Source organism: Phyllobates terribilis, unplaced genomic scaffold, assembly GCF_046119375.1.
Source record: "Phyllobates terribilis strain yellow unplaced genomic scaffold, ASM4611937v1 Scaffold_2__4_contigs__length_985480577, whole genome shotgun sequence".
Lineage (NCBI taxonomy): Eukaryota > Metazoa > Chordata > Amphibia > Anura > Dendrobatidae > Phyllobates > Phyllobates terribilis.
The window spans coordinates 639,670,966-639,815,144 of NW_027362762.1; the positions used below are offsets into that span (position 1 = coordinate 639,670,966).

The 144,179-nt window shown below is 44.7% G+C and overlaps 1 protein-coding gene across 2 annotated transcripts; it reads left to right on the top strand.

Annotated features, from left to right (window-relative positions):
* The first annotated feature begins 23,432 nt into the window (after positions 1–23,432).
* LOC141222122 (mitogen-activated protein kinase 14) lies at positions 23,433–98,696 on the top strand. Of its 2 annotated transcripts, none has more exons than XM_073666621.1 (12): positions 23,433–23,704; positions 32,842–32,971; positions 42,954–43,012; positions 43,982–44,093; positions 46,940–46,969; positions 52,056–52,103; positions 55,189–55,303; positions 62,095–62,166; positions 68,486–68,565; positions 86,049–86,127; positions 86,241–86,414; positions 92,821–98,696. In XM_073666621.1, the coding sequence occupies exons 1-12, from the start codon at positions 23,586–23,588 to the stop codon at positions 92,886–92,888; spliced, it is 1,086 nt and encodes a 361-aa protein (XP_073522722.1). In that variant the 5' UTR covers positions 23,433–23,585; the 3' UTR covers positions 92,889–98,696. The 2 variants fall into 2 exon arrangements, with proteins under 2 accessions (XP_073522722.1, XP_073522724.1); XM_073666623.1 differs by lacking the exon at positions 68,486–68,565 and adding an exon at positions 74,861–74,940.
* Positions 98,697–144,179: the final 45,483 nt, after the last annotated feature.

Here is a 144,179-nt window from a genome sequence, read left to right on the forward strand (position 1 = left end):
AAATGCTCGAGTTTCCCATAGACTTACATTGGGGTCGAGCACCCGAGTATTCCAATTTGCTCGACCCGAGCAACGACTACCCGAGCATTTTAGTGCTCACTCATCACTACACTTAATGAGAAAGGGGAGTTCATGGAGTGGTTTGAGAGCCAGACACATACAACTTTTGACTTCAAGTCTGAGCTAAAATCTTATTGCCAGCAAGATGTTGAAATTTTGAGATGCTCCTGTGAGATCTATAGAGAGAGTATTATTTACATGACACAGAAAAATGTTAAAACATACTGTAAAAAGTGTCAAAAGAAAAAAAATTGTAATGGCCAAATGTGTTGATCTTTTTCAGCTCATCACCCTGGCAGATGTATATGACAATGTATAGATTTAAATTTCTCCCAAAATAGACCATTGCCATTTTACCTAGCGATAATTACCACAAGACAAAAAAGCGCTACTCATCACCTGCTATACAATGGCTCACGTATGTAGCGCACACAGAGAATATTGCCATTCAGCATGCTTTGAGAGGGGGCAAAAAACAAGTTGGGAAATATTTTTTAGACGGGTACGCTGTCACCGTTCCACCCCTCAGTGTGTCTGGGATGCAGTTAATGACAGATCAGCAGTCCAATCTGGTACAGGGGCGTGCTGAAGCTGTCAGTACATTGATTGAAAGCTCAGCAGTCCAATCTGGTACAGGGGCATGCTGAAGCTGTCAGTACGTTGATTGGCAGCTTGGTCATCCAATCTGGTTCAGGGGCGTGCTGAAGCTGTTAGTACGTTGATTGAAAGCTCAGCCATCCAATCTGGTTCAGGGGCATGCTGAAGCTGTCAGGTGTTTATTGTTCCAGATCACTGCCAGGCTACTTAACTAAGCTGTTTCTCCCAGACTTCTGCCAGACGTGTAAGAGGGTGACCAGGATGGTCATATGCCTCTTCCCTCTTTATGCACATAACTTTATACTCTGTTTTATATATGAGTATGTGTTATGACCTACTGTCTGATGTGTTAGTTATAGGGTCAGTATAGGATAGGTATAGATAGGGTGTTAGATTAGGAATCGGTTAGTGCAGCTTTGGGCACTATAGGATAGGAGGCACTTGGTCATTAGTTAGGAAAGAGTTAATGTTAGAACTCTCCTGTTAGGTTTTTTTTAGTTTGCTGGTCACATGACCATTTTTGCCTATTTAATCCGGCTCCGCCCTCCTGGTCTTGCTGGACTTCATTGTATTTACTACTCTTGAGCTAGCTTGGTGCTCTGTTGCCGTTCTCTGTTAGTTTTGCTAGGTCTTCTGACCTCTATGCTTTTTGTTGTGTGTTTGTCTTTGACTGCTACTATTTCTGCTAGGAGGTGTCCAACTTATCCCAGTCCCTAGTTCTTGTAGGGATCCCTCCCTCACATTTATAGGTCTTCGTTCAGACTAGCCGAGGACTTTAGCGGGTCTGATCGCAGGATCAGGTTCCCCGTTACATCGTAGGGATCTAGTTTAGTTCTATTGTAGGGACAGTTCTCCTGTCTTTCCTTAGTCCCTGTAGCAGATCATAACAGTAAGTCCAGCCCTAAAAGAAAAAAAAAATTTTTCTCTAAGGAAAGACCTCCAGTTTTCCATCATGGTCTCGGTTCAAGATTTGGCTCAACGCTTGCAGGGACTCTCTCTGGAGGTGGCCAAGCTCCAACAACACGTGAGTAGCTGTTCTGGAGCACATTTTGTGGAACCAAAGGTACGTCTGCCTGATTTATTTTTTGGCAAACAACAAGATTTTTTTTCTTTTAAAAATGCTTGTTTATTGTATTTTCGTTTGAGACCCGGATCCTCTGGTGATGAATCACAGCGCATAGGGTTCATAATGTCACTTTTGCGCAAAGATCCTCAGGGATGGGCCTTCTCTCTCCAACCTAGTGATCCGTGCTTTAGATCAGTGGATAGTTTTTTTTCTGCTTTGGGTTTGTTGTATGATGATCCTGATCGTGTCTCATCTGCTGAGTCTGAATTGAGACGTTTGAGGCAGGGATCAGGTAATGTGGAAAAATATTGTTCTCACTTCCGTCGGTGGTCTGCCCAGGTGGGGTGGAACGATTCAGCTTTGAAAAGCTTGTTTCTTGCAGGGCTAGGTGAAAGGGTTAAGGATTTACTGATTGCTTATCCCACACCTGGAAACTTGCAGGAGGCAATGCAATTAGCTATACGGGTGGACAGGAGACTGCGTGCAAGAGTTAATGAGAGCAAATCCTCTGCTATGTCAGCTCCGAGTCTTGAGAGGGTCTGTGCTGACAATGGAGAGCCGATGGAGATTGGGGCGATGGCACCCCGCTCTCAGGAAAAAGATCACAGGCTTTCTGAAGGCTTGTGCTTCTATTGCGGAAATTCTGGTCATTTTATTAAGAACTGTGTGCTTCGTATGAAGAAAGAAAAAAAAAAGGTCAGTTATGCCCGTATTGCCTGTTTAAATTCTAAGGGAGTATTCCTATCTGCCACTACCACTGCTCAGGATGAATTAATTGAATTTCGGGTATTTGTGGATTGTGGTTCTACTCTGAATGTGATTGATGGGGGATTCTTGGAAAAACTTAGATTAGAACCTAAAACTTTGTCATCCCCTATTGCTGTGGTTTCTGTTGATGGCTCTCCCTTGAAGAGTGTTACTCATAAGGTCTGTGAATTTCCCCTCACTATTAATGGTATTCACCAAGAAAATTTGGATTTGGTGGTATTGGATAATTTGCCTTCTCCAGTAATATTGGGGTTACCCTGGTTAAAATTGCACAATCCTGTACTGGATTGGTCTACCAATGAAATTAAGTCCTGGAGCCCTAAGTGTTATGACAAGTGTTGTAATGGACGTATTGCTGCTGTGGATAAAGGGGAATTGCCTGTACCTATTCAGGATTTTTGGAGAGTTTTTTCTGAGGAGGAGTCACAAATTTTGCCTCCCCATAGAGACTATGATTGTACCATTGAATTTGTCCCTGGAGCGACTCTTCCTAATAGTCGTTTATTTAATCTTACTATTCCTGAGAGAAAGGCTTTGGAGGAATACATACAGACAAGCTTGGCCGCCGGTCACATTAGGCCTTCCAAGTCTCCTGTGGCTGTTGGATTTTTTTTTTGTAAAAAAAAAAGATGGCGGTTTACGTCCTTGTCTGGACTTTCGTGAGATTAATAAAATTACTGTACGCAATCCTTACCCACTGCCATTGATTCCTGATTTATTTAACCAGTTAGTGGGGGCCAAGTGGTTCTCTAAAATTGATCTCCGGGGGGCATACAATTTGTTGCGCATGAAGGAGGGTGATGAATGGAAGACTGCTTTTAACACTCCTGTGGGTCATTTTGAGAATCTGGAGATGCCTTTTGGTCTTACCAATGCTCCAGCATTTTTTCACAATCTTATTAATGACATCCTTAGACCTTTAATCAGCAAAAATGTGGTTGTGTATTTGGATGACATTCTGATTTATTCGCCTGATCTGGAGTCTCATTGGCGGAGCGTACGTGAGGTATTACAGTTATTAATGGACAATTCGCTTTTTGCTAAGCTAGAGAAATGTGAGTTCGCTGTACAGAGAATTAGTTTTTTGGGCTACATTGTCTCCAGTGAAGGTTTTGAGATGGACCCGGTTAAAGTTCAAGCTGTGCAGGAATGGCCTAGGCCTATTGGTTTGAAATCGATACAGAGGTTTTTGGGTTTCGCCAATTATTACAGAAAATTCATAAAAAATTTTTCTATTATTGTCAAACCGCTGACCGATCTCACCAGGAAAGGTGCTAATGCGGTTCAGTGGACTTCTGAGGCCATTGAAGCTTTTGTGTTTCTAAAGGAGAGGTTCACCTCTGCTCCCATCCTTATGCAGCCTGATGTGACTAAGCCGTTTTTGGTTGAGGTTGATGCTTCTTCGGTGGGGGTCGGTGCGGTGTTGTCTCAGGAAAACAAGGATGGAGTACATCCCTGTGCCTTTTTTTCAAAAAAATTTTCTGAGACTGAACTTAATTACGATATTGGTAATCGGGAATTGCTGGCGATTAAACTCGCATTTGAACACTGGCATCACCTCTTGGAAGGTGCTGAATTTCCCATTCAGGTTTTCACTGATCATAAAAATCTGATCTATCTTGATAGTTACATAGTTACATAGTTTATAAGGCCGAAAAAAGACAAGCGTCCATCCAGTTCAGCCTATTTCTTGTGCACTGCAGCTATTCCGCAGCGTTGATCCAGGGGAAGGCAACAAAAAACCATGCGGTATAGGCCAATTTACATCACTGAGGAAAAATGATGCTGCCAAGCGCTTGAATGCCCGTCAGGCTAGGTGGGCACTTTTTTTCTCGCGGTTTAATTTTTCCGTTACTTACATCCCGGGTACCAAGAATGTTAAAGCGGATGCTTTGTCTCGCAGCTTTTCTCCCATGGTCGGTGTTGAGGAGGAAGAGGAGAGCATTTTACAAGAAGGTGTTGTGATTGCTGCTTTGGACTCCGTTTTGGAGGATGAGATTCTTAAAGCTCAGGAGAATGCCCCATCTAACACTCCCCATGGGAGGTTGTTTGTGCCTAGGACCTTTAGGAGAGATTTGTTTGTTGAGTGTCATGAGTCTCGGTTGGCAGGTCATCCAGGAATTTCTGAGACCAAGAGACTTGTGGGTCGCAGTTTTTGATGGCCTGGATGGCAGAAGGAAGTCATTAAGTGGGTGCGCCAATGTAGTGTGTGTGCTAGATCCAAGTCTTCGCATGCTCCTGCTGCGGGGTTGCTTTGCCCTCTGGAGGTTCCTAGTGCACCTTGGACACATCTGGCTATGGACTTTATTACTGACCTTCCCCCCTCTGAAGGTTTCACGGTCATCTGGGTGGTCGTGGACCGTTTTAGCAAGATGTGTCACTTGGTTCCCTTCATCAAACTGCCTTGCGCTAAGACACTCGCTAAGGCCTTTGTCAAGGAAATTGTCAGACTACATGGTGTTCCTACTGACATTGTTTCTGATAGGGGACCTCAGTTCGTGGCTCGTTTTTGGCGTGCCTTTTGTGACAGGTTGGGAGTTCATTTGTCGTTTTCATCTGGATATCATCCTGAGTCTAATGGCTAGACAGAAAGGAAGAACCAGGATGTTGAGCAGTTATTGCGTTGTTTTGTGGCAGACAATCAAGAGGGGTGGTCTGAGTTTCTGCCACTTGCTGAATTTGCTCTTAACAACCATACATCCTCTTCTGCTGGGTGTTCGCCTTTTTTTTGTTGTTCTGGGAGACATCCGTCTTTTGGGTCATTCTCCAAATTGGTTTCGGCTGTGCCTGAGGAGGAGAGTTTTTCCGGTGATTTGGAGAGAGTTTGGACGGATGTGCGTGGTAATCTTCAGGAGGCTAACAAAAAATCTAAGAGGTACTTTGATAGGAAACGGCAAGAGGTTTTGTTTGCTGTTGGTGACATGGTTTGGTTGTCCTCTAAGAATCTGCGATTGAGGATTCCTTCTAAAAAATTGGGTCCCAAGTTCGTAGGGCCCTTTAAGGTGCTTCAGATAGTTAACCAATCTGCTGTTAGGTTGGAGGTTCCTACGTCCTGGAAGATTAACCCGGTGTTTCATGTTTCTCTGTTGAAAAAAGCTGATGTGTCTGATGGTGACGCCTCTGCCACTGTTCCTCCGGTGGTGGAGGACGGGGAATATGAAATTTCCCGCATCCTAAATTCTAGACGGTATAGAGGGAGTTTGCAGTATCTCGTCGCTTGGAAGGGTTTCGGACCTGAGGATAACTCATGGGTGAGGGTGGATGATGTTTCTGCTTCCAGACTTGTCAGAGCGTTTCACAGGAGGTTTCCTGGTAAGCCTGGGCCTAGGGGATCCGGAGGATCCTCTTAGAAGAGGGGGTACTGTTAGAACTCTCCTGTTAGTTTTTTTTTAGTTTGCTGGTCACATGACCATTTTTGCCTATTTAATCCGGCTCCGCCCTCCTGGTCTTGCTGGACTTCATTGTATTTACTACTCTTGAGCTAGCTTGGTGCTCTGTTGCCGTTCTCTGTTAGTTTTGCTAGGTCTTCTGACCTCTATGCTTTTTGTTGTGTGTTTGTCTTTGACTGCTACTATTTCTGCTAGGAGGTGTCCAACTTATCCCAGTCCCTAGTTCTTGTAGGGATCCCTCCCTCACATCTATAGGTCTTCGTTCAGACTAGCCGAGGACCTTAGTGGGTCTGATCGCAGGATCAGGTTCCCCGTTACATCGTAGGGATCTAGTTTAGTTCTATTGTAGGGACAGTTCTCCTGTCTTTCCTTAGTCCCTGTAGCAGATCATAACAGTTAAAGCGTTTGGAGCTGCTCCCGTGTGGGAGGAGCAGGTTCAATGTACAACTAAGGGACTTCCTGATTGCAGGCAGTTCTAGTGGGAGTTAGAGTCAGAAGGAGAGATGTGACAGGAGCAGTTGGAGATCCAGGGGGCACCAGTAGCACAGCCTGTCCAGCAGCAGAGGGACATCAGTCAGATACTCTGAAATAGGATTTCCTTTAACATTCGGGGCCTACGGTAAAATCTTACAGGAAGGGAAGTTGGATGGGGAATAGTACAGAGAAGACAGTACGGGACTCTCAAGACTGCGAGCGCCTCATAGGCCAAAAAGGTCAACTATGAAAGGGACAGTTCAGGACAAATGGACATTGAACATCACGGTGTGCGGTGCAGTAAACGGTAAGACTGGAAAAGTATGTGATCAATGCTGCATGCTGTATGAAGTTGAATCCAAACGTTCAAGTAAAGTTATTTTTTATAAAAAGGAGTGGAAGTTCCTAAATTTGTGTGCGGCAGTTCCTGGAGTGGAGGAACCGAAGACAGCAGAGACCTGCGACCGAAATATGAGTGTTACACACCACACGCACAGCGCAGGAAAATTGGGACATTTGTCTTTGTCAGGGAGCCAGGGTGTGGGAACACAGCAGCCCCTCGCCACAACTACCACCCTGAGCCCCTCACAGATGTACATTCCGCTTGCGTGATGTTAATTTCTCTGTGCCTAATGTCCTGTTTATTGATCTTCTGTTGCCTGACCTTGGACTTTGTTCTGACCACCCGTCTGTTTAACCCCTTCACTTAGAGAGTGAATAAGAGCGACAGTAAGGTGTAACGGGTCTGGGAGGCGGAACCTCTGAGCTACTATACAAGGGGGCGGTCCTTGTAAGGGAGCGGGTGGCGACCAGGGAAGACGGGCAGGCAGTCACAGCAGGTGACCGGGACAGTCTCTGAGTGAACGGGCTGGAGGTCACGGCAAGTGACCGGGGCAGTCTCTGGATGAACGGGCAGGAGATCACGGCAAGTGACCGGGGCAGTCTCTGGATGAACGGGCAGGAGGTCACGGCAAGTGACCGGGGCAGTCTCTGGATGAACGGGCAGGAGGTCACGGCAAGTGACCGGGGCAGTCTCTGGATGAACGGGCAGGAGGTCACGGCAAGTGACCGGGGCAGTCTCTGGGTAAAGGGTAGGTACGACCTGTGATGGCAGAGCCTCCAGGTAGGCTAGCAGGCAGATGGTTGATGTGTGCTCCCAGGTGAGCAAGCGAGAGTCTCTGGAATGGCAGTTGGTCACAGCACGTGACGGCGGAGCCTCCAGGTAGGCTAGCAGGCAGGTAACAGGTGTGCGCTCCCAGGTGAGCGGGCAGGAGTCTCTGGAATGGCAGGTGGTCACAGCACGTGACGGCGGAGCCTCCAGGTAGGCTAGCAGGCAGGTAACAGGTGTGCGCTCCCAGGTGAGCGGGCAAGCTGGTCCATAGACAGACTGACAGGAGTTGGAGGGCAGACCGTCGGACCTCAGGCTAGCAGGCAGGTAGCAGAGGAGCGCTCCCAGGTGAGCGGGCAAGCTGGTCCTTAGACAGACTGACAGGAGTCGGTAGGCAGACCGTCGGACCTCAGGCTAGCAGGCAGGTAAGCAGAATATCAGGCAGGAATCAGACAGCAAACTGGCAGGAATCTGGCAGGTAACTGGCAACGGGACCTGAGGGCTGAAGCAGAGTAGTGAACAGTGCAACAACATTGCTCGGGCACCTCCATTTTGGAGGAGGTGCCTTATATATGGTGAAGTCCTCCGGCCATTGGCCGGGGACTCCTTAGGACGGCGCGCGCGGCCCCTTTAAGAGGGAGGGAGCGCGCGCGCCCTAAGCACAGTGGCCGGGAAGGAGCGCGCGCTGCCAGCAGAGCGGGAGGAGGACGCCGGGCTCGGAGCAGAGGGGTGAGGGGAACAGCGTCCCTGCCTAGCAGAGGGCAGGGACGCCGGCGCTACATAAGGGTATGTGCGCACATTCAGGATTCGATTACAGAAATTTCTGCAACGTTTCTGCATCTCTTGGCAGCAAAAACGCTGAGGCAATAACACGCCTTTTGCCACAATTTTGGTGCGTTTTAGTACAGCAATGAATGCTTTTTGGAGCTAAATATATTTGAAAAAAAGAAACGTGTGGCATCACTTAAATCCTTGGATTACCATCGGACCTGGGGTGAGTATATTGGTTAATTTAAATCATTAAAGAATGTGTCTATTGTAGTTCAAATAAAGTGTTTTATTCTGTGTGTGTTAATTTAACTCTTTACTTACAGGTTTAGTAATGAGAGTGTCTGGTTGACACCTCTTCCTTACTAAACAAAGGGCTTGGTGTCAGCGACACTTAGGCTATGTGCCCACGATGCAGAAATGCTCACGATTTTTTCCTGAGCGTTTCTGCATCTCCCTGGCAGAAAAAAATGCATGTTTATTGTACATGCGTTTTCCTGCCAGGGACATGCGGAAGTGAAGCGTTCTTCACTTGCATTTCCGTAAGCGGGTTGACAAGCGCTTTCCAAGCGATTTTAGCATCACTTGGAAAGTGCTTGACAACTTGGTCACACTATATAAATCCATGCAACCGGCATGGATTTATATAGTGTGACCCGAGAGAATGTCAAAAAATAAATATATACTTACCCTCCGATGGCCCCGGTGTCCTGCTTTCCCTCCGTCCTGGCGGCCAGCAGCGGTACACTGAAGGACCTGCCGACGTCAGCGTCGCGTGACCCGTCACATGACTATGACGTCAGCGCAAGTCCTTCAGTACATCGCGAACTGTTGGCATGCGAGGAGGAGCGCACCGCTGGCCGCCGGAAGGTAAGTATATATTTCTTTTTTATTTTATTCTTTTTTTTTACAGTTTTCTATGGTACTTGGGTCCGGAGGAGAGTCTCCTCTCCTATAGACCCGGGTACCATCCGCACATTAGAACACATGGAATGCGCATCTACATATACAGTGATGCGTAATCCATGCACTCTAATGCGTCAATGGCGGCGAAAATGCAGCACTTCGGCAAAATAATTGGTAGTGCTGCGTTTTTTTCCGCAATGATAATCCGCAGCGGAAATTTCCGCAGCATGTGCACAGCACATGCGGATTATCATTGGGGAACATGGCAGGCCTTCTACCATGTGTTTTTTAAGCGTTTCTGCAGCGTTTTTGCCGCTGCGGAAACGCTTAAAAAATGCATCGTGGGCACCCAGCCTTAATCTCATAAACCCTAATCCCATTAGCCCTAATTCCCATTCATGTCATTTCTGGGGCAGCTGAGAGCTGCTATTTTTAGCCTAGCAAGGGGCCATTAGGCCAACATGTTCCCTGGATATTAATAACAGCTCACAGCTGTTTGGTTAGCCGCTACGTCCCCATGATCAGCAACCAACAGCACTTTGGATGCAGCGTATTTTTGCTGCGTCCAAAATGCTGTGTTCTAGTGCCGCACTTGTTTTGTTTGTACATGCGAATCCACTGCATGTAATGACATTTCAGTTAATCAAAATCTGAAATTAACATGCTGCGGGTGAGTTTGGGTATATGTCCATGATCAGGAAATGCTGCGGCTTTGATGCTGCGTATTTATGCAGCGTCAAACCCGCAGTGGTCAGATGTTACAGCATAATGGATGGTATTTCTAGAAATCCCATGTCCACTAAGCGTGCATCTGACGTTGTGGATCACTTGTAGACACTGACATGATGCGCGTCTTTCAGAACTGTGGCCTGTCAAGTTCACTTGCGGAGTCGCTAGTCTCCGCAACAGAAATTTGACCACTAAAATGTATTGAATTCGGTAAATCTGCATGGTTCATTTAACACATGCAGATTTATGTGTGTTCAATAGAATGTAGCGTTTTGGACGCAGCAAAAAAAGAAAACCCCATTACTAACCACGTAGTAAAGTTTTTGAAATAAAGACACGGCCAGAATAAAGTCTTTTATTATAAATAAAATTCCACATGGTTTTAATCATTTAGTTAAAAATAAAAAACATTGTACACTTACCTAACACCTATTCCATTTGAAGCCATTGTCCCCTGTAAGAAACCAAAAATAAAAAAACAACCATATCCCTCACCTGTCCGTTGTGATGACATAATCCAATATCCCACGAAGATCTGGGTCACTTCTACAGCAGTAACACCAATAATCACTGGTGTGACTGTTGTAGAGGGTAGCACTGTATACACTGACAGGAGTGTAATCAGTCCTGTCAGTCTATAGCGCTGAGCTGCCAGGACTGAGGTCACTTGATTTCATCAGCTGAGAGCTTTGGTGACCTCACTTACTGCATCAGTGTTGTGTGGGAAAATTCTCACGCCGCACCGGTGCAGTAAGTAAGGTTACTGGAGCTCTCAGCTCATCTTCAGCTGATGAACTCAAGTGACATCAGTCCCAGCAGCTCAGCGTTATACACTATTGGGAGCGATCGCGCTCCCTTCAGTATATCGCAGGCTGTCAGGTGATTGGATCGCCGTGGGGTGTATGGCGGACAGGTGAATGTAAGGTGAGGTGACTACTTCTCTCCTCAGCAGCACCTGTTCTTGATATTATCAGCGGGTGCGGCCGTAGGATGATGGGATGACTAATCTCCCGCGGGCAATTCTTTGTGCATTTTTGACTCATCGACTTGAATTGAGTCAGTCAAATACACAGAAAACATCCGCAGCAAATCCTCAAATATTTTATACCTGCGTTTTTGCTACGGATTTGACAAACTCAATTGAAGTCAAAGGGTGAAAACCGCGGCAAAAACGCACAAAGAATTAGCATGCTGCAGATTTAAACACAATCACAATCCTGACAGGAAAATTCCTGATCATGTGCACAGCACTTCAGGATTGTCATTGTATTAGCTGGCACATGGATTATCTAGCATTTTTGGTCTCCCTTGTTGGTATTTGTGCTTCTCCCATTCTGGTATTTGTGCTGCCCCCAACCTGGTATTTGTGCTGCCCTCATCACTACCCTGGTATGCATGGCACCCCTCATCCCTATCCTGGTATGCATGGCACACCTCATCCTCATCCTGGTATGCATGATACCCCTCATCCCTATCCTGGTATGCATGGCACCCCTCAACCCTATCCTGGTATGCATGGCACCTCGTCCCTCATCCTGGTATGCATGGTACCCCTCATCCCTATCCTAGCATACATGTTACCCCTCATCCCTATCCTGGTATACATGGTACCCCTCATCCCTATCCTGGTATGCATGGCCCCCCCAGATCCCTATCCTGGTATGCATGGTACCCCTCATCCCTTTCCTGGTATGCATGGCACCCCTCATCCCCTAATCCTGGTATGCATGGCACGCCTCATCCCTATCCTGGTATGCATGGCACGCCTCACCCCCAATCCTGGTATGCATGGCACCTTTCACCCCCAATCCCGGTATGCATGACACCCCTCAACCCCAATCCTGGTATGCATGGCACCCCTCATCCCAGTCCTGGCATGCATGGCGCACCTCATCCTGGAATGCATGGCTCCCTCATACCCAATCCTGGTATGCATGGTACCCCATCCCTATCCTGGTATGTATGGTACCCCTCATCCTGGTATGCATGACACCCCTCATCCCTATCCTGGTATGCATGGCACCCCATCCCTCATCCTGGTATGCATGGTACCCCTCATCCCTATCCTGGTATACATGATACCCCTCATCCCTATCCTGGTATGCATGGCCCCTTATCCGAATCCTGGTATGGATGCCCTCCCAAGTTCCCAATCCTGGTATGCATGGCACACCTTATCCCCCAATCCTGGTATGCATAGCACCCCTCATCCCCCAATCCTGGTATGCATGGCACCCCTAATCCACCAATCGTGGTATGCATGGCACCCCTCATCCCCAATCCTGGTATGCATGGCACCCCTCATCCCCAATCCTGGTATGCATGGCACCCCTCATCCCAGTCCTGGCATGCATGGCGCACCTCATCCTGGGATGCATGGCTCCCTCATACCCAATCCTGGTATGCATGGTACCTCATCCCTATCCTGGTATGTATGGTACCCCTCATCCTGGTATGCATGACACCCCTCATCCCTATCCTGGTATGCATGGCCCCTCATCCGAATCCTGGTATGGATGCCCTCCCTAGATCCCTATCCTGGTATGCATGGTACTCCTTATCCCCCAATCCTGGTATACATAGCACCCCTCATCCCCAATCCTGGTATGCATGGCACCCCTCATCCCCAATCCTGGTATGCATGGCACCTCCCATCCTGGTATGCATGACACCCCTCATTTCGAATCTGGTATACATGGCACCCCTCATCCCAATCCTGGTATGCATGGCACCCCATCTCTCATCCTGGTATGCATGGCACCCCTCATTCCTATCCTAGCATACATGTTACCCCTCATCCCTATCCTGGTATGCATGGCCCCCCCAGATCCCTATCCTGGTATGCATGGTACCCCTCATCCCTATCCTGGTATGCATGGCACCCCTCATCCCTATCCTGGTATGCATGGCACGCCTCATCCCTATCCTGGTATGCATGGCACGCCTCACCCCCAATCCTGGTATGCATGGCACCTTTCACCCCCAATCCCAGTATGCATGGCACCCCTCAACCCCAATCCTGGTATGCATGGAACCCCTCATCCCAGACCTGGCATGCATGGCGCACCTCATCCTGGGATGCATGGCTCCCTCATACCCAATCCTGGTATGCATGGTACCCCATACCTATCCTGATAGGTATGGTACCCCTCATCCTGGTATGCATGACACCCCTCATCCCTATCCTGGTATGCATGGCACCCCATCCCTCATCCTGGTATGCATGGTACCCCTCATCCCTATCCTGGTATATATGGTACCCCTCATCCCTATCCAGGTATGCATGGCCCCTTATTCGAATCCTGGTATGGATGCACTCCCCAGTTCCCTATCCTGGTATGCATGGTACACCTTATCCCCCAATCCTGGTATGCATAGCACCCCTCATCCCCTAATCCTGGTATGCATGGCACCCCTAATCCACCAATCGTGGTATGCATGGCACCCCTCATCCCCAATCCTGGTATGCATGGTACCCCTCATCCCAGTCCTGGCATGCATGGCGCACCTCATCCTGGGATGCATGGCTCCCTCATACCCAATCCTGGTATGCATGGTACCTCATCCCTATCCTGGTATGTATGGTACCCCTCATCCTGGTATGCATGACACCCCTCATCCCTATCCTGGTATGCATGGCCCCTCATCCAAATCCTAGTATGGATGCCCTCCCTAGATCCCTATCCTGGTATGTATGGTACACCTTATCCCCCAATCCTGGTATACATAGCACCCCTCATCCCCAATCCTGGTATGCATGGCACCCCTCATCCCCAATCCTGGTATGCATGGCACCTCCCATCCTGGTATGCATGACACCCCTCATTTCAAATCTGGTATACATGGCACCCCTCATCCCAATCCTGGTATGCATGGCACCCCATCTCTCATCCTGGAACGCATGGCACCCCTCATCCCAAATTTGATATACATGGCACTCCTCATCCCCGAATCCTGGTATGCATGGCACCCCCAATCCTGGTATGTATGGTACCCAATCCCTCATCCTGGTATGCATGGCTTTCTCATCCCCAATCCTGGTATTTATGGCACTCCTCATCCCTATCCTGGTATGCATAGCACCACTCAATCCTGGTATGCGTGGTACCCCTCATCCCCCAATCCTGGTATGTGTGGTCCCCTCACTCCCAATCCACTCTTCAGATGTCAATTAACACCGAACAAATATATCAAATATATCACCGGAGATGAAACATACCAAAGACTCCTGGAACCAGATGTTTTACCATTCTATGAACACAGCATATTCTCACCAAATATTTCTAACAAATATAAACATGCATCATTCTCACTAAACATTGATAAAATAGTTATGTGGTACTGGGTGACACTATAACTAAACATTGATAATGGAGCTATGCAGTCCAGGTGTTGGGAAAATCACAGAAAGTACAAGGCTAACAAGCTGAACTGTTACTGTGAAATATCTTAAAGGGTTCTTTAAAAACAGGCTACCAATATGAATTCCTGATGGCCATTAACATTTTAGCACTACAGTATTTTAATAAAATAAAAATATGCACGGTTTTAATTATTTTTTATTTCACGTCCAGTCCCCGAATCCCTCGATCTTCTGTAAAAAAAAAAATATAAAAAACAACTATATCCCTCACCTATCCGCCGTCACAACGTAATCCAGATTGTCCCTCGGCGATCCGGGTCACTTCTCCAGCAGTGACATCATCAATCACTGATGTCACTACTGTAGAAGATAACAAAGTACACTGACAGGTGTGTAAAATCACTGCTCTCAGGCTGCGTGCCCACGATGCGTTTTTCATGCGTTTCCGCTGCGGAATTTCCGCAGCGGAAACGCATCAAAAACTCTTGGTAATCCGCACCCCATGGTCCCCAATGGCATTCCGCAATGTCAATGCACATGCTGCGGATTTTTCCGCAGCGTTTCTGCAGCGCTCATAAATCCGCAGCATGTTCATTAATTTTGCGGAATCGCAGCGTAATCGCCGCCATTGACTTGCATTGAGACGCACATAATCCGTGTCTGTACATTTGTACACGTGGATTATGTGCGGTTCAATGTGCGGATGGTGCCCAGGTCTGGAGGAGAGAAAACTCTCATCCAGACCTGGGTACCATTGTACCTGTGAAAAAAAGAATAAAATAATAAATAAAGTTATATTCACCTGTCCGGCGGCTTCTCTCTGCTTGCCGGCAGCGCTTCTCCTTCCAGGACCTGAGATGACATCGCGGTCATGTGACCGCAGGCTGTCTCGCGAGAGCCCGGCAACCAGGAAGAAGCCAGGACGAGCGCGACAGCACACGCGGCGGGTCATCGGAGGTAAGTATAGCTTTATTTTTTTATTTTTACGGTCAAACTATATAAATCCATGCTGTTTGCATGGATTTATACAGTGTGACCTAGTTGTCAAGCACTTTCCAAGTGATGCTATCGCCTGGAAAGTGCTTGTCAGTCCGCATGCGGAAATGCATGCGTTAACGCATGTGGATCCGCATGTGAATCCGCATGTATTCTGCAGGAAAAACGCATGCACAATCTGCAAGCGTTTTTTCTGCCAGGGAGATGCAGAAATGCTGCAGAAATTTTCTGCTTCATTTCTGCATCGTGGGCACATAGCCTCAGTGTACATTGCTGCTGCAGAGGTGAGGTCACTTGGGTTCATCAGCTGACCAGCCCCAGTGATCTCATACTTTATCAGTGATACGTGGGAACATTCTTGAGAATGTTCCCACGAAGTACCAATGCCGCAAAGCGAGGTCACTTTAACTCACGTGAACTCAGGTCCTGGCAGCACAGCGATGTACACTGTTGGGAGAGAGCACGCTCCCAGCAGTGTACCGCCGGCTGCCGAGGCATCAGGATGCCGGGGGACATCGCGAGGACACTGGACAGGTGAGCATAGAGTTTTTTTTATTTTTCACACCGCGCGCAGTCCTGTTTCAGCTGAGGACACTACTACTCCCCTCAGCCACGCTGCTCTCGCTATTATAAGCGGGACCGGAGGTCGGACGATGGGAGTAGTACACTTCCCCAGCAGACCTGGGTACAACTCTATGCTGCGTTTCTGCGGCCCATTGACATCATGTGGTCAGCACATCAGGATTACTATTGCATTAGCTGGCAGACCGATTAACAAGTGTTTTTGATGCATTTACACGCGGAAAAACCGCAGTGAAAATGCATAAAAAAAAAACAGGGCTGTGGAGTCGGAGCCCATTTTAGTGGAGTCGGAATAAAATAATAACTCCGAAAATATATAATAAATTGGGTACAGTAGTTCAATGCAGTTTGTGGGGAATATTTTTTTCATAAGAATTTGGGAAAGTTATGAAATGTCCTATAAATGTCTATCTTATTCCTGATCTAAGGGTCTAGACTTAGCAGAGATGAATCTGTGCTACAGTAAATTTAGCACTTAAACATGAGCCATGGATGAGGGAGTCGGAGTCGTTGGCATGGAAATTGAGGAATCTGAGCCCGGCAAAAAAAACCGCTACGTGTGCACTAAACCTAAGGCAGTCTCCACAGTCCTACAGTATTATGGCCACCAGGTCACTGATTTAAATAATAATTACAATACTCGCCGCTTCTCCTCATACCCCCACTGCTCCGGTCTCTGCAGAGTGTCTCAGTAGCCCCACTGCCCAGTGCGCAGTGAAGTGACATCATTGCGCCTGCTGCATCAGAAGCAGAATGATGGGAGAGTGAATATCACAAGATGCTCCGTCCTCCATCATTGCTTTTCAACTGTGTCGGCCGATACACTTGAATGCAGGGGAGGACTGGTGATGGCCCCCCTGACCCACAGGCCCCATAGTGGCAACTGGCAGGGCCGTATTTACACTTAGGCACTCGTGGTCCGGTGCCTAGGGCGGCAGATCGCAGGGAGCGGAGCCAGGGGAGAGTTTTTTTTTTATTATTTATTTATTTACTTCCCTCCCCGAGACTCCATATGAAACCGGAGTCTTTGTAGGGGAGGGGAGGGTGTCGCCGGTGCAGAGCGCGGTGCTGCAATAGCATTGCCGCCCGCATGTGCCTCGATGCTGAGAGCGCTCCTGTCGCCGGGTCAGACAGGAAGCTACTGGGAGCTGTACGGAACCCGCACTTCTGGGTTCTGTACAGCTCTGTTCCTTCCTGTCCCGCGGTGGCTCCCAAGTGCTGCTGCTGCGGTGGTGGTGGCGTTGAGACGGATCCAGAGGACGGGGAACTGGCGGAGGTGCAGCCGGCGCCCCCGCACTCTGCTGCAGCTGCCGCCGGAGATCCTGGTGGAGATCTTCTCCTGCCTGCCCAGCACCGAGCTGCCGCCACTCGCCCTGGTGTGCGAGCTGTCATGGTGGTACATGGCGGTACACTGTGAACAGCACAGAGCTAGGACATGGTGGTACACAGTCTCCTGCCAGTGGCGTACCGCCAATGGCGGCAGACCATGCGACTGCTATGGGGCCCGTGAGCCGGGGGGGCCCCATAGCAGTCCAGGGGTGGGCATACCGCCGCTGGTGCAGCTGCGCCAGGTCCCCACCATGCAGCTGCACCAAGGGGCCTGCAAGGTGCAGTTGTCTCTGCACGCGGCGGTCAGGGAAGATGTCATCATGCAGGGCGCGCCTGGGTCAGGAAGAAAGCTGCTGGCAACCAGGAGGATGCTGCTGCAGAGGAGTGAGCTGAGGTAAGTTGTTGCTTTTTTTTACTGAAATGCTGGGGAGGGCAGGTGGAGGGAGAGCAATGGTGGGATGGTGGGGCTGGGGAGAGGAATGATGGGGCTGGGAAGAGCAATAATGGGGCTGATGGGACTGGGGAGAGCAATGATGGGGCTGGGGAGAGAAATATTGGGGCTGGAGAGAGGGCTGATGGGGCTGGAGAGAGGAATAATGGGGTTGATGGGGCTGAGGAGAGCAATAATGGGGCTTATGGGGCTGGAGAGAGGAATAATGGAGTTGATGGGGCTGGGGAGAGCAATAATGGGGCTGATGAGAGGAATGATGGGGCTTGGGATAGGAATAATGGGACTAATGGGGCTGGGAAGTGCAATAATGGGGCTGGGGAGAGGAATGATGGGGCTGGGGAGAGCAATGATGGGGATGGTGGGGCTGGGGAGAGCAATGATGGGATGGTGGGGCTGGGGTGAGCAATAATGGGGCTGGGGAGAGGAATAATGGAGTTGATGGGGCTGGGGAGAGGAATGATGGGATGATGGGGCTGGGGAGAGCAATAATGGGGCTGATGGGGCTGGGGAGAGTAATGATGGGGCTGGGAAGAGCAATAATGGGGCTGATGGGGCTGGGAAGAGCAATAATGGGGCTGGTGGGGCTGGGGAGAGGAATGATGGGGCTGGGAAGAGCAATAATGGGGCTGATAGGGCTGGGGAGAGCAATGATGGGGATGGTGGGGAAGGGGAGAGCAATGACGTGTTGCTGGGAGAGAGCAATGATTGGGGTGCTGGGAGAGAGCAATGATAGGGGTGCTTGGACAGAGCAATGGTGGGGGGCTGGGAGAGAGCAATGATGTGGGGCTGGGAGAGAGCAATGATGGAGGTGCTGGGACAGAGTAATGATGGGGGTGCTGAGAGGAAATGATGGGAGTGCTGGGAGAAGCAATGATGGAGGTGCTGGGACAGAGCAATGATGGGGGGCTGGGAGAGAGCAATGATGGAGGTGCTGGGACAGAGCAATGATGGGGGTGCTGGGACAGAGCAATGATGGGGGTGCTGGGACAGAGCAATGATGGGGGTGCTGGGACAGAGCAATGATGGGGGTTGGAAGAGAGCAATGATGGGGGTGCTGAGAGAGAGCAATGATGGGGGTGCTGGGAGAGAGCAATGATGGGGGTGCTGGGAGAGAGCAACGATGAGGGTGCTGGGAAAGAGCAATGAAGGGGGTGCTGGGACAGAGCAATGACTGGGGTGCTGGGAGAGAGTAATGATGGGGGTGCTGGGAGAGAGCAATGACGAGGGTGCTGGGAGAGAGCAATGATAGGGGTGCTGGGAGAGAGCAATTATGGGGGTTTCACTTTGCTTGTACTGTGAAGCCTTGTATGTTTTCCGTGTGCACATAGCCTAACAGTTAATTGGGGAGAATCACAGAGACTGAATAATTTATATTATTGGCCGGTGCAGATTATAGTTAATGAGGGGCACAGTGCTGCTTATCACTTTATATTTTGATTACTAAGTGGCTAATAGTATATTAATGGGGGGGTTACATATCTGTATTCGAGGAAGCAGAGCGGGGGAGACACATGTATACATACAATATGTGACCTGGTTATTTTCTAGGCTGGAGATCATCGTGACAAGACGAGTCGTGGCTGGGAGATGTCGACATGAAGGTCTGACCAGATGGAGAAGAAGCAGCAGAAACCGACTCTGATCAGACGAGACGTCAGCGGTGAGTGCCTGGATGTAAATATTATTCTGTATCTGCACTGTGTGACTTGGAGTGATAATGTTATCTGTAAAATCCCTTAGGCCACATTCTCACATTTGTGTGAAATGTCCGTGTGCTGCCAGATCTTTTTATTGGATGGTCCACGGACTCGTACAGTTTTATAGATCCATTCACACATCCATGAAAATCACGGATCTGAGAATGAGATCTAAGGGTCAGAGAATGTCCTGTTCTGATCCGATTTTGAGGATTAGAATAGGACATACTCAATGCGTCAGTAAAACAGGGCAGCACACCGACACTGCACACAGATGCAGGAATGTAGCCTTATTATGTATAGCACAGTTTCTTAGTATATAGTGTACTCACTTATTATGTATAGCACCATCCTTAGTTACAGTGCTGGCCAAAAGTATTGGCACCCCTGCAATTCTGTCAGATAATACTGTTTCTACCTGAAAATGATTGCAATCACAAATTCTTTGGTATTATTCTCTTCATTTAATTTGTCTTCAATGAAAAAAACACAAAAAGAATTGTCCAAAAGCCAAATTGGATATAATTCCACACCAAGCCTAAAAAAGGGGGTGGGCAAAAGTATTGGCACCCTTTGAAAAATCATGTGATGCTTCTCTAATTCGTATAATTAACAGCACCTGTAACTTACCTGTGGCACCTAACAGGTGTTGGCAATAACTAAATCACACTTGCAGCCAGTTAACATGGATTAAAGTTGACTCAACCTCTGTCCGGTGTCCTTGTGTGTACCACATAGAGCATGGAGAAAAGAAAGAAGACCAAAGAACTGTCTGAGGACTTGAGAAACCAAATTGTGAGGAAGCATGAGCAATCTCAAGGCTACAAGTCCATCTCCAAAGACCTGAATGTTCCTGTGTCTTCCGTGCGCAGTGTCATCAAGAAGTTTAAAGCCCATGGCACTGTGGCTAACCTCCCTAGATGTGGACGGAAAAGAAAAATTGACGAGAGATTTCATCGCAAGATTGTGCGGATGGTGGATAAAGAACCTCGACTAACATCCAAACAAGTTCAAGCTGCCCTGCAGTCCAAGGGTACAACAGTGTCAACCCGTACTATCCGTCGACGTCTGAATGAAAAGGGACTGTATGGTAGGATACCCAGGAAGACCCCAATTCTTACCTCGAGACATAAAAAAGCCAGGCTGGAGTTTGCCAAAACTTACCTGAGAAAGCCTAAAACGTTTTGGAAGAATGTTCTCTGGTCAGATGAGACAAAAGTAGAGCTTTTTGGGAAAAAGCATCAACAGTACAGTAAAAAAAAGAGGCATTCAAAGAAAAGAACACGGTCCCTACAGTCAAACATGGCGGAGATTCCCTGATGTTTTGGGGTTGCTTTGCTGCCTCTGGCACTGGACTGCTTGACCGTGTGCATGGCATTATGAAGTCTGAAGACTACCAACAAATTTTGCAGCATAATGTAGGGCCCAGTGTGAGAAAGCTGGGTCTCCCTCAGAGGTCATGGGTCTTCCAGCAGGACAATGACCCAAAACACACTTCCAAAACCATTATAAAATGGTTTGAGAGAAAGCACTGGCGACTTCTAAGGTGGCCAGCAATGAGTCCAGACCTGAATCCCATAGAACACCTGTGGAGAGATCTCAAAATGGCAGTTTGGAGAAGGCACCCTTCAAATATCAGGGACCTGGAGCAGTTTGCCAAAGAAGAATGGTCTACAATTCCAGCAGAGCATTGTAAGAAACTCATTGATGGTTACCGGAAGCGGTTGTTCAACCAAGTATTAGGCTGAGGGTGCCAATACTTTTGTCCGGCCCTTTTTTGGAGTTTTGTGTGAAATGATCAATGATTTGATTTTTGCTTCATTCTCTTTTGTGTTTTTTCCTTGCAAGCAAATTAAATGAAGAGAATAATACCAAAGAATTTGTGATTGCAATCATTTTCAGGAAGAAACTGAGTATTATCTGACAGATTTGCAGGGGTGCCAATACTTTTGGCCAGCACTGTATATAGTTTCCTCTTTTATAATGTATAACACCCTCCCTTATTATGTACCATCCTCTCTAGCGGCTCACAGTTGGGGGATCATACTGTGTTGGGGTCAGCATACTTTACCCTGGGCGTTGAGGTGGGGTACAGCAGGGTCATTATACTGTGCATATGGAGGAATTCACCATGGGGGTTTCATACTGTGTTTGGGGGGCCATTTTATTGGCATCACACTTTATGGGGCAATGAAAGAGAGATCTAGGACGTCAGCAGGAGGAAAATTACTACGTAAAGGATGGAAAGTTGTGAGATCTGATCTTTGGTGACCCCGACAATTATTTAATTTTTTTTTTGGGGGGGGGGCCCAATTAGAGCTTCTGCTATGGGGCCCCATGATTCCTATGTACGCCCCTGTCTCCCGCCGCCTTAAAATCGGTCCGTCTCTCATCCAGGAGAGTCGGATGAGTGTCATCGGTTTTTTGGTCTGTTTGGCATGCAACTGCTATGCAAGTGTCCGACATTTTTCTCAAATCACATCCGAGTGCTGTCCGTGTTCAATCTGTTTTTTTGTCAGCAGCTATTACTGTATAATCATTTACAGGAACATTTTACAGTGTTCTCTGCTGCAGAATGAGAATGTATCAGTGAAAAAAATGAATGCCTCTCGGATGGTCCGTGTGCGATCCGTGATTTTGTCGGACCATAGACTTGCATTGGCGAGTCTCGCGTGTGAATCGCATACTGTCGCAGCATGTTGCGACTTTTTTCTCATCCTGAATCTGGATGAGGAAAAAAGCGTCCGACACTCACCAATGTGCTCTCAGACACTGATTAACATTGGTCCGACTGCAATGTGATAAAATCACGCATTGCGCTCATCCAAGTTTCACGCCAGTGTGTCCGTAGCCTAATAATAAAATCCATATAGTAATCCTGCAATGTCTGCTGGACATGGTATGGGGAGGGTTTATGGCTCAGTTAGTACACACTCCATATTTCTTGTTATTAACTAGTTAATGCTCTCTTGTCTACCGCACTGCAGTGTCAAGAGGAAGACAGCGAGACAGGCAGCAACATCGCATCAGGGAGCCCCTGACCTCGAAATAGAAGGTCCTCAGATCCTGGTATTGTGACATAATATTAGGAATAATATTTTTTGCATTTATATTACACTATGAACTCCACAGCACTTTACAGACATCATCAACACTGACCCCATTGGGGCTCACAATGTAAACATCCTATCAGTATGTCTCTGTAGTGTGGTTGGAAACCCATGCAAACACTTGGAGTATAAACTTGCACATAAACAAATTAAAATCATTAAAAGATTATTTTTTCTATTTATCTCAAGGTAGTCTGTCTGCAGGATTTTACCCCTACAAACCTTTTATATGTGCTACCTGGAATGTGGGGGGAGAAGCTGCAAGGATGGGGGTAGAAGCTACATAAAACTTGGGCCGCGACAGGAGGGAAGATTGTCTGCGATTGGGGGGGTCCGAGGGGGAGGGGATTGTACGCAACGGGGCCGTGACGGGGGAGGGCTGCGACAAGGGGGGGCGCCACCGCTGACAGTGCCTAGGGCAGCAGGAACTCCAAATATGGCCCGGGCAACTGGCTGGGGGTCCCTGGGCAAATACCTAGTCTGCCTGCCCCAAACACCAGCCCTGTTAACAAGACGTCAGTGCTGCAAGCAGCGGCTCCACCCGCATAGACAGGAAGGCCGCTCAGTGATTGTCTGCAGCGCTGTTGCCATCACACCAGGAGCAGTGCAGACTCCGCATTGGACCCAGGACAGTGAGTGTTTTTTTCTTGTTTTCTATAAGGAACTGTTCCCGGAGACCTGGATTTTCTGAAAGGAGACAACCCTTTTCACTGCCATAAAGTAAATTAGGCCAAAGCAGTAACGCTAAACTTTGGGATCCTAAAAAAAACAGCAAAAAAGCAATGTGTGAATAATAGCCTAAATTGCTAAAGCTGTTCCTCTTGTTCGCTGAGGTAACATTTTGCCACCTGAAGGCCCATGTTCTGCACGTGGTAAAGGTGAGCCAAGCACAGAGCCAAACAGTCATGAGAACTAAGCGCACTGCTACGGAAGCCTGAAAGCACACGGGCTTCTCAGAGCCGAGTGCCGCCCGGTGCTCCCATGTCTCCCTGCAGATCTGAGAAAAAAAACCCGGAAACTGCTCTCACCCGCTGACCGGGCTCGCACATGCGCAGAGAGAAGAGGAGATTGCGTAACGCCTGCTGAATCTCGCGGTACTTCTGTGCTGTGCTCTGGTCACCGGGGGCTGCACAGTGTGTGGAGGTCTGGAGTCGGGCGGACCCGCGAGTGCGTAGCCTGGGGTGCAGCAGCAATGTCCTCTAACTCCCCTTCTGGATTCTACCGGCAGGAGCTGAACAAGACCCTGTGGGAGGTGCCCGAGAGGTACCAGAACCTGAGTCCTGTGGGCTCCGGGGCGTACGGCTCGGTCTGGTGAGTGCAGCGCTACTAGCTCGTCAATCCCGGCGGTTCTGCGTGCAGATTGGGGGGCCCGTGGGTCCGGGGGTGAATCCTCTGGCATATTCCTTGCTGGGGCCTAGCGGGATTGGGCAATGCAGGCACTGTCTCTAGTTCCGCATTACACAGCAGGCGCATTCCCGGGGCCAGCGTGAGGAGCCTGACTGCTGCCTGCAGAGCCCCCCCCCCCCGGGGGCCAGTGTGAGGAGCCTGACTACTGCCTGCAGAGCCCCCCCCCCCCCGGGGGCCAGTGTGAGGAGCCTGACTACTGCCTGCAGAGCCCCCCCCCCCCCGGGGGCCAGTGTGAGGAGCCTGACTACTGCCTGCAGAGCCCCCCCCCCCCCGGGGGCCAGTGTGAGGAGCCTGACTACTGCCTGCAGAGCCCCCCCCCCCGGGGGCCAGTGTGAGGAGCCTGACTGCTGCCTGCAGAGCCCCCCCCCCCCCGGGGGCCAGTGTGAGGAGTCTGACTGCTGCCTGCAAACCCCCCCCTCCCCCCCCCGGGGCCAGTGTGAGGAGCCTGACTGCTGCCTGTAGAGCCCCCCCCCTCCCCCCCGGGGCCAGTGTGAGGAGCCTGACTGCTGCCTGTAGAGCCCCCCCCCCCTCCCCCCCGGGGCCAGTGTGAGGAGCCTGACTGCTGCCTGCAGAGCCCCCCCCCCCCGGGGGCCAGTGTGAGGAGCCTGACTGCTGCCTGTAGAGCCCCCCCCCTCCCCCCCGGGGCCAGTGTGAGGAGCCTGACTGCTGCCTGTAGAGCCCCCCCCCCCTCCCCCCCGGGGCCAGTGTGAGGAGCCTGACTGCTGCCTGCAGAGCCCCCCCCCCCCCCCCCCCGGGGCCAGTGTGAGGAGCCTGACTGCTGCCTGCAGAGCCCCCCCCCCCCCCCCGGGGCCAGTGTGAGGAGCCTGACTGCTGCCTGCAGAGCCCCCCCCCCTCCCCCCCGGGGCCAGTGTGAGGAGCCTGACTGCTGCCTGCAGAGCCCCCCCCCCCCCCGGGGCCAGTGTGAGGAGCCTGACTGCTGCCTGCAGAGCCCCCCCCCCCCGGGGCCAGTGTGAGGAGCCTGACTGCTGCCTGCAGAGCCCCCCCCCCGGGGGCCAGTGTGAGGAGCCTGACTGCTGCCTGCAGAGCCCCCCCTCCCCCCGGGGCCAGTGTGAGGAGCCTGACTGCTGCCTGCAGAGCCCCCCCCCGGGGGCCAGTGTGAGGAGCCTGACTACTGCCTGCAGAGCCCCCCCCCCCCTCCCGGGGGCCAGTGTGAGGAGCCTGACTGCTGCCTGCAGAGCCCCCCCCCCCCCCCCCTGGGGGCCAGTGTGAGAAGCCTGACTGCTGCCTGCAGAGCCCCCCCCTGGGGGCCAGTGTGAGGAGCCTGACTGCTGCCTGCAGAGCCCCCCACCCCCCCCCGGGGCCAGTGTGAGGAGCCTGACTGCTGCGAGTCTTTGGGGAAAACCTGCACAGAAAACAGCGTACACGCAAAGGAAATTGTCGTGCTGCAGATGTGAAGCGCACCGCAGGTCAGCTTACTCTGAGGAAAAAATAACACAGCGGTCAGGAGATTTCTATAAATCCCACCCACTATGCTGGAACTATAAGACGCTGTGTTTTTTTTTTTTCCACCAAAAGCTCATCGTGGGGAAAAAAAGCCTTAATCTGGAAGGCGTTACCAGAAATTCACTTACTGGTACCACTTTGTGTTTTTCAAGCGTTTTTGCCGCAGAATTTCCGCAGCGAAAATGCTTAAAAAATTCTTGATAATACGTGCCTCATGGTCCCCAATGATAATCCCCATGTGCTGTGCACATGCTGCTGAAATTTCTTCTGCGGATTATCATTGCGGAAAAATCTGCAGCATGTCCATTAATTTTGCTGACACGCAGCGTAATTGCCGCCATTGACTTGCATTGAATCGCCTAATATCCGCATGACTACGTGTGCACATGCGGATGTTAAGCGATTCAATGTGCGGACGGTACCCGGGTCTGGAGAAGAGGAGACTCTCCTCCAGACCCGGGTACCATAGAACCTGTAAAAAAAAACAAACAAACAAATAAAAAAAACCTTAAAATAAAAAATATACATTATACTCACCTTCTGATGGCCTGTGGTCTCCTCCCCGGTGGCTCGCGGTGGTGTAAAAGGACCTTCCATGACGTCATTTAGTCATGTGACAGGTAACACGACCGCAGACCCAGACAGTCGCGTGACCTGTTACATGACTAAATGACGTCATGGAAGGTCCTTTTACACCACAATGAGCCGCCGAAGACACCAGACGCATCGGAGAGAAGACCACGGGCCATCAGAAGGTGAGTATAATCTTTAATTTTTATTTTTTACCATTCTTATTCTTTTTTTTCTTTTTTTTTTAACTATTACTTGGTCACACTATATAAATCCATGCCGGTTGCCCATGCTGGTTGCATGGATTTATATAGGGTGACCAAGTTGTCAAGCACTTTTCCAAGTGATGCTAAAATCGCTTGGAAAAGCGCTTGATAACCCGCATGCAGAAATGCATGTGAAGAACGCTTCTACCTGGCAGGAAAAAACGCATGCGGATTTTACATTCGTTTTTGCACGCGTATTTGCCATGCGTTTTTCCAATGCATTGTATAGGCCAATACACATGCAGAAACGCACAAGAAGGCTATGTGCCCACGTTGCAGAAATGAAGCAGAAAATTTCTACTTCATTTCTGCAAGTCCTCTCCTGGAAAAACGCATGCGGAATTCCGCAAGCGTTTATTGCGTGTTTTTTGCGCGTTTTCTACATGCGGAATTGCCTTGCGTTTTTTCATGCATTGAATAAGGCAATTCCGCTTGCGGAAACGCAAAATTAATGAACATGCTGCGGAAAAATTCGCAGCATGGGCATAGAACTTGCGGATTCTCATTGGGGACCATGGGGGGCGGATTACATAGCGTTTTACAAGCGTTTACGCTGCGGAAATTCCGCATCAAAAACGCTTGTAATCCGCAACGTGGGCACGCAGCCGAATTGGTCATGTCCGTATTTTTTCTGCGAGTAAAATCTGTTCAGAAAAAATCCTGACCATGTGCACAGAACTTGCAGAATGTCATAGGAAGTCATGGGAAAAGGTATGCAATGCGTTTCTGGAGCGTTTACGCGCTGCAAATACGCACCAAAAACGCATCGTGGGCACACAGCCTTAAGGTTACCATGTCAAGACATGGTGATTGACTGAGGATGACCTCTGTCGCTGACAGCAAATCATCTTCCCTCATTGCCTACAAGGGAATTGCAGCTTTGCTATCCCACGGCATTGGTGATCACTGCAATTTACTGGCCTATAGTCCCCTAATTCACCACACCACATCCGTGATGCCGGTTGCTTATCAGTATTTGTGCCCTGTTTTTGGTGCAGGGTGTTTATTTTTCTTTTCCTCTTTGGTTCTATTATTTGCACCCACCCTTATGTGTATCCTGCGTCCATCTGTGCTCAATTCTTGGCCTGGACTTTTTTTTCTGGACTTTTTTTTTTTTTCTTCCTCCTTTCAAATTTTTAAACAGGTTGTCCACTATTATTAACAATGCCCTCATCGATTTAAACTGTGGAAATAACAAGTGTTTTTGTAAACACCTTCTGTGGTCATTCTTGCCTGTGAGCGGCGCTATCGCTGACCGCTCACAGGCATCACGTGACCCCCGTCTGCCGACTCCAACATCCGCTGATATCTTGTCAAGCTCCGGCTGCAGTCGTGCGTGACCCACTGACACACATTTCCCCGTGTGTCACAGGCCAGCATCCACCACACTTTTCCTTGCTTTCGTTGGTAACCTGCGCAGGGGATGCTGGGCTGTGACGTGCCCACAGCCCATCAATCAGGGGCGTATGCGTCCACTGCGTCACGCCCAGTTGCCATCAAATGTACCGGAAAATGAAAAAATTCTAAATTGGGTCAAGTAGTGAAAAAATGCAAGTACACCTTGATTTTTTTTTTTTTTTTTTTGGTGTTTTGTTATTGCGGAGTCCATTATGCTGTGAAAGTGAACCTGACAATAGGATTCTTTAGATCAGTACAATTATGGCGATACAAAACCTAAGGTTTCTGAATTTAACAACTAAAATCTAAAATAAAAATTAGCACAAAAAATAAAGTTTTGATTTGAATCACTATTTGCTACTGAGACCCATAACATTTAATTTTTTCGTTGATGAGTTCTGTGATGGCTTCCCCCTACATGTCAACACATAACACAACTTTAGGGTCAACATTTTTTTTTTTTCTTTAAATCTCATTTTTTGAGCCTGCATGACTGGGGAAAAAAAAACCATTCTGGCATTTATTTATATTTTTCCCATTATCCCTCTGACGACACAGCCAGTTTTAATTTCTGGGTTTAAAGTTTTCCTCCCCTTCTTCCAAGAACCATAATTTTATTTTTCCACTGACATAGGCATAATAGGGCTTGTTTTTTGCGCAATGAGTTAGGCTATGTGCCCACGATGCATTTTTGCTGCGGAATTTCTGCTGCGGAAACTCTTGAAAAACACTTGGTAATATGTGCCCCATGGTCCCCAATGACAATCCGCATGTTCTGTGCCCATGCTGCGGAAATTTCCACAGCGGATTTTATGTGCGGAAAAACCGCAGCATGTCCATTATTTGTGCGTTTATGCGGAATTGCCTACTCAATGCATTAGAAAAATGCATGACAAATCTGCGTGTAAAAATCCGCACGCGTTTTTACTGGCAAGGACATGCAGAAATGATGCGGAAATTTTCCTCTTCATTTCTGCATCGTGGGCACATAGCCTTAGGCTATGTGCCCACGTTGCATTTATGAAGCAGAAAATTTCTGCTGCATAAATGCAAGTCCTCTCCCGGAAAAACGCATGCGGAATTCCGCACGCGTTTATCGCGCGTTTTTCGCGCGTTTATCACGCGTTTTCCACATGCGGAATTGCCTTGCGTTTTTGATGCATTGAACAAAGGCAATTCTGCTTGCGGAAACGCAAAATTAAATGACATGCTGCGGATTTTTGAACGCAGCATAAACGCTGCGGAAAAATCCGCAGCATGTGCATAGAACTTGCGGAATCCCATTGGGGACCATGGGGTGCGTGTTACCAAGCGTTTTTCAAGCGTTTACGCTGCGGAAATTCCGCATCAAAAACGCTTGAAAAATGCTACGTGGGCACACAGCCTTATACTTTTCAACCCATTTTACCATACAGTGTACTGAAAAAGGAAAAGTTTTCCAAGTGTGGTGAAATTACGGAAAAAACATAATTCCAACATTGTATTTTGGATTTTGTCATTACTGTGTTCATTATACTGTGAAAATTGATGGTATTAAAATTGATCCCAACTGTGCGATTACGGCAATACAAACAAGTCTATTTTTTTTTTTTTTTTTTTATTTTACTGGTGAAAAAATGCAGTTTTTTTATTTTAATACAATACCTGGCGTTTTGAATTTTCTCTTTTTACGACATTAACAATCGGGTTAATTAGGATTATGAGCTCGCATGGTGGTAGAGGAAGGAGATATGAGCCGGTACATATTGGCCATTAATCAGTGTTAGTTTAGGTCACTGCCGTTACAGGCTGTATAACACAGCTAGCATCTGCCCACTCCATACACTCTGCATGCGGCCTATGACAAAAAATATACTTTAGAGTTCTTAAGGGGTTAAACACTACTACACTCAGTGCTCTTGGCATTTTTATAGACTCCCTCCTGCCTTCAGCTCATTTGCACACCCCTATGTAACTATGTCACAATCAGGTATGTGCCCACGATGCAGAAATGCTCTCCATTTTTTCCTGAGCGTTTCTGCATCTCCCTGGCAGAAAAAAACACATGCAGATTGTACATGCGGATTGTACATGCGGATTGTACATGCGTTTTCCTGCCAGGGACATGCGGAAGTGAAGCGTTCTTCACATGCATTTCCGCATGCGGGTTGACAAGCGCTTTCCAAGCGATTTTAGCATCACTTGGAAAGTGCTTGTCAACTTGGTCACACTATATAAATCCATGCAACTGGCATGGATTTATATACGGTGACCGTAAAGAATGGTATAAAAATAAAAATAAATCTATACTTACCCTCTGATGGCCCCCGGAGTCTTGATTCCCTCCGTCCCGGCAGCAGTACACTGAAGGACCTGCCGACGTCAGCGTCGCGTGACCCGTCACATGACTATTTCACACTGACTGACCTTCATTTCTTAAAGTAATGATTGCCACTCGTTTTTCTTTACTTAGCTGCTTTTTTCTTGCCATAATACAAATTCTAACAGTCTATTCAGTAGGACTATCAGCTGTGTATCCACCTGACTTCTGCACAACACAACTGATGTTCCCAACCCCATTTATAAGGCAAGAAATCCCACTTATTAAACCTGACAGGGCACACCTGTGAAGTGAAAACCATTTCCGGTGACTACCTCTTGAAGCTCATTAAGAGAATGCCAAGAGTGTGCAAAGCAGTCATCAAAGCAAAAGGTGGCTACTTTGAAGAACCTAGAATATAAGACATATTTTCAGTTGTTTCACACTTTTTTGTTAAGTATATAATTCCACATGTGTTAATTCATAGTTTTGATGCCTTCAGTGTGAATGTACAATTTTCATAGTCATGAAAATACAGAAAAATCTTTGTTATAAGCTTTCTTCATATTTTGTAATACATTATTTTTAGAAACCTTTTATGGTATGTGTTCGTCGCCTCAGGGAACTTTGAACGGTCTCTATCAGCACGGAATTACTATTTAAAACTAGGCATCGGTTCTTCATTTTGGGGGCCAATTATTAAAAATACACCTTTCCACCTGATTGTTTTCCCTCAGTCTCCACTCCCCCTCTTCTTTGACAGCTCTGGCTTTATCGGGCTAGAGAAGGGAGGAGAAAACAAGCAAGCGGGAAGGTGTATGTAAATGATTTGTCCCGCTGCGCCTGTACTTGGCTTGAACAGTCATTCTGTGCTGACAGTCCCTTTAACGTGCTATTGCTTGTGTTGCTGTATATAGTAAAAATCGTGGTCTTCTATTAATGCAAGCCATGTTCTGACTCACTCCAAGTGTGTTACTCCCAATATAAGACACAGCGAGCAAAGAACTGTGTATCCTTAGCTGCCTGGGTTGTGACCCGGCACAACTCTGTACTTGTAAGAATGAAGGGCTGCTGCCCTGACCTCTGACCCACACGCCGGTGGGAAGAAACCTATTCAAACTAAACAGGAATATCCTCAAAAAGTGAAACTTATATAGAGTCATTACAGAGTGATTTATTTCTGTTAATGTTGATGATTATGGCTTACAGCCAATGAAAACACAAGTCATTATTTCAGTAAATAAGCGTTTAAAAAGGTCCCTTAGTCTGTTTCAGTAGGCTCCACAATCATGGGGAAGACTGCTGACTTGACAGATGTCCAGAAGGCTGTCATTGACACACTCCACAAGGTCCCAGAGTTCCAATTTTAATTTGGAAATCAAGGTCCCAGAGTCTGGAGGAAGAGTGGAGAGGCCACAATCCAAGCTGCTTGAGGTCTAGTATGAAGTTTCCACAATCAGTGATGGTGTGGGGAGCCATGTCATCTGCTGGTGAAGGTCCACTGCGTTTTATCAAGACCAAAGTCAGTGCAGCCGTCTGCCAGGAAATTTTAGAGCACTTCATGCTTCCCTCTGCCGACAAGCTTTTTGGAGATGGAAATTTCATTCTCCAGCAGGACTTGGCACCTGTCCACACTGCCAAAAGTACAAATACCTGGTTTACACACAACAGTGTCACTGTGCTTGATTGGCCAGCAAACTCACCTGACCTTAACCCCATAGAGAATCTATAGAGTATTGTCAAGAGGAAGATGAGACATCAGTCCCAACAATACAGACGAGCTGAAGGCTGCTATCAAAGCAACCTGGGCTTCCAGAACACCTCAGCAGGGCCACAGGCTGATCGCCTCCATGGCACGCCACATTGATGCAGTAATTGATGCAAAAGGAGCCCCGACCAAGTATTCAGTGCATTTACTGAACATACATTTCAGTAGGCCAACATTTCGGATTTTAAAAACATTTTTCAAGCTGTTGTTATAAAGTATTATAATTTACTGAGATAATGACTTGTGTTTTCATTGGCTGTAAGCCATAATCATTGGCTGTAAGCCATAAACATTAACAGAAATAAACACTTGAAATAGATCACTCTGTTTGTAATGACTCTATATAATATGAGTTTCACTTTTTGTATTGAAGAACTGAAATAAATTAACTTTTTGATATTCTAATTTTGTGAGATGCACGTGTGTGTGTATAGATATCTATCTATGTTTAATTTTTGATATTTTTTTAATTATATTTGCCACATCACTATTTAATAAAAAGATTCAGATTGGGGTCTCTGCCCCAACATTTTTCTGCTCTCAGATTACGTGGAAAAACCTGGTGACATATTTATTGTAACTGGTGGTAAGTGGTGAAGGAAAAGTATTGGCACAGAGGGTTTCCAACCACACATTTCTTTGGACAGTCTGTAAAAATGGGGGACTTGCCTGTGTTGGATGTGCCATGTTGCATGTGCCTTTTGATTTTCTTTTTGTACAGATGAGGCTGGGCATAGTGCTTGCCGTTACATACAGTGGCCCTGTCAGGACTTGCGTCCGAACCTCAACAGAACAGGATTCAAGCTTATGTGCTGACGGGGCCATTGATTATAATGATGCCGACTAAGTCAACTATGTCTTGCTGCCCACCAACAATAGGTGTATACTGCCATCAATGGCCCAGCCGGTGCATGCATCCAAATCCTGTTTTGTGGGGGTTCGAACGTAAGTCCCAATGGGGCCACTGAACGTAGTAGCAAATGCTATGTGATCCCCGCTTATTCTGTGATGACAGTTATGTCTATTTTGTTTCTCAGTGAAAGCCACTGTTGTGCTTATTGCTGTATTTTGGACAGCAGACAAATCTTTAAAATCCATTTTTTTATATCTCCAACATCTATAAAACGACTAACCGTTTATGGGATATCTACAGTATAACACTACGGGGGAAATCTTGGCACTAAACTAAACCAAATAGTAAGTAGAAAATACTGTTGTCTGCCACTCAGACTGATTCCGTGCTAACGCCACTTTTCTATTTTTTTTTTACACCTAGTTCGGCCTATGATACGAAGACAGAACAGCGTGTTGCAGTTAAGAAACTCTCCCGGCCGTTTCAGTCTATCATCCATGCCAAGCGTACTTACAGAGAACTTCGTCTGCTAAAGCATATGAAGCATGAAAATGTGAGTTTCTCTCCTCTTTTTGTGGATCACATTTAATCTATAGATGCATTGTACAAAATCTGTTTTATACAGTGTGTTGAGTTTAGATGACCTTGATTACACATTTATTTTTTGAAAACTTTTCAAGCAGAAACAGAATAGGAAATAATGTAGCATCAGTATTAGTTGTTCCTGAAGTGAACCAAAATAGGCAATACAGAAAACTTTAGCTATGTGCACACGATCAGGAGCTGCTGTGGGTTTGAAGCTTCGTGTCTATGCAGCGCCAAACCCGCAGAGTCCAGATGTTACAGCGTAGTGGATGGATTTCTAGAAATCCCATGTCCAGTATGCCTCTGTGCTACTGCTGATCACCTGCGGAAACTGACACGTCTTTCAGATCCGCAGCACGCAAATTTCTCTTGCTGGTCTGCATGTAGACTTTCCCCATAGACTAACATAAATGAGGAAAGTCCGCATGTGACAAAAAAAAACAAAAACGTGGCTGTCCATTTGCATAATGAGGGCAGAAGTGGTGTGGCTACTCTGCAGCTTCGGGGCCACAGCATCTCTGGATACAGCCCAAGAACCAAAGTATGTAGGACACACCTTATAATTACTTCCTTCAAAGGATGATAGTCAAATCGTATTATATTAAAGGGAATCTGTCACTACATTTGACCTACAATACAGACCAAAAGTTTGGACACACCTTCTCATTTAAAGATTTTTCTGTATTTTCCTGACTATGAAAATTATACATTCACACTGAAGGCATCAAAACTATGAATTCACACATGTGGAATTATATACTTAACAAAAAAGTGTGAAACAACTGAAAATATGTCTTATATTCTAGGTTCTTCAAAGTAGCCACCTTTTTGCTTTGACTGCTTTGCACACTCTTGACATTCTGTTGATGAGCTTCAAGAGGTAGTCACCGGAAATGGTTTTCACTTCACAGGTGTGCCCTGTCAGGTGTAATAAGTGGGATTTCTTGCTTTATAAATGGGGTTGGAACCATCAGTTGTGTTGTGCAGAAGTCAGGTGGATAAACAGCTGATAGTCCTACTGAATAGACTGTTAGAATTTGTATTATGGCAAGAAAAAAGCAGCTAAGTAAAGAAAAACGAGTGGCCATCATTACTTTAAGAAATGAAGGTCAGTCAGTGCGAGAAATTTGTCAAACTTTGAAAGTGTCCCCAAGTGCAGATGGAAAAACCATCAAGCGCTAAAAAGAAACTGGCTCACATGAGGACCGCCCCAGGAAAGGAAGACCAAGAGTCACCTCTGCTTCTGAGGATAAGTTTATCTGCGTCACCAGCCTCAGAAATCGCAGGTTAACAGCAGCTCAGATTAGAGACCAGGTCAATGCCACACAGAGTTCTAGCAGCAGACACATCTCTACAACAACTGTTAAGAGGAGACTTTGTGCAGCAGGCCTTCATGGTAAAATAACTGCTAGGAAACCACTGCTAAGGACAGGCAACAGGCAGAAGAGACTTTTTTAGACTAAAGAACACAAGGAATGGACATTAGACCAGTGGAAATCTGTGCTTTGGTCTGATGAGTCTAAATTTGAGATCTTTGGTTCCAACCACCGTGTCTTTGTGCGACGCAGAAAAGGTGAACGGATGGACTCTACATGCCTGGTTCCCACCGTGAAGCATGGAGGAGGAGGTTTGATGGTGTGGAGGTGCTTTGCTGGTGACACTGTTGGGGATTTATTCAAAATTGAAGGCATACTGAACCAGCATGGCTACCACAGCATCTTGCAGCGGCATGCTATTCCATCCGGTTTGCGTTTAGTTGGACCATCATTTATTTTTCAACAGGACAATGACCCCAAGCACACCTCCAGGATGTGTAAGGGCTGTTTGACCAAGAAGGAGAGTGATGGGGTGCTACGCCAGATGACCTGGCCTCAACAGTCACCAGACCTGAACCCAATCGAGATGGTTTGGGGTGAGCTGGACCGCAGAGTGAAGGCAAAAGGGCCGACAAGTGCTAAGCATCTTCCATAGCCTGGAAGAGGTCATTTATATAAAGTGATAAAGATGATTTTTCCACAACACCTCTGATATGAGACCTACAGAGATCACCCTCCTCAGCTAGGTCATTTATATAAAGTGATAAAGATGATTTTTCCACAACACCTCTGATATGAGACCTACAGAGATCACCCTCCTCAGCTGTCTATTTCCTGTATGCCCATATTAATAGTTTACATAGGTCAAATGTGGTAACTGATTCCCTTTAAGTGTGTATATATATATATATATATATATATCAGTACATGCATCCATACAGCTACTCAAACAAGATGAACTGGAGTATTTGTACGTTACAACCCTGCTCACACCACAGCTTTTTGTGTACATTGTATAGAGAGAGCTGTTAATCAGTGCTGAGGTTGGGGCTGGTCTAGGACGCACAAGGCCAGTTGTCCTATACTGATAATTTCCTGCTGATAAAACACTGATTATATTGAAACAGGGAAACTTAGCCAAGTAATTGACACATTGCTGGAATATGTGTCTCTGTGCTCCTTTGACATGGTGTGCTTAGATTACATAGCAAAACCCTTCTGACAAATTCCCTTTAACCTCTTTTTGTGTTAGGACTGCAATAAACATCCTGGGCAGGGTTTTTTAAGTTTGGAGTGAGTTCAGAAGTTTCATCATTTCAGCCAGCTTGAAATCTTTTATTTTCAGTTTTCCAGTATGTTATTTTATATCCGCTTGTCCTGCAAAAAAACAAGACCTCATACCTGTCAATGAGGGCTCTGGAGTCGGAATCTGTCTATTTTGGTGGAATCAGTATAAATTGGACCGATTCGTAAAATATGTAATAAATTGGGTACAGTAGTTCAATGCAGAATGTGCTGTAAATGTTTTCGGAAGTATTTGGGAAAGTTATGAAAGGTCCTATAAATGTCTGTTCTGTTCCTGTTCTAAGGATCTTGGCTTTTAGTTGAGATGAATCTGTGCTGCACTTTATGTACACGCTCAGTAGTGAGGCAGTGAGATGAATCTGTGCTGCACTTTATGTACATGCTCAGTAGTGAGGCAGTGAGATGAATCTGTGCTGCACTTTATGTACACGCTCAGTAGTGAGGCAGTGAGATGAATCTGTGCTGCACTTTATGTACACGCTCAGTAGTGAGGCAGTGAGATGAATCTGTGCTGCACTTTATGTACATGCTCAGTAGTGAGGCAGTGAGATGAATCTGTGCTGCACTTTATGTACATGCTCAGTAGTGAGGCAGTGAGATGAATCTGTGCTGCACTTTATGTACACGCTCAGTAGTGAGGCAGTGAGATGAATCTGTGCTGCACTTTATGTACACGCTCAGTAGTGAGGCAGTGAGATGAATCTGTGCTGCACTTTATGTACATGGTGAGGCAGTGAGATGAATCTGTGCTGCACTTTATGTACACGCTCAGTAGTGAGGCAGTGAGATGAATCTGTGCTGCACTTTATGTACATGGTGAGGCAGTGAGATGAATCTGTGCTGCACTTTATGTACACGCTCAGTAGTGAGGCAGTGAGATGAATCTGTGCTGCACTTTATGTACATGGTGAGGCAGTGAGATGAATCTGTGCTGCACTTTATGTACATGCTCAGTAGTGAGGCAGTGAGATGAATCTGTGCTGCACTTTATGTTCATGCTCAGTAGTGAGGCAGTGAGATGAATCTGCTGCACTTTATGTACAAGCTCAGTAGTGAGGCATTGAGATGAATCTGTGCTGCACTTTATGTACACGCTCAGTAGTGAGGCAGTGAGATGAATCTGTGCTGCACTTTATGTACACGCTCAGTAGTGAGGCAGTGAGATGAATCTGAGCTGCACTTTATGTACACGCTCAGTAGTGAGGCAGTGAGATGAATCTGAGCTGCACTTTATGTACACGCTCAGTAGTGAGGCAGTGAGATGAATCTGTGCTGCACTTTATGTACATGCTCAGTAGTGAGATGAATCTGTGCTGCACTTTATGTACACGCTCAGTAGTGAGATGAATCTGTGCTGCACTTTATGTACACGCTCAGTAGTGAGGCAGTGAGATGAATCTGTGCTGCACTTTATGTACACGCTCAGTAGTGAGGCAGTGAGATGAATCTGTGCTGCACTTTATGTTCATGCTCAGTAGTGAGGCAGTGAGATGAATCTGAGCTGCACTTTATGTACATGCTCAGTAGTGAGGCAGTGAGATGAATCTGCTGCACTTTATGTACAAGCTCAGTAGTGAGGCATTGAGATGAATCTGTGCTGCACTTTATGTACACGCTCAGTAGTGAGGCAGTGAGATGAATCTGTGCTGCACTTTATGTACACGCTCAGTAGTGAGGCAGTGAGATGAATCTGTGCTGCACTTTATGTACATGCTCAGTAGTGAGGCAGTGAGATGAATCTGTGCTGCACTTTATGTACATGCTCAGTAGTGAGGCAGTGAGATGAATCTGTGCTGCACTTTATGTACACGCTCAGTAGTGAGGCAGTGAGATGAATCTGTGCTGCACTTTATGTACACGCTCAGTAGTGAGGCAGTGAGATGAATCTGTGCTGCACTTTATGTACACGCTCAGTAGTGAGGCAGTGAGATGAATCTGTGCTGCACTTTATGTACACGCTCAGTAGTGAGGCAGTGAGATGAATCTGTGCTGCACTTTATGTACACGCTCAGTAGTGAGGAGGGCTGTGGAGTCTGGAGTCAGGGAAATTGAGGAGTTGGAGGTTTGGCTTACCGACTCCACAGCCCTGCTGTCAACTTAAAAGTTTAAAAAAAAATATGGTTCTTGGAACAAGTCAAGGGAAAAGAATAAAAAATGCAAAAAACGATAAATTTAGTGCATTTTACCTAGATTTTAAGAAGTCATTAGCACTTGACATAGAGGAGAAATCTGACTCCTCCATCTCTTTCCAAGTCTCCTCTTACAAGTCCTGGTTGTCATTCAGCCTCTTAGTGTATGCCTTGTTACAGGTTTTCAGGTTGCTAGATTGCAGACAGATATATGGGTCAGAGGTTTAGAAAATTGAGGTGTGCCAGTAGTTATTCTAATTCTGTTAACGAGGGAGAGAAGATTAGAAATCGAACTTGAATGTTGCTGAAAGGTTAGTCCCAGGAGTATGGTCAAAAAAATGTTTTGTCACTGTAACACCGACAGGTGTAATACATAGCAGTACGCATGTATTGCCATAAATTATACCAGTGATCACAATAACAAAAGTTATGTCCCATAGTGGGACTAAAAAAAAATCACAAAATAAAGAACAAAAAAGTGAAAAAAGATCTACCAATAACTGTATATTTATGTAAAAACAAAAATAAACAAAAGTACACATTTGGTATCGCCACATCCAGAACTACCCAGTTTATAAAACTGTCACGCTATTTAACCCCTTCAGTGAACACTGTAAAAAAAAAAAGTGTCAAACTGCTTTTTCATCATACTAAGTGGAATAAAACCTGACCAAAAAGTCGAATGCAAATAAAAATATTATATCTGAAAACGTCATCTTGTCCCGCAAAAAAAGAAGCCGCCATACAGTTCTGTACGCGGAAAAATAGAAAAGCTATAGCTCTCAGAATACTGCGATGCAAAAGCAATTTTTTTCTATAAAATTGTTTTTATTGTATAAAAGTGGCAAAACAAAAAATGATATAAATGTAATATAACTGTAATCATACCGACCCGAAGAATAAAGCTGCCTTATCACTTTTGCCACACAGTGGACGGCATGAAAAGCAATACGAAGAACAATATCTGAATTGCTGGTTTTTGTTCATTTTGTCTCCTAAAAATTGTAATAGAAAGCGATCAAAAAATCTTATGTACTCCAAAAATGGTACCAACAAAAATATCTACTTATCCACAAAAAACAAGCCTTAACATGACTGCACAAATATAGAAAAATTATATCTTTCAATATATGGTGATGAAAAATCTTACAAAAAACTTTTTTTTTTTTTTTTTTTTTGCGTGTCATAGTAGCCAAACAAATACAAATCTGTTCAGCATTGCCCTTTTCAGAAGTGCACAAAACTGTGCCGGACCGTGCTTTTATGCACTCCTAAAAATACGGACATTCCTGGATCCCAGGTCAGACTGCATCCACAATGCCTCCATCTGCCTCATTACAGGGAATCTTCACCAGTGGTTCTGTTTTGAATCGCATATTTCAGAGGTTTACACAGAAACCCTGGTGTTAGCTCTCAGCATAGAGACCAGGATAAATGCGAGCTGAGCCTTACTGCGATCTTTGGGAGGCAGAATGAACAAATCAACAGCAGGTGAAGAATTGTTTTTTTTATTTTTTTCGTCGTTCCTTGTGCGTTATAAGTGATTAGACGACATTATTCTTCGGGTCGGTGCGATTACAGCTGGATCTTTGCTATGCCTTAAACTGTCGGTGCTGGACCGACAGACAAACTTCCTACATCATGCTCTGAGCATGGTATAGCAAGTTTGCTAGCTCTGGTGACCTGTATGTTGTGATGACTACGATGGGTCACCATGGCAACGATCGGCCCCAGCGATGACGTTGCGGGGGCTCTGATCCAAGGGCAGTGGGGCTCCCTGCTTGTGCCTGCTCACTAAATGCTGTGATCGATATTGGCGTTTAGCGGGTTAAAGTACCGTTAGCGGGGCGGGCACCGCTCCTGGCACGGAGTGTCGGGTGTGATGTCCCTCCCGACCCATGACGTACAGTACAGACCAAAAGTTTGGACACACCTTCTCATTTAAAGATTTTTCTGTATTTTCATGACTATGAAAGTTGTACATTCACACTGAAAGCATCAAAACTATGAATTAACACATGTGGAATTATATACTTAACAAAAAAGTGTGAAACAACTGAAAATATGTCTTATATTCTAGGTTCTTCAAAGTTGCCACCTTTTGCTCTGATGACTGCTTTGCACACTCTTGGCATTCTCTTGATGAGCTTCAAGAGGTTGTCACCGGAAATGGTCTTCCAACAATCTTGAAGGAGTTCCCAGAGATGCTTAGCACTTGTTGGCCCTTTTGCCTTCACTCTGCGGTCCAGCTAACCCCAAACCATCTCGATTGGGTTCAGGTCTGGTGACTGTGGAGGCCAGGTCATCTGGCGTAGCACCCCATCACTCTCCTTCTTGGTCAAATAGCCCTTACATAGCCTGGAGGTGTGTTTGGAGTCATTGTCCTGTTGAAAAATAAATAATGGTTCAACTAAACGCAAACCGGATGGAATAGCATGCCGTTGCAAGATGCTGTGGTAACCATGCTGGTTCAGTATGCCTTCAATTTTGAATAAATCCCTAACAGTGTCATCAGCAAAGCACCCCCTACACCATCACAGCTCCTCCTCCATGCTTCACGGTGGGAACCAGGCATGTAGAGTCCATCCGTTCACCTTTTCTGCGTCGCACAAAGACACGGTGGTTGGAACTAAAGATCTCAAATTTGGACTCATCGGACCAAAGCACAGATTTCCACTGGTCTAATGTCCATTCCTTGTGTTGTTTAGCCCAAACAAGTCTTCTGCTTGTTGCCTGTCCTTAGCAGTGGTTTCCTAGCAGCTATTTTACCATGAAGGCCTGCTGCACAAAGTCTCCTCTTAACAGTTGTTGTAGAGATGTGTCTGCTGCTAGAACTCTGTGTGGCATTGACCTGGTCTCTAATCTGAGCTGCTGTTAACCTGCGATTTCTGAGGCTGGCGACTCTGATAAACTGATCCTCAGAAGCAGAGGTGACTCTTGGTCTTCCTTTCCTGGGGTGGTCCTCATGTGAGCCAGTTTCTTTGTAGCGCTTGATGGTTTTTGCAACTGAACTTGGGGACATTTTCAAAGTTTTCCCAATTTTTCGGACTGACTGACCTTCATTTCTTAAAGTAATGATGGCCACTCGTTTTTCTTTGCTTAGCTGTTTTTTTTTCTTGCCATAATACAAATTCTAACAGTCTATTCAGTAGGACTATCAGCTGTGTATCCACCTGACTTCTGCACAACACAACTGATGGTCCCAACTCCATTTATAAGGCAAGAAATCCCACTTATTAAACCTGACAGGGCACACCTGTGAAGTGAAAACCATTTCCGGTGACTACCTCTTGACGCTCATCAAGAGAATGCCAAGAGTGTGCAAAACAGTCATCAAAGCAAAAGGTGGCTACTTTGAAGAACCTAGAATATAAGACATATTTTCAGTTGTTTCACACTTTTTTGTTAAGTATATAATTCCACATGTGTTAATTCATAGTTTTGAAGCCTTCAGTGTGAATGTACAATTTTCATAGTCCTGAAAATACAGACAAATCTTTAAATGAGAAGGTGTCCAAGCTTTTGGTCTGTACTGTACATACACTGCTGTCGGGAAGGTGTTTTTCTATAATCAGAGTTGGTAACACAACAGATGCCGCACTCTGTTGCACCCCCAGTGATCCGACATCCTATCCTATGGATTGTTGATATGAGTTTTTTTTCATAAATCACAGCTGAACACCTCCACTACCTTTGACGTACATTTATGTCAAAGACCGTGTCCCTGCCTTTGATGTGGGCTCGCATTCTGATGACTGATTTAATGGGGCGTGGGCCCTGCACATGATGACACTTTTTTAATCAGCCAGCATGTACCTTAACAGTCATGGATGGAATGGTGCTCTACCCGCATCTGTTAACCACTTAAATTCCACTGTCAATTACTGGACACACCCCGGCCGGAAGATTGTCATTCATCCCACCCATTGGTGCTCCTATCACATGATCACGGAGCACCGATGAGTTGTCATGACAGCTTGGGGGGTCTGCTGAAGACCCCCATGCTTGTCATTATGATCTTCCTGTGAACGCTGGCATGTGGACGACATTCATAGATTGTGATTTCTGCTACACATAGCAGTTCACAAGCACTGCTATGTGTAGTACAGGCGATTGAACAATCACAGCTTCAAGACTCCTAAAGGTACTATTAAACACCGTAAAAAGAAACGTTTTTGAAATTATGAAAAAATAAAGTTCAAATCACCCCTCCCCTTTAGCCCAATTAAAAATAAAATAAAAAATACACATTTGGTGTCACTGCTTTCGTAAAAGTCGGATCTATCAAAATGTAAAATTTTAATCTGATCTGTAAACAGTGTAGCTAGAAATAAAAAATGTAAGCGCCACACTAGAACACCAGTTGTTTGGCCGCCACATCATTGTAATAAGAGGTGATCAAAACATCGTATCTAACCCAAAATGGTATCAATACAAAGTTCAGCTCAGGGCGCAAAAAATAAGTGCCATCACCCAGCCCCAAAACCTGAAAAGTGAAAACCCTACAGTTCACGGAAAATGGGCACATAAGCGAATTTTTTTTTTTTACTTACAAATTTTTTTCCACCACAAATGAAAACAAACAAACACCTATACATGTTTTGTATCTGCTTACTCATACTGACATGGAGAATGATATTACCATGTCTATTTTACCATATAGCGGACATGGTAAATAAACCTGCCCCCCAAAAAAACAGTTGTGTAATTGCAGTTTTCTTTTCAATTCCAACGCACTCTGAATTTTTTTTACTTATTTCCAGTACATCCAATGATAAAAAGAATGGTGTCCCGCAAAAAATAAAGCCCACACACTGCTATGGGAACGGAAAAAAAAAAGTTATGGCTCTTGGAATAGGGGGAGGAAATAAACAAAAGTAGAAAAAAAGCAGAAAATTACAAGGTCAAGAAGGGGTTAAAGACCCAGGAATTTTTAGTTTACACCTTTCACCCAGAAAATTATTGTAATTACACATGTTGTTATTCATATAGAACTCATGTAGCTGGTGACTGCATGCAGGGGTTAAACTGCAGCCATCAATTGTCCTTCATCATTTAAGTACCTTAAAGTCATATCCTTCGATTTTTTCCCTTCTGACATTCAGAAATCCTCTTGCGTACATTACACAGAGTTTGTAGGAGGCAGGACCTTTCTGTATACCTTTCAATTTAGTTTAACATGTTTGTGTTTTTTCAACAGGTTATTGGACTCTTAGATGTTTTTACCCCTTCAAAGTCATTTGAGGAATTCAATGATGTGTAAGTACATGTCTGCTGTGTATAACGTGACTAATGTATCCACCCTAAATGGGTTGTCTGGCTAAATAACAAATCTAGTTAAATGCATATACCGGTAAATTACGGTAGTAAGTTATGCTACTTGATTTATTCTTGAAAGTTGTCTCGATTTTCAACTATAAGCTTTTGGCCCTACAGGTCTTTTTCCAGTTCGTCTCAGACACAGGTCAGCATTTTTTGTCACCATGTGACGAGAGCATTGTGTGAGGGCGCCTGGTTGACTGCTTACTTCAGTATCTAAGCCAATCCCTTTCTCTGGCACAGCCGAGGTATAGATAAAGAAGCCGTCCAGTTTGATTATTGAAATGAAGCAGAATTCTTCACAGCAGACCCTTCATCACTTATTTCAGGCTGCAACCTGTCAATAGGTACTCATTAGAACGACTTGCTTAAAGAAATTCGGTTAGAGATTGATGTCTGTGCGCAATGTTACAGCAAGTTCCTGTTTTGGCTGAGGAGAGCATCTTGGGGTGGTATAACTGACTTGCTCACTCAACCCAATAGGTTTACAACTGGACATGCCGTGCTGAAGTTTGATTAAAAAAAAACTCCTCAGCTGAATGAGCTGAACAGACTTGCTTTTTTGCTGCTTCAGTCCTGTTTCTGTGCCTAGCTGCAAGACTGTCAGGCTGACGAAAATGAGATTACAACTGAGCACAGCCGGATTAAAGCATGAAATAAAATAGAAGCCTGTTATGCTTGGTCAACCAAGGAGATTTTTTTTTTCTTAAGTCACTGCTTCTGCTCCATGTCTAGTTGTAAACCTGGCAACCTTTGTACCTAACAAGGGTTGCAGCTTGAAATATGTGGTGGCAGTCATAGACAACTTCTTGCATTCAGTTCTCAACAGCCAACCTGAATCTCTTGTCCATGACTGCTTTTGTTTCTGTATTACTTTTTTATATTCTTTTTATTCCTTTTCATGTTTAGGTATTTGGTGACGCATTTAATGGGAGCTGACCTGAATAATATAGTGAAATGTCAGAAACTGACTGATGATCATGTTCAGTTCTTGATCTACCAGATCTTACGAGGACTTAAGGTACTCTCTAACCTTTTTTAGGATGTGTAAGTCTGTTGTAGTTGTAAACTAATCTTGTTTAGTCAAATTGATTGATGGTGTTCCACCGTTTTTTTTTGTGTCCTATCTCACAAATTTAGATTGTGCTTACAAATGTACATCAGAAATATACAAATAACGCATTCTACTTGTATGGATCAACAATGTCACAATTATGTATCTCCTGCTAATGTTATGAAACTTACGACTTGGTAAACATGGTCAGAGTGGCAGAGCCATTAAATGCAGTTGATGCTCCAAAGAGGAGACTGCATCCTGCCTTTTACTCCATTCCTGACATTGAACGTACTGATACGTCCAGTGTTGGGTCCCCATGTGTGATTCAGGCTCAGTAATGCAAGTAGTTAGAACTATTGATGAGCGAGCATGCTTGTTACTCGAGATTTACGAGCATGCTCGGGTGTTTTCCGCGTATCTTCGGCTTGTTCGGGTGTTATGTTTGAGTCACTCCATGTGCATGATTTGCGACTGTTTGACAGCTTTAATACATGTGAGGATTAATTGCGCTCTATATAAGCGAGTAAAATAAATAAATAAAATGTGAGGAATGCCTGTTTCTTAGGCATTTCTCATGTATTAAAGCTGTCAAACAGTCGCAAATCATGTACACTGACTCAAACATAACACCCGAGCACGCTGAAGATACTCTGCGAGCACCTGAGCATGCTCGCCGAAAGGGTTAACAGAACATACTCGCTCATCACTAGTTAGAACAAGTGATCAGCCAATTGCTTGCTCAAGTCCCCAAGGGACAGAAAAAGGGGAAAAACGTTTTAAAACCTACATATATAACAAATATAAATTTAATATAATTACACGCTATCCCCCATTAAAAATAGTAGAAAAAAAATAGTTAAACATTTTCTATTGCTGCTTTCATGAAAATCCTGTCTAACAAAATAATGTTATATTATGGTAAAAGCTTTAACTGAAAAAAATATATATTAATGCTCCAGAATTCCGTTTTTTTTCTCTTCTGGGCACATCTTTGGCGTGAAATATGATTAGTAATCAAAATATCATAGTTACTCCAAGATAGTATTGATAAAAATGTCAGCTCACAGCTCAACAAATAATCCTCACTTGGGTTTTTACATGGTGAGCTGATGGTTGCATTTTGTACATTGATGGAACTATTTCTTTACATATTTCTGATTTTTTTTTTTCCACTACTTTACAAGTTTGGTATCACCATAATCATACTGACCTGGGCAATCATATTGGCAGGTCATTTTATACTACACATTGAATGCCATAAAATCAATAACTCACAAAATTTTTTCCTGTGATTTCACCGCTCTTATTTTCTAGTACATCAAATTGTAAAATAGTGTCATTCAGAACTACAACTTCTGTCAAAAAAGTAAGCCTTTGTAAAACTTTTTTGGATGGTAAAATAAAAAAAAAGTTGTGACTCTTGAAAGAAGGAGGAAAAAATGTAAGTGCAGAAGAAGAAAATAACAGTCAAGAAAGGGTTAATTTCACTACATACTACAATATTATAGATTAAAAATAAATAAAAAGGAGTGTATTTGGTATTGGCCTATCCATAAGTCCAGTATATTAAAATTTGAAATTAATTGCCCATATGGTAAACTCTGTACTTAAAAGGGTTGTCCACTACTATGACAACCCCTCCTCATAAGCCACGCTTGGCCCTTATTTAAAATAAAAAAGCCTATACTCACCTCCTGTGCCGGCACCAATCCCGCTGTGTCGTCACTCGCTCTTGTGTTGTGTTGTCGCCAGCCTCCAATCAGCGCTGGCGTCACTGTCCTCACTTTCTGTCGAATTGAACATGGAGGAAGTCCGGCATGCCGATGATTTGACTTCATGTTCATTTCGTACAAAGGTGGGGACAGTGACGCCAGTGCTGAGTGGGCGCTGGGGTCACGTGTCATACAGCAGCACAAGGGACCCGGGGAGAGCGAGTGCCTACACCGCGGGAACCGTGCCGCCACGGGATGTGAGTATAGGCTTGTTTATTTCATTGGGGCCAAGCGTGGGTTATGAGAAGGGGTTGTCATAGTAATGGAGAACCTCTTTAAAAAAAAAAAAAAAAAATCAGAGGGAACAAAATATAGATCGATAATATCAATCTATATCTCTATCTAATATCTTTATTTTTTTTATGAAATTTGTTAAATTAGGATTAAATCACCCCTTTTTCCGGTTCAAGCATGAAAAAAAGTTATATCTGTGCCTGCTAAAGTTTGAAGTAACCAGATATAAAATGATATAAACCGTATGTTAACCGGACACAGCTTTCACACTTTCCTCACACAGATCTGTGGGAATTGTGAAGCTTGCTTCTTTTAGCAGCTGTTGATTGTCTGCAGTGCTCTCGTGACATAATAATGTCCCGAGAGTGACGGCTGGCACAGTGCTGACAATGCTGCAACAGCGGCCTGGAGGTGTGCATATGGGAGACTATAGCATTTAAGAAGTGGTTGTTCAAGTAGTGGACAACCCCATTAATGTGGAGGGTTGCTTTAATACAGTCTTATCTTCATACAATCTTTCCTGTTTTCAAAGTTGTATTAATGTAATAGTGTCAATGTAAGCAATTTTTCCATCCACTGACAATAAGGTGACTTGGAAAAGTGAGCTCTGACCTATGTATATATTACACAATATACTTGCATCTAACCTAAAATGAAAATTCTCTATCCGCTTTTCATAGAACATCACTCTGTGTCAGTGTCCAATTGTTTAAGGGGCAGGCACACTGTTAACATGAGTTGTTCTTTTGTATTCACTGTCATTTAAAACAAAGATCTCTAATAATTTCCTTTTTCTCATTTCAGTATATTCACTCAGCTGATATTATCCATAGAGTAAGTAGCATCACTGATATATTTCTGATAAAGCTATATGTGACCAAATAGTTAAAACCTTAAAGGGTACTTCCATCTCAGACACTTAGTAATATCCAGAGGATATACCACAAATGTCTGATGCGGTTCAAATCTCTGGATCTGCACCTATCTTGAGAATGGGTCTTGAATCTTTTCTTGTAATGGAAGTTTACAAAATGGGCCAACTAAGTGTGTGTTGGTTTGAAAAATTGACAAAGAGAATGAATGCATATGCGGCCACTGCTCCATTCCTCGTAGGAGAGAGATCTATTTTATGATCTGAGATTGATGACATACTAGCAGCCCGAAAAGTGTGCTCTACATAATAAAAACTAACTCCAGTTACCCATGTCTATTTACTTTCTCACCTTCAGCTGATCCTGTTCAAATCTCTGCCTCAAGAACGTTTCTATTTAAATGATGTTACAACTAATCATGTACTATTGCAGAGTTTTGTATTCAAATTTCTCAACAACATAATAATGCTTCCCACCCCAAGTCTAAGGCAATGACTTGACATGCCTGATGGGGTTAAGCTATTTAAAAATTGAATAGGAAAATGTTTCCTTTCATCATCGTCATCGCTCCGTCAGCTGATGTTTTTCTCGGTCTCACCTCAACATTAAGCTCTTTATGTGGTACGATTATGAAGATATGCAAAAAAGAGAGGCGTAGTGCTCCCCACACTTGTCCAAAAGATACTGAGCTGAGTAGACTGCATCAGAGGTAATTTTTTGTATTTCTAGCCTATGAACAAAAAATTCCTTTTATTGTACATTCATAAAAACGAGCAAATCCATCTAAGAGTCAATAAAATACTGACTGATTTCTGGCCTACACAGACGCCCTTAATCGTAGTATTCTAGATTAAAGGGAATCTGTGTGCACCAGAATTGCATCAGGTTTTAACTCACACTCGCATGTATTTGCTCGGTTTTATGGATTTACTATAAAGGAATTTTTTTTGATTGGGTGGAAGTGCTCGAGATTTATTCTTTTACCACCCCATGAAGATATGCAATAGATGTTCAGTATGTTCTTGCTGGTTAAAATTTATAGGGGGACCCTACGTCAATTTTTTTGTTCTGGGGTCTCCCTGTATACTAACCAGTAAACACTGAGCAAATATCTGTGAGCTGTTATTAATAGCCTGGGAACATTTAGGGCTATTGGGCCCCTTTCCCTGGCTATTCATATCAACCCCTTGCAGGCGGCTTTCCCTCTGGTGGTTATGAAAAATTGTCGGGAGCCCACAGGTTTTTTTTTTTTTATTTTTATTTTATTCTTTCTGTGTAAAACAATATACACAGCGGATGCTGAATACAACTCCCATCATTGTCGCCTGCTCTCGCTGATCATAGGGCGCATGGGATAGCATGCACAATAGGCATGGGATTTCTTATAAATGAAATAAAACGAAGAACTAAATGAAATGGACATAAATGGCGTGAGTTCCCCCATCAGTTTAATAACCAGCAGAGGGAAAGCCGACCGCTGGGGGCTGATGATACTAGCCAGGGAAGGGGCTATTAGCCAAAAATGTTCCCTGGCTATTAACAGCCCACAGCTGTTTACTTAGTGTTTACTGGCTAGAGTACAGGGGGACCCCAGAAAAAAATTGACGTAAGGCCCCCCTATAAAATCTAATCAGCAAAGGCTAAACAGACAGCTGTGAGCTGATAATCATAGCCAGGGAAAGGGCCATGGATCCTGGCCCCCTCTGCAGCCTCAGAAATGGCGCATCCATAAGACTCGCCAAATCTCATGCTTGGCCTCTCTCTTCCCACTTGCCCTTGTGCGGTGGCAAGTGAGGTAATAGGGTTGGGGTTCATGTCAGCCTTGTATTGACATGAAGCCCAGGTTAGTAATGGAGAGGTGTCTATAAGACTCCCCCATTACTAATCTCATAGTAAAGAGTTTTAAATATACACACGGCCTGAAAAAAATCTTTTAGGCTATGTCCATACGATGCGGTTTTAATGCATTTCCGCGGCAATTTTTCCGTCACGGAAACGCATTAAAACCGCTTGTTAATAGGTCTGCAATTTATAGCAATGGTAATCCGGATGTGCTTTGCACATGATGCGGAAATTTCCTCTCCGGATTACCATTGTGGCAAAAACCTCAGCATTATCATTTATTGCACGATTCCGCTGCAAATTTGCACCCATTGACTTGCATTGAATCGCAGCAAAATCACAAGTATAATATCTATACCTGCGGATTTGCGGTGTCTCAATGAAAGTCAATGGGCGCAAATTCGCGCCAGAAACGCGCTGCGGGTGGTACCCTGGTCAGGAGAGGAGGCTACTAACTCTTGTCATCCGACCACCGCTCTGGTTGATAACATTTGAGAGCGGTGTGAATGGGTGGAGCAGTAGTCTGCTATTCCCGCGGTTAAAAAAAAAAAAAAAAAAGAGTAAAAATAAACCTCTATACTCGCCTGTCCGGCGACCCCCGATGTCCTCCTGGTCCCCGGCGGCGATGTCTTCAGCCCGCGGCTAGCGGTACACTACACGGAGCGGGCTCGCTCCCAGCTGTGTACTGCTCTGCCAGGACCTGCGCTGACGTCACCTATCAGCTGATCGGGCACGTGACCGATCAACTGATGCTCACCTGACCCTGAGAACAGTCGCAAGAATGTTCCCAGGGAGGTAAGTTCACCGGGACTGATCAACTGATCAACCCCAGTGACCTCCTGCAGCCTGTATACTGACAGGGAGTGATTTTACACCCCTGTCAGTATACAGTGCAGTATTCTACAGCTGTGACATCAGTGATTGCTGATGTTACAGCTGTTGAAGTGACCCAGATCGTCGTGGGACACTCGGCGTAATCGTGGACTGCGTCGTTGACGGCAGACAGATGAGGAATATGGTTGTTTGTTGTTTTACGTTTTTTTTCAGGAGATCGAGGGCTTTGCGGATGCGTACAATAAAAAAAAAAAATTAAAAACAGTGTGTTTTTTATTTCATTAAAATAATTTATTCTGGCCGTGTTTTTATTGAAAAGGCGGCGACTATTTTACCATGCGGTTAGTAATGGGGGCGTCTTATAGACACCCTCCATTACTAATCTGGGCTTCACGTGAACCCCAACCCCACTCGCCACCGCTACAGGGCAGTGGGAAGAGCGATGCTAAGTGCCAGATTTGCCGCATCTTATGGATGCGCCATTTCTGGGACTGCTGAAGGGTGATATTAATAGCCGCGGATGGGGCTACTATCCATTGCCACTTCCATGGCTGTTAATATCAGCCCGCAGCTGTCTAGTTTAGCCTTTTCTGGTTATATTTTATAGGGGAACCCCATGTCAATTCTTTTCTGGGGTCCCCCTGTAATCTAGCCAGTAAAGGCTAAGCAAACAGCTGTGGGCTGATATTAATAGCCAGGGAACATTGTTGGCTAATGGCCTCTTCCGTGGCTACTAATATCAGCCCACAGCGGTCGGCTTTCCCTCGACTGGTTATAAAAATGACGGGGGAGCCCACGCCATTTTTTTTTTTTTTTTTTTTTTTTTTTTTAAATTTTAGGCTTTGTGCTTAATTCAGACGTAGCAGCGCTTTGGACGCAAATTTTTTTCTGCGTCCAAAACGTTGCATTCTATTAAACGCAGGTAAATCCACATGTGTTAACTGAACCATGCGGATTTACCACATTTAGTACTTTCTAGTGGTCAAATTTCTGTTGCGGAGACCAGCGACTCCGCGAGAGAATTTGACATGCTGCGGTCCTGAAAGACTCATCCCATATCAGTGTCCACGGGTGATTAGCAGCCTCTGCACGCATAGTGTATATGGGATTTCTAGAGATACACTGTAACATCTGAACGCTGCAGGTTTGATGCTGTATAAACACGCAGCGGCTCCTGACCGTGCCCACGTACCCAAACTCACCTGCTGCATGTCAATTTCTTTAGTGACACGCCAGTCTGCGCTGCAGATTTTGACCAGTCTAAGTTTCATATGCAGTGGATTCACATGTATCGACAACAAAAGTGCGACATTAGAACACCGCATTTTGGACGCAACAAAAATGTTTTGTGTCCAAACGCTGCTGAGTGCTGATCGGGGTACGTAGCGGCTAACGAACCAGCTGTGAGATGTTAATTATGGCAAGGGACCATGTTTGCCTAATGGCACCTTCCCAGGCTAAAATTAGCAGCTCACAGAAGCCGTATAAATTACTTGAATAGAAATGCTAATGAAGATGATATGTACTGTATACTCATACTTTCTGGTTAGTGTGCCTTTATTGTGCGCCTTCTCTAATGAAGAAATTGTTTTTGGAAGAAACTAGCTATGTTTTCCGAGACAATCCCTTAAAGGGAAACATTGTGACTGGTCTGCAGAGCTATTAAACCAAAATGGGAAAGCTGGGTAAGAAAGCTAAGTATTTATGAGCTCAGCATTCTCCCCGCCTCCTTCCATGAGGTTGATCATTCGTGAAGTGCTTAGATTTAGTCATTTATTTATGGAGCCTGTTGACCGCTTTTAAAACATTTGGATTTTTTTTTTCTTCTCAGCAGTAGAGCTTGTAAAATTCACCTTTCTCAACCCTTAGACTATGTGCACACGATGCGGATTTGGTGCTTTTTTTGTGCGTTTTTTTTTTCTTTCCTGTTCGGAAACGCAGCAGAAACGCATTGTACATCTTATCCCATGACTTCCTATGACATTTTGTAAGTTCTGTGCACATGGTCAGGATTTTTTCTGCGCGGATTTTACGTGCAGAAAAAAACGCAGCATGACCATTTCTTGTGCCTTTCTGCATGCAGATTTGACTATACAAAGCATTGGAAAAATGCATGGCAAATCCACAAGTAAAAATGCATCAAAAACCGTGTGTAAAATCCGCATGTGCTTTTTCTGCCAAGGACATGCAGAAATGCTCCGGAAAATTTCTGCTTCTTTTCTGCATTGCGGGCACATAGCCTCACAGATGATTGTACTCAAATATGTGCTTTACATATAACTTGTCAGTTTATGCCATGGCGTATGTGTTATTTATAATCTATATCTTATTGGATTGTGTCTTACATCTTGTGTTTCTCCTCATGTCTGCAGGACTTGAAACCTAGCAACCTTGCTGTAAATGAAGATTGCGAGCTGAAAGTGAGTGACTCTACAATGCTTAAAGCGATTGTCCTATAAAAAAAGCCCCTTCACCAACATGCCGATCCCTTTGTTTCATTACCCCTGATATCTGGAGTAGTTAGGTGCCCCAGCTGATATAAATTTGGAAAGCTTTTTTAGGTATACTGAAGTATCCACGTTAGTAGCCCTTTCACACGTTCTCCTACATACCTAATAGATGAATCATCTGTGTTGTCCATTTGCCATAATGGAAAGAGGTTGTGCTAATGAAAAGAGAAACCCTATTGTGTTTGTGTAATTGGACACAGGCAGCTTGGTTATGTGTGACAGCTTTATCAAAGTGGTTAGGAACCATCTCAAAGTTAAGGACTCAGTCTTCCTCCTGCAAGGCCCATCTTTGCATATGCCTGAGTAAGCAGAACTTTATTGAATTGGGGTTTATGTTCATCACTATATCCTTTCGCTGGTGCCACAGAAGGAATTGGTAGACAGCTGGAGCATGAGCTCTATTTCATGGACATATCAACTTTTGTTGCAGCCATGTGTAGATTGGCCTGGCTCGAATGCTGGTCAGCAGATACAACTTCTAAGGGTACGTGCCCACCATCCGTTCCAGCAGCGGATTGGACGCAGCACACCTGTACAGTAGAACAAAAGTGGATGGGATTTGTAGAAATCCAGTCCCCACTGTGCTTCTATTAGACGCTGCGTAAACTCAGGGCGGCATGGGTTTAGGAGCCACAGTATGTCAATTTCTGTTGCGGAGCCAGAAATTTCACCCATAGAATGGATAGGGTCCGGTAACTAAACAGTGAACACATGCAGATTTACCTGCGGAATCGGACGCAGCAAAAACATGCTGCGTCCAAAGCGCTGCAATAGCCTGATCGTGGGCACTACTTCTTGCTACTTCTCATCTGCCTGGAAACCGCTTGATCAGAAGTGGAAAGACATTTCATTCGCCTTATTAATGCTTTGACACTTCATAATTCTTATGTGGTTATTGTAAAAATATACCAAAGTGAAAGCTCTACCTTTTGATATAATATTGCATACATATTTTTGCTGTCTTTTCTATGTCTTTACTTATCTTGTAATACTTGTTAATTACAATGTCCATTTATGCATTCCTTCTCTTCTAAGACCCAACACAAAATTCTGCAGCAGGGTTCCTGTTAGCATGGAGTAATTGGTAGAGCACACGAGAGGTTCTTAGTCCTTAGGGATGTTCTTAAATTGCTGTAGTTTGTATGAAAATAAGCAAGTTTACAGTTGACTTGCTTTTGCTATCTGCTATATTTGTCCAGCAATGAGAGATGTTATCTGTTTATAGTGTACAGCTTGTTTCCATGGAGTCTGGCCAGAGTGCACAGTAGTTAACCCTTCCCCTGGAATATAGCTCTTAACATCCCAGTCACCTCTCTCCAGCCCATTGATTTCAATACAGCCATTAGCTGCTCACCTCCTTCAACCCCCTCTCAGCTTCTGCAAGAGAGATGCAGTTATATATCGCTGGCATATCCGCTTTCACCGCAGGTCTCCTAATCACCATTCTCTGCTCTCCCTGTCCTGACTTGTGTGCTTGTTAAAATGCCCTGTTATCTCTGTGTGTGATTACAGTGTAGCAAAACATGTGCTGGGCTTTATAGTTCTACTAATACTACAGGTTCTATTCATCAGAGCAGTCACTATAGGAGAAGAGCCCTCCTTCCTAGAAACCCGGAAGTAAGGAGATTGCATAGCTCTGAGCTGCTCCAGACAACCTGACAATACCTCTCTAAGTATAGTTGAATTCAGTGGTAATGCATTTGGCGTCTTGCATGCTGCTGTATTTCCATATAATAGTATACATTTGGTTTCAGGTTTTTTTTTGTGAATTCTAAATTTAAAAATTTGCTGTTTGTTCCACTGGATTCTGTTAATCTTGCCATATTCCAAATGAATACGATGCGAACTATAGGTCCACTATCCACTCGCTTGCAAACATGAGGTCTTAGGCTGTGTGAAAACGTTGCTTTTTTGCTGCATTTCTTTCAGTGCAGATTTGTCACAAAACTTGAAGGGAGGGATACCTGATGCCAGCAAAGTGAGTGAGAATCCTGAAGTGTCATGCACACGTTGCTTATTTGTGACTTGCAGATTTAAATCTGCAGGATGTCAATGCTTTCAGCTTCTGCTTTTGCTTCAGATTTCACCCATACTAATGAGTGGGGAAAAAGATGCAGAAATAGTGCTGAAATTTCTGAACCAAATACTTAATGTGCACATACCCATAGCGATAATAGTGATAAACTGCATGGAGATGGCTGGAATTGCGGTTTATTCATTTACTGTAGTGATTTAATTGGAAACCAGTATCTTGAAGTCAATATAAGATAAGAAAATAATTATCCCACAGTCAATCTTTCATGTAGAGTTTTTGAATATAGATGTATTGCTGTATCCGTTATTTCATTATTGTAGACCTTAATTTCTTATTATATAACTTTCATAACCGTATTTATACCAGGGGAATTGGTAATCTGCTTGAGACCCTGGGCTTATTGCATTAGGGGACATCTGTCATGAGGATTTTATACCTCAAACTATTGGCATATATGTACAAGCGCTTTTATGCTGATTAAATCCATACGTTGATTGTAAAAATCAACTTTTTTTTTTTTTTTTTTTTTTTTTTTTAGCGTTTCTAGCAATCCAGTCATGAAATCGTATGCAAATGAACTGCAAGTGCTTTGGGGAGGGACAGTGCACTTGCAGTTCCCCTGCCCTCCTTCCCTATTCACCCATTGGTCTATTGTCTCACTGACAGTGAGTGATCTGCTTCCACCCCCACCCTTCCTGTTAGTGAGACAAAGGAGGGAGGGCCAGAGAGCTGCAAGTTGAATCTCCCACCCTGAAGGACTTGCATTTGCGTATGATTTCAAAGCTGACACTAGAACGGATTTCTACAGTTAAGGAATGGATTTAGTCCGCATGACTGCGCCTGTACATACATCCCATTAGTTTGAGATATAAAATCCTCATGAAAAGTTCACCTCAATGTCAGGAAACTTTTACATTTAATTTCAAAGTCGATCTTTACTAAATTTTATTCTTTTCATAGATTCTCGACTTTGGCTTGGCTCGGCACACAGATGAGGAGATGACCGGCTATGTTGCCACAAGGTGGTACCGGGCACCAGAAATCATGCTAAACTGGATGCATTATAATCAGACAGGTATATAATTTCCTTTAATATCATATATTATAAACTTTCACTACTACTGGCTTCACAGTTTGTAAACTTGCTAGATGAAAGAATAACTTTTTTTCTAACTTGATATGGATTCTATGTTCTCTTTAGGTGGCTGAAAATAGGTGTGTGCATATAGACCCCTGTAAGCAATTTACATAAAATGTATCACTTCTGAACACTTCACATGATTTTACATAAACACAGCAAATAAAAAAGTTCAGCAATTCCTCCTTTAACCTCTCTTTGTAAGGTCTAACTTGTACTCCAAGTTTAAAGGGGTTGCCCGGCCCAAATTGATAAATCTGCAGTCACTATGTGTGACTTCTGAATCTCCCCAGTGCAAGCACTGCGGGGATTGGCTGGAGGGTATGTATGCATTCTACATATTCCCGGCCAGGGCCCTCTAGTGGGAGTGGCATCTCTCCATACTCTTGCATGGAAGCAAGGCCATGCCCTGTCTAGTGATGTGGCAGTCCATTGGGTGTGGCCAACTAGAGTGTGCAGCCTTGCTCCATACAAGTGTGTGGAGCAAGATCGCACCCACCGGGTGGGCTCTGGTTGGGAGTATATATAACTCATACATGCCATCCTGTCCCGGCTCAGAAACTGGCGAATCCCCACAGCACACGAGGGGGGGATTCAAAAGTCTGCAGTCACACAGAGTGACTGCAGACTTATCGATTTTAGACCGGACAGCTCCTTTAATGTATAAATATTTCTATACCTCAGTACCACCACCTTGTGGATGTGATCCATATCACAGAATCAGTACCGAATAAACAACACAACCCATATTGATTTTTAATTCTGGCACTCGCTGAGCGCAGTTCCGGAGCTGCTCATTCTCCCCGCCTTCAGCGGTCAGAGGATTACAGTGGGGGACACCCAGGAGAGGTGAGTATGTGGATGTTATTTCTCCTTCCCCCATGACGGCACCACGGAGAGAGGATCCGCCCTTCAAGGACAGGAAACCTACAGATAAAAGGGCGGTACCTCTCTCCCGCATCAGTTGGTTTCCTGTCCTTGACGGGATCCTACAGTTCCGGAGGAGGCATACCTGCGGGGTGCCAGAAGATGGACGTCGTGGGATGCCAGGCCCGACCAGTCCAATCCAGGCAGCGGGGGTGCCCTGCCTCGGCTGGTGCAGTGCCCTGATGCGCCACCGCTGGGGTCAGTGGGCCTTTAGGGTGTGCGGGGGAGTTCAGACGAAGAGGACAGGGCCTGTCGGGGCCCGCCGAGGTGCTGTGCTGGACCCCCCTGGTTGCGGCAAGTGGGAGCGCGCCGGGCGCCTCTGGATGACGCGGCGCAGCAATGCATGACTGGGTAGCCAGTCTGCGCAGGCACGGGCGTCCTCCTGCAGGTGCGGGGGAGGTGGGGGCGCCGGGTCACCACAGGCGCTATGGGAGGGAATCCCAGTGCCTTAAAAGACAGCGGAGGACGCCAGAAGCTGCTTCTTAAAGCTCTCTCAAAAAAAAGTGACCAAGAGCTGCTTCCTCAGTCGCCACCGCGAACCCAACGAAAGAAGAAGCCGGAAGAAACTGGGCACCAGGGCCGTAACAGTGAAAGCGGGCGCTCCGGCAGATCGTCGCAGCACAGCAAAGACTCCACCTCAACATCTTCCAGGAGGACTCCGTCTACAAAGATGGCTCCACCTCCTGAACTGGTACCTGCTCTTCCGTCTGGTTGGTAAGTGATCTTTGTGAAAGTCCACTTTGTAACTAGGGGCCCTCGCTCTCTCTCTTTTTGTCTCTTATTAGGGAAGAAAGAGTACGGGGAAAACAAAAAATAGGACCTGTGCACTATGCACAGAAGCCTTACCCACTACTTGGGATAAGAGACTCTGCAGCTCCTGCATTGAGCAAACTATATGCGAGGAAACCCCCCTAAATTTGCCTCTGAACTTAGAGACCTAATTAATTCGCAGGTCGAAGATACCATTAAATCCTTTCGGGGGGGTAAAAGGTTAAGGAAAACTAAAAAACATATCCCCCGAGTCCGGTTCTAGCAGTTCTGAGAATGGCGGAGATTCGGACACTTCCATCTCTTCATCTTCCTCTTCCTTGTCTACAGATAGAGGAGGACGGAGCTGCTTCCCTATCGAGGAAACAGCCTCATTAAGGCAGTCAGGTCTACCATGGGGTTAGAAAATTCCTTGCCCAAAAAATCTATCCAAGACGTAATGTTCAGCTTTCTAGAGCAAAAAAAGAGGAGATCTTTTCCAATAAATGAGCATGTTCACGCTTTGATTAAGAAAGAGCGGAAAAAAACTGAGAGGAAGGGCTTCCTTTCCCCTAAACGAAAGTACCCGTTCGATGACCCTGCATGTTCCTTTTGGGAGAAGGCGCCAAAACTGGATGTTCCCATAGCCAAAGCCTCAAAGAAATACTCCCTTCCATTTGAGGACATGGGTGTCTTAAAAGACCCCATGGATAAAAAAGCAGACGCCTTCCTAAAGGGTTCCTGGGAAGCCGTTGGGGGGGGGGGGGGGTGTTAAAACCTGCGGTAGCTGCCACATGTACGGCCAGGTCATTAATGGTCTGGCTGGATCAGCTTGAAACACAACTGAGGCAGAAAACCTCTAGAGAGACCATTCTTGAAACTATCCCATTAATGAAAAGGACAGCGGCCTTCCTAGCTGACGCCTCAGCGGACTCCGTCAGATTAGGTGCTAGGGCGACAGGGCTCGCTAACGCGGCCAGACGAGCCCTCTGGCTCAAATGTTGGCCCAGGGATCTACAGACTAAATCAAGATTGTGCTCCATCCCCTGTGAGGGCGAGTTTCTATTTGGGCCTGCCCTTGATGACATCTTTGAAAAAGCAGGGGACAATAAGAAGCGGTTCTCTATCCTGTCCAACACTGCTTACAGGAAACCTTTTCGGAGTAAAAGGTTTATCTGTAGAAAACCCCCTAAAGAGCAGGATAGGTGGGAAGACAGGAGAAGGCAGACCAAAGGGTTCCTATTTAACAACCCCCCCCCCCCCCAACGATAACAAAGCCCGCCCAATGAGGATTTGCCCCGGGTGGGGGGAAGGCTATCAGGCTTTCCCCAGCCTGGGAGTTAATATCCGACAGCTCTTGAATTCTGAGCCTAATACAATCGGGCCTGAAACTCCTATCCTCACATTCCCTCAGCAAAACTTTGTTGTGACCCCCGAAAGGTCCTCAAACGAGGAGCAGCTGGCCTTGGAGCAGGAAATCCGGGGACTGGTAGAGAAGGCAGTCCTTCTGGAGGTCACGTGGGGGGAGGAAGGCAAGGGCTTCTATTTTCCGTTATTCCTGAGGAAAAAAACAGATGGGACGTACAGGACGATTGTAAATCTAAAAAAGCTGGACAAACTTTTGAAGGTGGAAGCCTTCAAAATGGAAACCATAAAATAATCAGTAAAAATGCTGTTTCCCGATTGTTTCATGGCCGTCCTGGATTTAAAAGACGCTTATTATCACGTCCCGATACACAAAGACTACCGGAAGTTCCTCAGAGTAGCAGTTCCAATGGGTGGAGTGGTCAAACACTCAATATACGGCCCTCCCATTCAGCATCGCCATAGCCCCAAGGGTGTTCACCAAAGTTATTGCAGAGGTAATGGCTCATCTAAGGGAACAGAACACCCTGGTCGTCCCATACCTAGACGACTTCCTGGTAATAGGTTGCTCCTTCCTGAACTGCAAAAACCATCTGGGAAAGGTCATGGATTCTTTGACTCGCTTAGGATTGCTTTTGAATCTAGAAAAATCCAAAATAGAACCATGCCAGATACAGGAATACCTAGGCATCTTGCTGGATTCAAAAAGACAGGAGTGTTGTCTCCCCACAGAAAAAAATCACAAAATCATGGGCCAGATATCACGGGCAAAGTCCCACCCGTCTATGTCCATCCGGAAAGCCATGTCCCTTCTAGGCTCCCTGACGGCATGTTTCCCGGCCGTCCAATGGGCTCAAATACATACCAGGATCCTACAGTGGGAAATCTTAGAGACAGAAAAATCCCTAAGAGGGCATTTAGAAGGGCAGCTAACTCTATCTGCAGAAACCACACTTTTCCTAGAGTGGTGGGGGAACATAGACAATCTAGCCCAGGGGATTCCTTGGACAATCCCGACACCTCAAATCCTGACCACAGATGCAAGTCCCGGGGGCTGGGGGGCTCACCTCAACAACCTTGTAGCTCAGGGGGTCTGGACAGAACGCTTAAAGCTAGTGTCCTAAAACATGGAGGAGCTCCTAGCAGTAGAGCGGGCACTCCGGGAATTCATGCACACATTACAAGGACACCACGTGAGGGTCTTTTCAGACAACCAGGTAGTAGTAGCGTACCTGAACCACCAGGGGGGTACACGGTCCCATTCCCTAATGCAGACGACTGGTCATCTTTCGCTTAGCCGAGGAAAACGTACAATCCCTATCAGCCCTACACATAAAAGGGATAGAAAATCGCATCGCAGACTGAGTCGGACACAGCTAAAGCAGGACGAATGGGAGTTAAATCAGTCAGTTTTTCGGCAGATTGTACAAATGTGGGGAGGTCTCTCCATAGATCTGTTCGCCAACAATCGGAACAAGAAAACACACTCTTTTTGCTCCCTAGACCCCAAAGGGAGCCCCTTAGCCATGGATGCCTTCATGATCCCGTGCAGTTACCCTCTAGCTTACGCTTTTCCTCCGACCGCTCTGATTCCAGCTGTTCTGAGGAAAATCAGAGAAGAGAAAGCGAGGGTAATCTTGATAGCCCCCTTTTTGCCAAAGAGGCCGTGGTTTTCTTGGCTGAGGATGTTATCACTCTCCGACCCATGGGTTCTTCTGGAGCTTTCGGACCTTCTTTCTCAGGGTCCGGTTCTCCATCCTCCGGCTTCAAACTTACACTTGACAGCCTGGAATTTGAAAGGGCTCTTCTGAAGGACAAAGGTTTCTCCCCAAATCTTATCACCACGCTACTTCAAAGTAGGAAATCTGTGACCACCAAACTGTACGGGAAAACCTGGAAGAAATTCCTTTCAGTCTCAGGTTGCAGGCTGGGTGGGGAGGTTCCATTAACAGCTATCCTGGAATTTTTGCAGAGGGGATTGGAGCAGAGTCTGGCCACAGGTACTTTAAAAGTTCAAGTTGCGTCCCTGGAGCTCTACAATTTTGATCTGGCTAGGGATAGATGGGTATCTAGGTTCATTAAAGCATCATCTAGATCCCGACCCATCTCATCCCGAAATACTACACCATGGGATTTAAACTTGGTCCTTTCAGTTTTAACGGAGGTCCCTTTTGAACCTCTGTCAGAAGCATCCCTAAAAATTCTGTCCCTCAAAACAGCGCTCTTAGTAGCTCTCACATCCGCATGTAGGGTTAGTGATATTCAGGCCCTATCGGCAGGCCCCACCTTCACACAAAACTTGGAGGATAGGGTTACTCTGAAAACCGACCCTGCCTATCTGCCAAAAGTGGCGTCAAGATTTCACAGGTCCCAGGAAATTACCCTCCCTTCTTTCTGCCCCAACCCTAGGAACACTAAAGAGAAGGTCTTGCATACACTAGACGTCAGAAGGTGCCTAATCCAATACCTAGAGGCGACACAAGTGTAGGGAGGATAGTTCTTTGTTTGCTTTCAGGGCCCTCTTAAGGGGAAGAAAGCTTCTAAGGACATACTGGCCAGATGGATAAGGGAGGCCATCACACTATCGTACTTCTCATGTGGGGAAGCTGCCCTGGAGAAACTAAAGGCCCACTCAACAAGAGCGGTGGCAGCCTCCTGGGTGGAGAAGGCTGGTGCTACAATAGAGCAGATATGTAGAGCAGCAACCTGGTCTTCCCCCTCTACCTTCTTCAATCACTACCGGCTAGACTTAACCTCTTCTTCAGACCTTACTTTTGGGAGAGGGGTTCTGGAAGCTGTGGTCCCCTTCCCCCAATGAGTCACTTCTCTGTAATTCTCTCCGTGGTGCCGTCAAGGGGGGTGGGGGGGAAGGAGAAAGACGTAGTTACTTACTGATAACGGGATTTGTCAGAGCCCATGACGGCACCCGGACATTCCCTCCCTTCACGTGTGGGTGCGCACACTTATTAGTTACCTGTTGTAGCCACGTGGTGTCTCTGACGAGTTCTTAAATTGTAAAATTTTGTGTTACTAACCTGGTGGTCCTCTCATGCTCTGTAAACAACTGATGCGGGAGAGGTACCGCCCTTTTATCTGTAGGTTTCCTGTTCTTGAAGGGCAGATCCCCTCTCTTCGTGGTGCCGTCATTGGCTCTGAGAAATCCTGTTACCGGTAAGTAACTACGTCTTTTATTCTTACTTTTACAGGTGGGGACACTGCGGGAGCAGACACTACCACTACCCTCATCGTTATCACTTGCGGGTGGTGATCGCAGCGCCGGCAGGGAACCATGATGAGGGCAGCGCTTGGGAACAGCGCTAACTGTAGCGCTGATTCCCAAGTGCCGGTCCGTGTGATCCTGATGCGGCACATGGTTGCCGCACGTGTGATACACTGGGACACCGATACCTCCAGTACCAGCTTTTCCGGTACCGGAAATATCCGGACGTATGAAACTGACCTGCTGCGTTTTTTAGCGTTTAACAGGATCAGTATTTGTTTATGCAAAAACTACATGCAGTTTGCATCAAAACAGCAATGCAACTTCAGCATCTGAACTTTCAAGGGATTGTGCCATAATGTTTGTTTTTTGTATTAATTATTGATTTATATATGGTAATTAAAAAAAAATAATTTTTTTCACAAATTGCAGACATTTGTTTTATTTGTCTGTATTTTTACTTTTTCAGTCGATATCTGGTCTGTTGGCTGTATAATGGCTGAGCTTCTGACAGGTCGAACACTATTCCCAGGAACAGATCGTATCCTTTTAAACAATATTAAATAATGTGAAAAGTTCTAATAACTAATTCCTCTGCAATCTTCTCCCACCGTCTAAATCTGTTTTATGTTTGCAATAAGTTGTCCTAACTGATAGAAAGAAATTTAAATTGTCTTGTTAATTATTGTTTGAAATGTTCACTTTTAAATTTTTGCTATTGTTGAATATTGGTAGCATTATACAAAAAGGGTAATCTTTATATAATGGAAAGACAATGAAATTATATAATATATATTTTTTGTTTGGAATCCCTTTTTACACATGGGCTTTGTATATTTCATGAGTAAATTTCTTGTTCTGTCACATTCAGTGCTTGAGGTAAGTGATGCATGAATAATTGCTGGTACCCTAACAATGACATGAATATGGGGCACTAGGTCCTCCCTTTTCTCCTTGTTGCATAACTTTGGTAAGTAGAGTTTACTTTACTTGACAAAATAACAGTTCATTTTATAACTGAACAGAATTAATTGTAAAAAATAAAATTAATGTAAAAATATTTTGTGAAATTGTGAGGACCCTGAGATTCTAAATTAACAGGAGCAGTCTATTTCTCCTCTTCCTGACCAGACATATTATATATTTCTTTTGCTTATATCGGGAACAACGTGCAGAAAAATAAGACTTCTATTATTTGCTTCTTTCTTTTTTTAACTATTTCTTTTAATGACTACTAAGGACTGCTATAAAGCTTTAATTGCGTTTTCTCTCTGTAGTGATTATTTTTAATGTATTGGACTTTTAATTTTTAAATGGGATGAGGCCACAAATGGCGATTCAGAAAGGCATAATATCCTTAGTTTACTTTTTATTTTTTTTCACTTATTTCACACTCTAATCCCCATAAGATTTAAAACAAAAAAAAATATTTACATTCTTTTTTTATTTCCGATTTTTTTCCTTGCAACTGTGCCTGGTTTATTATCCCGTTACATGGCAGAGCGGACTAAATCTTCTAGTGCCAAACAACTCCTGTTCTCCGCCTATGCCCATTGATCAAACAATCACTCGGTGTGCTTTCTATACTGTAGTACACAGGGCTTCGTCAGCACTGTGTATTAAACGATCAGGAAGGCAGAAATGGTAGTGTGTCATCTCTGCCTTCTCTATGGATATTTTTAATGGATGGTAGTGTTTATTTTTAGTGGAATATTTCAGGAGGCGATTAGAGTGCACAATTATACTCAACTCTGTTGGTTAGCTTCTCCTCTTCCACTGGAAAAAGACGCATTGTGATCATACTCTAATAGTAGATGGGAGATTGAAATTCTACACTCCATTGTTGCCACTGGGCTCAGCACGATCGATGTAGGCACTCCTCAAATTCGATCCCTAGTTTAATTTGAGGGTATTTTTTTTTTTTTTTTTTTGTATAGTGCACGGACCTACCATTCCTCAGCATTCAACACTCAACCAGTGCGTGTCGCGATTGGTCCTGCCACTTAAAAAATCCATACGCAAATCTGAGGGGGGAGGGAGTCAGATCTTCCACTGAATGGGCTTGTTCGTGCACAGCTCTGTTTAAGAGAGCATCTGTAGGCTACTAGTGGTGCCTCACCAAAACCACCTCCTCAGCAACGTAGCTCAGATATACTTTACTAAGGGAGCCTTCTTTTATAGTACAGGTACGGTCGTTTTTTGTGTTCTTTGTTTATTTACACAACAAACAGAAGTTCCTGTGTTTTGTATAGCCCATAATCGAGCCCTGTGTTTACATGAGGGGATTGTTATAGTTACAGTTGGGGGTCTACAGTGTACCACTGGCATATGTCCGAGACTTCTCCACCCTGTGATTCCCATTCTACTTTCCCTACGACAGTGCTTTCACTACCTATGTTACACTAACCAGCTATTTTACCCAATTAAATAGCTGGAGTCAGCCAAACATACAGCGGGTGAAATAAGTATTGAACACGTCACCAGTTTGCTAACTGTTTCTAAAGGTGCTATTGACATGAAATTCTCATCAGATGTAGGTAACCCATCCAATCCACACAGGCAAAGAAATCAAACCATAGATGTCCATAAATTATGTAGAGTAAAGAGAAATGACACAGGGAAAAAGTATTGAACACTCTTACTGAAATTTAAGTAATACTTGCTACAAAATCATTTTGTTGGTGTTGACAGTTTCAATACACCACCTGTATGGAGAAACTAATCACATGTATTGCTCAGGCTTGTCTAAATGTTGTTGAGCAAACTTTAAACACGCTGGAACATACTTTTTGTTCAGCTTTGGAGTCTTGTTCGGTGAGTGTGCATACAGGCCATGGAGGTTGAATGCATTACTTATTGTTTTCAATTGTACCTGTTGATTCCAGGTTTTTCTGTAGCCCTCCATAAGTGGTCCTTGGATAACTCTTCGGATTCTTTTCACTCCTATGTCTGAAATCTTGTGGGGAACACCTGTTTTTGGTTGGTATACTGTGAAATTATGTTATTTCTACTTCCAGATTAATCAGTGTGTTTTACAACAATAAGGTTGCAAAGGTCTAGAGACAGCTCACTGGTTTTAATCATCATGAGATGTTTCTTGTGTGGCACCTTGAATAACGCACCTTTTTTTTTTATAGGCCATTAGTTGAACCAGCTGACATTATTTTTCACTAAGTAGCAGGACTGCTTTCTAATCACAGATCAGATTTCTTCATGTGTTCAATACTTTTTTCCTGTGTCCTTTCTCATTATTACATATAACTTAATTCATGGACATCTATGGTTTCATTTTTTGCCTGTGTGGATTGGATGGGTTGTTACTGACATATGGTGAGAATTTCATTTCAATAGCACCTTTACAAATATATTTACTTAGAAAATTATCATGTTCAGTACTTCACCTGCTGTGTATGCAATATCCAGCTATATTTGTTCTGGCTTACATTGTATATTTTATACCCATCAAGGCAATATAGAATCTGTATCTCTGCCCTGCAAGAGCTTATTCAGACATCCATGCAAATCCATCAGAGTTCATTGCACGGACTGGCTATAGTTTTCCCAATCCGAGCGTGACAGTCTCATAGAAATGCATAAAGCTGTCGTGCTCTGGTCAGAAGTGTGGCAAGTCTGTGCTTGGACTGATTTACATGTCTGCATGAGCCCTAAGGAAGATAATCTGTATATTCTAACATAATGTCTCATATTGTTTTTTTACTTGGTTAGTGTACAATGATCACAAACTATTTTCTGTTCATGTTACCGCAGGAAATACCGCCATAAAGCTGTCATTAATTTAATCTCAAACAATGTAAAATTGTCACTTTATTGTTGAATTTTATTACAATAATGTGTGATGAATTAAAGAGACTGAATCCTTATCTCTCTAAGCTCTCTTTCACTTTCCTGCAGTAAGAATGCATGTGCTTTTATAGCAATTCATACTCAAGACTCCAAACCTTAAACCAACAGTGTAGAATTCATAAATGACTCTTTTTAGCATGTGAAGCACAAGGCACTTGCAGGCCAACTGCCCAAAGTGAAAGTAAGTTCAGAAATAAGAATGGCATCCTCAGAATCTGTGTCTTTTCCACTATCCAAGCATTTTGAGGCATTTAGGATTTTGTTTCATGGTAATAGATTGTCTCTAAAATTTAGATGAAAATTCACTTCTTAGTTTAATACATTGCTAGTGTCTGTACAGTCCTTAAAGTGGTATGTTATGAAATTTGGTATATTTAGCATGAAAATATGCAAGTTTGCAATTGATTTAAATGTTCTGTCTGCTGTCGTTCTCCTGCTATTAGAGCTATTATCTTGCATAGTTTACAGCTTGTTGTCAAGATTGACTACCAGGGCCTGGCCAAGTGCAGTAGCTTTATTCCAGTTTGAGGAGTTAACTCCTGAGATACCAGTGGACAGCTCCCGCCCATTGATTTCTATACAGCAGCTAGCTGTTTACTTCTCTTCTATATCCGCTCCTGAAAGGTCAGGAGCCCAGCGGTGAGTGACTCGCCTGCACACAAGTTCCCTGCTGCACAACACTACACAGACTGCAGGGAGAAGAGCGCCGTCCGTACAGAGGAAACAGCGCAGGCGCGGGATCCGGCCGGGAACTGCACGTCACAGGGCCCTGCAGAGGAGGTGGGGTGAGTATGTAAACCAAAGTAGTAGGCAGGCATTTCTTGGCGTCCGGGGGACGTGAAGCTTAGCAGAAATAATTTAATAAAAAAGCTATTACACAGAAACCAGACCACTAATATGAGCCATACAGGTAGGTATAGATTCACATTTCTATCACCTGTATGCCCATATTAGCGGTCTGAAAAGTCCCAGGGGGTGACAGATTCCCTTTAATAGCCTGCTTTGCAAAAGCCAAAATACACGCTGCACAAACAACCCACCTACTTCTCCAGGATCTGCGAACCATTTAATATCAAAGACAGATTTCAACTGCAGAGATATGCATCATTTCTGCTGCATATGAACATGTACATAAAGGGAATCTGTCAGCAGGTTTTGCTTTGTAATCTGAGAACACCACAATGTAGGAGCAGACACCCCGATTCCAGCGTTATCATTTACTGTTGTGTTTTGCTGTTTCAATACTATCAGTGTTTTATCAGCAGGAGATTATCACTACAGGACAACTGGTCTCATGTATCCTAGTCCAACAAGGCCCCCAGCACTGATTAGCAGCTCTGTCACTATACAATGTACACAGAAAGCTGTGGTGTTGACGGATTATACACAGATCAACATCTCAGCTCTGCTAGATCTACAAAAACCTGCTGACATATTTTCTCCAGTCCCAGTTGTCTTTGTATGCATGTGATGTTTGTATGTGTGCAGAGCAGGGTTCCCCATCTCCAGTCCTCAAGAGCCACCAACAGATCATGTTTTCAGGATTTCCTTAGTATTGGGCAGGTGATAATTCCATCACTTGTGCAATACTAAGGAAATCCTGAGATGGTCTGCTGGGGGCTCTTGAATACTGGAGTTGGGGAACACTGATGTGAAGCATTTATAGGTTAAAGAGGTAACTGCAATATATCTTATCGGAGAAATCTGCTTCTTTCTCCTTCTGGACTGATTTTTCACTCTCAATTTCATGGGTAAATTCTGTATTCAGTGAGCACAGATTTCCCCACTACTAAGAGGTGAATTGACAATCAGTTCTTATAAACTTCTATGTAGGGGAGAAGCTAGACAGTCTGTTGGAAGTTCTCTTGAAGCAATGCTTACAGTTCTCCATAGAACTTTATGAACACCAAATGTCATCTTTTTCAGGAATGGTAAAAACTATAGTCGCTGAAGAAAATTTACCTGTAAATTGAGGAGAATTTTGAAAATGATCAGTCGAGGAGCAAGAAGCCCGTATATTACAAAGTTTTATTTTCACGTGTACTTTTGATTTACGAGGAATGAAAAAGTTGGTTACTCTTTAATCATTGTTTGTTTCGGGCTCTTGAGTCCGTTTTAGGTTTTTCAGTTCTTCAGTTGGCAATCTATTCCAAACTAGCAACAAGATGGTTTTTTATTATTAAAGTGATTAACTTTATATGTGTATTTCCTTTTCTGGACATTGGAAACCACTGTAAACACTACTTTTGCTACCAAGAAAATATTGCCTTGTGATGCAGTAAGCAGTTGCCACTTTAATCCTCATCAATAAGGTCAGTATATGTGAAGTCTTGCGAGCTGTAAACCTAGAATGCCTGCTTACTGAGCTTCTGCTGCTTCTTATTGTGAAAGTAATGTCTGTCGCTTCAGTTGGTGACTTTTCTTTGCCTAGAAGAGGACCTGTCACCAGGTTAAAAGTGGCCAGTTTTTTGCTATTGTTTTATTGTTGCTGCTCCCCTGAGTATTCTGTCTTTGTTCTTTTTTGAAAATCCACCATACTAATAAATAATAATAATACGGTTGTAGATAAATTGGCCTTATTACTGGTACTTTTTGTGGTCTTTACAAGTGGGCATGGCTGATAGGATACTGCTGTCTAGAGAAACCTGTGAACCACGCCGCCTTGTAAAGACAATAAAAATTAGCACCAGATAAAAGGCCCATGTCTGTAGACAAAAAAACAGCGTATTGAGGGGACAGCAGGAGAAAAAACAAGCTGCATGGACTGGTGACTTTTGACCTTGTGACGGGTACTCTTTAAGCCAGTGGATGAATGATAAATTTTGTTCCTTTTCTTTTGGATTTTGGTTTTGTTTTCTGTTGTATCATATCCCTGTTTACATTTCACACCCTTCTTCCACCCATAGAATGTGCAGAGGACATCTCTATATTTTGGTGGTGTGATCTGTGGCTGCTGCCTCACATATTGCACATTTTCCTTCATAATCCATATGTAGATATTGATCAGCTGAAGCTCATTTTGAGGTTGATTGGAACCCCTGAGTCAGAGCTCCTGCAGAAAATTTCCTCGGAGGCTGTGAGTGTTTAATATGTCACAATGGGTAATCCTGCAACCCGAGTGCCAATACTCAAGTGTTGATGTTAATTTGACATTCAAACATTACTAATCAATTGTATGAATGTTCTAAAATTAATTAGATTTCAGATTTATTACTGCCCATGAAGTTTGCACACTTAAACAAATTTTCAGCATTTTTCCCATTTTTCTTTAACAAAGGCATTGCATGGTTCTTATACCCATGAAATTAAATCAAGCTCTAATTCCAAACGTTATTGCGGGTTGTAGTGACCTAAATTATCAAATGAGGTCATGTTCCCACGTGGTGTAAATGCTGTGGTTTTTTTTTTTCATTGCATTCTTGTGCATAAAATGCACATTTATCAGTTCAAGCAAAGCAAAGTGGCGGTGATTTCAAGGAAATGCATGCTCACTATCATTTGAAAACACTGAAACTAAGTTTGCTGGTGCATTTTTCCCCATAGGCCTCTATGGGGAGTCTTAAAAATCCTTGTAAAAAATACTATTGCTTTTTTTAACAAGATCCTGGCAGCTGTCCTAGCTCCTGAAAACAACTTCCTTGTATGTATAGAACGCTTTCCCTGCATTCCAACAAGTCCTATTATGTGGCGTAGCGATTGCTGAATCAGTATGAAAGTAACTTTGAAGCTTGGCCCACACTATACGAAGTGGCTGACTAGCGGGAGGATTAGTCCATGGTAAACACCCCCACTCCTCCCACCGACTAATCATGTAAGCAGGGGCTGGTGAGCGTCACGATTTGCAAGAGTGATGTCACTCCTTGCCCTTGGCAGATATTGCACATGGTCTCCCTCTCCCTGAGAATTCGCAATAAAGCCAGGTGTAAGTCCCTGGCTTCATCGGCACACTGCGCATGCCCAGGGAGGCAGCAGTGACACAGATTTTACAGCCACCAGTCATAACTATATTTATATTGTTTTTGATGGGTAAATTTGGAGTTCCTTTGCAGCAGTCACAGTCCACATCACTGATTCCTCCTGGGTATGCCCAGTGTGCTAATTGATGCCGGGGACATACACCAGGCTTCATTGCTCTGTCATTGGGAGGGAGATCATTGCACATGTGCGATATTTGCTAAGATCCAGAGTGATGTCGCTCTTGCAAATCATGTCCTACATATATGGGATGTTTATACATGATTAAAGGGAGAGTTAGCCCAGTTCAATCAGCACTTCCCCCTCCTGATTTTATATTCAATCGCTAAGCATGTTAGCATGCAGGGAAACATTGCTATTAGTGTTGAGCGAGTATGTTCTGTTAACCCTTTCGCCGAGTATGCTCGGGCCGAGCTCCGAGTATTTACAGCTGCTCGGTGATATGGATAAATCGCTCCCGTGTGCATGATCTGCGACTGTTTGACAGTTTTATTACATGTGAGGAATGTGTAAGAAATGGACGTTCCTCACATGTAATAAAGCTGTCAAACAGTCGCAAATCATGCACACAGGAGCAATTCAACCATATCACCGAGCAGCTGTAAATACTCGGAGCTCGGCCCGAGCGTACTCGGAACAGAACATACTCGCTCAACACTAACTGCTATGCATAGATGGTGGCAGTTCAGGGGGCTAGGGCTACTATCCGTTTCAAAATCCAAATACAAAATCCAAGTATTTTGCCACTGAAAAACACGCAAACAGCTTTAAATCTGAATAAAAAATGCAATAAAGCAGATTGGTATTGCTTTTATTGGTTTATACACCTGTGGAAAAATATTAGAGAAAAATGTAGCAATTTCTCATGTGGGAACAAGGCCTTATGGGTAGATTTCTACTTTTTCGGGTTTTTTTTTTTATGCAGTTTTAAATCCAGGTATAGAAGACACTTGTAAAGACAAGACTGACAGTTCTCTATGAAACCACTCTGCCCTCAGTTGAAAAACTGTGAAAACATGAACTTGTGAACAACCTAAATATCTAAAACAGTTATTGTAAGGGTATTAAGCACATTTGCTCCTCATTCATTGAATTACATAAAGCATTCCGGCATGCCCATCATTTCTACTTCAACCAATAAGAAGTGAAGACCTAAAGGGAAATGGCCATTGAGCCTTATCACTTTGTAAGTAATGAAATATATATTAAATTATTATAAAAAGAACCAGGAGGTATAAAATATACTATTTTTAATTTAGATTTCTAATACCTGTGTGTGTCCGGTGCTGAGCCTGCTTTCTGGGGTTTTCAGCTAAGGAATACCTAGTGGGTCATATTACCAATTCTGCAGTTTTGCTCAGGTCTTTAAAAGGGGTATTCCCATCTCCAAGATCCTATAATAATAATGGCAAATACCTCCAATTACAAATGTAGTATAGTCCTAGGTCTCTTTCCTTATGTGCAGGGCATTGCAGTAGTATAGGTATCCATGGTTACAACCACTAGCAACTAGCTATCACTTTATGCCTTGTCGTAACTATGGATACCCAAGCTACTGCAATGGCCTGCACATGAGGAAAGAGACATGGCAAATCAGAAGAACTATACTATGTTTCTAATTGGAGATATTTGCGAATATTACTACTTTTACACCTACTACATATTGGGATAGGATCTTGGAAATGGAAATACGCGTTTAAAGCATATATACAGTTATTTGTTTTTTTTTCTACTCTAATATGTGACCGGACCTGGGATGCCCTTCTGAACAGTCAAGGTCCTTACATCTCCACCAATCACACATAACATGTCGCATGTCGCTTAAGAAGCCGGAGCGCTCTGCTCCATAATGACCGCATACAAAGTGGTATACGGGCTCACTAGAAAATGTGTCTGGTCCCTGCCCGTTCATGCAAGAGCAGTGTGGTCATGCTTCCTGAGCCAGCGCATGTTACAAATGTTTTGAGTGATCAGTGGGGATCTTAGGACCCGGACCCTCACCGACTTGCTGAGTATTTCATCAAAGACATAACTAGAGTCGTATGGGACTTTTAAACCTAGGATGCTCCCATAGGCTCCAGCTTCCTCTCTAAAAAACAAAAAAAAACCCCAAGAGTTATATATTATAAAGTATAGTATTACAGTTAACAGATATTTCCAGTATACTGTTAGGCTATGTGCCCATGTTGCATTTATGAAGCAGAAAATTTCTGCTGCATAAATGCAAGTCCTCTCCTGGAAAAACGCATGCGGAATTCCGCACGCGTTTATCGCGCATTTTTCGCGCGTTTATCACGCGTTTTCCACATGCGGAATTGCCTTGCGTTTTTTATGCATTGGACAAAGGCAATTCCGCTTGCGGAAACGCAAAATTAAATGACATGCTGCGGATTTTTGAACGCGGCATAAACGCTGCGGAAAAATCCGCAGCATGTGCAAAGAACTTGCGGAATCCCATTGGGGACCATGGGGTGCGGATATACATGCGTTTTTCAAGCGTTTACGCTGCGGAAATTCCGCAGCATATACGCTTGAAAAATGCTACGTGGGCACACGGCCTTACTGAGCAAAACCCAGTATACAAACACCAATACTACCAGCAATAATGCTATATAAGAAAGAAATATCACCACCAAATCCATTACCACATGCTACCACCACGTTGCTACCTAAAATACCGCCTTACCACTCAATATTGCTTTCATATTGAGACCATATTCTGAGATACCAGTTGTACACAGGTGCTCTGTAGACGATATATTTGTATTATGTACAGATAAGTCAAGTGAGATTCTCACCAATTGAAGTAATTTATTTCTCTTGTCCATCTCGCCATGACAGCTTCATTCCATCCACATCTTTGTTTCTGCCAAACGTACTTCACAGAAATTCATTGCTCGTCACTTTTACCCACCTCTAAGCAAACTCCATAGTGCCCAGCATAGTAATTTTTCACCCTATTGCCAGATATTAGGTTTGCGTTCTCCTCCTCCTTTTCAACGAACAGTCCAACCCTTCTACCCCCCTCAAAATTATAGTGCCTCCACTCAGAAATGTGCCACCTTTCTGCCTATTGTCCAGAAGTAGTGATCCCTTTACAAAGTTCCACTTTGGGTCCCATATAATAATAAGATTGCCTCTGACATCCAGTACAATAGTAATGAACCCTTTGTATCTCTATACAATAATGCTCTTTGCTCCCCTGTATGATAATAAGGCCCTTTTCTGTTTCTATGCAATAATAAGAAAGCTCTGTCTCAATACAATAGTATTGTCTATTACTGAGAAAATACAATAGTATTGTCTATTACTGAGAAAATACAATAGTATTGTCTATTACTGAGAAAATACAATAGTATTGTCTATTACTGAGAAAATACAATAGTATTGTCTATTACTGAGAAAATACAATAGTATTGTCTATTACTGAGAAAATACAATAGTATTGTCTATTACTGAGAAAATACAATAGTATTGTCTATTACTGAGTCAATACAATAGTATTGTCTATTACTGAGTCAATACAATAGTATTGTCTATTACTGAGAAAATACAATAGTATTGTCTATTACTGAGTCAATACAATAGTATTGTCTATTACTGAGTCAATACATTAGTGTTGCATTGCCCATTTGAGCTTCCACATTTTAGTGATGTCCCCCTGTATTCCTCCCCATACTAATGTCCCCCTTTACGCCTCTACACACTGATGTCACCCTTTGTGCCCTGCTAGTCTCTGATATTTAATAAAACATAATCAACCTCTGCTCACAATGAGAACAGTGGTAAGATCCTTCTTTTTACTGCTTAATGCTAAGTTCACGCCTTATTTCTGCAAATGAAAAACTGCTTTTTACAGCACCAGCAAAAGCTGAGTTTTCTTAAATCTCATGCACACGCTTGTTTTTTTTCCATTTCTGACTGATTTTGAAAACTGCAGCTTTTCTGAAAACTGCACTGTCAATTCTTTCAGTGTTTTTTCACATTTTTTTCACCCACAGAAAGCAATAAGTGCAAAAATGCTGCTATTAGTTTTTGCAGCCTTTGGTGAAAATCGGCTGTAAAACCCCTTGTGTTTTTTTTGTTGTTTTTTTTCCTCCTTTGGACTCAAAGTATAGTTAAATTCAATTAGTTGTAATTAAATTAGTGATGTGTGTTAATGGAAGCAATGCCCTACCAATGTGTTAATTAACCAATGCCCAGCCAAGTCAATTTTCTTCTGCTGTTTTTACATTTGCAATTGTGTGTTTTTTCCATAAATTAATATAACTTTAGTTCATGGATGAACTTCATACTTTAATTCAGCTGTTTTGTTCAGAACAGTCACTATTTTTTCAGATCTAAAAAAGCTTTTTTTTCTCTAAATATTTTTATCAAATTGCCCTTTTTTTTTTTTTTGTGTTCACATAAGTCTTGTATTGGTGGCCTAACGCCTTGTATTTTTTATGCTTGCAAGATGGAAGCAAACTTTGGGTTCCTGACAAATGCAGCAAAAGAATCAGCAAAACTTGCGTTTTGGCGGCAGATTTTTTGATGCCAAGAGATCAGGTTTTGGCTGCAAAAAAAAAAAAACACCGCAAAAAAGCAATATGTGAACATAGCCTTAAGCAGCCTGTGACCTACCGAGACACAAGACTGAGCTAATGGTTCTGTACTATGCCACAGTATTTACTGTATCCAGATCTGGAAAATGCAAATAGTGTCAAAAAGCAGTGCTTGCCTGGGGACCTGGGCAGACCCCCATTTTTCTCTGTGACCATAATCATTACACCCCTGTATTTCATGCTTTGTTACATATTAAAAAATACAAAAGTGTAGATTCAAATTTAGTTTGGAATTTATATCTATTTTATATTTTTAGATATTTAAAGAATTAGGAGATAAAAATTTACACACGTTGTGACTGCATAGCATTTTTTCGCACATTGTGCAAAATACATAGTCTTACTGTAATTTTAAAAAAATCACAGCAAAAACGGTCAATCAACATCGCGGCAAAAAGTGCAGCATGAATGCAGCCTAAATGCGATCACAACTCATTACATTTGGTTTTCTGATCACTTCTGTTAAGCAGTTTGCTTGTTGCCCCCCCAGTGCATGCAAATTACATCTGGCTTGTAGATGGAGAAGGAAAATGTGTGACTAGCATAAGTGACTGTATGAGAGACTATGGCTTTTTCACCTTGGAGCATTTGTAACCTGGTGCTTTAGCATGGCTAATATAACACTCGGAAGTCACTGGGTGCATGGTGTTTTTTATATATATATTTTTTTTTACTACTTTTTGTGTGTTTGTTTCAAGTTGTTGAGATAACTAGCGTGCGGGGAAAATGAGTTGCATCCTTGATATCCATGCTGTTTGTTCTGCTTGTAAAGCCCTTGACAAGGCTCCTAAGATATTAATCAGCTCCAACAGATAATGCGACTGACTGGAACACCTCCTATTTATCTCATTAACAGGATGCCTAGCCATGAGGTGAGAGGGCAAGAATTGGGATGACACTTGCCAGTAACCTTGCAATGTGATAGCAACTCTTGAGTTCAACTAATAATGACCTAATCTTTTTGAGTGCACTCATTCACCTGTGCATGAATATATTGATGCTATTTACAGTGTTTATTTTTAGTAAATAAAAACCCTCAGTTATTTCCTATAACTGCACCCCCACTTAATTTTTAGCACTTCTTTTATGTATACTGTACCTCCATGCAATTCAGATTACTGTTTCTTCTCTGCAGACTACACCCTGATTTCTAGGTCTTTTCCTGCTTTTTGTTCTTTGTTCTTCTGCTATAAATCCCATAATATATCAACATAACATCACATGATCAGCTTGTCAGTACCTGCTCTGCCTTGTCTGTGTGTGTGCAGTCAAGGAAGCTAAACCTCGCATATAAATTATAACATAACTATGCGACAGGAGCTGTCTAATCATCATCAGTAACTGTGATGAAGAGTTCCGGTCTTCCATAAGGAGAAAGTGTGTGTGACCCCCTTCAGAGATCATCAAATCATATCATTCTCGTGTGGTCACCATGAGATCAAATAAACTAACTGAAGAAAAGGAATTCCATGAATTTTCAAATAGAAAGGAACAAGTAAATTAAGGCAATACTAGTGAGTTACGTTGGTGGACTAGTGACAGGTGAAAGAAACAGAAGTGCTACTTTAAAATGAAGATCGTCTTAACATGTCATGATACAAAAGACTTCACTTTTGCCTTACATGAACTATGGTATTTCTATATATGTGACAGGTTCCTCATGTCAGTAGTGTTTTAGAATCCAGCTATAACTTGGGTACTTGGCATAGAGAAGTAAAGAAAGTAGTCTTCCACTTTTGGTTACTGATTTTCTAGAAAGAAAACTGCTTGTTTGAAGGGAACCTGATGGTTGATGCACACTGCCTGATCAATGGGCATCATGCATCAGACATTGGTGTATGATTTCACCCAGGTATGTTTAACTCTGAAACAGTGCAGGGTTTAAAAGCCACCAGGGACTAAGCCGCACAGGAGACTAATTGAGAAGTCCCGTTCCCGACAGCTTTTCACTACCTGCTCCCCTTGAGTGACTGATCTTTCCCTGCACATGTTTACAGGGGGAGACCTATCAGTCATTGGCAGTAGACCGAGAGGACCTGCCCTTTTGACTACTCATCTGTGCGGCTGGGTCCCGGTAGCTGCAACGCTGCACTGTTTAAAAAAGTCAGATACATGGCTGAAATCATGGTCAGTGTCTGATGCATTCTACCTCGTTCTCTTTAACCACTTCTCATCACTGCACTAGCTTTTCCCATCCTAATAGATGTGCCACTTTCATTAGCGCATGAAAAGTCAGCGATTATTCACCTCTACATTGTGTTCCTGGGACTTCACTGCCTGATGATGCTCAATTCCTGTGATGCTTCAGCCAAGAATGACTCGACCAGCTTTTGCTAGTCCCAGTTGTGAGCCGCTGCCTATCAGTGCTCATTTTTCTCTGCTAGCAAAGATACAGTCCTGTTCATCGTTATTGGCACCCATGAAGTTTAAGTACATAATGTGGAATATCTCCTGAAAAAAATGAATCAAGTGAAACAGGTTTTTTTGTGTAGAGCACTTGTGTAAGTACAAAAGAGCAAATGATAAACAATAATTAAACAAAAAACAATGAGAGGGAAAAATATAAAAACCTAAAGCTTGCTGTGTCACTGGTATTGGAGCGAAATGTCTTACCCAGTGTAAGAAAACTTGGTGTAAGTTGAAGATCATGGGTCCTCCAGCAAGACAATGACCCAAGGCTCACATCCAAAAGTACACCGGAAGGGTTGAAAAAGAAAAAATGAACTGATTTAAAATGGCCAGCAATGAGTCCTGACCTCAATCCCATTGAAAATCTTTGGGGTGAGCTGAAATCTGCCATTGGGAAAAACAACCCTGCAAACATTCAAGAGCTCGAACAAACTGCACAGGAAAAGTGGGAGAAAATACCACCTGAGAAGTATAAGAAGCTTATAGATGGCTACAAGAAATGTTTGGAGGCTGTCAGCAATGCCAAAGGGTGTACAACCAAATATTAATTAGGGGTGGCTTTATTGCTGCACATGCTGTCTATTCTGTATATTCTTTCTTTTTCAGCTTCAGTGTTGACATTTCAATGTTTTATTATTGTATTACTTTGGACCACTAATTAAATCCTAAGGATATAACCAGAGCTGTGGAGTCTGTAAGCCAAACCTCCGACTCCTCAATTTCCATGACTCTGACTCCCTCATACATGGCTCATGTTTAAGTGATAAATTCACTGTAGCACAGATTCATCTCAGCTAAGTCTAGACCCTTAGATCAGGGATAGGACAGACATTTATAGGACAGTTCATAACTTTCCCAAATTCTTCTGAAAAAATATTCCCCACAAACTGCATTGCACTACTGTACCCAATTTATTATATATTTTAGGAGTCTGAGTTGGTCCATTTTTATTCAGACTCCACCAAAATGGGCTCCGCCTCCACAGCCCTGGATATAACTTTGTACATTATCTTCAGAAATAAATTGAGATGTGCCAGTCTATGAAAAAAATGAAGGGCTGCCAATAATGGAGAGCAGCACTGTATAGTATAGGGGATTAAGCACCGTCAGTATTTTCATTAGCTCAGTTAACTCCTTAAATGCTGTGGTCAATAGCGAGCGCTACATTTAAAGGGAATCTGTCACCACTTTGGAATTATCAGACCTCTACTATGGCCATACAGGGTATAGAAAAGTAAATCTATACTTACCTGTATGGCCCATAGTAGAGGTTTAATTGCAGAGAATAGCGTTTTAATTCTGTTTTGTACAGGTTTTATTCCCCAACATCCCCACCTACATGCTTATTTATCATATCACCCACCTCCCCTGCACATCACAGGGCCCTGTTGTGTGCATTGTGCTCTCTCTTTTGCTGGGCACTGCTCACATAGAGCGCGCTTTGCTTCATCCCGACCCCTCTCTGTGCTCTGCGCCGCAGGTTTCTATTGCAACGGTAACTGGCAGTGACTCCCTGGCGCCTGCGCAATAGAAACCTGCGGCGCAGAGCACAGAGAGGGGTCGGGATGAAGCAAAGCGCGCTCTATGTGAGCGGCTTTTTGCTCATGCCTGGCAAAAGAGAGAGCACCGCGCACGTCACAGGGCCCGGGGACGTGCAGGGGAGGGGGGGAATATGGTAAATAACCATATAGGCGGGGATTTTGGAAAATAATAAGCACATAGGCGGGGATTTCTTAGCGTCTCCCGGATGCCAAGCCTGTACAAACCAGAATTGATTAAAACACTATGTATGGATGGATAGATAGATAGATAACAAAGTATTGAAATTAACTTTTGTAATTGACCAAATACTTATTTTCCACCAAAATTTGAAAAAAAAATTCTTTACAAATCAGACAATGTGATTTTCAGGATTTGTTTTCTCATTTTGTCTCTCATAGTTGAGGTCTACCTATGATGTCAATTACAGGCCTCTCTCATCTTAAGTGGGAGAACTTGCACAATTGGTAGCTGACTAAATCCTTTTTTTTTTCCCCACTGTGTGTATAGATTTACTTTTCTATACTCTGTATGCCCATAGTAGTGGTCTAATAACTCCAAAGTGGTGACAGATTCCCTTTAAGGAATTTTGATAGTGAGATTGCTCTCTGATACTCAATCTGCTCCCTGCAGTGGGGATCATGGGAAGCCAATTGTTGCTTTGGCTACTGGAAACCTGAAAATCTCCATCTCTGACACAAATCAAAACTTGAAGGGGATGTCTGCGATTTCATAAAAAAAGCAAAAAATGCCCAAGTGGCATGGCGTCGGCCGTCACACTCTGTCGACGTAGCTGCCCAGAAGAAGAGCTGCTCTTCTGACGAGCAGCTGATCTGCCAGCAGAAGCTGCCAATGACTGCTCTGTTCTGGTGCCGGGTACATTAGACAGGTAGTTGCCTCTGTTAGAAACTACCTGCCTGTTTCTTTTTGTAGTACGTGTCAAAAAACGGCGTCCCTAACCACTCCTTTTTAATAGGTTGTGCATCAAATGCAGGCAACCTGATTAATACTCTGCACTACATAATGCTAGATATTATCGATAAGATATACCGTATTTTTGGACTCTTAAAACACACCGAACAGTAAGGCGCAACCCAAATTTAGAGGAGAAAAATAGGGAAAAAAAAGTGTGAAAATGGGGGTCCGTCTTATAGTCTGAATTTAACTTTCTGTGGGGCGGCAGCGGAGCGGGGTCACAGGAGGCAGCAGTAACAGAAGTGGGGTGATGCTGTGGGCCCTGAGCTGGGTGGAGGAGGGCGTTCCAGCAGCGCAAGGAAGAAGGCATTGATCTCTGAGCTATGTAGGCTTCAGGAAAATGTGGAAGGCAGGAGTTCCCGCTTTGCATATTGATCTCCTGGCTGTGGGTCTCAGGGAAATGGCCGCCGGAGGCGGCGCATGTGCAGATTGAGATCTCGGCTCGCTGTGCAAGACTCCATTGCTGAACAAAAAGCATGTTCAAATACATTTAAAGTTTGCTCAACAACATTTAGACAAGCCTGTGAAATACTGATAGAGTGTACGTGAGAAGAATTTAAAACGGCCAGCACTCGGTTTGGGAATAATAGTAGCTGAATGCTGCTGATAGTGAAATTGTTCCTGTGTGGCAACCCGTATGGTATTAAATAGATAAAATATTACAGCTTAGAAGTAAGGCTGTGTGCCCACTATGCGTTTTCCAAGCGTTTATGCTGCGGAATTTCCGCAGCATAAACTCTTGGGAAATGCTTGGTAATCCGTCCCCAATGACAAGCCGCAATGTCAATGCCCATGCTGCGGATTTTTCCGCAGCGTTTATGCTGCGCTCAAAAATCCGCAGCATGTCCATTAATTTTGCGGACACGCAGCGTAATCGCCACCATTAACTTGCATTGGAACGTTTGGATTCCGCTTCACTACATGTGCACAAGCGGAATCCAAACGTTTCAATGTGCGGATGGTACCCAGGTCTGGAGGAGAGAAGACTCTCTCATCCAGACCTGGGTACCATAGAAACTTTAAAAAAAAGAATAAAATAAAACAATAAATATTATACTCGCCTTCCAACTCCTTCTCTGTGCTTGCCGGCAACTCGCGGTGGACTGTAGGACCTGCGCTGACGTCACAGTCAAGTGACGGCTGGTCCTAGTACAGTGTACCGCGATCTGCCGGCAGCCTGGAAGGAGCAAAGCAAGACTGCGGGGGCCATCGGAAGGTAAGTATACATTTTTTTTTTTTTATTTGTAACCATTCTTTACGGTCACACTATATAAATCCATGCCTTTTGCATGGATTTATATAGTGTGACCAAGTTGTCAAGCACTTTCCAAGTGATGCTAAAATTGCTTGGAAAGCGCTTGACAACCCGCATGCGGAAATGCATGTGAAGAACGCTTCACATCCGCATGTCCCTGGCAGGAAAAACGCATGTATAATCTGCATGCGTTTTTTTCTGCCAGGGAGATGCAGAAACGCTCAGGAAAAAATCCTGAGCATTTCTGCATTGTGGGCACATAGCCTGAGGGTATATGAAGGGCATAGAATTATGACCTACAAAAATTAGGAATAGAAAATGCTTGGTAAAAAAATATAATGGCATAACGAACTGGATAAAAGTGTTTTTTTTTTTTGTTTTAAATCAAATACAAACAAAAAAGGCAATTGCCAATTGAACTGAGATAGCAGCAGTTCACACTTGTACAAATAGGACAGTAAGAATGTGCATTAATTAGAGAATACTAATGATAGTCCCCAATCAACTATGTATGGTCAATGGTTCCTGGGTACAGGAGAATAGCAGCCTTAGTTGTCCAAAAATATATATAAAAATTCCACTTTGGTTTAATATGGGAAAAAAAAGATTAAGGGTTGAATCCTCATCATCCGGAGGATAGGAGTGGATCGTCATTGTTCCTTCGCATGTTAGAGTCCAGACGGTGCAGCGTGACACTTGAAGAGTTTGATTGGAAGCGATGGAACCAGGGCACACCGGCCAAGAGTGTCCCTGGTAACCACGCGGCTGAGTGATTCAGTGGCGTGTGTAACTTCAGTTCGATGGAGTACATTGCCCTGCGGTATCCAGTGGCCAAAACCTACACGTTTTGGGGAAATCACTGTATACCCTGGCAAAGGGGAACAGTGATTTACCTGAAATGCATAGGTTTTGGCCATTGGACATTGCAGGACTCCGTACTCCCTCGAACTGATTTCACACGCCGGAGCGCCCTGGTACCATGCGACTAGTTTCTCCATACAGGAGGTTTCTTGAAGCTGTCCTGACCAACAAAATCTTTTGTGCAAAGTGTTACATTTCAATAAGCGTGTTCACAATACTTTTTCCCTGTCATTTTGTAATTTTTCATTATTACACATAACTTACAGTAGCATGTAAAGGTTTTAGTACCCCTAGTCAAAATTACTGTTATTGTGAACCGTTAAAGTTGAAAAAAGGCCTAAAGTTAGATGAGACATTTCCTTTGTATTTTAGGTAATATGTGTGTATGTATAATAGTCATTTTTTACATTTTAAAAATTACAAAAAGGAAAATGTGCCAATGGAAACTTTTGGGCCCCCTTGGAGATTTGTGTTCTCAAGTAATTTTTGACCACGGTTTCAGACCTTAATTAGCCTGTTAGGGTTATCGCTTGTTCACTATCATCGTTGGGTAAGGCCAGGTGATCCACATTTCCCAGCTTTATAAAAAGCCAGCCTCCTCTAACCTTGTGCCAAAAACCAGCAGCCATGGGTTCTTCTAAGCACTCTGTAAATAAAAATGGTGGATGCCCATAAAGCAGGAGAAGGCTACAAGAAGATAGCAAAGCGTTTTCAAGTTGCCCTTTCCTCAGTTCGAAATGTAATTAAGAAATGGCAGTTAAGGAACAGTGGAGGGCAAGATAAGGTCTGAAAGACCAAGCAAAATTTTAGTGGGAACTGCTTGTAGGATTGCTAGAGAGGCAAATCAGGACCCTTGCTTGACTGCAAAAGACCTCCAGAAAGATTTACCAGACTCTCGAGTTGTAGTACGTTGTTCTACTGTTCAGAGATACCTCCACAAATATGGCCTTCATGGAAGAGTCACGAAAAGAAAACCTCTCCGGTGTCCTCACCATAATATTCAACATCAGAAGTATGCAGAATAACATCTAAACAAGCCTGATGCATTTTGGAAACGATTATCAAAGGTATGTGTGGAGAAAAAAGGGCACATAATTTCAAGAAAAGAACATCTCTCCCACCATTAAGCATGGGGGTGAATCAATCATCTTTTGGGGTTATGTTACAGTCAATGGCATGGGAAACATTTCACGGGTAGAGGGAAGAATGGATTTAGTTATATTTCAACAAATTCTTGATACAAACATAACCGCATCTGTAAAAAAGCTGAAGATGAAAAGAGGATGACTTCTACAGATAGCTAAGGATCTGAACATCATTGAAAATCTGTGGCTAGGCCTCAAAATAGCAGTGCATGCAAGACGACCCAGGAATCTCACAGAACTGGAAGAATTTTCCGAGGAAGAATGGATGAAGATGCCTCAGCAAAAATTAAGAGATTTTTTTTTTCTGGCTACAAAGTGTTTACAAGCTATGATACTTGCAACAGGGGGTGGTACTAGGTACTAACCATGCAGGGTGCCCAAACTTTTGCATCGGCCTATTTTTCCTTTTTCGTAATTTTTAAATGTAAAAGGTATGTGTGTAAAATAAAATAAAAAAAAAAGTGTTACTGACATCTGGTGAGAATTTCATGTCAATTGCAACTTATAGAAATATATTTAAATAAAAAATTAGTGACATGTTCAATACTTAGTCCTGGCCGAAAGTTTTTACTCCCTTGAAATTGTTCCAGAAAATTAGTATTTCTCCCAGAAAATTATTGCAATCACACATGTTTTGTTATACACGTTTATTACCTTTGTGTGTATTGGAACAACGCTAAAAAAAGGGGGAAAAAAAGCCAAATTGGACACAATTTTACACAACCCCAAAAATGGGCTGGATAAAATTGTTCGCACCTTTCCAAAATTTTGGATACTCAACTTTGTTTCAAGCATGTGATGCTTGTTCAAACTCACCTGTGGCAAGTAACAGGTGTGAGGAATTATAAGCAGTAATCCATAAATAAAGCTTAATAAATTTTGCTATTATAATTGTCCTGACCCACAAACTTTAAAGTTAATACTTTTTGTGCAGAAAATATTGTTTACTGCAAATAAACACTTTATTTGTGCTAGTTTTGTATTCATATTATTTAATTAGGGGAACACGTAATGAACAAAAGTGTTGTTGTTTTTTTTTTTTAAACAAAGCGCCACTAAAATAAATTTTTAATTTTGTTTTTCATTTAATTATGAAAGAAACTATGATTTGGACAAGCAGTAGCTTTATATTTTGTTTTCTTTTGTCTTAAAAAAAGGAACTGGCCATGTCCCCAAATTCTATTAACTTGCAGATATGGGGTTAATCTGCAGATTTAGTGTTCTGAAGCTGTGCAGCCGTCGCATTGAAAGCCTGGCTGCCAGCAGGAAATTAACTTTATTTTCCTGGCAGCCTCTGATTTTCAGCCATTGAGGTGCAGCCTTCGCGGCTTAAAGGGAATCTGTGACCAGGTTTTTGCCAAGTAATTTGAAGACCGCATGAGGCAGGGGTTGAAACACTGAATTCAATGATGTGTCACATGTCAGGCTTTGTGCTGTTGTATACTTACACTAGAGGTTTTATCACCTGGTGATTATCATTGCTCAGACTGCAGCAGCACGTGCATGCTTGTCCGACTCCACCACCTTCAGTTATAAGCAGCTCACTGTCTATGGACATTGTATACACAGTCGGGTGTGGGTGGAGGCTGCTTTCACAGCTCTGCTTCATTATAAAACGAAGAACGCTGATTGTGTCACGACTGCTGCACCCAATAAACAAAGTGATACATCTTTGGATTCAGGGTTTCATTGCCTACATCATGCTGCTCACACATGAGATTGCAAAAAACTGCTGACAGATTCCCTTTGTCACCGCTCAGTACATAGTGAGCAACGTCTGTAACCACTCTCCAGCGGCGCTGACTGATGGCTCGTCAGTGCCTACCCAGGTGTCAGTGCCGGGGCGTGGTTACAGCTGCTGCTCATTGTGTACTGAGCAGTGACTGAAAGCCCAAGGTTGCTGGGAGGAATAAAGTTCATTTCCTCCCATTAGCTGGGCTTTTAATACGGTAGCTGCTCAGGTTAATAGCGTTTTTTTGACATCACAGGATCCCTAATATAATCTTTTTATTTATTTTTTCTTTCTTTTTGTGTCTCTTTTCTTTGTAACTGGGGCTGGCATATTGGCGCACAATTACGTGATTGTTGTGATGGCAGAAAGCGGCTGTATGCATATCTTTTTCAGCTGTGTATACAGTACAGCTTTCAGGAAGACAGGGATTGTAATAAACTGTCTCTGCCTTCTGTATGGCTAGTCTAGGTGTCTGACAGCCTTCTGGCTCCCTGCTCCTTCTACTGCTCACTCAAATCAGGAGGTTTAAAAACATCCTTGCCTAGCTATATAGGGTTGTTTTTTTTTTATTTAGTCATATACTAAAGTATTGCCTAATAATAGTAAACTGGTATTTTATTCGGCAATAAACCTATGGCTTTTGTTAGGCCCCTGCCTGCCACAGTAACCCTGTGCCACCCACATTTAGGGGCTGCTGAAAGTGTCCCTCCTTTTGTCATACCACTTATATGCTGGGGTCACTAAAGGGGCTAAACGGAGAGAATTGGAATATCACATTAAGAGCTCTGCTGTAGGTCATTGACACAGGCACAGCATTTGGGTTAAATCCACGTGATCACGAGGACGCACAACAATCTTTAGTTGGCTTAATAGACTAATAAAAAATGTAGGCTGCACTCTCGTAGCCACGTGGACATGTCTGTTTCGTGCAGTCTCCATATATGGACATTTTCTGCACTGGAATTAGCCTGCAGTGCAAATTTTTTAATTCCTGTCAATTTGTGTCTCGGCTTTGTTGCAGATTTTCCCTATTCAGTTCATTGGGAAAGTCACGTTTCAGGACGGCAGCACAGCAAAATGAGCAATAGCTAAGTTTTGTTGAACAAAGTTAAAAATAACAGACTTTAAAGGACTTGTTTAAGACTTATTGGAGGAGTTATAACACCCTGCACCCCCATCAAGCAGCTGAAATCAGCGCCTGCATTATCCGCAACATAGGGAACATAGCAGCTTTAAATATTGCATAGTGATTGCTGCTGATTAGTGATGAGCCAGTATGTTTTGTTAACCCTTTCGCCAAGTATGCTCGGGCCGAGCACCGAGTATTTATAGCGTACTCCGTGATATGTTTGAATCACTCCCGTGTGCATGATTTGCGACTTTTTGACAGCTTTAATACATGTGAGGAATGTGTAAGAAGCAGACATTCCTCACATGTATTAAAGCTGTCAAACAGTCGCAAATCATGTTCACGGAGTGACAAAAACTTAACCCCCGAGCACGCTGTAAATACTCGGTGCTTGGCCGAGCATACTCGGCGAAAGGGTTAACAGAATATACTCGCTCATCACTACTGCTGATACTAAACTTTAATTGAATGGAAGATGTACAGCAGTGCTGAGATCAGCCACTGCTGACACTGATATCCGTTGAGCAGTGGTGGTGCTGAGTACTGGACCCCCACCACTTTTCATATTGATGACCTAAGGCCTGGAGACCCCACTGTACTTTCCTCCTTTCTGTTGTGGCAATGCTGTTCTGATCTTCTGATGGTCTCTGTGTACTCGGCCTCCAATGATGTGTTGCCACATGGGATTCCTGTAGCCAGTCAGAGGCAGGAAGTAGTCACATAAGATTATGTCCTCGTAGAAGGCCTAGATGTGCCAGAAAAGTGTATATTTTACATGATCATCTGTCAGAGAAATTTTCAGCAAAAGCTGCTTGATTTTCTGCTTTTGACTTCCCTACAGCTTTCCTGAATGTAATCTTTGTGAACGCATGTCTGTCTTCAGATGCATTTAATTCTGTTTTACTGTTTTGTATGTCTTTTTCTCTATGTAACAGGCCAGGAATTACATCCATTCGTTGCCGTACACGCCAAAGATGAATTTTGAAGATGTTTTTTTGGGAGCCAATCCTCAAGGTTTGTTAGAACTGTTAGAAGCTGTGATTGAATGGTATTGCATTTCTAGTTTATTAACCTGACGTTCTCTACGACTTCTAGAGATCACTCACTGCATTTTCCTTTCTACTCAGCTGTAGATCTACTTGAGAAAATGCTTGTTCTGGACACGGACAAGAGGATTACTGCAACGGAGGCTTTAGCCCACTCCTATTTTGCGCAGTACCACGACCCAGATGATGAACCCATAGCTGATCCTTATGACCAAAGCTTTGAGAGTCGTGAGCTTGACATTGAAGAATGGAAAAGTAAGAGTTTACAGAAGCGGGTTTAATGATATGAATTTGATTCCAATCATGGAATGCATTTAAAATCCATTTTCAATATTTATTAGTTGACAACTGTTGATTACTCTTCAGAATTTTTGCAAAATTCACATGGATGTCTTTAAAGGCTGATGTACACAACCTCATTGCTTGTACAGGTCTGCACATACCGTATCATTGTCTCTGATATTATGTACAGGTTTGCAGAGACTTTGCTGAAAAAAAAAAAAAAGAAAGCGTGCACATACTTATTAGTGCTGGGATATAGGATTTGTGAAAGAGACATTGACATGAACATGCTCCCTTCGTTGTGCTGTTGCAGCATAAAGACAATGGGCCACATTCATTAACATTAGTTTTCCACACGAATGAAGGAACCGCTGAAGTAAGAAGTACTGAATTCATTAACCAGCACCGCCACCAGAAAGGTTATTCCAGTCAGGCTGGGGTAGATTTGTAATGTAAATGTACGCCACTAAACTGGTGTAAATTTTGATGAATTTTCCTGCTCCAACATCGCCCACTTTGCCAGAGCTGGCGGAGACTCCCAAGTTGTGCAAAAGTTCTGCAACATTCCATGGTGTTTAATTGCAGATTTCTGGCTTAAACACCTTGATGAGTTAGGTCCTATGTGTGAACATTGCCAAATTATATTTCTGATATGAGGTGGATTAGGCTAATGGATGCTTTGCTTTCTATAATCCTGAAAACTTTTATAAAACCTCTTTATTGAATTAAAGATAACTTTGATCATTTCTATTTGTTAGACATTTTCCCAGATAATTATAGGAATTCAGAAATCCCCAAAATAGCAGTGTTTCTCCGGAGAAACAGAAAAACAGCATCTCCACAGATAAAAAGGAGTAATAGTTATTGGTCTGTATTCGGAATACATGAACAAGCAGTGAATGCAAGAGCAAAAGATCTTGTGCAGCGTGTCTCGATTGGTGATTATAGTTTCTAAGGACTTATTCTGACGTCCATTTTCCATGTATGAGTATTATCAATGTTTTTCACAGATAGAACTCATCCATTATAGTCTATGGGACTGTTGACCTGTCCGGGGCATTAAGTCAGTGGGAAGTCCAGGAATTGTTAATAAAAAGCTGCAGTGTAATTGGCAAATTTAACAGGACTTAAAGGGGTAGTGCTGATTTTTCACAAAAGTCTGCAGTCACTCTGAGACTACTGATTTGTGAGGATTCTCCAGTGAAGAGCAGTCGTGTGACCTCAAGTATGCAATATGCATACTCCCGGACACATTACGGCTAGATATGCAAGCTCTTGCTCAATAAAAGTGAATTGCACGACTAGTCGGAATGTGGCCTGGAGTATGCATGTCACATAACTGCTACCGGTACAGGAGAATCCTCACAGTGCTCACATAGAATGACTGCAGACTTACGTGATATACCTCGACGACCCTGTTAAAGTAAATTGGTTGCATTTTTGGCTATGCGCCAGAAAAGAGAATCTACTACTGCTATGCTTAGGCAGCTTAAAGCTGCTGACTAGTTTCATAAAACAATGATTTTATCAGCCAGAGATTATTCTGAGAAGACTAGTAATCCTGCTGCCAGATAGTCTAGATTATTCATGTTCTTTTTTTTAACCCTGCCCCCATAATTGATTGACAGCTTTCTTTGTACACTTTACATTGATCAGAAACCTGCCAATCAGTGGTGTGGCGGGGTTATACACAGCTTAGCATTCAGACAACTGGTAGATCTGCAGCAGAGAAAACTAGGATTTTATCAAAATTAAAGTAGAGGCAAAGAGCAGCTTAACTCCGGCGGTTTGTCTCAGCAAAAGATCCCTGAGAAGCGGGGCTCATTGCTGTGGATGTCACTTTTGGTAAGGGGAACCACTGCCTGGTATGGTACAGCGTATCCCCAAGAGGCAGAAAAATAGTACGGCATCTCCGGGGAGGGGAGCATGACCTGGCGTGGCTCAATGTTTCCCCGTGGAAGGAATATCTCAGATGGAAATCTGGAGAGTATTCACGGCCTGGCATGGCGTTGTGCTCCCCGCAGCCCTCTATGAGAAGCTGGGACAGGAAGAGAAGAAAGACCTGAACAGAAAGTGGAGAGATCACTTCCGGGGTCCAGTTGACGTCATTTCGACGGGAAGAGTATAAATTCAAATCCTCAAGGCAAAACCATCTTAGCTGGAGGAATATTCTAACATGGATGACAGCAACCAGCCAGGAGAGCCTACGGAAGAAGGAGCACTGCTAGCTTTGGTAGTTCCCGCGTCAGATGGGGGTGAGAACAAGGGGTACAGATTATCCTCCTCTTTTGACGATTGCGGGGGTCAGCCTTGCTTCCCCACGGAAGATACAGCTCAACTGGTGAAAACAGTGAGAGCAAAAATGAGAGTATAAGAGCTAAAAGACCAAAATCCATGCAGAGGACATAATGTTTGGGGACCTAGAAGTTCATAATCATAAATGTTTTCCTGTCCACAAAAACAAAGCCTTTCTGATTAATAAAGAATGCTAAGAGCCATATAAAAAACTTTTATCCCAAGAGAAATTAAAACAAAATATATTTTTGAGCTGGAGGTCTCAGAGATCTGGGATAAGGTCCCTAAAATAGATGTTGCGGTTAAAGTATCCCATAATAATGCACTCCCCTTTGATGCAGGTCTGTTTAAGGAAAGGTTTCTAAGGGAAAAAAAAGCCTGGGAATCAGGGACGGCCACCTTTAAGCCCAACATAGCTGCCACTTGAACAGCACGATCTCTTAGTGTGTGGTTTAATCGACTATAATCCTAGATCAGGAACAAGAGTCTGAGGGACAAATTGCTTGCAAGCCTCCCAACTATCGCAAAGGCAGCAGATTTCCTGGCAACACATCTGCAGACACAGGCTTATGGCTCTCACATGCTCATTTTCAAACTCAGCCAGAATGTTTTTTTGGCTTGAGAACTGAACAGGGGATTTCATTGTAAAGCCAGACTCTTTGGTATCCTATGTGAGGGTGAGTTCCTCTTCGGTTGAGCCCTGGACGAAATCTTGGACAAGGCTACAGACTCAAAAAAGAGGTTCCGCCTCACCATTTTGTAGTTCAAAAAACCCTATTGATCATCGAAAAAGAACAGACAAGTAATTTCCCCGAGACAAAAGGACTCTAAATGGAAAGGTTCCAGGAACAAAGGAAAGAACTCCCTAGGGTTTGGTTTTTCAAGGCTCCCCGAGAGATCAGGGATTCAATGATGCCAGAACCCAGGTAGGTGGAAAACTAAAAGTATTTCTTCCTGCCTAGGAGAAGCTATCTTTAAGTCGTTGGGTCTTGGACACCTTAGGCAAAGGATTAAAACTAGATTTTGGTACCCTTCCTCCAGAAAACAAAACATGAAGTTCAGTTAAAAATCCATTTTATTAGAAAAAATGCTGTCTTACTCATGGTTACCTGCTAGTGCTAAAACAAGGGTTTATTTTAAAGGAAATACAGAAATGTCACGTGGTAAAACAGACAAATGAAAACGGAGCATATATTAAGTGTACAAAATACACCTGATGTATATTAGCAGAGAAACCATCCATATATAGTAGTCATAAATAGCAAACATGAATAGAATGACACCATTATACTGTAGTATTAGATCCTGTCTAGCATTCAGACCCCATGGTATCCTATCCAGACCCACAACAGCACCCTTTATTTTCCCTCCCTTCTTACTCTTCCTTTTTGTTCTGTGGTGGTGTGTTGCACATTTGACTCACAGGGTGTCGCAAAAAAAAGGGGGGTGGGAAATAGATATGTATAGACATAATATAAAAATATATAAAATATTATTGCTAGACATGTATATATTTATGTCAAGCTAAATGGAGTACCTCACATGCTCTGTAAATCACTAAAGCGTCTTATAAAGCTGTAGGTTTCCTGTCCTTTGAGGCAGACCCTCTTTCCATGGTGCTGTCGTGGGTCTGGAAAATCCAATTGCCAGTAAATTATAATTTACAGTCATTAAATATGTGGTGGATTTTATTCTTATGTGGTGATGTTTTTATTGATATCATTTTGGGTAGATGCATAATTTTGATCTCTTCCTATTGCAATTTTTGCAATGTTTTGGCAACCAATAAAAAACAGTTCTTGCCCTGGCAATTGGATTCCTTTTTTCGTCTTTACAGCATTTAATGATCAAGTTAATTTTATTTTTCAATAGCCTGTACTTTTAAGGACATGGCAATACAACATACAGTACAGACCAAAAGTTTGGACACACCTTCTCATTTAAAGATTTTTCTGTATTTTCCTGACTATGAAAATTGTACATTCACACTGAAGGCATCAAAACTATGAATTAACACGTGGAATTATATACTTAACAAAAAAGTGTGCAACAACTGAAAATATGTCTTAAATTCTAGGTTCTTCAAAGTAGCCATCTTTTGCTTTGATGACTGCTTTGCACACTCTTGGCATTCTCTTGATGAGCTTCAAGAGGTAGTCACCGGAAATGGTTTTCACTTCACAGGTGTGCCCTGTTGGGTTTAATAAGTGGGATTTCTTGCCTTATAAATGGGTTTGGGACCATCAGTTGTGTTGTGCAGAAGTCAGGTGGATACACAGCTGATAGTTCTACTGAATAGACTGTTAGCTGGTTTTTTCTTGCCATCATACAAATTCTAAGTAAAGAAAAACGAGTGGCCATCATTACTTTAAGAAATTAATGTCAGTCAGCCCGAAAAATTGGGCAAACTTTGAAAGTGTCCCCAAGTGCAGTTGCAAAAACCATTAAGCGCTACAAAGAAATTGGCTCACATGAGGACCACCCCAGGAAAGGAAGAACAAGAGTCACCTCTGCTTCTGAGGATAAGTTTATCCAAGTCACCAGCCTCAGTAATCACAGGTTAACAGCAGCTCAGATTAGAGACCAGGTCAATGCCACACAGAGTTCTAGCAGCAGACACATCTCTACAACAACTGTTAAGAGGAGACTCTGTGCAGCAGGCCTTCATGGTAAAATAGCTGCTAGGAAACCACTGCTAAGGACAGGCAACAAGCAGAAGACTTGTTTGGGCTAAAGAACACAAGGAATGGACATTAGACCAGTGGAAATCTGTGCTTTGGTCTAATGAGTCCAAATTTGAGATCTTTGGTTCCAACCACCGTGTCTTTGTGCGACGCAGAAAAGGTGAACGGATGGACTCTACATGCCTGGTTCCCACCGTGAAGCATGCAGGAGGTGGTGTGATGGTGTGGAGGTGCTTTTGCTGTGACACTGTTGGGGATTTATTCAAAATTGAAGGCATACTGAACCAGAATGGCTACCACAGCATCTTGCAGCGGCATGCTATTCCACCCGGTTTGCGTTTAGTTGGACCATCATTTATTTTTCAACAGGACAATGACCCCAAACACACCTCCAGGCTGTGTAAGGGCTATTTGACCAAGAAGAAGAGTGATGGGGTGCTACGCCAGATGACCTGGCCTCCACAGTCACCAGACCTGAACCCAATCGAGATGGTTTGTGGTGAGCTGGACCGCAGAGTGAAGGCAAAGGGGCCAACAAGTGCTAAGCATCTCTGGGAATTCCTTCAAGATTGTGGGAAGACCATTTCCGGTGACTACCTCTTGAAGCTCATCAAGAGAATGCCAAGAGTGTGCAAAGCAGTCATCAAAGCAAAAGGTGGCTACTTTGAAGAACCTAGAATATATGATATATTTTCAGTTCTTTCACACTTTTTTGTTAAGTATATAATTCCACATGTGTTAATTCATAGTTTTGATGCCTTCAGTGTGAATGTACAATTTTCATAGTCATGAAAATACAGAAAAATCTTTAAATGAGAAGGTGTGTCCAAACTTTTGGTCTGTACTGTATGTGCAATTGATCATGCGATAGACTTGTTAATGATATGCAAATATAGAAACTACACTTTTAAAATATCTCTATAGCATGCCATACACAGAAATATAAGCACTTGCGTGCCTTTACATGTTATCAGTTAAGTTAATAATGGTTGTCTGAGGAATGTTCTGCTATGCTGAATGCACTTGAGCACTCAGTGGTCAAGGTCAACTACTGGCAGCTCTCTTAACAATTGCCAACCAATGACGTCCCAAATGTGCTTGATCGGAGACTTTCCAGAGATTCTGCAGCCATGGTAGTATGTTTAGGCCAACAGGATTCTTACAGTTGCATTAGCGGTATGCAACATGGCTTTGTTGTGTTTTGGGACACTTTGGAGAAGAGGCCATACCACTGGTTCCACCACCAGATCAATCATCACTATCTTAGTTCTGGAAAATCCCTTCAAGTTCAGTGCTAGTTTTTGCATATTACAATTTTCCAAAAGATTTGTGAATCATAAACTTGAGTGGCTATTAATGATTCTTGATTACTTAGTGTCGTCTTATGTTTCCATACACAGGTTTAACCTACGAAGAAGTACTTTGCTTTGTACCGCCTCCACTAGACTCTGATGAAATGGAATCTTGAAAAAACTGTTCCCAAGGTGTTTGCCGCTGTGAAGATGATGATGGATGCCTTTTTAAGCTCCCATCTATTATACAAAGTGCCTATCAGATTGTGGATCGGAGTGATTTGCATATATACATCTCTATTCCTATTTCTCTTTACTGGGGAGAGTTAGTTAAATAGATTCTAACTACTGCTGCATGAGCCCCCAGTTACCTCTCACTTACACAAGTATAGTACGCCAGCCTCTGCAGGAAGGTCTGTACCACCATGCAGAAGGTACACTTATAAAGTGTTGGGACTTCCTTTATGTCTTATCATTTGTGGTTTATGTGCTGGAAGAAAAAAGGAAATGGGCCTTATATGGGATTACTTGTGTTTGTGAAGGATTGCTGATTTTAATGGATGGTAGTGTGGATATTTTTCACCTCGCATAATTATTTTACTATGTGAAATTATATATATATATATATATATATATATATATATATATATATATATATCTATCTTAAATACACATTTATATATTGTTATCCCTAATCAACTACAAATTGGTTTCTTTGCAGAAGAGGGATCTCAAGGTATCCAGCAATGGTAAACAATACTATATTAGCTGCTTATCTGGAAGCCTAAATTCTGCTTTAACCCTTTCTGTACAAATCCATTTTTGACCTAGCGTTTTTTAATGTAGTCATTGTGGTTGTCCACATTGTAAATGAATGCCAAAATTACTGTTAAAGGGCCAACAAAGTGGTCCGGCTGCGTCTCCATGAGTCAGTGCCCTATTTATTATCTTATTGCACAGCTTAGCTCTAGCTAAGTATAAAATAATCAATGACTGCTGCAATATGTTCCAAAATGCAATTTATTCCAATATAAAGTATGATTTTGTAACTAGACTGCAGAACCCTGGCAGGTCTATTTACATGCACTTAATTGTACTATTCATAGAATGTTCAGAAACTCTTAATTACTTTAAAAAGGTATTTCTCTGCTGGCAAGTCAGAAAATATACTTTGTTATTGTTAGTGGGTTGGTGTTTTTTTTCAACATTTTACCTGATGGGAAAGCAGTCGGTCTGGAATCTTGTGCACTATTTTGCAAAAATATTTAAAATCTCTAAGGTCCTGCTAGCTTTTACACAAGTTTTTAGAACAGCTCGGCCTTCATCACAAACCAAAGCAAACCGGTATTTTAACTCCTTAGCGGCATATGATGTACTATGTCTGTCATATATGTCATCTCCCTCGATCTGATGTGGGCTCACTCACATCTTCCCCATGCAGTTGATGGCAGAATTATTCAGCCATCATCTGCCTCTATCAGTTGGGGGTGGAGAGGAGGAGGTAACTTGTTGAATGCTGCTTTGACAGCTCATCGGGGGGGGCACGGTTCTAACTGCTCTTCAGCGCTCCCACAACAGGACCGCAGGGCGATGACACAGTATTCTGCAGAAGACTCCTGTGCCTGTCATCACGGTACTCCTGTGAAAGCCATCCCGTGGCTGGGCCATTCATAGGAGATTGTGATTTTCGTTATACACAGCAGTACTGTAGCACTCCTGTGTATAGTATAAGCAATCAGATGATCTCAGGTTCCCTAAGGGGACCAACAAATGTGAAAAAAAAATGTTTTGAGAAATAAAAAAAAATATATAAAAGTTCAAATCACCCCCCAGCCCTCCTTTTAAAAAATCAAACTTAATAACAGTTGATCAAAACATTGTAGCCACAGTAAAATAATATCAATAAAAATATTGGCTCTGTGCCCAAAAAAAACAAGCTCCATATCCCAAAAATTGAAAATGTTACAGCTCTTGGAAAATGGTGTAACAAGCGAAATATTTTTTCTTTACAAATATCTAGATTTTTTTTTTCACCACTTAAAACTAAAACTATACGTTTGGTATCACTGTAATCACACTGACCTGGGAAATGTTATTGCCAGGTCACTTGTATGGTCAAACAATTGGTAAATGGCACTTTTTTTTTTTTTGGCCATTTCGCCACATTTGGAATTTTTTTCCTGCTATCCAGTACATGACATGGTAAAATGGATGGTATAATTCAAAAGTACAACTTATCCCAGACAAAAATAAGCCCTCACACCGTTAGGTCGATGGAAATATAAAAAGTTATAGCTCTTGGAATAAGGGGAAGAAAAAACGAAAGCGCAAAAATTAAAAATCACCCTGTCCTTAAGGGGTTAAAGGCCTAGTAGTGTGCTGCTGATAAAGAAGCACTCCAGTAACTTATTTCCATTGGCTAAACTTGTGTAAAAAGTGTAGTGGAAGTGTGTACAATACTCTCTGATCGCCATTTTCTCTAGTGTCCAACGCCACTCCAGTTCTCTACTGACTCTCAGGATCGCATTGAGCTTTAGGCTGTGCGCCCACGATGCGTTTTTTAAGAGTTTCTGCAGCGGCAAAAACGCTGCAGAAACGCTTAAACGCATTGTAGAAGGCCTGCCATGTTCCCCAATGATGATCCGCATGTGCTGTGCACATGTTGTGGAAATTTCCGCTGCGGATTATCATTGCGGAAAAAAACGCAGCACTACCAATTATTTTGCGGAAGTGCTGCGTTTTCGTCGCCATTGACTTGCATTAGAACGCATGGATTACTCATCACTGTATATGTAGATGTGCATTCCATGCGTTCAATGTGCGGATGGTACCCAGGTCTAGAGGAGAGGGGAGACTCCTCTGGACCCGGGTACCATAAAAAAACTGTTTAAAAAAAAAAATAAATAAATAAAATAAAAAATAAATATATACTTGCCTTCTGGCAGCCCCTGATGCGCTCCTCCTCTCATGCTGGCAGTTCACGATGGACTGAAGGACCTGCGCTGACGGTCATAGTCATGTGACGGGTCACTCGACGCTGACGTCGGCAGGTCTTTCAGTGTAACGCGAACTGCCGGCAGCCAAGACGGTGAAGCAAGACACCGGGGGCCATCGGAGGGTAAGTATAGATTTATTTTTTATTTTTAACCACTCTCTCGGGTCACACTATATAAATCCTTGCCGGCTGCATGGATTTATATAGTGTGACCAAGTTGTCAAGCACTTTCCAAGTGATGCTAAAATCGCTTGGAAAGCGCTTGATAACCCGCATGTGGAAATGCAAGTGAAGAACGCTTCACATCCACATGTCCCTGGCAGGAAAAACGCATGTACAATCCGCATGTACAATTCGCATGTACAATCCGCATGTACAATTCGCATGCATTTTTTCTGCCAGGGAGATGCAGAAACGCTCAGGGAAAATCCGGAGCATTTCTGCATCGAGGGCACATAGCCTTATGTATGAGGTAGAAGTCTCTTTTACAATGCAAGTCTATGGAGCCTCTTTCTGAGAACGAGGCTTCGTAGACTAAGATTACATGTGCATGATCAGGAATTGCTTGCAGAAATTTCTGCAGTGTTTCTGCCTGGTTCTGTACCTCTTGGCTTCAAAAACACTGGAAATTCCTTGTGTTTTTGATGCGGTTATTTTTGCATTGACATGCATTTTTTGTGCATGTAAATTTACATGCGTTTCCAATGCATTGTATAGGAAAAACGCAGGCAAATCTGCACAAAAAATGGACATGCTGCTTCTTTTTCCCCACATGAAATCTTGTCAGGAAAATTCCTGATCATATGCACAGATCTTCCAAAGAAATTAGAAAATGGTAGGATAAGGTTTGCAATGCGTTTTTGGGGGCAAAAACGCACCGTATGCACATAGCCTTACATTGTTAAACCGACTTCCAGCACACACACAGAGCCTAGTGTGAGCCGGAGAGTCAGAGGAGCGGTCACGTGACCTAAAAGAAAACTGAAATGGCGCTGGAAACCGGGGAAGACTGCAATCGGTGAGTATATAGCACACTTACACTACATATTTACGCAGCTTTTAAAAAATGCTTCTTTAACATGATCTCCCTCAATAAAAAAAAAAAAGTTTAGGGTTGTTTCACAAATGGTACAGCTACATTTTAGCATGCATATTATTATTGTAACACTGGAACATCACAGATCTACCAAACAGAACTTAGGTGACATTAATGAATGCGAGTGTAGTTCTGGAGAACCAGCAGTGTCAGGGGATCTCGTTCTGTAATGAACACTGCGGCATATAAGACACTGGTGGGAATACCTGTCTGATGGCGATGACCACATGCAAACATGTTACAGTTCTTTGAAACAGACTTGTAGTTGTAGATTTTACTGTGATTGCAGTTAAGACATTGAGAGGCTACATCCCTTGATAATCACTCTCATTGAATTTTTGTTCATCTACTGGGCATAGAGAGGATCACAGAGCGCTCAATTCTAAGATGCTTAATGCATCCCAAAAATACAATGAAGATATAGGATTGGAAAAATTGGATTTATGACTTTATTCCTGCCTGGATGCAGGAATGTTTTATCCCTGTAACATTTTACTAGAAAAAGGTAACTTGTTTTCCAGCAGTTATGGCAGTATTCTACCAAATATCATACTTCATAGGGGAACCTCTTGCATTTTGGGTTAATTTTTTGAAGTATTAAATCTTATGGTACTGTTCTTTTACCAGTATAAACAAATACGTATTTCTTCTTCTGAACTTTTGCTTTTTACTCACTTTTTTTTGAGGTTCAACAATATTGTTTGTCTCTCTTTCCCCAAAAACTGGGATAGAGCTGTTTACAATAAATAGAACTGCTGCACTTAGTGACATGAGCTGTACAGAAATGAACTTACATTTTGCTATTTTCTTGGTCTCCTCTGTGATGGATTTGCCATAAATAAGCACTGGTCAAATAAATATTATTTTTAAAATGTGTACTTTTCTGTTTGTCCTGTGTTCATTAATACTCACAATATAAACCCCAGAAACAGTGACTCCAGAATGGTATAGCAGTGCAGCAAACATCAGAGTTGCAAAATTTGGGAACTTCCAAGGTCAAATAGATTTTAGCTCTAAAATTACAACTGCCCCTTACATTGTCATATTCTATGACCATCAATGTAATTAGAAAACATTGTAATTTTCACTATACAGAACATTAAGGAGACTAGGAAATTGGTCCAAAAGGTTACCCTTCAGTAATAAAGAATGGAGGTTTTCAGAAAAACACAGGCAGAAAGCTGCCCATCAGTGGTGGGGGCAGGGTTACACAGAGCAGGGGGATTACACGTCAGCAGACAACCAGTCATCTAGTGATAATCTCCTGCTGATAAAACACTGATTTTATTTAAACTGCAAGCAGCCTAGAAGGTGATATATCAGTGGAAATGGAGTCTCTGTCGCTACATCATACTGCTCTCAGGTTATATAGCAAAAACTTGCCTACAGATTCCATTTAAGGACCGGGACTTATCTGACCTTATTGAACAAGCCATATTTTTTCATTGTCCAATTCCAGGAGCCATAGTTTTATTATTTTTTTTGGCTATAGCTGTATGAGCTTGTTTGTTTGGAGCTCTGGTCACATCATTTTAGGGTACATATGACTTAAAGGGGTTTTCTTATTGTTGAAAAACCCTTTTCCAGAAAGTTTGTTTTAAAAAAAAAAAAAATAAACTCTGCTTATTTGCCCTACACATGTACAGAGCTGATATATTGACAGCGCTGCAGTCAATTAGTGAGTTCAGTGGCTCCGCCGATGTCAATGGCACGAGCCACGGAGATCGACTGAGCTCACTGATTTGGCTGATGCATTGTTGAAGTGATGTCCACACTGCAGGTAGTTTATGGAGTATCATTTAATACTTTAAAATGCATTAACTCTCTATGGGGAGAAGTATAAAAAAAACTGATACGATTCATTATTTTTTTTTTTTACATTTTTTTTTTATACCTATACATATAAAACAGACATTCCATTGGAATTTTGTGAGCTAATCTGTCAAGCAGATCAGGTTATGTTGCCCTGGTGGAATATTTAGAGCTGAAAATTTTAAGGAAGAAAAGAGGAAAACAGTACTTAATAAAATTGTGCTGCTCAAGCACCAGTGCTGCTGAAGTTTTGAATGAGACAATTCATTTTACCATTTAATATACTGGAAAACGGGAAGATAATTACAAAAAAAGAAAAGATTCCACAATAGTTTTTTGGGTTTTGTGTTTATGGCGTTCGTTGTACAGTAAAAATGACCTGGCAATATGATTCCCCACATCTGTACAATTAAGACTATACTAAACTTTCAGAGTTTTTTTTTTTTTTAAGTTTTTGTTTATTCTTAAGCAGTGAAAAAAAAAAATTGAAATTAGTTTTAAAATAAAAATTCCTTGTATTGCCGTTTTCCAGGACCTGTTATAATTTTTGCGTGAATAGACCTATGTGACAGCTTGTTTTTTGCTTGCTGAGCTTTTTTTTTCTTTTAAATACATACAATTTTGGGGTACATAAAATGTTTTGATCACTTAGTTCCTTGTTTTGGGGGGGTTGGGGCAACTGAAAAGCCCAAATTTCATTATTTTTCTGTTTACCTCGTTAATTTTATGTTTTAATATATCGGACTTTGATAGATGCAGCGATACCGCATATGTTTTTTTTCTTTTATTAGGGTAAAAGGTGGTTGGTTTAATTTTTTTCTTTTTTAATTATATTTTTAAAAACTTTTTTTGTGGGGGGTGGGGGATTCCTCTGGACATATGATTTGACATTCCTTTCCTATGATGTTGAAGAAGCACTCCTCTCATCAAAGTTTTTATACTCAACATATTACAATCATCATATAGCACTGTGTACTTACAAATGCTCATCATGCCTTTCTACCCAGCTAATTCTTCTCTATTCTCTGCTCTATGTAGAAACAGGAAGTCTCTTGTCCCTGATTTATCATTCCCCTTTTCACCTCATGACTCAGCTGCTCCCCACCCCCCTGCCAGGGACTTTTGCAGTGGCTTCATACAGGGAAAATTTATCTCCTGTATTTACATCTAACTATTCAGCTAGTTTTTAATCATGTGATATGATAGACCTAATGAAAAAGAATAATTTACTGGGTAGAAAGGCAAAATAAGCAATTGTAAGTACACAATGCTATATAATATGATTGCAATATATTAAGAGGATAAAAATATTGATGGAAGGAGGAGTGCTTCTTTACATTATATTCATGAATTTCACATGATTTGGCATTCAATGCAGTCGACTATCATCTTGTGACGTACAGCACATAATAATCAAGTTTTCTAAGGAAATAGTCAGAGGTTGTTTCAAACATCTGTGAGAACCAACTACCGATCTTCTGTGGATGTAGGCTTGCACAAAGCCTTCTGTCTTTCAATGTAATCCTATAAAGACTTGATTTTTGAGATCAGGGCTCTGTAGGGGCCATATCATCCCTTCCAAGACTCCTTTTACTTTATATTGAAGATACAGCCAATGTAATTAGGAACTATGTTTGGGGTCGTTGTCCTGCTACGGATTAAATTTGAAGTCAGATGCCTGGCTGATGGTGTTGCATGATGGATAGTTATCTGCCTGTTTCTCTACTTTCAGGACTTCATTAATCTTGGCTAAAGCCACAATTCCGTTAGCTGAAATTCGGCCCCAAACTTGCAAGGAATTTCCACGATGCTTGCTGACAATCACTCTTTTACTGCTTTCTGGAACTTTAGCAATGAACTGCCTTCTGTTTCAGACAAATATTTTAAATGTTTTTTTTTGTGCATAGTTGAGTCACTTGGTCTTATTTCAATTTCACTAATTCTTTTGTTAAAGACCGCTTCTGGACAGACTTCTCTGAATAGTAAATGTGTGTAGCTGGGTCCGAGTTTTTGTTGTCAGTTATTAGCTGATTGCAATACTGGACGGTTTCCGATTTATAAATGAAGTAAGCTCGATTTGTCTTTCATCTGCACTGTTTCCTTGGCCAACCACTGCATTTACCGTCCTCAATGTTGCCCTTTTCTTGATGTCTTTAATGCTGAGAAATTCACTCAGAAACTTCTCCATCATGTAATATCATTAGGGAGGAATCTGGCTCCAAATGTATTCCACAGCAGGACAATGACTTTCAACATGTAATCATTGTCATTAGGAACCATTTTCAATGTAAGAAGAACAAGCAGTCCTAGAAGTGATGATATGGCCTCTTTAGAGTTCTGATCTTATTGAATCTGTCTAGGATTACATGAGGCGACAGAAGGATCTACACAATCCTATATCCACGTAAGATCTGTGGTTAGTTTTCCAAGATTTTTTGAAACCACCTCCCTACCAAGTTCCTTCAAGAAACTACATGCAATTATACTGTACCTACAAGAATTGATGCGGTTTTAAAGGCAAAAAGTAGTCTCATCAAATATATTGAATAGATTTTTCTTTTGTTCATTCACATACTTTCTATTTTTGTAATTGATAAAAAAATAAACTTCTGTTTTTGAAAGCAAGAATAATTTGCAACCTTTTTTTTTTTCCAGCTCTACCTAACACTGTTGCACATTAGTGTATATTGGGTACACAATGAGGATTTTGAAATCCTGGATAGCTGAACACATAGCTGACATAGTAAAAGAGGAAAAAAAAGTGTTAACCCCTCAAGTGTGGTGAAACACTGCACAATGGCAGTTTAGAATTTTCCTGTTTTTAGTTTTTTTTATACAAATCCAAGTAGGGTGGAAACTGGAGATTTGATTTTATTATATAAGGAAACACTATGAATACTCAAACTTGGTACTAGATCTCCCAATGGCATGAGTTGCCGCACTGTTCTAATGTATATTAATGTTCTTCAGAATAGTAATGTATCTTTTCTGTCATGATTTCTCATTTTGTATATTCATGTTATTAGGGAGTAGCTAATCATTTTATAAGGTACTTTGTGTTCATACTGCATGTTAAAATGTACCACTGTGTTGATTTTTTTTTTTTTTATGAAGATTGAATAAAGAAGAATAATTATATATTTTTAAAATAATCTACACTATTTGTTCACTTGGGACTTGTATTCGGAGGAGCTGTTGCGTTGGCTGTGGAGACCCCGTTTTCTTCCTGAAGATGCTGTTTGTCTATTTGCCAAGTTGCTGTGAGGAGTTATGAATAAAGCTATGGTGCACAACATTCTTTTAGTCCAGAGTCGCCCAAAACAAATTACAGAGGTACTTGATTGAATAAATCACCAGAATAAAGTTTAGACTTCTTGAGGAGGATTTTAAAAGTTTCTGTGACAAAAGCTCAGTGTGAACATGCCGTAACTCATGCTACGGTTTTAGAGAAAAAATGGAGCAGGACCTCTCAAAATTTTCCTCAAAATTTCAAAACGCAAAGTTTTTAGTTTTAATATAAGCATGTACCACGTCCTCTCACCATTTATGGATTGCTAAATGTGTGTAAGATCATAATCTCTTTTGGCATATGAATGCAGCACAAAGCGTCGTACAGTGGGCAATTGCATTTCAGGTCCGCCTCCACCATATACAATCATATCACATGAACTTCCAACTCGTACTATGTCAATGACCATGTTAAGAAGATGCTGGAAGTTACCAGCCATCATCACATTGTGGTCAATACAGGCACAACAGTATTGGTGAGACATATTCCATATCACCAATAAACATTTACAACCAGGTATGTTACAGGTGACCTATTCTTTGATTGAAGTAGTTCCCAGCCATTTTGTCTCCATGTAGTAGGGCCCAGTCAGGCGCCCATCTAACATGGACGACGATTGAGTCACAATGCTTGGTCTGGCCAGAGGCTCTCCTGAACCAAGCGTGACAGCTTCGTGTATCTCTATGCAGCAGTCACACTCTGGTCTGGAGAGCTGCAGGCCAGTCTGTGCACTGTGATGCTATGGCAAGATGTCATGCCCCAATTTGTCACTGCAGACTTCCATTTTCTCTGGTCTTCTGCTGCACATCCTGACATGATGCCCTTAAAAATGTCTTTATTAGTGATAAGCGAACACTAAAATGCTGAGGTGCTTGTTATTTGAATCGAGCATGTCAGACTGCTTGGGTGTTTGACTCGAGTAACGAATATAATGGAAGTCAATATGAAACTTGAGAATTTAAGATTAGGACTTTCACATATTAAAATGATTGTATAAAGAGACAGCTTCTTTCCATGCATTCATTGACAGATTCTATCATGTTATGGACTGTGGAAAAGATTTGTGACCAGAAGGAACACTCATTTCCATCAGATGATACTGACATTTGACGAGAAATACAACAAGATGGGACAAAGCAAGAACGTGACTTGGTCTCAGAATATGTTTTTGGATTATTTAAAAAAGATACTGGATTGGAAAAAGATTGTAAGATAAGCCCCTCTCACACGACTATCGCGTACACACAGACGGTACAGTGAAATTGTGAATGGCTCATTAAATCAGTACATTTTGCCTTTTGTGGTTTTCTGGCTACAGATTACCATAAACAGCCTGAATCTGTCAGTGAATGCACGGAAATAAGCTATCACGTTGTGGACTGTGGAAGAGATTTATGTGACCAGAAGGAACACTCATTTCCTTCAGATGATACTCCTGAGACGAGAAACCAAACAAGATGGCAAAAAGCAAGAACTTGAATGAAACTAGAGCTGTTGGTGTGGCTAGTGAAGACTGTGAATACTAAACATTTTAATTCCATTGCTGTATTAAAAATTGAAGAAACACAAAACAACGATGGGACGGAGAAGGCTACATTCACTCTAATTAGTGAGCAGAGGTTAAGAACAGTTCAGTTAAAGAGAGTGACTGGCAGCACGGCTGTTGACCGGCACCCAAAAGAAGAGGACCTGCGCTCTCAGGAAGTGCGTGGTGCCACTGTCCGTGGCCATTTTGTCAGAGACTATTCACTTAGTGCAAGACCTAGCAAAATTTTTTTAAAAAGATTGCAGTGCACCCTGGAAGAGACTTAGAGGAGGGCCTCAGAGATTTTTTTTTCCATTTGGAAGGAGAGGGACTCCTAGAATGGTAAAGCCTATGCACTAACTGCAAGGGCTAAAAAATATTTACCCCTGAGGGGCATACACATAGATATATACACTGCTCAAAAAAATAAAGGGAACACTTAAACAACAGAATATAACTCCCAAGTAAATCAAACTTCTGTGAAATCAAACTGTCCACTTAGGAAGCACCACTGACAATCAATTTCACATGCTGTTGTGCAAATGGAATAGACAATAGATGGAAATTATTGGCAATTATCAAGACACACTCAATAAAGGAGTGGTTCTGCAGGTGGGGACCACAGACCACATCTCAGTATCAATGCTTTCTGGCTGATGTTTTGGTCACTTTTGAATGTTGGTTGTGCTTTCACACTCGTGGTAGCAGGAGACGGACTCTACACCCCACAGAAGTTGCTCAGGTAGTTCAGCTCATCCAGGATGGCACATCAATGCGAGCTGTGGCAAGAAGGTTTGCTGTTTCTGTCAGCGTAGTGGCCAGAGGCTGGAGGCGGTACCAGGAGACAGGCCAGTACACCAGGAGATGTGGAAGGCAACAACCCAGCAGCAGGACCGCTACCTCTGCCTTTGTGCAAGGAGGAACAGGAGGAGCACTGCCAGAGCCCTGCAAAATGACCTCCAGCAGGCCACAAATGTGCATGTGTCTGCACAAATAGTTAGAAACCGACTCCATGAGGGTGGTATGAGTGCCCGACGTCCACAGATGGGGGTTGTGCTCACAGCCCAACACTGTGCAGGACGCTTGGCATTTGCCACAGAACACCAGGATTGGCAAAGTTGCCACTGGCGCCCTGTGCTCTTCACATGCCATTAGGTAACGAGATGAGATCCTTAGACCCCCTTGTGAGACCATATGCTGGTGCGGTTGGCCCTGGGTTCCTCCTAATGCAGGACAATGCCAGACCTCATGTGTCTGGAGTGTGTCAGCAGTTCCTGCAAGATGAAGGCATTGAAGCTATGGACTAGCCCGCCCATTCCCCAGAACTGAATCTGATTGAGCACATCTAGGACATCATGTCTCGCTCCATCCACCAACGTCACGTTGCACTACAGACTGTCCAGGAGTTGGCGGATGCTTTAGTCCAGGTCTGGGAGGAGATCCCACAGGAGACCATCCGCAACCTCATCAGGAGCATGCCCAGGCGTTGTAGGGAGGTCTTACAGGCACGTGGAGGCCACACACAATACTGAGCCTCATTTTGACTTGTTTTATGGACATTACATCAAAGTTGGATCAGCCTGTAGTGTATTTTTCCACTTTAATTTTGGGGGTGACTCCAAATCCAGGCCTCCATTGGTTAATCAATTTGATTTCCATTGATGATTTTTGTGTGATTTTGTTGTCAGCACATTCAACTTTGTACAGAACAAAGTATTCAATGAGAATATTTCATTCATTCAGATCTAGGATGTCTTATTTGAGTGTTTCCTGTATTTTTTTGAGCAGTGTATATCTATCTTATGAGATTTTTAGAGGTAGGCCTCCAAGAATGATGGAGAGCATCATACACACTCTGTAAAAATTAAGAGCGAGGATCTCATAATCCCCCTGTTGATATGGTGGATGATTAGGAGGAGGATAAGAAAAATAATAAACCATGAACCGTATACCCTTATTTGGGTGGGAATAGGTGCATAGGAATACACCAGAAAAAAGGAACATTTGATTTGGCTTTATGTTCTGCTGCTGTCATCTGGTGGGGTTGAGAAGTCCAATCCAGGCCTTGTTCATTTTAATAAGTCAGCTTATCAGCCTTATTATTTGACAGGCGGATGCCCCTTCCAGTTATTATGCCCCTGGTGGCTCTAAAAACCCACAGAATCAACTTGAGAAGGGAGGGAGCAGTGACTATGGCCTGTGAGCCTCAGATTTGTCTCAACTCTGTGTAAAATAAAAATAAAGATGCATTCATACAATGGGATAAAGGCCCAAATGCACCTCTTGTGTGAATAAATGTACAAAGCACTTGTGGTGTTCTTTCCCCAGGATGGGTTGGTGAAGTTTCCCCCACATGGTTCATGTATTTTCATTGGCAAACGTCTCCAAGGAGATAAAAAAAATGTTTTGAAACCCATACTTCAATATATTTGAAGTATCAGGGCTGCCCGATGCCCTGAGCCAACACTCTAGGAACTGCCGCCCACCTTAGTTGGAGCAAAATAGGAGTCTGATGCTTGAAGGTCCTTGTTGTGCTAGTTGTACACTGAGTAGTGACCTCTAATTCGGGACTCCTTGTTGTTGGCCACAGAAGTCCCACTCATTCTAAATGTAAATGTTTTTTGAGGCACTACTCTTCGTGTGTTCCAGTGTGTATTGGAGTGCCTCCTTCTAATTTTTGGAAGCCTTTGCACATAGGGCATATACTGTACTACTTTAGTAGTCCCATTCCTTTAATAATGGGAAAAAAATGTCTTCTGAGGCCCTCTTCTGCATGTGTTCCAGGGTGTTTTGGAGTGCCTCCATGTAATTTTTGGAAGCCCTTGCACATAATACATACACTTTAATTTGGTGGTAGAAAAGGGCCCCATTATCTATTGGGCCCCTGTCAGTCCCACATGTTGCACCACCTATATGTCTGCTCCTGAGCGGTATTAAAGCTTATATAAGTAAACCCCATGATGGGTTGGAGAAGTTTCCCTCACATGGTTCAGGACTTTTAATTTTAAAATGTCTCCCAGGAGATAATTTAAGATGTATTCCAGTCCCTTCTTCAGTCTAGTTGAAGCCTCGGGGACAGCAGGCGGCCCTCACGCAAACATTGTGGAGGCAGTCCTCATACTAAACTAATTTTCAGGGCTACATATTTTATTTTCAAAAATAACACCATTTACAGGCGGGAGCACAACAAATACATCCATGAGACCTACCTTTCTGTCTCACTTTATAGGGTTGCAGGACACTAATCTTGATGCCAGAGCAGTGCAAACAGGTGGCTCTTTGGATGGCAGATAATGCTTCCAGACTGTTTCCCAGCCCCACCCTGTCTTCCACATGGTCCAGCCTCACTAGCCAAGAGTCTGGACCACATAATCCTCACCCTAATTCTCCTTCCTCCCACCATGGCGAGTCCCAGGAGACAAGTGATTCCACACTCGGACACTCCGAGGAGCTCTTTACATTTACATTTATTTATTCTGGCCTCTCGCCCTGCATGTTTTAAGAAAGACATGAGGAGATCGTGTGTAATGATGCCCAAATATTTGCGCAGCCACGGTCAGAAGAAGGCGACTGTGGGGAACGGCAATTAGTGTCTCAAGAGGTAGGAGATAATGAGATACAGTTGCCAAAAAGTGATGTTGTTAGGTCAACAAGTCAGGAGGATCAGAGTGCGGAAGTGGAAGACAAGGTGTCCACTGACCCAACCTGGAAAGGTGTCATGCAGAGGGAGCACAGAAGCGCAGAAGAGGATGGATCTGCAGCACCGCAACAGGCATGAAGAGGCAATTGGGTGGCTAGAGGGAGAAGGCGACCGATTGGTCCCCAGAGTACCCACGCGTGTCAAGTTCCCAGGTCAAAGGTTAGGTGTTCCCTTGTCTGGTGCAGAAAGTGCATACAGTAAAAGAATGGTAATTTGCAACCTGTGCCATACCAAGATAAGCTGGGGCTAGACCACTACCAGCCTGACCACCACCAGAATGCTCAGGCATGTGTCATCGAAGCACCCGACTGTGTGGGTCCACAATCTGTGTTGTCTGCGGGAGACACCACTGCCTCTTCTCCTGTGTTACATGCTTGCCAATCCCTTGCCCTGCATGCTAGCGTCGATGCCTCCCACCTTGTATCTGTTGTTGCACATTTGCAAGCACCATCAGCAACCGCATCCAATTACTTGTCCCACGGCAGCGTTCAGCAGTCCCTATCCTAGGCCTTGAAATGCAAAATAAAATACCCAGCCACCCACCTACAGGCCCAAACACTAAACAAGGACATTGCCAGACTGGTTGCCCTGGAAATGTTGCCGTTTAGGCTTGAGGACACCGATGCTTTCCGTAACCTCATGGCGGTTGCCATCCCATATTACTCGGTCCTCAGCTGCCACTTTTTTTTTCCGGTGCACCGTCCCCGCCTTACACCAACATGTGTCCTATAACATCACCCGTGCCGTAACCAACGCAAATACTGGGAAGGTTCACTTAATGACAGACACATGGACAACTGCTTGTGGCCAGGAACGCTACATTTCCCTGATGACACACTGAGTGAACCTTGTGGAGGATGGGACTGTGTGGGACCATGGGATGGCATATGTGCTACCGACGCCGAGGATTGTGGGCCCTAGGTACAGTAGTGTTCAAAGTAATAGCAGTCCAATATGACTAACCAGATTAATCACTGTTTTTGGTATAAATTATATTACCACATGTAAAGCAATTTACCCGTTGGTGCAGTAGATGCAAAGAAAACCAACAGACTCCGCATTCATGATCTGCATGTTTTTGAGTCTACCAAAACAAAACAACGAAAAAGGAGCCAACAATTTAAAGATATGCATCAAAATTTATTAGTACATATATGATCAGACAAAAGCAGGAATCAGTGTGGAAAACACATGAGGAATAAAAACCCGCAACAACCCTCTCCACATAGCGGACACATATAGGACCAAACAGTACAATATAAGTCGGATATAGACTATCTAAGTATTTGAGGAGTAACACCATATATAGATGATATGTCAATACCTATTTCCAAGTACAGCATATATACTAGACTAAAATACCCATGCTGTCCTATACTGCTGAGTGTACGTTCCCTATCATATGCCAATTATGACCATAGGTGACCTGCTAAAGTCACTATATATACATACCAGAGATATCCAGTTTCAGCAAAAGACAGTCAGGGAATAGTCAGGGATTTAGAGGTCCGTCTGAGGTCGGCACATGCAGAGCAGAGAAGCCCCGACGCGCGTTTCGGTAGTTCCCTTCGTCAGGGGGCATGTTTGCTGCCTCGCTGTCACTTGCTTATATTGGCACCAGGCACATTTAAAAAACCGGAAGTGATGTCAGCGTCACTACGGAGACAAGGACGCCGGCTGGCATCCGCGTCATGTGACAGCGGAGGGGCGGGGTGCTTAAGCCCTAACGCCGCACACCGCTGGAACACAAAATGTCATTGCGGAGGTAGAACGCCGGCCGGCAACCGCGTCATGTGACAGCAGAGGGGCGGGGCATAAGCCCTGACGCCACCCACCGCTAGAACACAAAGACCGCGGAACCGGAAGTGACGTGTGCGTTACCATGAGGATCCAGACGCCGGCCTACATCCGCGTCATGTGACGGAAGCAGGGGGCCAAAGAATAGCCACAACACCTCACGTCACAAAGACACGAAAAGCCGGCCGGCGCACAGACCCACATAGTCCGCACATCTCCTTCACTAGACCAGGTATCATCGCATCCCTCTCATTAAAATAACGAGAGTCAGTTCTATAAGGCCATGATGCCACAGATCAAAGAATGTCTGAAAAATAGAATGAAGAAAGAGGGGAAAGAAAACATAAACTGGAGGGGGAGGGTAACCCAAGTGCGACATGTGAGGTAAAAAAAAAGTAAAAAACAAATGATACCCCATCCGGATATGTTTGGCATCCCTGATTGTATATATATATATATAAGATCACAGGCACACACACAACTGATGTTATTTGTTATATAGACATAATTTTTTAGGGGGCCAACATTTGGCTGTGTCATCAAATATATACCCCTTAGCTCGCCCAAATACATACATGTGTGCTATGTTGTCCAACAGTGTATATACACACACATGTATAAGCAAAATTGCGCCGTGTGCGCCCATATGTGTGTGTGTACATAACACATATGACGGAGATATAACAGTACCCTACACACCCATTATGTAATAGACATCCAACATATTACAAAACATATATTCATATGCAAGATACACAACATTAAGGTACATAATTTCGAAAAATGTCATTAAAGAGGATATCAGTCCACTTTTTCGTTTTATACAACATTATAACATGAATTGACATTTATATGTAGTATAATAGATGTAACTATGAGTACAGGTTATAATCTTGCAGCTTTAATGGTTTAATATCTCCACCATGCAGGTTATCATCCAGGGTCCCCCGCAGATTCACATGGACTGAACGGAACACCATATCCGGCAGAGGGCCCATTCTCACGGCCGGATCGAGAAACCACCCCCAGATAGTGAAGAAAAGAAACGACCAGACAAAAGGTAAGTCCTAATAATTGCAAGAAAAACAGTGAGTTAAAATCATTAAAACCATGTATATTAGATATTAAGATGCTAAAATCTAGCCTCAATTAGCTATGGCCACCTTAGATAGAACTTTGTGGTAGATACTAGGGATTAGAGAAAGGGGGAATAGCTAATGCTCTCATTGAGTCCCTTTGGGTGCAATGTGTTGAGGGACCAAATCCAACGGGATTCCATTTGGGCCAGTCGTTGACCCACCTTACCCCCCGTATATTGGGTATTATGCAGTCGATGCCCCTTATTTTGAGCATCGACGCATCACAATTATGATGGATCTTAAAATGGCGCGGTAAGGTTTTGAGGGTGGATGTGTCCGTGTGGTCAGCCGCTGCCAAAATGCCCAAAACGTGCTCGCGGACACGCACCTTAAATTGACGGGTAGTCATGCCCACATATATAAGTTCCAGCGGTGTGCGGCGTTAGGGCTTAAGCACCCCGCCCCTCCGCTGTCACATGACGCGGATGCCGGCCGGCGTCCTGGTCTCCGTAGTGACGCTGACATCGCTTCCGGTTTTTTAAATGTGCCTGGCGCCAATATAAGCAAGTGACAGCGAGGCAGCAAACATGCCCCCTGACGAAGGGAACCACTGTAACGCGCGTCGGGGCTTCTCTGCTCTGCATGTGCCGACCTCAAACGGACCTCTAAATCCCTGACTATTCGCTGACTGTCTTTGGCTGAAACTGGATATCTCTGGTATGTATATATAGTGACTTTAGCAGGTCACCTATGGTCATAATTGGCATATGATAGGGAACGTACACTCAGCAGTATAGGACAGCATGGGTATTTTAGTCTAGTATATATGCTGTACTTGGAAATAGGTATTGACATATCATCTATATATGGTGTTACTCCTCAAATACTTAGATAGTCTATATCCGACTTATATTGTACTGTTTGGTCCTGTATGTGTCCGCTATGTGGAGAGGGTTGTTGCGGGTTTTTATTCCTCATGTGTTTTCCACACTGATTCCTGCTTTTGTCTGATCATATATGTACTAATAAATTATGATGCATATCTTTAAATTGTTGGCTCCTTTTTCGTTGTTTTGTTTTGTTGGCTTTGTAATTTATGGCGATGGAGCTCAATATGTCCGTAATAGGGTAGTATTGAATAGAGTAATAATTCTATGACTATTAATATTTGACACGACATATACTATCTACTCATGATTAGCGTGTATTATAGTATTTTTGCTGTGTTCTGCACAGGTGTTTGCTTCTCTGACAACATGGACTATAAAGCCAAAGAAAAGTCCTGGCTGTCACAAATTGATCAGGCGTTTGGAGGTTCAGTGGCAGATGGCCCCGTGGTAGTTGAGCAGGGATGGGATGAGAAAGTAATGTCTATACAGAAACTTCTAATAAAAAGAACAAAACTTTGGTGGAATAGGGCGTTCCTAGGAAAATATATTACTCGGCAAATGATTCCACGTGGATTACGCGTACGGGTTATTCCTACATTTCCGGTGGAAGATGATCTGTTCATCACTAAATGGGAAGAAGCCTGTACCAATTGCTCTCTAACATTGATGTAATTAAATTATTGGTTGATCTCAACTCACAATCCATTACGGACCTAGATGTCCAGCTAGACATGATACAGACTGAGTTCAGAGCCCACTGCCCACCGGATAAACTTATTAATTTTGATGCACAAATGGATAAAATCTTGGATTCCACAGTTAAAAAGATGCATGAAGTACAGGTGTCCAAGTTCAATAGGGACATGAGAGACTACCATCAGAAGAGTGTATATGCGTGGCGCAAATTTGTAAACCAAGGCCCTAATTTGGCACGCAAATTGTCTAACCTATCGGTGACAACACTGAGTGATTGCTCTGAAGCTTCCTCATCGTCCATGATTACAAGGTCCGGCTCCTCTAATAAAAGAATGAGGGAAACAAATTTCCATCCATACAAGAGGTAAGAGTATAAATCGCCTGATCACAAGAGTAATGGCTTCAAGGTAATCAATCTCAGTAATTATGTTTTGACTAAATCTGATATAGCCCTTCTAAGTAGGGGATTATCATTTGCGCCAAGTGCCCGGTTTGATGCCTTTACGGCTATCAAAGATCTACACATCTTTGCTCGGGCCTTGGTCTTCAAAAGGCACTTTTTTGATGGTGGTCTCCATGATCTCTTTCCCACAGAGGAGGAACAGGCTGCGGTGAGAGCATTGGAGGACCTATCCGTGGAGCATAATACTCCAATAGGAGGTAAGATTCCAGAATCTATAAGATCTAGATCCAAGAAATTCCCTCCGTTTACGGCATGTTCTAATGTGGATCTTTTTGTGAAAATTGTCGCAGATGAATTTATGTCTATTTCACGCCACATCTCACGCGACAATCTATCCAAGGAGGAACGTGATAGGTTACATGTTTTACAGAACCTACCTGACATCATTATGAAACCCGCGGATAAGGGTGGGAATATTGTCGTCTGGCCAAAACCAATGTATGAGAAAGAGGCATATCGCCAATTAAACAATAAAATCTGTTATAAAAAATTGACGTTTAATCCTCTCACCTCATACATGGCAGAATTGAAAACCATTATTAATAGGGCTATAGCTGAGGAAACTATTACTCAGGAACTGGCCTCAGCTCTTTTGATTTCTGAGCCGACTATTCCCACCCTTTATCTTTTACCAAAGATCCACAAGAATGCCGCAATTCCCCCGGGACGTCCCATTATTTCGGGTAGAGGGAATTTTCTTGAACATGTGAATAAGTGGGTTGACTCCCATCTGCAGCCACTGGTGAAATGCCTGCCTTCATTCCTTAAAGACACCGGTGACCTTCTCAAAAAGGTAGACGGTCTATATATTGAGGCAAACACCATCCTAGTGACTGCGGATGTGGAGTCACTATACACCAACATCAGGCATGCGGATGGCCTCTCCGCGGTCAGGTTTTTCCTAGACACCTCAGCCTTACCACTCACTTTGAGATCCCTCATTCTGGAACTATTGGAGTTCTCGCTTAGTCATAATTTTTTCACTTTTAAGGGGTCCTTTTTCCTTCAGACCCAGGGGACAGCCATGGGTGCGGCCTTTGCGCCCTCCTATGCTAATCTGTTCCTGGGTCTGTGGGAGAGGGACCTCTACCTGTCAGATCATGATGAGTCGATGTGCCGTGTCCTTTTTTGGACGCGGTACATCAATGACATCTTCATGATCTGGCAGGGTCCTCCCTCATCCCTACAGATATTTATGGACCAATTAAATGGTAATAATTTCAATATACACCTTACCTACCAGTCCAGCACACATCATGTTGAGTTCTTAGATGTGACACTTACAAGGGATGAGGCTAATTGTCTACAAACCACTCTATTTCGTAAACCTACCTCTTCTAATATGTTGCTGCATGCAACATCTTCACATCCCACACACATGCTCAGATCAATACCGGTGGGGCAATTCCTGCGGGCTCGTAGGATTTGCTCCACTGATGCTGAATTCGAGAGACAGGCCTCTGAACTCAAAGAGAGATTCCTCGAGAGAGGATATAGCCATCGTACAATCAAGAGGGCATATAATAGGGCCAGATTCTCGTCTAGGTATAATTTGATCTATCAAAATAGAGGAGAGGACAAAGAGAAAGAAAAAGTGAGATTTATCACCAATTTTCACTCCCAATTTCCCCTAATGAGAGAAATATTGGCTAGATCCTGGCACATTCTCAAGGCAGATAACGTTATATCCAGATTTATCCCAGATAAACCGTCTATTACCATCAGACGATCGAAGAATCTACGTGATCATTTGGTGCGTTCACATTATGAGGGGCCGGCGGGGACTACATTTTTAGATACATATACTAAGAGGAGTGGATGTGTCCCTTGTGGTCGGTGCGTGGCGTGCCCAAACGTGGAACGATGTGACACGTTCTTTAAATCTGACGGGTCTAAAGTTTACAGGATAAATAGATTCATTACCTGTACTACTAGATATGTTATATACTTTGCCACATGTCCATGTGGACTTATATATGTGGGCATGACTACCCGTCAATTTAAGGTGCGTGTCCGCGAGCACGTTTTGGGCATTTTGGCAGCGGCTGACCACACGGACACATCCACCCTCAAAACCTTACCGCGCCATTTTAAGATCCATCATAATTGTGATGCGTCGATGCTCAAAATAAGGGGCATCGACTGCATAATACCCAATATACGGGGGGGTAAGGTTGGTCAACGACTGGCCCAAATGGAATCCCGTTGGATTTGGTCCCTCAACACATTGCACCCAAAGGGACTCAATGAGAGCATTAGCTATTCCCCCTTTCTCTAATCCCTAGTATCTACCACAAAGTTCTATCTAAGGTGGCCATAGCTAATTGAGGCTAGAGTTTAGCATCTTAATATCTAATATACATGGTTTTAATGATTTTAACTCACTGTTTTTCTTGCAATTATTAGGACTTACCTTTTGTCTGGTCGTTTCTTTTCTTCACTATCTGGGGGTGGTTTCTCGATCCGGCCGTGAGAATGGGCCCTCTGCCGGATATGGTGTTCCGTTCAGTCCATGTGAATCTGCGGGGGACCATGGATGATAACCTGCATGGTGGAGATATTAAACCATTAAAGCTGCAAGATTATAACCTGTACTCATAGTTACATCTATTATACTACATATAAATGTCAATTCATGCTATAATGTTGTATAAAACGAAAAAGTGGACTGATATCCTCTTTAATGACATTTTTCGAAATTATGTACCTTAATGTTGTGTATCTTGCATATGAATATATGTTTTGTAATATGTTGGATGTCTATTACATAATGGGTGTGTAGGGTACTGTTATATCTCCGTCATATGTGTTATGTACACACACACATATGGGCGCACACGGCGCAATTTTGCTTATACATGTGTGTGTATATACACTGTTGGACAACATAGCACACATGTATGTATTTGGGTGAGCTATGGGGTATATATTTGATGACACAGCCAAATGTTGGCCCCCTAAAAAATGAAAAATGAAAAAATTATGTCTATATAACAAATAACATCAGTTGTGTGTGTGCCTGTGATCTGATATATATATATATACAATCAGGGATGCCAAACATATCCGGATGGGGTATCATTTGTTTTTTACTTTTTTTTTACCTCACATGTCGCACTTGGGTTACCCTCCCCCTCCAGTTTATGTTTTCTTTCCCATCTTTCTTCATTCTATTTTTCAGACATTCTTTGATCTGTGGCATCATGGCCTTATAGAACTGACTCTCGTTATTTTAATGAGAGGGATGCGATGATACCTGGTCTAGTGAAGGAGATGTGCGGACTATGTGGGTCTGTGCACCGGCCGGCTTTTCGTGTCTTTGTGACGTGAGGTGTTGTGGCTATTCTTTGGCCCCCTGCTTCCGTCACATGACGGGGACGCTGGCCGGCGTCCGGATCCTCATGGTAACGCACACATCACTTCCGGTCCCCCGGTCTTTGTGTTCTAGCGGTGGGTGGCATCAGGGCTTATGCCCCGCCCCTCTGCTGTCACATGACGCGGTTGCCGGCCGGCGTTCTACCTCCGCAATGACATTTTGTGTTCCAGCGGTGTGCGGCGTTAGGGCTTAAGCACCCCGCCCCTCTGCTGTCACATGACGCGGATGTCGGCCGGCGTACTTGTCTCCGTAGTGACGCTGACATCACTTCCGGTTTTTTAAATGTGCCTGGCGCCAATATAAGCAAGTGACAGCGAGGCAGCAAACATGCCCCCTGACGAAGGGAACCACCGAAACGCGCGTCGGGGCTTCTCTGCTCTGCATGTGCCGACCTCAGACGGACCTCTAAATCCCTGACTATTCCCTGACTGTCTTTTGCTGAAACTGGATATCTCTGGTATGTATATATAGTGACTTTAGCAGGTCACCTATGGTCATAATTGGCATATGATAGGGAACGTACACTCAGCAGTATAGGACAGCATGGGTATTTTAGTCTAGTATATATGCTGTACTTGGAAATAGGTATTGACATATCATCTATATATGGTGTTACTCCTCAAATACTTAGATAGTCTATATCCGACTTATATTGTACTGTTTGGTCCTGTATGTGTCCGCTATGTGGAGAGGGTTGTTGCGGGTTTTTATTCCTCATGTGTTTTCCACACTGATTCCTGCTTTTGTCTGATCATATATGTACTAATAAATTTTGATGCATATCTTTAAATTGTTGGCTCCTTTTTCGTTGTTTTGTTTTGGTTGGCTTTGTAATTTATGGCGATGGAGCTCAATATGTCCGTAATAGGGTAGTATTGAATAGAGTAATAATTCTATGACTATTAATATTTGACACGACATATACTATCTACTCATGATTAGCGTGTATTATATGTTTTTGAGTCTGTGTATTTGAATAATTAATTCTAAAGGGGTGTGTTCAAAATAATAACAGTGTGGAGCTCAATTAGTGAGGTCAATCATTCTGTGAATAAACAGGTGTGAATCAGGTGGCCCTTATTTAAGGGTGAAGCCAGCGCATGTTGTACATGCATTTCTCCTTGAAAACCTAAGAAATATGTGTTGTTCGAGACATCGTTCAGAAGAACAGTGTACTTTGATTAAAAAGTTGATTGGACAAGGTAAAACTTATAAATAAGTGCAGACAATGATAGGGTTTTCAGGTAAAATGATCTCCAATGCTTTAAAATGGAAAGCAAAACCAGAGAGACGTGGAAGAAAACGGAAGAATACCATTCAAATGGATCAAATAATAGCCAGAATTGCAAAGGCTCAGTCAATGATCAGCTCCAGGATGATCAAAGACAGCCTCAAGTTACCTGTGAGTACTGTGACAGTTAGAAGACGCCTGTGTGAAACTATTCTCTTAGCAAGAAGTCCCCGCAAAGTCCCACTGTTAAAAATAAGACATGTACTGAAGCGGATACAATTTGCCAAAGAACACAACAACTGGCCTAAAGCGATATGGAGAAACATTTTGTGGACTGATGAAGTAAAATTGTTCTTTTTGGATCCAAGGGCCACAGACAGTTTGTCACAAGACCAAACTCTGCATTCAAGCCACTGTACACTCTGAAGACAGTGAAGCATGGTGGTGCAAGCTTACTATGGTGCCGGACCTATTTACCGCATAGCAGGGATCATGGACCAGTTTGCATATATTAAAATACTTGAAGAGGTCATTTTGCCTTACGCTGAAGAGGATATGCCCTTGAAATGGGTGTTTCAACAAGACAACGACCCTAAACACACCAGTAAACGAGCAAAATCTTAGCTCCAGTCCAATAAAATTGCGGTTATAGAGTGGCCAGTCCAATCCCCTTAATTCGATAGAACACTTGTGGGGTGACATCAAAAATGCCATTTCTGAGGCAAAGGCAACAGATGCCAAAAAATTGTGGGATGTAGTCATAGTATTCTGGGCTAGAATAACAGTTAACAGATATCAGAAATTGGTTGACTCTATGCAACATAGATGTGAAGCTGTTCTAAAAAAACCTGTGGGTACTGCCTGCTACCAAGCACGCACCAGGCCATTTTCCCCACTGTTTTGGGGGTGACAGCCTGCCTTCTGTCCACATTAGTCCACTTAAAATGGCGTTTAGTGCCCTACGCAAAGCGGTAGTCCAAACATTTCCTACTGCCTGCTACCCAGCACGCACCAGGCCATTTTTCCCGCTGTTTATGTGGTCACAGCCTGCCTTCTGTTGTCCACATTAGTCCACTTAAAAAGACAGTTAGTGCCCAATGCAAAGCAGTAGTCCTAATATTTCCTACTAGTAGAAAACCGAAGAAGGCAAATGAGTAAACTGGCATAAATAAGCTTTATTATTAAAAATTCTTTTACATAGGTAGCATCAAAACATATAAAGACAATATATAGACTTGTGGATCAAAGAGGTCCCACCATATCCTTAACCCCATAGAGAAATGGAAAACTAAATGTCTAGACAATACATCATAAATATATGATGGAAAAATAAGCATCAAGAAAAATGACTATAAATGCACTTGGGTCCCCTAAGGGAAGATATCCTGAGGGGAATTGTAGCACCCTGAGGATTCGGCTGCTACAGGGGTATTGCACCTCAACCCAGAGGTGTGATATTCCACTCCCGGGTAAGGAAGGAGTGTGGAACTGAGCTCAGATAGACTGCATGCACTACATACATCCCATTTCAGAGGAGCAGGCCGACGGTACTCCCACTTAGAAATGTGCAGGTACAACCGAGCCTGTTCCTGGCTGGAGTGGGAGGGGGGTGGTACATCCCATGTAGTGTAGGGGCAGATAGGGGGAGCAGTCTGGGTAGTGATAGGAGCTCATTGGGTGCTGGTCACCTGAGCTCACACATAGAGGGATATATAAGGAGGGCACCAACTTAGAATCAGGGTCAGACGCTGAGAACAAGTCAGTTGGAGAGGAGAGAGAAGGAAACTGCAGCCCTGGAGAGAGAGAGAGTGGAGCAAAGAAAGACCCAGAGGGGGAAGACTGAAGGGACCCAAGAACCCAAATTAGAGCACCGGGTGAGGAGTCAGCAAAAGGGTACCGGAACCCAAGCTGGTGGGGGCAAAGACATTCCCCAGCCAGAGACCGGAGACCGTGGGCAGTGTCTGCCACGGTCACCCATCACATTCACCCCGAAGGCACACCACATGAAGGGTCAGGGAACCCAGGGCCAAGGGTGTCCCAACAGAAGGCCCGAGGGAGCTGGACCTAGGTGAATCACTGGTGGGGACGGCTGAAGAAAGGACAGAGGGAGAGCTCAGGGCCACGCTCTGGACTTGTTTGGGGGTTGGCCGGATCCAGGACCTGGTGGACGCAGCACGGCTCGGGTGGTCACTAGCAGCTGGAGTGACCAGTACAACATCAGCAGTAAGTAAACACCCTTAACTGCACAACCCGAGTCTGTCTTCATTGCCGGCTGCATCGCACCACCACAACCCCCATCCTCTGCGCCTGTCCCCTCTGAGGCTATACCCCTCCCGTTGGGGGTTATCTCACCAAGCTGCGCACCCACCATCAGCCTCAGCGGACCCTGCAGCAGCGGCGGCCACAGTGACCGCATCACAACGGGTGGCGTAGTCGACACATTAAGAACTTATAACATCAGTAAGGACTGCCACATAACACTTAGCTTGACGCCCTGGGCACGGGACCGGGTCACAGCCGCTCGGAGACTACAACCCCCCATCTGATCCGGTGCCGGGTATTCCCCTCAAAAAGGAATATGTCCCAGGGGGCGCGTCAGCTTTGGCGTAGTCGGCAGGATTAAGTGCCCGCAACACCCGGGTACTGCGTGCCTGAAGAAAAGTGCAAGATTACCTCAGAAAGAAGTCTCCCGCCGGTTCCGGGGGGTCCACGCCATCGGACTCCATCACCAGTCGTTTCCCGCCGATTGTCCGCCATTTCCAACTTGTTCCCGCCATCTGCAGAGTTTCCCGCCACTGGGCGACGCTTCCCGCCAAAACCGCAGATTTCCCGCCTTGGAAGAGCAGCGGACGCCATTATGGGCGTGCCAAAGGAGAGCAAGAGGCCACCTCCCATCGTGGGCCAGGACAGAAAATGGCGCCAAAAGTGGAAACCGCCCCCACCAACAGAGACTGTGATGCTGGAGGTGTCTGTCAGCGTGAAAGAACTCCCCCTGGAGCTGACAGTCACCGAGTTGCCCCGGGACCGCCCTCGAAGTGGGAGGAGACGAAAGAGAAGAGAAAAGATGGGTGTCGCTTGGAGCAGTCTGGAGCGAGCGCACCCGGAGGCAAGAGGTCTAACAAGGAGTAGCGGAGGAGCTCACCCGGAGATGGAGAGAAAGCAGAACAGCACCGGCCCGCTGGCCAGGAGTCTGCTAGAGACCGAGGAAGGAGGGCAGAGCAGCACCGGCCCGCTGGCCAGGAGCCTGCCGGAAACCGAGCAGAGCAGCACCGACCCGATGGTCAGGAGCCTGCTAGAGTCCACAACCCCGCTAGGTCTAGCGGAGATCCTAGCGCAGCTCCCCCGAGACCGGGAGTGTGCACAAACTGCCCTGGAGGGCCTCGCACGGAGGTTGGCCCGGGTACAGCGCGAGATACTGGCGGAGTGGAGCCGGGAGATGGCCCAGCAAGCAGAGACCAGTCAACGGAGCACGCTACCCTGGAAGAGGAAGCAGACCGCCTCTGAGGATGGCGCGGGAGGACCCAAGGCCGGAGACGGCGCCGAGGAGGGAGCCGAACGCATGGAGGCAGGTAAAGGGGACGCCTATACCCCAAGCCGTGACACCGCTTACCTGCCCCAGCTCCCCGTCGCAGAGCCCGAAAGTCCCCCTGCTGTGCCCGTAGCCGCCAGGTCACCGCCATGGACTAGGCCCCGACCGGAAGCCGCCGCAGCGACCCCTGTGACGTCACGCGCCCCGACCCGGAGCGTGACAAAGCAGGAAGTACCACCAGCCTGGTCGCAAGGCCTAGTACCCCCGGGCGCCGCACCACCAACAGCGCCCCCTACCTCCGCGGAGCCTCCGGCCTGGCCGCAAGGCCAGGTAGCCCAGGGCGCCGCCGTCCTAACGGTGCCCTTCACCTTCCAGGTGCCCCAGGCCTGGCCGCAAGGCCTGGGCAACCCGGGCGCCACCACCACCGCGCCCGCGCCCGCAATACCTAGGGTGCCACACCTGGGGGAGGACCTCTTCGGCCAGCTCACATGGCCGGACGGGCGGCCCTTCATCTGGCCCGAAGGATACCATGAGCTGGAGCGGCAGCAAAGACTAGGGCCCTTGTGTGAGCCCCTAATCCCGGCTCCGAAGCCCGTGGCTCGGGTCTCGCCTCCTCTAGCAGAAGCCCAATTCGTGTGGGACCCCACGGGAGAAGATTTGATGGGGTTCACCGGAGAAACTCGGGCAGCCGCAGCTGAACGTACAGAGTGTTGCCGTCAACAGCTGGCAGAGTTTAAGAGAGAACGGGAGGAGAGGCGGGTCAGAGAACAACAGGCCCAAATCCAGAGCGCGGAGCAGAAGAGCCGGACTAGGAGGAACCCCCGTGCAGCGCATTGTCCCCGCACCATCGGGACAGTGATAAAGTTCAACCCGCAGCATGGGTGGGGCTTTATTCGGGACCGTAACAACCGCGGTGACGTTTTTGTGACTCGCAGAGACGTCGAGTCCCACCTGCCGGAAGGTCACAAAGGCCGTGACCTCTACGTCGGAGACGAGGTCACTTTCACCCGGCACAAGTGTGCCAAAGGACCTTACGCCCTCCACGTGCACCGCTTGACGGAGGAGGAGTTGCGGTACGGGGAGGAGGAGCCAGAGGACCCGGACGGGTCTGAAGAAACATCATATCAAGAAAGAGCAGGAGGAAGACGCCGTTGAGTGCGGCAGAGCAGGAGTTGTAAATAGTTACCCAATCGGGGTATAAAGGAACTGAAACTGGAACTGTTGCTGCTGCTAAAATAGTCCCCGTTGGGACCAGTGAACTGTTTTACCCGTTAACCCCTTCATCCTACAGGCTGAGGACTGTGAGCAGCCATTCCCTTCCCTCTACCTGGCCGAGGACTGAGAGCGGCCAACTTCCAACTTCCCTGTATATAGTTGCGCGTCCTAAAGCGCCCCCTACCGGTTTTATAGGAAAACCAGTTTTTCTAAGAGACTGTCGCACTTTTCCCGGACACACGTTGCACAGTGTCCGGAGGAGGAACCAGAGAAAAGAGAAGTCTACGAGAATGTTTATATAAAAAGTTTTATATATATATAATGTTTATATGTTTTATATGTTCATATAAAAATTTTGTATGTTTTGGTGTTTTATGTCTTACAGCCCGAGGACGTGCTGTGATTTACCAGGGGGGAATGTAGCACCCTGAGGATTCGGCTGCTACAGGGGTATTGCACCTCAACCCAGAGGTGTGATATTCCACTCCCGGGTAAGGAAGGAGTGTGGAACTGAGCTCAGATAGACTGCATGCACTACATACATCCCATTTCAGAGGAGCAGGCCGACGGTACTCCCACTTAGAAATGTGCAGGTACAACCGAGCCTGTTCCTGGCTGGAGTGGGAGGGGGGTGGTACATCCCATGTAGTGTAGGGGCAGATAGGGGGAGCAGTCTGGGTAGTGATAGGAGCTCATTGGGTGCTGGTCACCTGAGCTCACACATAGAGGGATATATAAGGAGGGCACCAACTTAGAATCAGGGTCAGACGCTGAGAACAAGTCAGTTGGAGAGGAGAGAGAAGGAAACTGCAGCCCTGGAGAGAGAGAGAGTGGAGCAAAGAAAGACCCAGAGGGGGAAGACTGAAGGGACCCAAGAACCCAAATTAGAGCACCGGGTGAGGAGTCAGCAAAAGGGTACCGGAACCCAAGCTGGTGGGGGCAAAGACATTCCCCAGCCAGAGACCGGAGACCGTGGGCAGTGTCTGCCACGGTCACCCATCACATTCACCCTGAAGGCACACCACATGAAGGGTCAGGGAACCCAGGGCCAAGGGTGTCCCAACAGAAGGCCCGAGGGAGCTGGACCTAGGTGAATCACTGGTGGGGACGGCTGAAGAAAGGACAGAGGGAGAGCTCAGGGCCACGCTCTGGACTTGTTTGGGGGTTGGCCGGATCCAGGACCTGGTGGACGCAGCACGGCTCGGGTGGTCACTAGCAGCTGGAGTGACCAGTACAACATCAGCAGTAAGTAAACACCCTTAACTGCACAACCCGAGTCTGTCTTCATTGCCGGCTGCATCGCACCACCACAACCCCCATCCTCTGCGCCTGTCCCCTCTGAGGCTATACCCCTCCCGTTGGGGGTTATCTCACCAAGCTGCGCACCCACCATCAGCCTCAGCGGACCCTGCAGCAGCGGCGGCCACAGTGACCGCATCACAACGGGTGGCGTAGTCGACACATTAAGAACTTATAACATCAGTAAGGACTGCCACATAACACTTAGCTTGACGCCCTGGGCACGGGACCGGGTCACAGCCGCTCGGAGACTACAACCCCCCATCTGATCCGGTGCCGGGTATTCCCCTCAAAAAGGAATATGTCCCAGGGGGCGCGTCAGAATCACCAAGATATATGACTGCACAGGATGGGCTCAGGTCAGTGGCTGCGGTATAACACTATGCCTAAGGATGCCACCCAAAAAGATTAAAGATAGAGAGTGAAAAAAGAAGAGAATAGGACAAGGAGAGAGCGGGAAAGATGGTACAAGCAAACATTAGGAATAATAAAAAGTCAAGAGGGAGTCAGGTCAATCAGGTAAGGAAGTATATCATTGGATTCATCCTATTAGTATATCACCCACACGACCAAAAATGACTCACCCACGAAAGTATAAAATGTTGCTCATACAGGGGACAGTGGAGGCCTGGTCACTCCCGTCAGGAACGGGCCTCGACGCGCGTTTCACGACTGCTTTCTCAAGAGGCATGGGTACAGAGGGTTCAAGGACCTTTTTATACCTGCCCCTGAAAGATCACAAGTGCTGTCATGTGATCTGGCAATATGGCCGCCGCCAGGGCGGCATCTATGGCGCATGCGCTGGGATCGTCACCGCCCCACACTACCCCGCGTCGTCCGTCATAGCGTTGGCGCGACCCGGAAGTGCAGCCAAGGCTAAATCCGGTGAAGCGCCGCAGCCATAGTGACAGACACGCGGGGACGCAGGGCGTGAGTAACCCAGCGCATGCGCACAGCAACCCCCAGTAGCGGTACATAAGTGCTCCGATAGTGTGGGCCCTAGGTTTATAGAGGATGATATGTCAATTGAGTGGGCAGCCCATCGGAGCAAATAGATTACCCCCTATGCACCGATAGGGGGAGGCAAAGGCTATATCAGGTACTACGGGGACCGGGAGGAGAAATGGGAAACCAGAAAGAATAGAAAAATAAAAATGAAAATAAAAATAAAATATAAAAGTAAAAAGAGGGGCAGAGAAAGATCAAACAATTGAAAAATAGAAAATAAAAAATAAAAAATTAAATACATGTATGTAAGCAACATGTAAGGAGAATAATACATAGAAAAAAGAGGAGGGAGTGACAGACAAATACAAAAGATGAGAAGACTAAATAAAAATAAGAGAAAAAGAAGAAAGATGATAAATAAGAAAAAATATATATCAATAAATCATAAGTCCAGTAAAATTCCATGAAAAGGAGGATGATGTATTCTGTCTCTCCAAACACAACAATGGAACATGGTTGCAGTCCTTGAAGGAGAGTCTATATGAAAGAGATATAAGAAAATTAGAAACAAAACAATTTAAAACAAAATTTAAAACGGGAGGAACAAAAGGTAGCCCCCACATATAAAATGTTCAGCGGGGTCAACAGGAGAGCATATACACATAGTCCAAGGTAAATACATGTCGTTGGATAAGGCCAACTACCGTGACCAATATAGATAAGTATTATAATTGGTACCATGTCTAATATACCGAAGCACAGTAACGGAATGGATATCAGTCAAAGAAAAGAAGCAAACCCCAAGTTCTCATTCAGACCCCGTGGCGCCAAGGTGTCAAGAGTAACAATCCACCTTGCCTCCTTTTGTGCCAGGAGGCGTTTAGCATTCCCACCCCGGGAGCCCAAGTGTACCACATCAATACCCCGTACTTTCAGTGATCGAGGATCACAGTTATGAAACGCCCTAAAGTGCCGCGGTAGAGTCTTGAGCTCCCGGGGATCAGTTGCTACCCGGGCCGCACCAATGTCTCTTACGTGTTCACGAACTCTGATTCATAGCTCCCTTGATGTAAGACCTATATAGATCAGCCCACACCCACACGTGGCATAATATATCACGTGTGTGGTGTTACAAGAAATGTAGTGGCGGATATCAAAATGGCGGGAGCCATCAGAGTTCGTGAACGACGCACAGCATATGACATTGGTACAGGCGGTGCAATGTCCACATGGGAAGGTGCCCACCGTGGGGCCACGGGATCCAAAAGGGTTGCACAAAGGAGGAATGTAATGACTGGAAACCAGCAGGTCCCCCAGGTGGTTCAAACACCGAGGTGTCATGCATGGAGACTCTCCAATAAAGTCCCGAAGGGAGGGCTCCATGCCCAAAACGCTCCAATGACGAGAAAGGATCCGCCGCATCTCCCCCCACTCGTGATTGAATGTGGATATGTAGCGGATCCTCTCCGGTAACCCATGATTGTGTCTGGGGAGAGGATGTATAAGGTCATAGCGGGAGGTATTACGGGCCCTCACATAGCCACGGCCAATGCAACGATTGCTGTACCAAGCACGCACCAGGCCATTTTCCCCGCAGTTTTGGGGGTGACAGCCTGCCTTCTGTCCACATTAGTCCACTTAAAATGGCGTTAAGTGCCCTACGCAAAGCAGTAATCCAAACATTCCCTACTGCCTGCTACCAAGCATGCACCAGGCCATTTTTCCCGCTGTTTTGGGGGTGATAGCCTGCCTTCTGTCCACATTAGTCCACTTAAAAAGGCGTTTAGTGCCCTACACATAGCAGTAGTCCAAACATTTCCTACTGCCTGCTACCAAGCATGCACCAGGCCATTTTCCCCGCTGTTTTTGTGGTCACAGCCTGCCTTCTGCTGTCCACATTAGTCCACTTAAAAAGGCAGTTAGTGCCCAACGCAAAGCAGTAGTCCAAACATTTCCTCCTGCCTGCTACCAAGCATACACCAGGCCATTTTCCCTGCTGTTTTAGGGGTCAGAGCCTGTCTTCTGCTGTCCACATTAGTCCACTTAAAAAGGCGATTAGTGCCCTATGCAAAGCAGTAGTCTAAACATTTCCTACTGTCTGCTACCAAGCACGCACCAGGCCATTTTCCCCGCTGTTTTAGGGGTCAGAGCCTGGCTTCTGCTGTCCACATTAGTCCACTTAAAAAGGCGATTAGTGCCCTATGCAAAGCAGAAGTCTAAACATTTCTTACTGCCTGCTACCAAGCACGCACCAGGCCATTTTCCCCGCTGTTTTGGGGGTGACAGCCTGCCTCCTGTTGTCCATATTAGTCCACTTAAAAAGGCAGTTAGTGCCCAATGCAAAGCAGTAGTCCTAACATTTCCTACTGCCTGCTACCAAGCATGCACCAGGCCATTTTCCCCGTTGTTTTAGGGGTCAGAGCCTGGCTTCTGCTGTCCACATTAGTCCACTTAAAAAGGCGATTAGTGCCCTACGCAAAGCAGAAGTCTAAACATTTCTTACTGCCTGCTACCAAGCACGCACCAGGCCATTTTCCCCGCTGTTTTGGGAGTGACAGCGTGCCTTCTGTTGTCCATATTAGTCCACTTAAAAAGGCAGTTAGTGCCCAATGCAAAGCAGTAGTCCTAACATTTCCTACTGCCTGCTACCAAGCACGCACCAGGCCATTTTCCCCGCAGTTTTGGGGGTGACAGCCTGCCTTCTGTCCACATTAGTCCACTTAAAACAGCGTTTAGTGCCCTACGCAAAGCAGTAATCCAAACATTTCCTACTGCCTGCTACCAAGCACGCACCAGGCCATTTTTCCCGTTGTTTTGTGGGTGACAGCCTGCCTTCTGTCCACATTAGTCCACTTAAAAAGGCGTTTAGTGCCCTACACATAGCAGTAGTCCAAACATGTCCTACTGCCTGCTAACAAGCATGCACCAGGCCATTTTCCCCGCTGCTTTTGTGGTCACAGCCTGCCTTCTGCTGTCCACATTAGTCCACTTAAAAAGGCAGTTAGTGCCCAACGCAAAGCAGTAGTCCAAACATTTCCTCCTGCCTGCTACCAAGCATACACCAGGCCATTTTCCCTGCTGTTTTAGGGGTCAGAGCCTGTCTTCTGCTGTCCACATTAGTCCACTTAAAAAGGCGATTAGTGCCCTATGCAAAGCAGTAGTCTAAACATTTCCTACTGTCTGCTACCAAGCACGCACCAGGCCATTTTCCCCGCTGTTTTAGGGGTCAGAGCCTGGCTTCTGCTGTCCACATTAGTCCACTTAAAAAGGCGATTAGTGCCCTATGCAAAGCAGAAGTCTAAACATTTCTTACTGCCTGCTACCAAGCACGCACCAGGCCATTTTCCCCGCTGTTTTGGGGGTGACAGCCTGCCTCCTGTTGTCCATATTAGTCCACTTAAAAAGGCAGTTAGTGCCCAATGCAAAGCAGTAGTCCTAACATTTCCTACTGCCTGCTACCAAGCATGCACCAGGCCATTTTCCCCGTTGTTTTAGGGGTCAGAGCCTGGCTTCTGCTGTCCACATTAGTCCACTTAAAAAGGCGATTAGTGCCCTACGCAAAGCAGAAGTCTAAACATTTCTTACTGCCTGCTACCAAGCACGCACCAGGCCATTTTCCCCGCTGTTTTGGGGGTGACAGCGTGCCTTCTGTTGTCCATATTAGTCCACTTAAAAAGGCAGTTAGTGCCCAATGCAAAGCAGTAGTCCTAACATTTCCTACTGCCTGCTACCAAGCACGCACCAGGCCATTTTCCCCGCAGTTTTGGGGGTGACAGCCTGCCTTCTGTCCACATTAGTCCACTTAAAACAGCGTTTAGTGCCCTACGCAAAGCAGTAATCCAAACATTTCCTACTGCCTGCTACCAAGCACGCACCAGGCCATTTTTCCCGTTGTTTTGTGGGTGACAGCCTGCCTTCTGTCCACATTAGTCCACTTAAAAAGGCGTTTAGTGCCCTACACATAGCAGTAGTCCAAACATGTCCTACTGCCTGCTAACAAGCATGCACCAGGCCATTTTCCCCGCTGCTTTTGTGGTCACAGCCTGCCTTCTGCTGTCCACATTAGTCCACTTAAAAAGGCAGTTAGTGCCCAACGCAAAGCAGTAGTCCAAACATTTCCTACTGTCTGCTACCAAGCATGCACCAGGCCATTTTCCCCGCTGCTTTTGGGGTGACAGCCTGCCTTCTGCTGTCCACATTAGTCCACTTAAAAAGGCAGTTAGTGCCCAACGCAAAGTAGTAGTCCAAACATTTCCTCCTGCCTGCTACCAAGCACGCACCAGGCCATTTTCCCTTCTGTTTTTGGGGTGACAGCTTGCCTTCTGTCCACAATAGTCCAATTAAAAAGGCGTTTAGTGCCCTACGCAAAGCAGTAGTCCAAACATTTCCTCCTGCCTGCTACCAAGCATGCACCAGGCTATTTTACCCACACTGTTGGAAGCCACCATCCCAACGGCCACCAATCACAAATAGTAGTTAGGCTGGAGTAGGAATACTGTCCTGGTTTGTCCACTGCACAATGTGCATAGGGTTTGTAAAAATTAGCCCTATGGGCTGAGTCATGGTTGACGCAGGAAGGAGACGGGTTTTTATGGGAAGGTGGTGACGTTAACAGCAGTAGTATGAATCTGTATTTTTGGTGAATTTAGGTTGGCTTACTCTCATCTGGAGGGATTACAAAATGTGGAGATATCCAGTCTTTGTTGAATTTAATCAGAGTAAGTCTGTCTGCATTTTCCGTGGAGAGGCATGTGCGACTATCAGTGATGATTGCCCCAGCTGAACTGAAAACACGCTCTGATACCACATTAGTAGCCGGGCAGGCCAGCACCTCCAAGGCATATAAGGAGAGGACAGGCTAAGTGTCCAGCTTAGACACCCAATAATTAAAGGGAACTGAAGCGTCAGAAAGGACGCACGTATGGTCACTTAAGTACCCCTTGACCATGTTCTGCAACTTATCCCACCTTGGCATTGTTACAGGCACAGATAGCCCTTGCTGTTGTGCTGGTTTATTGAAAATTGCCAAATTTGTGCACATTTCCCCCCCACCTCTGTTGGAGCTGGTGTTTATGTCTCTCCCCATTATCCCTTGGTGTTGAAAAGAGCCGGTACATCTGCCACCAGCATTGTCTGAGGGTGATGTTTTCATCAACTGATCTACAACGGCCCTCTTGAACGATTCCATTGTAAAACTCTTTGGTGACTCCAAAAGGAGAGAAGGAAATTTCTCCTTATACCGTGGATCGAGAAAGGTGGCCAACCAGTATAAGTTGCTCTTGTCACCTGCACCTTAAAAACATCTCCAGAATCCGACCTTTTCTCACCTTTGAAACTGCTAAAACTCTTACTGTTGCTCTTATTCACTCTCGTCTGGACTACTGCAACTCTCTTCTGATCGGTCTCCCTCTTACCAAACTTTCTCCTCTCCAATCAGTCCTGAATGCGGCAGCGAGGGTCGTATTTCTGTCCAGTCGTTTCACGGATGCCTCCATCTTGTGCCAGTCAAGACACTGGTTGCCCATTCGCTACAGGGTCCAATATAAACTCATCACTCTCACCCACAAAGCACTCCACAGTTCTGTACCACCTTATATCTCCTCTCTCATCTCTGTCTATCATCCTACACGTGCCCTACAAATGACCTAAGACTAACATCCCCCAAAATTCCGAACCTCGCACCTCCATCTCCAAGACTTCTCTCGTGCTGCACCAGTTCTCTGGAATGCTCTATCCCAGACGATCCGACTGATGCCTAGCCCCCACGTCTTCAAGCATGCTTTAAAAACTTATCTCTTTAAACAAGCCTACCGCCTCAACTACTCAGTAAACTAACTTTCCCCTGTTCCCTCCTTCTAAATATTATTCAGAATCTGCACCCTACTATTCATCTGTCTCCACACCCTCCATGCACACGATAACTGAACTCAATACTTGATTATTGCACTTAAGCATACTGGCTGATGACCGGATCATGCAGCCTTTGTATGAAAATCCCTACTTATTATAATTGCCAGACCTGAAATAAGTAGCACTTTTCACCTATTGTGTCCACCCATTTCCTTGTAGAATGTAAGCTTGTGAGCAGGGACCTCACTCCTAATGTAACTGTTTAAACTATCTTACCTTGTGTTGAATTTATTGAATGTACAAATGTAGCACCCTGAGGATTCGGCTGCTACAGGGGTATTACGCCTCAAGCCAGAGGTGTGGTATTCCACTCCCGGGTAAGGATGGAGTGTGGAACTGAGCTAGTAGGCTGCATGCACTACATACATCCCATTTCCGGGGGACAGAACTACGGTACTCCCACCAGTATATGTGCAGGTACGACAGCGTCTGTCCCTGGCTGGAGTGGGAGGGGGGTGGAACATCCCAGTAGTGTAGGGGCAGATAGGGGGAGTAGTCTGGGTAAAGATAGGAGCTCATTGGGTGCTGGTCACCTGAGCTCACACATAGAGGGAGTATATAAGGTGGGCACCATCTTAGAACAGGGTTCAGTTCAGTTCAGAGAGGAGGAGAAGCAGAGCAGAGGAGCTCAGCCAGGAGGGCTGACAGGGAGCTGTGGCTCCGGCTGGGCCCAGCTCCAGAGCAGAGCCTGCTGAGAGAGAGAGAGAGGAGTCAGAAGGACCCAGAGAGGAAACAAGAAGGAACCCCAAGATCCCAGAATAAGGACAGAAGGGTGAAGGGTTGGCGGACAAGGGTAGCGGATCCCAAGCTGGCAGAGGCCAAAACCAACCTTAGCCAGGAACCGGAGGTCGTGGTCAGGATCTGCCACGACCCTCACCAAATCCACTAGAAAGGCACACCGAGCATAGGGTCAGGGAGCCCAGAGGAGGCTTGACCACCAAGAGACCCGAGGGAGCCGGCCAAAAGTGGATCCCTGGTGGGAACGGCCAGAGGAAGGGAGAGTCAGAAAGGAGCTCAGCACCACGCTCCGGAATTGCCTGGGGGTTGGCCGAGTCCAGGACCTGGTGAACGCAGCACGGCTCGGGTGGTCACTCAAGGCCAGAGTGACCAAGAGAACACCAGTAAGTAAAAACCCTGAACTGCATCTCCTGACTCTGAATCTTCTTTCTGCATCATCACAACCCCCATCATCTACACCTGCTGCCCTGAGGCCATACCCCTCCCGTTGGGGGTTATACCATCACTGCTGCACATATACCACCGGCCTCAGTGGACTGCTCTGCAGCGGCGGCTTCAAAGCCGCACTCAACGGGTGGCGTAGTCGACAATCAAGTTAACATCTGCTGCCTTAGACTGCCACTTAGTTTGACACCCTGGGCACGGACCGGGTCACCGCCACAAGGACTACTACCCCCATCGAGATCCGGCTCCGGGTATCCCCTACAGCACTGGCCCAGGGGGCGCGTCACAGTAATTAATTGTAAAGTACTGCGGAATAAGTTGGTGCTATATAAATAAAAATTATTATTATTATTGTTGGATAAAATGTGGATCACGCTAGGGTCTTGCCACAGACACTTACACATGAACTGTGCCATGTGGGCCAAGCAGCAAAAAGGCAAATGTTCTGTGTCCCCAACAGTAGAAACAGTACCCATCCTCTCCTCATGCTGACTCGCCTCCTCCTGCACCTCCTCCTCTCCAGCTCATCCAGGCTGGACAGACATGAAGCTTGAGTTGGGTGTCCCCTCTGTAGCATTACGAGTCCCCTCGGTAGCACAGAAAAACAAGTCCTCATCCTCCTCATCTTCCTCCTCATCATCCAATGTTGCCTCAGAATATTGGCTGGGCTGGGTAGTATCACCCATTGGGAAATCTGGCTCCATACCAACATGCTGGGCACTCAAAGCTTCCTCTTTGAGATTATGCAGTGATTGTTTCAAGAGACACAGCAGCGGGATGGTTACGCTGATAATAGACTGATCACCGCTCACAAGGTTGGTGCAGTACTCAAAGTTCTCAAGAACCTCACAAATGTCAGCGATCCACACCCACTCGACAGTTGCTATGTGTGGTGGCTGACTCTCAGTTTGACAAGCATGTTGAAGCTTGTATTCAGCTACTGCCCTCTGTTGTTCACTAATCCTCGCCAACATATGATAGGTTAAGTTCCACCGTGTGGGCAGGTCGCAAATGAGTTGGTGACTTGGCAAATTCAAGTGCTTTTGCAGCGCTGTAAGAGCAGCGAAAGCGGTAGAGGAATGTCGGAAAAGGGGCGCTAATATTTCGCACTTTCCCAAGTAGGTACGGCAAGTCACGGTAAGTTTTCAGAAAATTCTGAACAACTAGGTTCAGCATGTGACCCATGCATGGCACGTGTACCAGCTTGCCGACCTTTAAAGCTGCCACCAGGTTACGTCCATTATCGCAGACGACCAGACCAGGTTGGAGGTGCAGTGGGGAGAGCCACTGATCGGTATGTTGTTTTAAAGCTTGCCACAGCTCTGCTGCAGTGTGTGCTTTCTGACCTAAACAGATCAGCTTCAGCAGAACGTGTTGCTGCTTTGCCGATGTGCTGCTGCACAGGTCCCAGCTTGGCAGTGATGGGGAGGGTAATTCAGCAGAGAATGAGGAGCAGGAGGAGGGGAGAGAGGAAGTGGAATATGAAGAGGCGAAAACCCTGACAGAAGTTGGGCCTGCTATTCTTGGCGTGGGTAGGATGTGTGATGTTCCAGTTTGCGCCTTAGTCCCACCCTCCACCAGGTTCACCCAGTGTGCCGTGACAGAAATGTATCGTCCCTGTCCACAACAACTTGTCCAGGTGTCTGTTGCTAGGTGGACCTTCCTGGTTACGGCTTTGGTGAGAGCACGATTCAGATTGTTTAACACGTGCTTTTGTAACGCAGGGACGGCACACCGGGCAAAATAGTGGCGGCTGGAAACACTGTATTTTCATGGAAAGACTGTGTTCCATCAAGCCTAAACGGCAACATCTCCACAGCTAGCAATTTGGCAATGTGCGAGTTTAGTATTTATGCCTGTGGGTGTGTGGCTGGGTATTTACTCTTTCTTGCCAAGCAATCAGGCACGGACAATTGGACGCTTCGCTGGGACAAGGAAGTGGATGTAGTTGATATTTGTTGTGTGTGAGCAATCGCAGCTTGTGGGCAGGAGGTATGAGCGCCTGCTTCCTGAACAGCAGATTCTGAAGGACATAGCCCAGGCAACATGGCATTGGTTTGACCCGCAGATGCTGATTTGGTGTTCCGCCCACCTACTGGGGTGTTTGGCTGCCATGTGGTTTTGCATACTGGTGGTGCTCAGGTTGCCTTTGCCCTGGCCTCTGCTCAACTTGGTATGGCAGATGCTGCAGACTACAATGTTTTTCTCTGAAGGACTTTCAGAAAAAAATTTCACACAGCAGCTGAACTGACTTGCCCTGACTTGGCGCACAGCGGGGGTGCTCTTGGGAACAGTTGACCCAGTTCTCACTCTGGGCAAACCACGACCCCTTGGTGCCTGTGTTGGTGATACATATCCATCTTCCTCTGTGTTGCTGTCATAGCTATGCGTGCCAACTGTCCAGGTCAGTGGACTCATCATCTACCACCTCGTCTTCCATCTCATCCTCCTTCCCAGTTGACATTGTAGGCTGACCTGATGGCAACTGTGTCTCATCATCATCAGCCTCCACCTCTGGAGACAGTAAATGTTGTTCCTCCAAGTGGCTTTCATCTGGCTGTTTGTCCTCAAATACTTGAGCATCAACGCACGCCACCTCCTCTTGTCCCTCTTCAATGCTGCACGGTGATAGACCAGAGCCAACCAAAGTGACGCGCCCCTGGGCCTGTGTCGCGCTGCGTTGCGCACGCGGGAGCTTACCCGGAGCCGGATCTGTTGAGGGTTGTAGTCTCGTGGCGGTGACCCGGTCCGTGCCCAGGGTGTCAAACTAAGTGGCAGTCTATGGCAGTAGATGTTAACTTGGATGTCGACTACGCCACCCGTTGAGTGCGGCTTTGCAGCCGCCGCTGCAGAACAGTCCGCTGAGGCCGGTGGTATGGGTGCAGCGATGATGTTATAACCCCCAACGGGAGGGGTATGGCCTCAGGGCAGCAGGTGAAGATGATGGGGGTTGTGACGGTGCAGTAAGAAGAGTCAGAGTCAGGAGATGCAGTTTCAGGGTTTTTACTCACGGGTGTTCTCTCAGTCACTCTGGCCTTGAGTGACCACCCGAGCCGTGCTGCGTCCACCAGGTCCTGGACTCGGCTAACCCCCAGGCAGTTCCGGAGCGTGGTCCTGAGCTCCCTTCTCTCTCTCTGTCTCTGGCCGTTCCCACCAGGGATCCACCTTTGGCCGGCTCCCTCGGGTCTCTTGGTGGTCAAACCTCCTCTGGGTTCCCTGACCCTATACTTGGTGTGCCTTTCTGGTGGATTTGGTGAGGGTCGTGGCAAATCTTGACCACGACCTCCGATTCCTGGCTGAGGATAAGTGGCCTCCACCAGTTCGGGTTCCGGTACCCGTGTCCGCCAACCCTTCACCCCTTTTTGGTCTGATTCTGGGTTCTTAGGGTTCCCTCTGGTCTTCCACTCTGGGCCTTTCTTTCTCCTCTCTCCTCCGCAGGCTTGGCTCTGGAGCTGGGCCCAGCCGGAGCCACAGCTCCCTGTCAGCCCTCCTGGCTGAACTCTTCCTAAAGACTCCCTCAGCTCTCCCTGTCCTAAGATGGTGCCCACCATATATACTCCCTCTATGTATGAGCCCAGGTGACTAGCACCCAATGAGCTCCTAGCTTTACCCAGAGTACTCCCCCTATCTGCCCCTACACTACTGGGATGTTCCACCCCCCTCCCACTCCAGCCAGGGACAGACGCTGTCATACCTGCACATTTACTTGGTGGGAGTACCGTAGTTCTGTCCCCCGGAAATGGGATGTATGTAGTGCATGCAGCCTACTGAGCTCAGTCCCACACTCCATCCTTACCCGGGAGTGGAATACCACACCTCTGGGTCGAGGTGCAATACCCCTGTAGCAGCCGAGTCCTCAGGGTGCTACAAAAGGATACGTACCAAACAGATCCTCGGAGTGGCCAAGCTTTGGGTCATATGTCTCCTGTGACTGATAATGGCAGGAGGAAGGAGAACCAGCTTCAGGATTGGATGGGCCAGCCTTCTGTGTATCCACAGTAGACTGTGTGGTAGTGGAAGATTTGTTGCTGCTTGACAAATGTGTAGAGGCCTTGTCTGCTATCAGAGACAGAATTTGCTCTCGCTCTTCTGGCTTCCACACACATTTACGTTCCAGACCGGGAAATTTAGACTGAGTGCCTTCTCGTGCACCACTGACAACACTACATCCACGTCCCTTAACAACAGGCTTTTTTGGCAATTTGGGTTTTGTTGACAGATATTCAGATGTTGATGCCACAAGCCAAGCTAGCTGTCACAGCCAAAATAGTGAGTCAACCATGACTCGGCCCATAGGGCTAATTTTTACAAACCCTATGCACATTGTGCAGTGGACAAACCAGGACAGTATTCCTACTCCAGCCTAACTACTATTTGTGATTGGAGGCCCTTGCAATGGTGGCTTCCTGCTTCAGCCATGACTCAGCCAATAGGGCTAATTTTTACAAACCCTATGCACATTGTGCAGTGGACAAATCTGGAATGTGCAGTGGTCCTACCAAACTAATATTTGTCATTGGAGGCCCTTGTCACCAGGTTGTGCCACATTCTGACTGAGATAGGAATATATATTCAATAGAAATGTGCTGTCAGTCACCCTATTTGGCAAAAAAACATGCCTGGTTTGTGCCACATTGTGACTGAGATAGTGGATAAATATTCAATAGAAATTTACACTGACTGTTGATGACCGACTGATGGCACTCTTGATCGTACTCCATCGTAGATAATGTTTGTCAAGAGAGGCCCTTGTCATGGAATCTTCCTGCACCTATGACACAGCCCCCAGGAGTAATTTTTGGAAATACAATGCACATTCTGCACTGGACCAAGTAGTACAGTATCAAGAAGTCTTCTCTTGCTATATAATCTGGGGAATATTGACAATCAAAATCTCTGAGCCATTTGGAGAAGCTTCTCCAACCCATCCTGGAGGGGGGCACCCAAGTCCATTGACTTACACAAGTGATATATTTGAGCTCGTCATCCAGTTGACTAGTTCAGCTTTATTTTTCCGGTTCACAGAGTTCAGCCATACCTGAGGATCGCAGGCCGCACTCACTGCTACCTTCTAGTACTCCATGTCTCTTGGCCTTTTTCTCTGTAGTCTCTGCCCCGAAATGAGTTAAATAATAGAGTGAAGGCTCTACAATATGAATAAGTGAGGGCACTCTCAAATGTACACAAAAGGCACCTCCAAAATCTCTAGAGGATGGCACTTCAAAATGTATGTTACAGGGCCACATGAGGGCTCTCACAAAGCTCAGCTTTCCTGCCTACTGCAGGCCCTCTGAACATTTGAATTCAGGGCCGCAGTATCACATGATGGTGGATGAGGAGGAGGAGGGTCAAGCCCAACGCTACAATGGGCACATTGTAAACTGCTATGGAATATGTATTCCACTATCTGAGTGTCAATGATGGAGGGACCGCCCAAATGTCTAAGTAACAGTTGTCCCTCCAAAACGCATGTTACAGAGCCACCTGAGGCCTCTCAGGTCAAAGGTCAACATACCTACTGGTACGTTCTAGCTGTGTTTGTAAAGTGCTGGGGAATAGCGATCTAAAAATGATGTATGATAGAGGGACTTACAAAATGTATAAGTCAGGGCCCTCCCAATTGTAAAAGGTGAAAAAAAGCCATAATAGTATGTGTGAACAAACGCTAAAAGGGATATTTTTTTGGTTTCTCTGGTTTATTTAGCCTTATATACCAGTGATTATGCAGGAAGAAAACTGTTTCTTAACCTTTTTGGCTTGTTAAATGCAATTTTGGTTAGGTTTGGTAGTTGTTCTTGTGTGTCTGTAAAAGTGGCGTAATACTGCGACAAACTTATTCCCAGAAACCATATATGAGTCAGAAATGCATGCAGGCATATTCTCCAGGCTCTTCCCATTCTGTTTCATCACTTTCCCATCCATTTCAGCCTTTTCCTCAGGCCTCCAGAACCCTTTGTAGGGTCCAGCAGAAAATTACTTGCATTTCCCATTGACTTACATTGTACTCGCTATTCTTAATGAATACGCGATTATTACAAAGTACTCGTTACTAGTATAGCAATTACGAATATTATGGTACTCGCTCATCACTATTGAAGAGGCAACAAGCTCTGCTGAAACTAATTTGTTTGGTGCCAAACTGCACACTGCTGCACAGTTGTGGAACGGTATAACAGACCAAACAGATCTGTGGTTTTTGCCGCGAACCTACAACTGGGCATGGTCGTATGTGATAACTGCCGTAACCTGGTGGCGGCTCTGAAGCTTGCCAACCTCGCACATGTACCATGCCTGGCCCACGTGCTCAACTTACTGGTTCAGCGGTTTCTGAAAACCTTCCAAAATTTGCCTGAGCTACTTGTGAAGGTACGCCGCGTGTGCACCCATTTCTGGAAGTCAGTCACAGCTGCCGCCAGTCTGTCAGCGCTGCAGCACCACTTGCAAATGCCAGCTCACTGACTGGTGTGTGACGTAACCACGCGCTGGAACTCCACATTACATATGCAAAGCTTTGTAAGCAACAGAAGGAATAGTGGAATACCAGCTACAATATGCCCGTGGGTTTTCCGGTCAGCCTCCGCACATAACAATCGATGAATGGACATGGATGACTGACATCTGTGAGGTTCTTTCTTCTTTGAGGAATCAACCAAGATGGTCAGTGGCGATGACGCCATAATCAGCATAACCATCCCGCTTCTGTGTCTACTCAAACGCTCACTGCTCACAATTAAATAGGAACCTTTGTATATAAACCAAGTGGAGATGGAGGAAGAAAGTACACAGGGTGTACCCATCCCAGCCTCATCTCATCTGCTCAGCGCGAATTCGGTGATGAGGAGGAGGAACAGGAGATAGCTATAGCGCTACAGGGAGTACTACCCACACAAGCTTCATCTCATCTGTTCACCGTGGATGGGCTGAAGAGGAGGAGGAGATGAAGACTCGTACTCCTGGTTGGGACAGGAAAGTCTTGCCTGTTGGGTGTCTGGCACACATGGCTGAGTTTATGTTTTGCTGCCTTTCTCTTGACCCTCACGTTATACTCATTTTGCCCAACACTGATTACTGTTCTGTAGCCCTGAGTATATTCCCATTTAATATATAGGCAGCAATAGGATTACTCCATCCTAGGTGCATTACTTTACTTTACATTTATCTACATTAAATCTCATTTGCCAAGTGTTTGCCCATTCAGTCATCTTATCCAGATTGTTTTGTAATGTCAAGTTCAGATTTTAACTCCTTTACCGCCTTGGGTTTTATTGTTTTTGCATTTTCGTTTTTTGCTTCCCAGAGCCATAATGTTTTTATTTTTCCTTCAATATGGCCATGTGGGTCTTATTTTTTTGTTTTGTTTTGTTTTACTTTTGAATGACACCATTGGTTTTACCATATCATTTACTGGAAAATGGGGAAAAAATTCAAAGTGCAGTGAAATAGCACAATTGTTTTTTTGTTTTTTTTACCATGTTCACTAAATGCTATAACTGACCTGCCATTATGATTCTCCAGGTCATTACGAGTTTGTAGATACCAAACATGTATAGGTTCTTTTTTATTTAAGTGGTGAAAAAAAATCCAAAGTTTGCAAAAAAAAAAAATAGCTGCCATCTTCCGAGACCCGTAGCGTCTCCATTTTTCGGGACCTGTGGCCAGGTGACAGCTTATTTTTTGTGCACCGACCTGACTTTTTTATTGATACAGTATTGGGGTAGATATGATCTTTAGATCGCCTGTTATTGCATTTTATTGCAATGTTGTGGCGACCAAAAAAACGTAATTCTGGCGTTTTGATTTTTTTTCTCATTACACCGTTTACCGATTTGATAATTTCTTTTTATATATTCTGCTGCTGGCGATTCTGAACGCGGTGATACCAAATATGTGTATATTATACACGCAGCTGTTAGGAGCACAAGCCAGCTATACAAATCAGCTGACATATGCCCATAAACATGCGGGCTCAGCGCCGGAGCCCGCATGGAGTGCAGAGATATTGCGACCTTAGGCGTACTTATACGTCCAAGGTCATAAAGGGGTTAACATCCTACATGGTTTGGTGTCATCATCAGCAAAGTTTGACACTTTACTCTAAATCCCATCCACAAGGTCATTAATAAAGAGGTTAAAAAGAATCAGTCCTAGCGCAGATCCCTGTGGCTGCCACTGCTGACCACATCCCATTTAGAGAACGTACCATTTATGACGAATCTTTGTTTCCTGTTATTTAGCCAATTCCTTACCCATCTGCATATAGTCCCTGCTTATGGAGCTTCAATATAAGGCTCTTATGTATTCCATTATCAAATGCCTTTGCAAAGTCCAGATAAATCACATAACTCGCATTACCAACATCCATAGAAACCCAATATGTTGGTTAGACACGACTTATCTTTCATGAATCCATGCCGGTGGTCAGTTATTCTCTGCAATATATCTTTGAAGGTCATCTCCTCAAAAACCGGATGATAGTTGTCTGGATCCATCTTCTTACCTTTTTTAACCCTAGAACGCATACCTGGGGCCTCGCAGGCCCGCCCTGTTAATTGTTTTCTATTTTCTGCAAGATTTCTTTAGCTAGAATTTTGAAACTCTAGGTATTCCTCAGGTATATAGTTATTTGTCATTTCCAGTTGGTCATTTATTGGTCATTATTTGCACACGGGCCTAAAAGGCCCCAGGTATGTGAAAGTGTAGATTTTTATGGTCATGCGTTCTAGGGTTAAATATTGATACCATATCCACCATGAGACACTCTATCTTTATTATCACAACTAGCATGATGTACAATACAAAGTTATATTGTTGTACCGTGTTAGCCAGAAAAATCGATGTAAATACTTTTATTCCAAAAATGGCAAAAGTATTCTTGGAGTGATACCTTTATTTTCTAACCAGAAAAATATATATATATATATGCAAGCTTTCAGAGCACAGAGGCTCATTCTTCAGGCAATATTACAAATGAATTCATAAGGCAACAAGCACAGCATTTGAGAGATGTTACAACAAGACATTTGTTCATGAGGTGTAGGTTGTGATGCCACCTACTGATAAGTTAGGGAGATCAAATTAGTATTTTTTGTTGCAAAATGAGAGGCCTTGGGAATGTTTAATTATCTGGAGGTGGGAATTGTGTCCATGTAGTGAGTCATAAACCCAGGTGTTATATTTAGTCCTGTTGTCAGTGGATTGAGCATCCTTATCAATTTGAATTCCCAAATTTTTCTTTCTTTGTTGCCCTTGAAGTGACCTTTTAGTATTAAAACTTTTAGATCTTTCATACAGTGTCCCCTGCCAGAGATATGTTTTCCCACAGGTGTGAGAAGGAGCCTCTGTGCTCTGAAAGCTTGTGTGGCGCCCTGCTACGCATTGGTGCCACAGAACCCAGAAGGGTGCATGGATGGACTTCTCCAAAAGAGGCCCTCACACATTCACACACCTCCACCCTACCACCTCAGACCAGCAGAGGGAGCCCGTTAGGGATATATATAGGGAGGGTGGAGCCAGGCAGCTCAGTTAGAGATTAGTTCCTGCTTAGAGACAGAGAGGGACAGAGCTCAGAGTGAGCAGAGAGCATGCTGACGCTCAGAGAGCAGTGAAGAGGCAGTGAGCTGGCTGCTGTGCTTAGGCGAGCCAAGGCCTACAGCACGTGTGAAGGCCTAGTGAGGGCCTTGAGTGGGCCGAAGGCGAGAGGAGAAGGAAGAAGTAGACGGGGGCAGAGGAGCATACCAGGCTCACTCCGATATGTACACCGGACACCGGGTCCGCGCCTACAGGGACCCTTTACACCCAGTAGGAACCACCGGAACCCCTGGAGGACTACAGGTCTCAGGTTCACCAAACGCTGATTACAGTACCAGGGCTAGGAGTCACGGAGGTCACAGCGTCCAGGGAGAGTGATCTCCAAAGAGAAGGCCCTACCAACAGGTCAGCAGGTGCAAAGAGAGACAGTAACCAAGCTAGGCTTAGCTCCAGGCAGGTCAGAAGCTTAGAGAATAAAGCAACGGATCAGGAGGCCCTATACCCGCTCACTGGGGAGAGTCCAAAAGTGTGCCCTTCGCCTGGAGTACCCTGGACCGTGCCTGCAACATCACCAGTAAAGGTACTGAAGCTTACCCCCGTGTGAGTGTCCGTCTTTACTCCGGACCGTACTGCCGTCTCTCCCCTGCACCACCATTCATTACACCCCACGCTGCTCTGGAGCTAGCTCTACCTGTGGAGAGCCGCACCATCCCTGCTGCCGTAACACCAGCTCCAGAGGACTGCTCCGCAGCGGTGGCACCCCTTAGCCGCATTCCACAGGTGGCGTCACGAACACTTTAAATCCCTTATAAATATTCCCCCTTTTACTGACCGCCCTGGGTCATGGACCTGGCCAGCCACCGTGATATCCCCCGGCAACCAGAGGCCCGGCTGCCGAGTACGTCACGAACAGGATTGCGTGCCCGTTGACACCGGGCACTGTGCGCCTTAAAAGACTGCAATACTCACTGTGGTGAAGTTTTCCCACCATTCCCGAGATTTCCTGCTATTGTCCGCCATCTTCCTGTCGCCGCGCGGGAAGAAGAGGGGCATAACCGCGGGAATCGGAGAGGCGTAACCGCTGGAAGCGCGCGAAGCCCGGGACATGCCCCGCCCCTGACGTCGAACCAGGAAGCGTCAGGTCCTGGAAGGAACCCAGAGGACGCTCTGACGTCAGACGCGAGCAACGCAAGGTCCTGAAAGAAGACCATCGCCCGCGGAGCTGCGGCCTACCTGAAAAAGAAAGTGAAGAAGGTAGGCTCTGGTTCACTAGGGGGGCGCAACAATGGCCGACGACCAGCAAGCCGCCGGGGCACCGGTTAACGCTCCAGATGCCCAACCTGCGCCCGGCGCTGCACAGGCCGGAGCGGCCGCTCCACCAGCAGGGGTTGTGACTCCGTTGATACCCATGACCCTGCCGTATATCCCTGGAGCGAAATGGCTTCCCCAGTATAATGGCAAATCAGACACCCTGTCCGGCTTCAAGAGGAAAACATGCGGTATGCTGGACATGTATTCTATGACCGGTAAACAGAGAGTCGCTGTTGTGCTGGGACAATTGACTGGTGCCGCAGGGCGGGAAGTTGAAACCTGGCCAGCCGCAGACCAGGAATCAGCATCCATCATCTTTAAGAGGCTGCAAACTGTGTTTGAAAACCGCACTGAGACAGATCTCTGGATGAGGTTCTACCATTGTGTCCAGAAACCTGAGGATAGTGTCCAGGACTACGCCTGGCGCTTACAGGAAGCCCTGCGGGCCCTGAAACAGGTTAGTCCAGCCAGCATACAAAATGAAAATAAAATGCTGGAGGAACAGTTCATTCGGGGGTTGAGGTCCCAGGAGGAGAGCAGAACTGTACGGTGGTGGGCCTTAGATTATCCAGATGCCACCTTTGACACCCTTAAGGACATGGCTATAAAGGGTCTGCAGCCTTTGGAAACAACAGATACTGCTGTCCAACGTTACCAGGGTGGGGCCACCCCAGTGCCTGCAGCACCCACTGCTCCTTCATTAATGGCTGAAACAAAGAAGCAAACAGTGCCCCCTAGCGAGCTGGACAGCCTGCACTCTGAAGTGCATCAGCTAAGTAAAACCCTGGCCACTGTCTTTAGCACCCTGCAGCTACAAACGGAGCCCGAGCCGGAAGGAAGGATACTACTCACCGACAGCCCTGAGGATGTCCCCTGGGTGAGAAGAAGGAGGACAACGCCACCCCGTAGGAGGACAACGCCACCCCGTAGGAGGACAACGCCACCCCGTGGGAGGACCAATGACCAACGTCGCACTCCAGGAGAACTCATCTGCTACCGCTGCCAGAAGGCAGGCCGCACAGCTCGGAACTGTCCTTTAAACGAGCAAACCCTGGGGCCGAGGGCCGACACCCAGGAGTAAATCAAGCAGGCCCATCAAGCTGGTACCATCGGTTCGTGGGAGGAAGACCTTTCCTGTCCATTGTGCTGGATGGCATCGCGACACCTGCCCTGCTGGACACTGGATCTCAGGTAACCATCATACCTGATGTCCTCTACAAATGGTACTGGTCCGTAGATGAACTCCAGCCGCCAGCCCCGTACCTCTCCGTGTATGCCTCTAACGGCCTTCCTCTTAACCTAGTAGGGGTTAAGAATGTGACAGTGAAGGTGGGGAGAGCGGAACTAAAGGACCAAGGACTAATTGTAGTGAAGTCTAATCCTGGTGTTACAGACTTGTATATGATACTTGGTACAAATATTGTCGGTAACTGTTTGGGAGAAGTATTGTTTTTGCTCCCACAGATTGCTGACACCGCCAAACCAGGGCAGAGGAAGGTGCTCCAGAAAGAGATCCGAGCCCTTATGTACCAGCAACAGGTAAAGCTATCAGGTGGTGAAATTGGTAATGTACGGGTGACAGACCCGATACCCATTGTGATTCCCCCGATGAGTGAAATGCTGATTTGGTGTAGAGCAGCAATAGGTATCAAAGGACAGAACTATCAGGCGGTAGTGGAGCCCATTAGTTCGGAGCACAGACCTACACTCTTAACTGCCAGAGGGGTGGTTGATGTACGCAATGGGAGGGTACCCGTACGACTCCTAAATTATGGGGAGGATGAAGTTAAATTACCAAGATACGCCACTGTTGCCAGGTTGTATACTGTGGATAACAACGCCATACACACAGTGGAATCCTTGACCCCACCAGATGCAGTGGAGGACAATGACTCTGAAGCTCAGTTGGAGGATTGGTGTCAACAGCTCCATGTTGGGACTGACACCACTCCTGTCCATCAAAAACAAGGTTTATACAGGGTGGTCCAGGAATACGAACAGGTATTCAGCAAACACCCACTTGATTTTGGGAGGATTAAAGGGGTACAACACCATATACCCACAGGTGACCATCCACCCATCAAAGAACGTTACAGGCCAATCCCACCAGCACACTACCAGAAAGCGAAGGAAATGTTGCATGACATGAGGAAGGCTGGGGCAATAAGAGATAGCTGTAGCCCCTGGGCAGCTCCCCTGGTCCTGGTCAGGAAAAAGGATGGAAGCATGAGAATGTGTGTAGATTACAGACAGGTAAATCGCGTAACACATAAAGATGCATACCCTTTGCCCCGTATAGAAGAATCCCTGGCTGCATTAAAGTCTGCAAATTACTTCTCTACCCTTGACCTCACTAGTGAGTACTGGCAAGTAGCAGTTGCTGAGGAGGACCAGGAGAAGACGGCCTTCACTACCCCGATGGGAATCTGCGAGTTCAACAGTATGCCGTTTGGACTCTGCAACGCCCCTGGAATGTTCCATAGATTGATGGAGTGCTGTTTGGGACACCGTAACTTCGAGACCATGCTGCTATACCTGGATGACGTGATAGTGTACTCCAAGACGTATGAGGGCCATCTGAAGCACCTGGCGGAGG

Excerpts from the sequence above, each read along its gene's own strand:
- LOC141222122 (XM_073666621.1), top strand. The coding sequence starts at position 23,586 with ATGTCCTCTAACTCCCCTTCTGGATTCTACCGGCAGGAGCTGAACAAG. Across the intron at positions 23,705-32,841 it reads GGGGCGTACGGCTCGGTCTG|TTCGGCCTATGATACGAAGA; the intron begins GTGAGTGCAGCG and ends TTTTACACCTAG. Across the intron at positions 46,970-52,055 it reads CAGCTGATATTATCCATAGA|GACTTGAAACCTAGCAACCT; the intron begins GTAAGTAGCATC and ends TCATGTCTGCAG.